Source organism: Pipistrellus kuhlii, unplaced genomic scaffold (assembly GCF_014108245.1).
Source record: "Pipistrellus kuhlii isolate mPipKuh1 unplaced genomic scaffold, mPipKuh1.p scaffold_m20_p_2, whole genome shotgun sequence".
Taxonomy (NCBI): domain Eukaryota; kingdom Metazoa; phylum Chordata; class Mammalia; order Chiroptera; family Vespertilionidae; genus Pipistrellus; species Pipistrellus kuhlii.
This window is the reverse complement of record NW_023425515.1, coordinates 136607528-136751706: the sequence shown is the minus strand read 5'-3', so window position 1 is coordinate 136751706 and position 144179 is coordinate 136607528. Positions and strand designations below refer to the sequence as shown.

The window sequence follows — 144179 nt, the reverse complement described above, 5'->3', positions numbered from 1 at the left end:
CTTAACTCTTATTCCTAAGACTCTTTGCAGCCTTTTAACAGAAGAAAATCCATTTGAACTTTAATGGCACATTTTATTAAAGCTACTTATCATCATGATTTTTGTCCCTATGTGGGTAATAAACTCCTTGCAAGAGGTAGTAGGTGCTTACCAAATATTTGCTGAATGAATAAATAAAATGAATGTAGCCACTGGAGGACTCCATTGTTTTCCAAAGCTTGGCAGGATGAACAGAGATCATTTATCTCTTAACCCTGCATAAATTAAATAATTCATTCTCTAGTTATGTGGGTGAAGTTGTAATTTTTATTTAGATGCCTGGAATCTCCTACTGCTTGTCAGATCATCAGAACCAGCCAGGATTAATCCCCAATGGGGCTTGCCAATCTGTGTGACAAGGCACCTCATTTCATGGTCCTTTCTTGAAATGGCCTTTGGTAATAGTACATTAGTCGACATAAAATGAAATCTGCCTCTAACCTGATCCTGGACGTTGTAGAGAATACTCCCAGTTAAATACTTAAAGGGCTGCTAGGAGACTGGCCTCTGAAAATTATCAAGCTAAGCATGCCAGCCTTGGGCACCCATGAGCCAGTCACAATGGCCTTCCTACACTTGATATAACTCTGACAATAAAATCGTAATATGCATGTGGGCCCTCGACAGAGTGAGATGCAGACCTGATCTACTTTGCCATCTGGGGCAAATTATAAAGGCCAAGGAGAGGAAGTTCCAATGCAAGAAGAGAATTCCAAATGCTCTACATTGAATGGAAGACTAGAATTCCAGTAGAACTTTCAGGCAGAAGGGCCATGAGCTAAAATTCAGAGGGTGGAGTCTGGGAGATTCTGAGGGACACGCTGGCTTCTGAGAAGAAGGAAGATCGATCAACTGTGCGAATAGTAATGAGTGACTGACAGAGAGTGCTGACTATGTGTTTTCATGTCAGTGATGTCAGGAACCACTGAGATAACTAGTTGGAATAAAAGTCAGGTTGCAATGAGTGAAGAAAATGCTTTTGAAAAGCTCAATTGAGATGGGAAATTAGGTCAGGATGCTAGAAAGGGATGCCATAATGAAGGAAGATGTTATATTTTGTTGATATGTGCTTGATTTTATTTTGAGAACTAGGGGGACTTGGACATATATACTATCTTTAGAAGGAAGAGATTTTAAAACAAAGGGAAGAAAATTATAAAGGATCAAAGATAGAGGTAAGGTGAAGAAATGGGATCATCAACACTAGTCACAGGTAGGATTAGTCAATAACTATTTATTGACCCCTTACTATGTGCTAGGCACTGACCTAAATGCTGGAAATGAACAACACAGACCCAGTTATGGACCTTTCCTAGGATAGTTACAGTCTAGAAGACAGTGTGTTTTCCTTCAGTTCTCTTTAGTTTTAAGTGAGAGAAACCCACCAGCATAAGAGAGAAAGAGTAACTTATGAAAAAAAAATCCTGGTATGGCTGCCTCCAAAGATAACAAAAATGTTGTCAGGGTTCTCTCTCTCTCTCTCTCTCTCTCTCTCGCTCTCTCGCTCTCGCTCTCGCTCTGGCTCTCTCTCTCTCTCTCTCTCTCTCTCTCGCTCTCTCTCTCTCTCTCTCTCTCTCTCTCTCTCTCTCTCTCTCCCTGCTCATGTAGTAGAAAACATGGTGCCCACTATCTTCATCATTATGGGGTCCATAAGGCCTACAGTCTCAGTAAAACAAATAGACTAGCTATATCTCAATCAATGGCTCTACCAAGATTCTCTGGATTGATTCTGATTGTGCAGGTTTCATTATGTGTCCATTCTTATTCATTAACTGTGGCCAGGGAGATAGGTTGTTTTGAACAGCCTCAAACTGGTCACATGTCCACCTCTGGAGCAGGAATTGGGTGGGATCAATATTAACTCATCACGTGGACTAAGAACAGAAGAGGATGGTTTCAAAAAGGCAATTTTGGTTTCTCAGCCAGAAGAAGGGACACTGGGAGTCCACTATAGAGTGGATGCTCATGATAAAGAAATGCCTCTGTTCTCTTCGGACTTGAGTAGAGGAGGGATGGATTGGGCCAAAGTGGACAACTTTGAAGATTCAGGGTGAGAACGGGAAAGTCAATACTTAGAACAGCAGCTTTCCTGAAGATGTGGAAGCCAGTGCGTATACAGAGAAGATGGGGTAGAGATAAATTGGGGAACTTGTGGAAAAGAGTTAAGTTTTGGGGGAAATAGGAAAAGGGGCTGAGCCATGATAAAAGGATCATTAAGGGTTTACTGATTTTGAATGCCATGAATTTGACATGGCCCTAATTTGCACAGTGATACAATTTTCTCCACAGGCTCAGCCCTGAGTAATCATAGCGATGGCCATTTGTATGGATAGGCACAGCATGGACCCCAATCTTCATACCCATTCTGGGACAATTAGGCTATTGGGTAGACATCCAGCAATTGTATTTGTACAAGGGCTTCTACACCTTTTAGGAGACATGGTGCAGAAGCAGAGTGTGAGCCTGTATGACACAACCCTCCCACCTCTCAAGGAGCCACCCACTATGGACAGGACACTCACCAGATGGCTTGAGGATGCTCTGTGCTTGGGCCCCTTTCAGTCTCTGGCTCCTTGGACATGAAGAATGTACAGGTGGCACCTCTGGCTAGTACCTGGCAAACACTTTATGGCCCTCCCTGTCTCAGGTACTTTTCTCTACCTCAAAGCTGTTGAGGAACTAACTGGTTAAGCTCCTCTTGAATACCAGGCACTTTAAGTTGGAGATCTCATTTAGCCCTCTCATCGTATTGATAAGATATAAGATAAACTTGCCTAAAGTGATAGAGCTAAGGAGAGGGTCTGGGTGGGTTAAGGCCTTTGCTTGTCTGTCTCGTGCCCTCCTGGTTCCTATTATTGGGGACCCTGGAACACTGCTCCTTACCCTGGGGTCCAGAGATTCCTGGAGGCCCTCAAATGTCCGCCAGGCCCTTGTGAGATTGTTTCCTCCTTTGAAGGGCCTGTAATTTCCTAGAGTTTCAGGCTTTGACCTGGAGCAGTGTGTTCACTGGTGGGGAGATACCTGTCAGCCCTGAGCAGTTGTGGACAGGAGCTTCAGAAGCAAGTACTGGGCTTGTTGTGGGGGCTGCAAAGGACAGGGCTATGCTGGCTAACCACAGCAGTGCCTTTGCCAGGGATATGTCAGAGAGGGATGGCTGTGGCTTTCAAGAAAGCCAGGAGGAGGCATGCAAGCTGCCAAGTGGGAAATGTCAAGGACAGTAATGATTACAGCCTAAAAAAACTTCATTGGCCTTCCAAGGGCAAGGTCCAGGGGGCTTGACACCCACTTACAACACTCGAGTAGGCCTACCCAAACACCACTGCGTGTGTCAGCTGCTTTCACGCCCTTCCCCAAACCAGGAGGACATGGAAAAGTGAGAGTTTAAAAGTAAGCACTGCACAGAACATTATGTTTAAAAACAAACAAACAAACAAACAAAAAACACTTCTTCTTTACAAAAGAAAGCTTTTAGACCTTCATGGAGGTATTATTAAGCCCATCTTACAGGGGAAAGAGGCAGAGCTCAGAGTGGAAGTTCACCCAGCAAAATAGTAGGCATCTATCCTGGGATCTTCCAGGCCAGGACATTTCCACGGAGCCCACGGGAAGCACCTTTGCCAGCAGGGCTGGAAGAGGTCAGCATGGAGGGGGTGGCCGTCTCCTTGAATTATCTCGTTCATGAACTTTCACATTAATGTGCTATTTTCTCCTCTTGTATATAGTGAGTCAACAGATGTTTTATGAAGGAATATTCTTCAGTGGACAAAGGTCTTTAATGCTTCCCATTCGGTTCATGGGAGGTTTTCTCTGACTCCTCACCAGGAAGGCTCTCCTTTAGCCAAAGCCAAGTATGCCCTTGGGCTTGTTCTGGTGGGGCTGCAAAGGACTGTTGTGTGTGGATTCTGGTAATAAAAGGGAAGCAAATGGGACTTTGGAAAGCACTGCGTGTTAAACAGAGAATGCTCTTCAGATGGCCCTTTCCCCCATACTTTGTTTTCTGGACAACACACCTTACAGCCTCTGTACCCGGCTAAGGCAGAGGCAGCACTAGGCCAGAGCCACCCTCCTGATGGGGTTTGTTTGACTGCCACAGTTTTTGTTGTTGCTGCTGTTTTTTCATAGTCTTTAAAAAAAAATATCTAGTAACCAATATTTAACTTTGGGTGCAACCATTAAACAAACCAGGTTTCTGACCTGACTAAAAAACAAACAATCCCACTTAAAAAATGGGCAAAGGACATGAATAGACATCTCTCTAAAAGAGACATACAAATACAGTAAGCACATGAAAAAATGCACAACATTACTAATCACTAGGGAAATGATCATCAAAACCACGATGAGGTACCACTTTACACCCCTGAGCACAGCAATCATAAAAAAGACAGAAAGAGAGAGAGGCAAATTTTATGTATATTTTACCATCGTAATAAATAATCAGATACCCATTTTTCCTTGGGGGGAAAAAAAATAGACTCAGACAATGCAGACACACTGGGCCCACATTCTCACTCAGCAGGTTCATGGCAATAGAGCAGGCCTCCGAGCAGAGGCTCCTGGGAGCTCACATCCCTGCAGTAGATTCCGATGTCACCCAAGAAGCCCCCAAGCAGTGGAGTCTCAGGCAGATTAAAAAAAAAAAAAAAAAAGTATGCAGTAAAGGGGGGTGCAAATTATAAAGCTTAGGGATCAGATGTCATTTCTGGGGACGGGATTTTCTCTACCAAGGTTCTTAGGCCTGTTGACCGGTCAGTGGACCATCCATTGCCTGGACCACACTGTGTGTCTGTGTGTCTCTGGTGCACATGGATCTCAGCGCAGGCAGGACTCCATCCTATCTTCTGAGCAGGGAACATGTGAGTGTTCTTCCTGGGCCTCACTGGGCAGATGAAAGACCAGACCCAGGTAGCCTGGAGATTCATAAATTCCTCCAGCCAGAGTAAGAAACCCAAGGGACTAATTCTCAGTTTGGAGGGCGGGGTGAAGAAAATAATTTTCCTCCCACCTTTTGCAAGTCCTTCTGGCTGGGTTAATAATCAAACTAGCAGGAAACAGATTAATAGGAGAAAAAAACTCCCAACTTTATTACGACTATATATGAAAATCCAAAAATGATGATGGATATGGTACCATACAATATGGGACCTGAAGATGCACTGGGAAGGTGTGGCTTATACGCCATTTTAGACAAAAAAGATGGAGGCAGGGGTCTGAGGTTCCAAAGAGAAAACAGGCATCTTGCAGGTGGACCAGAAAGAACAAAAGTAATAAACAAATTCTTGCTGGGATGCGGGAAGTAATGGGACACAGAGGGAAATTCACCTGGGCTTTGCTAGAATCCTCTGTCTGCCACGTTTAGTTTATATGATGATGCTATGCTGATGCCCCTTTCCTGTAAGCAGGTTTATCAATATGAATGCACCTCAGTGCCCCAGGGAGGACTCAGCCAGCTCCTGGTGCTGTAAAGATTCTACTTACATACTTATTTATTTGGAGTAGTTTTAAGTTCACAGCAAAATTTAGGTGCAGGCTGGGCTGAGGGACACACCCCCTCCCCCCACCTTGCACCCTTGTGCATAAATTTCATGCACCGGGCCTCTAGAGTAATATAAGTCTTCATATATTCAGCAGTTGAATTTATTAGTGTGGGCTTCCAGAGATGTGGATTAGTTTCCTGTTAGGCAGTTTTTATATACTTTTTGCTTTCCTTAGCCTGTTTGTGTGTAGTTAGCTCATTTGATGTTAGTACAAACAAGTATATTTACAGGCACCAAAGCACAAATTGTTAACTCAGACTAGGAAAGTTTTAATAATTTTCTTTCTTTCTTTGAATATACATTTCATTCAATGGAAAAATAAAAGTTAGAAGTAAAAAGAATTGAGTTAAGATTAGTTGAGAAAAAAAACTCAGTTGGTGTGTTTTAATTAAATTAAATACAATTTCAGTGCTAATGTTTGAAACCCTAAACCAGAATCAGGAGTGCTGTTAAGGCCTATGAGCTATACACAACAAGAAGAATTGTGTCCCAAAAGCTAAATAATGATTTTCTCCAAACTTAGGACTCCCTGTAAATACTGCACTGCCTCATTTGCCTAACTAAAAAATATCAAAGGAAATCATGATGAAACCTATTGTATTTTCCTATTAATGTTGGATGGTTTCTAAATAAATCGACATGCAAAAGTATCATGTATCCCTGAAGGGGAGGAGATGAGTACTGATGGGACAGCTACTATGTGCGGGGGTTTCTACAGGTTCTGAGGGTGCTGGGGTGGAGAGCAGGACTGTGGGGAGGAGCTCAGGCCAGGGAGAAGGGACAATCAGTTCTCTGATGCCTGGCGTTGTCTGGTGCACCTGGATGGCCAAACCCTCCAGACTCATCAACTCACTTCCCTACTTCTCTAGTTTCAATAAGCTCTATGGCTTGGGAAATCACACAAATTGTCACATGGGAGTGTTGCAAATCAACCTGTCATAAACTACCAGGCCTTGTTTTTATTACCTTTGTGACATTTCAAGGTGAAAGCCTGTCTTTTGCTTTATGGGGAAATTCCAGCTGATAAGCTGGGAAGTGTCTCTCGCCCGTCCCTGGGACCAGCATGCTCACACTCTGAGCTGTAGGAAGCCTGAGGTCCAGAGGTCTCTTCTCTAGGACAGTGTGGGGGCACACAAACAAACAAAAAAACCTTCTTCCCCTTTCTAAACTCTTCTAACTGGGCTAACTAATCAAATTAACAAAAGTAGGTTAGGTTAATAAAATCAAAATTTTAATACATGTGCACAGGGACTTCAATGCAAATAAGCATGAAAATCTCAAAGACAGTGAGGCAACATTGGGTATAGGTGATGTTTTGGACACACACACACAAAAAAAGGCAGAGAAACTGGTTATTAGATCTTAGAAGTGAGAATGGGTGACTCACAGATAAGTTGAGGAAGAACGGAACACGTGTGGTAAGCAAATTCTTTCTAGGCAACTCAGAAACGCTGGGACAGCCCTCCTGTTTGCCAGAATTCAATGTAGGTTAAGATGAACATCCTCCAATCTCCTGCCTGAAGCAGGGGTTTCTGTATGAATCTTGTGGAAGGAAAGGAGACAGGGTCAAAGGTTCTTTCTGGGTCTTGTTTTTTGATAAACAGCTTAAAATCAATATCCCGAAAGGCAGTTTCAGGGTGGCAAAACTTTGGTTCCCTTTCACAGAAAGAGGGCCTTCGACTCTCCCCACACCACTGCATATGTGGATTTCTGGCCTTGTCCCTGCTTGATTTATTTGTTGTCTGGAACACCATTGGTTGTAAATCATCACTCCACCTCACCCCAGGCCTGCTGGAGAGTGTCTCTAATTCCATAAAACTCAAGGCAAGTGGCTGTTCAATTAAGGCACAGGGTCTGCAGTCAAAAGGTCTGGATTGGAGACCTGTGTCCCTCACATACTCACCATGTAGCCTTGAGCAATGTTACTTCCACTAACTAAGCCTCTTTCCTTGTGTGTGTAATGGAACAAAGGCGGTACCTATTTCAGTTCCCTCATCTATAAAAAGTAAATAATAACATTACAGGTCTCAAAGATGAAATAAGTGAATGTAAGGTGCAAAGCAGTGTGGTATACAGCAGGCATCCAAAACATGGCAATTACAAGTATGATAGTATGAAATGGCACCAGAAAATTATTTTCAACTAAGGCTGGGACTTAACACCGGCACAGAAGGAAAAGGCTAGACCTGTCCTTCTTCCCCCCACTCTTGTGAACCAATAAATTCTCTTTGGGGCTTGAGATCATTTGAGTTGGGTTTCTGCAACTTGAAACCAGCATGTTCTACATAATAAAACTATTCCATAAGTGTTAAAAAAGAATTACAAACAAACAAATATACTGGCATAGAAAATGATCACTGTAATTATTAAATGAGAAAAGTCAAATTGCAGAATAGTATCGTTGGTAGCATTCTATTTGTGTATATATATATATGTACTGTGTGTGATTTATTTTATTTTTATTTTAGTAAGTGTCTGGAGAATAACTGGAAGAACACTTACCACACTGTTAGTGGGAGATGAGATTGAGAAATTTGTAAAGTTCTGCATTGTTTCCTGATGGTGAGCATGTTATTACTTTCATAATAAAAATACCTAACGTGTAAAAAAAAAAAAAAAAAAAAAAAAAAAAGAAGACGACGAAGAAGAAGAAGAAGAAGGGAAGAAAGTTAGTCACTGAATATACTAAATACCCACCTGCCCCATTTATCTGATTTTTCTGTCAGAGAGAAGAGAGTTAGAGGCACAAAATAGAAGTGGTTCCATTGTTATGCCAACCAACACTATATTGATTGAGATAGTAAGTCAGAGAGAAATAGATAAACCTAGTTACATAAAGCGAAGAGATTTTGCATAGGGAATTAAATGCCCAGAGGCTAACCAGTGGATGGAAATATAAAAAAAGGTGAAAAATGATCATCACTGTTTGTCTCATTGTTTGGGGGGAGGTGGTGGGCAGAGGAAGTAGAATCCTACTGGGTCCTTGTAGAGGTGCCGAATGGAGATTGGGGACGCACTGACTAGAACAGAGGGACCTGTGCAGGCGCTCAAACCCTGAAGTATTTCCACTTGCAGTTACACAGGTGCCGGAGGACCTTGTTAAACAGTCTCTTAAAGAGAAGATGTTAAAGGAGAGAGGGTGGAGAGGAGCCATGTGGAGAAGGAGCTAAGACAGGACAACATGTTACAGCAAGTGAAGAAGGTTCATCCAGAAGTAGACGCACACCCCCTGACCAACTGAGGTGGGGTGAACCTTAAGGGGGTGGCCTTAATGCACTGTGTGACTTTATTCAAAGGATTCAGGGTGAAGGAGGCCCCATGACCTTGTATATCATTAGAGAGGCAACATAAGCAAAGACATATATTTCTTCTGTTTCACATGACACCAAATTCCAGGAATTAATAATAATTTAAAAAGGCTTAAATCTCTCAGCAATAACTTACAACAAATTTCACAAATTTTACAAAGCTGACATATAGCAAAGAAAGAGAAGGGTTGATACATTTAGGACAAATGTAGCGAAAAGAACATGAGATGAAAGGGACCTAGTCAGAGGCAGTATCGGCTTCTATTTTCAGGAAACAGCAGCCTTGGACATAAACCAAAAGGCAGGTGGTGTGCACGCGCTCGCACTGAGACCAAACCCACATCAATCTCTGGTCACAGCTGCATGGAGAGATAGCAAATCGCTATCTCCCTATCTGAGGAGCTACGATAAAGGTTGCATGACAACATAGTCCTGCCCCAAAGAAAATTTGCACTGTGGGCACCCTGCCTCCGGGTTGAGCTCCCTCTGTGATCCCTGTTGATTTTCAGCCTCTAATGCCCAGTTCTTCTCATTCCTAGAAGCCCGTTTGACAGTGATCACCTCTGCACACGCTCAGCAATGGGAACTCCTCTATTTTGGCAGCGAGGCAGAGACAGAACCTAAGTGCAAGTCTTTGCACGGTGACTTCCAATTTGGCCTTTTCTGTCTTACACACCTCGATCTATTTCAACCCAGGTCATCTATCCATCCACAACCATCTAACCAGGAAAGTGTCAGCACTAATGCCAGGCACTGGGGGAGGCAGGGGGGCATCTGGAACCAGATGTGAGTGTGATGCTGCCATTACCCCTATATAATAAAGAGGTAATATGCACATTGACTGTCACACCATCACACAAGATGGCTGGCAGGGAAGGGCAGTTGTAGGCAATCAGGCCAGAAGGAGAGGGCAGTTATGGGTGACCAGGTCTGCAGGAGAGCAGTTAGCCATTGATCAGGCTGGCAGGCAGAAGTGGTTAGGAGCCAGCAGTCCTGGGTTGTGAAAGGGATGTCTGACTGCCAGTTTAGGCTTGATCCTTAACCACAGGGATTGGGCCCATACTGACAGTTGGACATTGTCCGAGGGGTCCTAGATTGGAGAGGATGCAGGCTGGGTTGAGGGACACCCCCTCCAGAGCACAAATTTTGTGTACTGAGCCTCTAGTAATGGTATAAGCATGGGCCTGCTAACTCACTCTCTAAACCTCAGTTTCCTCAACCTTAAAAGGCAGCTGAAGATGGATACCTTTTGGAGTTGTACTTGGAATTAGAACTTTGCATGTAAATTTACTAGGGCTGCTCCATAAGTAACATGTACTACCGTTATTACAGACTATTTGAGGAGGAGACATCTGAGGATGCTGAAGGTTACAATTAGCTTTATGATATAAAAAGCATGAGGTGTTGCTGAAGAGCAGAGGGTAGGCTTCTAAATCAATATTGAAAGTAGGTATAGAAAGAAGTTTTAAGGATGTATTTGGTTAGCTAGAAGAAGGTAGGCAGAGCAATTCTGGGCAGAGAAAGCAGAGTGTACTAAGGCATGGAGGTGTGAAACATGATTATGCATGTTTTGGAAAGGGGTCCATATGATAGAAGTGAAGAAAGGGTTTAGGGGAATAGATGGCTGTGATACAAAAGGGATGCTCAGTGGCCAGTGCTTGATTAGTCTTGCATGCTAATCTAAGAGGCTTAAATATGAGGCTTAATGTTGAGCAGAAATGTGGTCAGATTTGTGGGAAGGGTAAATTAGATAGAAGTCAATCTAGTGGCAAACGCTTAGATGCCACTCAGAGCTCATGAATATCAACTTCAGAACAACTATATCAGAAGAACCTATATTTTAATCCAATGCTTCAGTGTAAATCTTATTTGCAATAAAGTGAAAGAAAATTTGAGCTGAGGCCTAGAGTGATAGATAAGAACATAGGACTGTACTCAAACTGTCTTTGAATCAGGACTCTGCCACTTCCTTGGCAAGATATTTAACCATTGTGGGCCTCAATTTGCCCATCTGTAAAATGGGAATAATAATACCTGCCTCAAATGGTTGCTATGAGGATTGTAAGTGGTTAGAACAGTTCATGGACTGCAATTAGCAATGACCAGTATTTAGAGATAATACTAGGAAGGCTGTTTGGTCTCCAAGCCACTCTCCACAAAACAGCTGCCTTTACTGGCTTCTTGGCTTTGACTCTCTGGATGAGAATCAGCTGCCAATTAAGCCTTAGTAATTCCCAGTTACTGAATTTATGTAAAAATAACATTTGATCAGCCTCATCAATTATAACATCTCAAACAGCTCAGTTAATTATTTAAACACCATAAGGCAGTGATAAACTCTAGTAACTTTTAGGGTTTTTTTCTTCATCTTCTTATTCCTACCTATTTCTTAAAATATGAAACATTTGGTACTTACAAAATAACACATGTTATACATACATATAACAAAGCATAACAGCAAACCCAGTAAAGTCACCATTCTGGAATGTTGCTAATGCCACTACACCTTGCTATGGTCCTAATGTTTGTCCTACCCATCCCACCCCCCTCACCCCACCCCTCTCAAATTTACATGTTGAAATCCTAATTCTAAAGGTGATGCAATTTGAAGGTAAGGCTTTGGGAAGTGATTCAGTCATGAGTGAGATTCGTGCTCTATAGAGAGGTCTGAGAGGGCTCCCTGTCCCTCCCACCACGTGAGGAGATAGCCAAAGGACAGCTAGCTGTCTGTGAACCAGGATGTGTCCTTACCAATCTTGTTTTTCTTTTTTTTCTTTCTTTTTTTTTTGCTGAGAATTCATTGTTATTCCTTTGTCTCACTGTTATTCCTTTATTGATTTGTAATCCATATTTTTCCCTTTGGCTAATTTTAGTAATTTCTCTTTGTCTTTGGTATTCTGAGTTTTCCAATAATGTGCTTAGGGTGTGTGTGTGTGTGTGTGTGTGTGTGTGTGTTGAGTTTTATCTCACTGGGCACCCTTTAGGTTTTAGTATCTGAGGTTACTATCTTTTATCTATTCCAAAAGTGTCTCATTCATTGTCTTTTCAAATATTGCTTTGTCCCTTCCTCTTCTTGAAATTCCGGTTAGAGGCATATTAAAGCTTCGCCCTCTGTCCTCAATAACTCTTAACCTCTCTGCTGTATTTTCCAACGATGATCTCTCTGTGCTGCATTTTGTGTAAGGTCCTCCAATCTATATTCTCCTCTCTTCAATTCTCTCTTCTCTGCTGTTAGAACTTCCACTGGAATTTTAATTTCAATCTTTTCATTTTTCACTTTTAGAAGTTTTATATTGTTATGTTTCAAATATAATGGATATTTTTATAGTCTGTTTCACCTTCCTCACATTTTTCTTTTCTTTATAATTCAACATATTTCAATTTAAATTTGAAAGATTATATATATATACACATATATATATGTGTGTGTATATATATATATATATATACTATATATATATTATCACTCATGTTAACTGCTTCAGAGTAAGAGAAGTCCTCTATATATTTTTACTTAATATTTTTATTATTTCAAATTGCTTATAGCTTAGGATATAAGAATCTTACCACTGGATCCTGCCCATAGATGTCTGGGACCAGCTATCACTAAGGACCCAATTCTCACTTATACAGCATGATTATTGTAAGTAAACCAATGTCACTCTAGGCCTGCTACTTAATGAATATTTCTCCTGTTACTGAGTCTGTCTCCAACTGGCCATATGGCTACTGCAAACTTCATTAATTTAATTCAGGAGCTTATTTTTAACTCTCAGAGACTTGGCCCCTTCTTCTATTACTGAGGAATCCTGTATTCTAATTACGTCTTTTCAATAACTAGGGGTAGTTTCAAAAGACAATTCGATCTGCTATCTACTCATTGATATAAATACTGGCCTATCAACTAGAACAAAATTATCGTGCATTTTCTAAATTATTTATGGCTTGTAATCATATGTCAATCCAATTCTTTCAGTAGGAAACAGGTATCATCTATTTTATAAACTGCCTAGACCAAGCATATCAAACTCAAAAGATAACCTGGGCCAAGTAAACAAGGCATGCGGCCTGAAGGCCACTCACTAGTTTGACATGCCTGGCCTAGACCAAATCACTTCAGCAGAGTTCATTTATTTCATACAACAAAACAGACCCCACCCTGTTAAAGCAAAGATAAGAGTAAAATACCTGGATTTGTTCTCAAGTACATACTTGGACCTTCTTAGATGTAGAAGTGATAGCCAGCATTCCAGGTATGAATCATAGATATGGCAATGTTCACAAGAAATGTTTACTTTACCAATATTTACAGGGTGTTTTTTTGTTTTTTGTTTTTTCATTTAAAGCACATGGATCTGTCCTTGATATCAGCACATAAAATCTGCTTTAGTCCTTTTCAAACTTTTTACTGTCTAAGACATACCAAATCTTGACTGAGAGAACTAACATATATATAAAACATTGTTGAACAAAATGCAGTCTATTACGTTCCTAAGGCTGCCATAATCAAGTACCACAGACTGGGTGCCTTAAAACAACGGAAATGTATTCTCTCACAGTCTGGGGGCCAGATGTCTGAAATTAAAGTGTTGACAGAGCCAAGTCCCCTCTGACCTTGCAGGGGAGGATCTTTCATTAACCCTTCCAGCTTCTTGTAGCCCCAGGTATTCCTTGGCTTGAGACAGCCTAACTCCACTCTTGACCTCTGTCTTGCTTTTGTGTGTCTCTGTGTCTTCACCCAGCACCTTCCTCTTTGTCTCATTCTTCTTACAAGGACATCAATCCATAGGATTAGGGCCGTCCCTCTACTCCATTATGACTTCATTTTGACTAATTACACTGCAATGACTCTATTTCCAAATAAAGTTACATCCTAATGTAGTGTGGATTTGGAATTCAACATGTTTTTGGGGTGGACACAATTCCACCCAATGACACACATTATTCCTTCTAGAGAAGACTGTATCTTCCAAATAGGCTTGAATTATACTCTTTTAGAATCACCGGTATTTGCTTTCTTTGGACTACATCTGGGTGCCAGCTTTTCATCTTTCATTAAGCAATGCTATAAGAAAAAGCATGAGCCCTGGCCAGTCTTCTCAGTGGTTAGAGTGTGGGTCTACAGACTGAAGGGTCACGGTATTGATTCCTGGTCAAGAGCATACACCTTGGTTGCAGGCTCCATCCCCAGCCTCTGTCAGGGTGTGTGGAAGGCAACCAATTAATGTATCTTTCTCATATCCATGTTTCTCTCTTTCTCCCTTCTCTCACTCTTCCCCTTACCCTCTGTATTCCACTCTCTGAAAATGGGGAAAAAATGTTCTCTGGTGAAGATTTAAAAAAAGAATAATTAAGAAAAAGCAAGATGAATGTCACTATTGTATTTACTAATTCATTAAGAACACTGAACCATTTTATTTTATTTTTTTCAGAACTAAGTGTTACAAAAATTCTCCCCCAGAGTAACTTGGATATTTTCCTTTAAAATCAGTGAGAATGATATTTCTATTTATGTGTTATTTTTTACTTTGGTTGCTGGGAAGCTTGAAAATTTTAATAACTATGTAGGATGCTGCAGCTACATGATCTGCATTTTTACTTCTCTCGTGTTGACATTTATTTTAATTTAAATGATAAATAATTTTAAAAGATGCTTCTCATAACAAGTCACTAAAATACTTTGGCAAAAAATGTAGACAGTAAGTAGGAAAAAAGCAACAACAACAACAAAAAAGTCTCTCTCCCTCTCCCCTCCTCTCCTCTTCTCTTTTTTTCCTCCTCTCCCCCTTTCCTCCCCCCATCTCTCTCCCCACTTTCTTCTTTCACAGCACTTTCCCCGGGTCCCAGCTCATCCATCACTGAATGACTGAAGATTATAAGCCATCACCATTCAGTACTCCAGTTTACATTTCAGGTGCATAATCCAAACAGTACACAGATAAACAAGGATGGGAAGGCAAGCCGATCACTCAATTTATCATTGAGTAAATAATCTGACTTCCTTCAAAGACTTAAAAAATAAATAAATAAAATGTGACTCGTGCAACAGTAAAAGTAAAAGAAATCTGGGAAAGCAGAGGTACTAAACAAGGAGAAGAAATTAAATCACTGAAACTCACACTAAAAGCCCCCCCCCCCCCCCCCCAAACACACACACACAAAACAAAACAAAAAAAGTAGAACTTAAACTGAAGAAAATTGGACCTGGAAGTCAAGCTGTAGCAGACAGTCAGAGAAGCATGAGCAGATCAGGAACGATGGGCTGGTAAGGAGGGTCACCAGGGCGGAGAGCCCCAGGTGTCTGACTAACAAAGTGCAAAACTACAAGCCCGTGCATAGCCACTCCTTTAAGCACTAACCCCTGGAAGATGACATCTAGGCTTCCACTGTATTTGAGTTCCAGTCCCAGAGAAGCAGCAAAGTCAGACAAAGTAATGTCATAGCTGACATCAGGACTTGATACATTCACTAATGACCCTCTGGTGCTGACCAATCAGTGGAGACCCTGAGAAGACAAACTAGAAAAGCTAATGAATATTCTATCGAGCTCCTCCCTTGAGATCTCAAATAAAAGCCCTCAGGATGCAGGGCCCAGCAGGTACTCTTTATGGAGCACGCCCAATGGGATTTTCCCCACCCCCTTCTTTCCCCGGGGTCCCGTCCTCTCCTCTCCTCCCCTCCCCTTCCATCCCCTCTCCACCCTTATCCTCTCCCCTCTTCAAAGGCTCGCTTCTTCTACCCCTGTGACTTCCAAATAAACTTTCTCTTATAATTTGAGTCTTGGCTCTGAATTCTTCTCTTTGCCAGAACTCAAGAACTGAGGTTGCTGAACTGAGGCTAGCACCTGGTGCTGTTTTTCCTCTGCTAACAAAGCTGTTGAAAAAGAGATCACATAGGATTTAGTGGAAAATGGCACAGAACAAAGGTGATTAAAGAGTGGATGAAAGATATGGCCAACAGACAATGGAGAAATGACAAACGGCTGACCACTGGACTGACTGCTCTCTTTGAATATGGAAATGAATAGATGGAACTGAAAAAAAATTACATAATAGAAGAATTTTCTAAAATAAAGCAGATCTTAATATTACATTTTGAAAGGGCTCACTATATTCCAAGAAAATTTAATAAAAGCTTTTTTCTTAGAATTTCAAGGATTTGGAAAAAAAATCCTGCAGCCTTCTAGGCAGAGGGGGAAAAGGCCATCTTTGACAACAACAAAAATTGGACATATTCCAAGCAATGTTAGATACTAGAAGAAAATGCAACAGTGGTTAATGAATATTGAAGGGGGAAAATAATTCTATACCTGATCTAATCACCTTTCACATACAATGGGAGAAGGAAAAAAATCTCAAATATGCAAAACTGAAAACACATAACATTTATGCACATCTGAAAATTTGATCAGGAAAAAAAACAAAGACCATAAACAGGTGAATAACAATCCTAACATATAAAAAGCCAGGGGCCACCATGGCTTTTTATATATTAAACAATATATAAAACAACCAGACAAACGACCGAACAGCAGGCTGTATGGGGCTGCAAGGCCATCAGGGAGGTTAGTGAGGGATAACCAAACAACTGAACAGCAGGCTGCATGAAGCAACCAGACTAGCAGGGGAGGGGGGAAGTTGGGGGCAAGCAGACTAGCAGGTGAGGGGGCATTTAAGGGTGATCAGGCCGGCAGGCAGAGGCAGTTAGGGGTGATCAGGCTGGCAGTGGGGGCAGTTAGGGGCAATTAGGCAGGCAGGCAGGTGAGCAGTTAGGAGCCAGCGGTCCCAGACTGTGAGAAGGATGTCTGACTGCTGGTCAGACATCCCCTGAAGGGTCCCAGATTGGAGAGAGTGCAGGCGAGGCTGAGGTAAACCTCCCTCCCTGTGCATGAATTTCGTGCACTGGGCCTCTAGTAATAAATAACTTAATGAAAAAGTCATGAGGTACAAAAGATGTGGCAATGAGCTTTGAGTCTACTAATACCTAAAATTATATTTAAATAGCCAGCATTCTTAGTCATAAAAATTAAACATAATGGTTATAATGCTTTAAAAATTACATAATATAATGAATAATATTTTTGTGACAATACATTAAAACAAGAATCATATTTGCTCTTCAAACTAATAAGAAGAACATAATCTAAGTAGATCTATTTCATTATCTTTCATCATCATTTCATTTCTAAGGTAAATTGAGAAATATAATTGTAAACTTTACATGTCCAAATTGCCCGAGTATAGTAAGTGGCATTTTAAAGTGCCTCCCAGTGGTCTCTACCTCCTGGTATTCATGGCCTTATGTGTTGGTTAAACATAATGACTTGCTTCTCCAAGAAAAGCATGTGGCAGCCCTGGCCAGTGTGGCTCAGTTGGTTGGAGCGTAGAGGGTTTGATTCCCAGTCAGGGAACATACCTAGGTTGCTGTTTTGATTCCTGGTTGGGATTCTTGGAAGGAAACTAATCAGTGTTCCCTCTCCCATCTATGTTTCTTTCTCTCTCTTCCTTTCCCTCCTTCCCTTCTCTCTCCCTCCCTTCCTCCCTTCCCCTCTCTCTGAAATCAATAAGCATATCCTTGAATGAAGATTTTTTTTTTTTTAAAGCATGTGGCAAAATGATGGATTTCACTTCCGAAATTAGGATATGAAAGACTATTACTTCTGTCTTGCTTACATGGTGTCTCTGACATTGCTCACATACTTGCTTTGATAAAGTGGTGAGTTGCCTCGTGGAGGCGCCCAGGTGGCAAGGAACTGAGGCTCTCCTGGGCCCATAGGAACTCAATCCTGCCACAACCACATGAGTGAGCTTGAAAGCAGATCCTCTCCCAAGTGTGGCCTTCAGCTGAACACAGAGCCAGTCCAGTCTTGATTACAGCATGTGAGCTCCTGAAGCAGTGGATTCCACTAAGCCATGCCAGGATTCCTAACCCACAGAAAGTGCTAAATTTTGGGGTGGTTCTTTACACAGAAACAGATAACTAATTCAAAGTGGAAGATAAAAATAAAAAAAAATTTTAAAAAGACCAAAGAAAACAGGTAGTAAAACAAAAGAGAAAACAAAGAAATAATAGGGATTCAAAATTTTAAAAAATATAACAGATAAGATTAAGTTGTGGCTCAGTTGGTTAAAGTGTCCTCCCGTACTCCATAAGGTTGCAGGATCCATTCCTGGTCAGGGAACATACCTGTTTCAGGTTCCATTCCTACTCAGGACACAAGTATGGGAGGCAACCGATCAATGTTTCTCTCTCTCTCTCTCTCTCTCTCTCTCTCTCTCTCTCGCTCTCTTCCTCCCTTCCTCTTTCTCTAAAATAAGAAAAAAAAATTAATGAAAACATATCCTCAGGTGATGATTTTTTAAAATATTAAACATATCTAATTTAATTTCAAGTGGGTAATACACTTTTTAGAAAATGATTAATTGGGACAGAAATAGTCACTTTATAATGGCAAAGAATACAGCTCACAATAAAGTTATTGGTAATATGAATCTTCATGTATCAAATACTATAGCATTAAAATACATAATGAAAAACTTCAAGAAATAAAAGGAAAAAGAAAAGTTAGGAGATCTTATTGAATTCTTAAAAAATTAAGAAGAGGAAAATTATATTATGCACAGTTGCAGAAGATGCAAATAACATGATCAAAAAAGATTGATGGTAATATCTGCTATAAAATAGATGCTGAATAAATACTTATATCAATCTTATAGCCTGTGAAGAAAAAATACTAATAATGTAGGTACTCATGTAACATCTACAAAAAGAAATAATGGTCACAGGAAAAATTTTTAGACAATATATACCAAACACTTCACAGGGATAATTCTCTCACTCCTACTCTCTCCAATCCTGCCACACTGGCAACCTTGGTGGTTTCTTGAAAACTCCAGGAATGGATTTACTGGGAATTCTGTTACTAATTTCTGGTTGTTTTAATTTCTTACCACATAGTTCATTTTTCATGATAGATAAGATTTTTCAATGTCCTTATCTCTTTATAATTTTCCTGAATCAGACCATTGTCTCTCTTTCCTTTCTGACAGGAAATACTGTTTCACTTTCCTTCCAAGAATAAACAGCTCCTAGTTCCATCATCAGTTATCCCCATGCTCTGAATTTTCGTGTTTGTACTGGCTTCCTCATTTCATCTAAACAAAGTTAGTTGTGTCCTATTCCCAGTCCTAGAGCATCCTTTCACACTTAGGGCCTACCTTCCTCCTGACCTTCTTTGTCAAAATTCTGTATTGCATCCTCCATTGCCACAATTCTAAATCCACCTCTTCTAGACATACTTTTTACCAGATCGATATTGTTTATGGGTCTTTGTACTTAGAGCAATTACCAGCTTGCTCCCAAACCCTCAGTTTCTTTAAAGGGGTTAACTCCCTCGAAAAGATCAAGGTCAGAAGTAGGGAAACCATGCACTCTAAACAAGTCAGCTCCTCTCTTGGCAGAAGTCATGAGTGAGCATTGCCCAGAGACTGAGTCCTCCCCTCTCCAGGCCTTCAACATTCCACCAACCTGGATCAAGAATCCATCTGATGATCAGAGCTCTTCACTTCCAACCCAGACACTCATCCGTCCTATCCAGTGAACACTGGTTCAAGCCACTCCTGTTTCTTGCCTGGATTACTGCCCTGGATTACTGCAATAGCCTCTTGCCTACTTGCTTTCTTTTCTTCTTCTTCTTCTTCTTCTTCTTTTTTTTTAAAATATATTTTACAGAGAGGAAGAGAGAGGATAGAGAGTTAGAAACATCGATGAGAGAGAATCATCGATCAGCTGCCTCTTGCACACCCCTCACTGGGGATGTGCCCGCAACCAAGGTACATGCCCTTGACCAGAATCGAACCCGGGACCTTTCAGTCCGCAGGCCGATGCTCTATCCACTGAGCCAAACCGGTTTCATTTTCGACTTACTTTCACTATTGCTCTTTATGATCTATCCTGGATAGAGCAGTCAGAATAATCCTTTAAAAATATGCCTGGTCCTGTTACTTCTCTGCTCAGAACTCTCCAGCTGCTGCCCATTTCATTCAGTGTGAAAGCCAAAGTTCTTGCAGTGCCCTACCAGTCCTACCTCACCTGGCCCAGCCCAGTGGTTACTCTCAGTCCTCTCACTCCCCATGCTCTCCAATCCAGCCACAGTGGCATCCTTGGTGTTTCTTGAAATCTCCAGGCACACATTTACCTTTGAGACCTAGGCCTAACTGTTCTCTCTTTCTGAATATTTTTCTCTTGGAAATCCCTAGGACCATTCTCTTGCCAACTCCAGATCTTTCCTTGCATGTCACCTTCCCAATACAGTTTATCCTGATCATTATATATACCACTAGGAGCCCAGCTCGTGATTCGAAATCGCACAGCACTGTCCAACAAGTCTGGCCCTGCCTCCCTCCCCAGGCCCTGTAGCAGCTGTGGCCACTGTCAGTCCAGCCCTGCCTCCCTCTGCAGCCCCTGAAGCAACCCAGCCACTTCTGATCAGGCCCTCCCCCAGCGCAGGCACACAGAGGCCCCTACCCCCCTGCCCCCAATGCTGCATGTGCAAGCTCCTCCTGCCTGGTCAACACGATATAGTGTCCTTGTTAATTAGCATATTTCTTTCATATATATATATATATGTATCATCCCACATATTTCTTTCATATATATTTATATAATCCCACAATCTCTCCTGCATTCCCAATCTCTTTATCCTATTTTATTTTTTTTATAACAAATCACTTTCTAATGTACCATAGAATGTACTTATTTAGTTTATGTTAATTATGTAATGTCTGCTTCTCCCACACTCACATTAGAATGTAAGCTCCATAAAGGCAATAAATTAGAATAGTGCCTAGCACATAGTTGGCACCCAAAAGCTATTTATTGACTGATTGAATAAGTGGTTCTCAGCCTGGTCAAACCTAATGCCCCTTTTAATAACAAATATTGGGCACATAATGTTTAACAGTGGGAGGGGAAAAATCATAAAGTACCTATACAAGTAATTTTAAAAAATTCAAAGACATGCCTTAACTGTAACATAAAGGATAAAGTAAATGTGTGATTCAATATGGAACTGCTCAGGCATGCCTAAACTAAAAGACACAATGAATTAGATGCTTGCATCCATCTTTAGAATTGCCGTGAAATAGCCACAAAATGGACTGTACTGGTCATTCAAATTCCTAGAATGGCATTGCCATTGGATTTATCACCACATTCCAGGAAAATTTAATATATCTTAAACTGTGTGAAAGATACTTTATGTTTATTTGTGAAAAAGATTCGAGGCTCAGGTAAATATAAACAGGTTTTACATCTACATGAATGAGCAGTGGGAGGGTCGAGTCACACAGGCTGCAGGACAATTCTTTGGTATGCAGGACAGTTCTGGGCATTGCAAGATGTTGAGTATCTTTGGCTGGCCAAGTGCAGTCTAGTAGTTCCCCCTCTGCAATCGCTGGGACAAGCATAATCACTCTGGTAAGTTTCAAAACAACTCCTGGAGGGAGTTCCATCCCAATAGACTCTTGATCTGTTGTCATTGGCTTCCTAAGTATAACATTTGACCTTCTCACCCCATGTCCTCCCCGTCCCCCCACCCCCCAAGCCCATTTCTCCACTTGCACCTTTCCTTTTCCTCCCTCCCCCAATTCCTGCCTATGTCATTGTCTAACTAACTCCTTACCTCCCCATAACTATCCCCCTCGGCTGCCCTTCCTTTTTCCTCGTTATCTGATTTTCAACTGCCTTGTCTAAGTAATTGACACTCAAAGTTCTAGTCTACACATGGCGCCCAAATCTATACTTCCAATCACCACTTTGTCATTCATACACAGAAAGCCTCCAGTTATACATGTCCAACATCAAACTAGTCATTTCCCCAAAAACCTGTAATTCCATCAGTTGTACCTATTTATGTGAATGACTATCCATTTACTCAATCTAGAAATGACAAACATCTTTGATTCCCTAGTCCTCTTTCCCCACATCCAGTTGATTATACTGCTCTGTCCATTTGCCCTCTGAATTATTGTATCTTATAGTTGTTTTCTTCCTTAGAAAATTTTCATAGCCTCATTGGTACTTCTATTCCAATTCATCTTTTGATGCTTCCACCAAAAAAAGTTTCTGCAGATAATAATATATATATAAAATATGTTATATATATTATATATACTTATTTTATATGTTTCATATATATAATATATACTTATTTTATATATATATATATATATATATATATATATATATATATATATATATTTTAGAGGCCTGGTGCATGAAATTCGTCCACTAGTACTGGCCAGAGGCCCTCTCTCCATGTGGCCAGAGTTCAGGTTGCTGGTCTTGTCACCAGGGGTGGCCATGAGCCTAGCATCCCATGCCCTGGTCTCTGGCCAGAGGCCCCTCTCTCTACGCAGCCAAGTGTGGGATGCTGGACTCACATCGCCAGGGGCAACTTCCCCTCCCTCTGCATGGCTGGTCATGGGACACTGGGCTCATGGTCGCCGGGGCGATGCTGCCAGTGTCCCCACCCTTCCCATCCAGCTGCTATGGGCACCACCATATTTTGTCATGCAGTGACCATTAATTTGCATATTACTCTTTTATTAGATAGGGTATATGTTATTTATACTTAGTATACTACCTGGGATATAATCTATAATAATAAAAACATAATATGCTAATTAGACCAGACATCCTTCCAGACCAAGCCAGAGCTGCAAGGGAAGCCCAGGTCCTGGTGCCAGGGAAGCAGGTGATGGCAGCCCAGGGAAGGAAGGCCTACTCTTGCACAAATTTCATATATTGGGCCTCTAGTAAGAGAATAAATATTTATTATACCACACTGATATTAATACTTTTAAATTTTACTTACTTAATAATAAATAATAATAATTACACTATACTAAATTTTTCTATCTCTTTTAATCTGCACAGTCAATCATAAAGTATGAACTATAATATTATTTGAATCTTAAAGATTAGGTTTGGGGAGTGTACATAACTTATCTAAGGTCACAGCACTGGCTCGGAAGTGACAACACCAGGGTTCCAGGTCTATCTTGCTTCTAAAATTTGTTATATATATACTAGTGGCCTGGTGCATGAAATTAGTGCATGGAGGGCGGGGGGGGGGGGGGGGAGTGCTCCTAACTGCTAAACTGCCTGCTGGCCTGCTCACCCCTAACTGCCCCCCCCCCCTCTGCTGCTAGCCTGCTTGCCCCCAACTGCTCCCTTCCCCCGCCTGTCTGATCGCCCCTAACCACCTCTGCTTCTGCCTCACCTCCATAGCTTTGTCAGGAAGGTCTCTTGGTCTAAGTAGCATATTATCCTTTTATTAATATATAGTAGATTACTCTTTTATTAGTATAGAGTCCTTGTGCATGGGTGGGGGCCGGCTGGTCTTCCCTGAAGGGGGTCCTGGATCAGGAAGGGAGGTTCCCTTGGGGGGCGGGGCTGGCCTTGGTGAGGGACCTGGGGCAGTTTGCAGGTCAGCCACGCCCCCATCAGGGTGAGGGTTCCCACTGTGGGCCAGGTGGGCCTAGGCAAGGGGCTGATGGCCTTTTGCAGGTTGGCCACACCCCCATCGGGGTGGGGGTCCCCAATGGGGTGGGCTGGCCAGCCTGGTTGAGGGGCTGAGGGCCATTTGGGGGCAATTTGCAGATGGGCCAAGCCCCTGGCTTTGTCTGGAAGGATTTCCGGAAGGTCTTCTGGTCTAATTAGCATATTACTCTTTTATTAGTATAGATATACAACTTTCCTATGGTTTCTAGCCTAATCACAACCTTCTACTCAGTCTCTATCCCACCTGCCTTTTCCTTCCCACCCTATTCTTCCAATCCATAGGTTCTTCTTTTGGTTTTACTTAGTTTCTTGTTTAGTAAGAACCTACTCATCAGCTCTTTCTTTCTTTCTTTTTTTTTTTAAATATATTTTATTGATTTTTTTTTTTTTCGGGGAGGAAGAGAGAGGGACAGAGAGTCAGAAACATCCATGAGAGAGAGTCATCGATAGCTGCCTCTTGCACATCCCTTACTGGGGATGGGCCCACAACCAAGGTACATGCCCTTGACCAGAATCGAACCCTGGACCTTTCAGTCCACAGGCCGACGCTCTATCCACTGAGCCAAGCCGGTTCGGCACTCATCAGCTATTTCAAGGAAGTCCTTCACAGCAGGCTCCTCTTATTTTACCCACCACATCTGTCTGCAGCCCTGCTTCTCCCCACTCTCTTCCCCCTCCCCCCACCTAGGTGCTATTGGGGAAGGAAATGGAGAGTGAGTGGCTCCAACTGTGGTAGGTGCAAACATACACACAAAAAAATAACCCTGCATCTTGAGTTTCTCTCTTCCTAACTCGGTGTTGCTTTATGATTCCAACATAATGAACCGGTTAAATAAAAAGTTCTTTGTAAAGTGTAGAATGCTTTACAATACTAGTGTAAGGTGCAATTATTCACCCTCCCTTTGCATGTCAGGGCTTCAACTGAGTTATTCTGTGAGCAACAGAATAGGTATTGCAAGCAGGGAATGCCAGGTGTATGTTGGAGGTGAGGGGAGAGGAAGGCCCTAAAGAATATAAACCTGACCCGGAAAACCGCTTTCTCATTCCTGCCAAAACCCTCTAAGTAAAACTTGGTATTCATCTGAAAAGCCTCAATTTTAAAATCTTTCTAGGAGTGCTGCCCTGCCCTTGCTCCCTGAAGGTTTGAAGTTCTTAAAAAATGTCCTCCCTTACATTCACAAATCTCTTTCTCCTGGCCCTTCCCCTCACCTCACTAGCAGGCCTTCTCCCTTCCTGGTGACCCCAGCCAAGGACCCCCGCCCCGCCCCGCCCCGCCGTCCCCCGCGGAGGACTACAAGTCCCGGCATGCCGCGCGCCCCGGCCGGCTGCACTGGGGCTGGGCGCGTGGCGGCACCGAGCTCCGCGCGGGGGAAAGCCTCCCGGCGCCGGCCACGCGGGGAGGTAAGTGATCCGCTCGTGCTGCGAGGGCACTGGGGACGCTCCCGCACTCTCCCCTCTCCAGTATGAAAGGACACGAAGAAAACCACAATAAAAACCCTCCCTGGTCTCTGCTGTGTGTCCGGCCGGTGCCTCTGCAGCGTGTTGCACTCACGAGCGAGGAATCTGTCACCCTGGAGTGCACTTGGGGGCTGCGGGGCAGAGCTCGCGGAGTGGAACCGGGTGGCGGTACCCCCCCCCCCCCCCCACACACACACCCTTTCCAAAGACTGGCAACTGCCCCGGGAGCCCCCAAACTCAAAGTGAACCGTGGCTTCTTAAAAGTGTTGGCCAGAAACTTTCCCCTGTGCCGCCCGTGCCACGAGCTTGTCGTTTGGCTTTCGGTGGCGCCGCTGGTCCCAAAGGCTTCCTGGCGCCCCCTCTCCTGCCCTCGGCCCCGCCCCCCGCGCCGGTCTCCAGGCCGCCCCTCTATTTCCCTGGGGATGCCCTTGGCGTCCGGGGAGCTGTGCCGCGCCCTGGGCGACTTCTCCTATTTCTCCTGCGGCCACAGGGCCCCCCCTCTGCGCTCTGCGGTGCGGGCTGGACACTCCGGGGCTGATTCCCCGATGGGAGGCAGGGGCGGTGGTTGCCCTGGGGAAGCGCTGCTCTCTCTGGGGGTGACTGCTGACCAATAAAACAAGCCTGACCGAGGCACCGGTTTCCATCCCCTCCTGGCCTGTCTCTCCCCCTGTCTGAGCCCATTCCCAAGTGTGCCCCAAGGTTCTGCTCCAGAATCCCAGCATTAACGAAGGTATTTTAGCACATCCCGTAATATCCTGGAACAGAAAGTCTTGTTCGTTTGCATCTATCTCACACCCTACACTTACACACACACACACACACACACCATGGACACTACGCATTCTGTTGATACCACACACTACACACATCACAGACACAGTTCACATAGCACAAATATTACATTCATCACTACATTACAAACATACATTCATTACATTCATCACAAAAGAGTTCATCATTTTGATCAGCTGTAATAAAAGGACCCACCCATTTGACTCACACTCAATAAATGGTGCATTCATCCCTAAATTGTTGTTTGCTCACAGACATTGCTCACACACACATTACACGCACCATTTTTGCTACACACACACGCCATACACACACTACACATCATTGTTATTAGCAGAAAAGAGGATAATGTCAGTTTGTTGAAGGGAATGAGGAGGAAGTGGGTGAGCACTAGTACCTATACTTATACCCACAAATGTCAGTTTATGCCAAAAGTAGAAACTAGCTGGTGTCAGAATTTAGAATGCCTTTGTGGCTCATTTTATATAAAACGGGATTGATTTCCTACACCTTCGTAAACCCTTTCCCTTGTCTAATAAGCAAACTTTTGATCACAGCAGGCAAGAGGTGGGGGGCGGAGCAGGAGGGGTGGAGGAAGTCCTTTTCTGTAAGTAGAAAAATCTTGGAGAATCTTCACAGAACCCTTCTTCCTGAGATTGTGTCGAAGGAAGAGTTGGGTGTAACTTCATTTTCTTTGCCTCTCCTGTAAGGGTAGAGAGCTGAGCCTGATTTTGATCTGAGTAGTGGCAGGATAATACTGTCAGGACACCTTCCTTGCCCCCAGGACTCATCGACCAGCCCTCTTCCATTTGAGTTTGGTGGGAGAACAGTTGAGGAATTTCAATGCCAAAAGCTCTGTAACAACAACAACAACAACAAAAAGTGCTCTTTAACATCTGGTAGTGAACGAGTTGTCTAACTCAGAAGAGTTCATCATTTTGATCAGCTGTAATAAAAGGACCCACCCATTTGACTCACACTCAATAAATGGTGCTCAGAATATATATATACGCTTAGAATTCATCCCTAAATTGTTGTTTGCTTTTTCAAAGGGCAGTGGCAAAAATGGTTTGAGAGACTAGCTTCCTTGGCAATGATTGGTCAAGAAAATTTCTAATATCATTCCTGGAATAAGTAGAAAGAGAAAAATTTCACTTTAAATGTCAGGTTCCAAATGTAGATCATAATTCCCTTAAAATTACTAAGGAAAAGGGTGAGCCACAGATTTCTTCTTAATTCTGCCTGGAATCTATTCACTATTACAGTAGCAGATAACTTCTTGGGAACTTTCATTCTCTGCCCTATCTTGAGTAGTTTTGTTTACATCTTGGCCTAAAAATTTCCAAATATTGTTTATTTCAGTGGCAACTATGTGTTTCATGTCCGGTCCGCAGCATGCTTGTGGAATGGGAATGTTTATCTCTAGGGCGGGTTTCCCAAAGCAAGCAAGAGAACTGGGTAACTTCATCAAAAGGCCATGCCCAGTCACTACCCCACTTCCTAGTTTCCTGATTGGGATTTAGGACGGTAGGAGATACTATGAATTTGGGGGTTGACACAGTATTTTCTCTTTCCTATGTAACTAATAGAGTACCAGGTGCTCATCCTATATAACGAAGATGTAATATGCAAATGGTCGTTACGAGAAGGCTAAAGACTGGATCATGGATCAGCAGGAGGGTGGGGCAGCGAGCTATGAGGGTGGGGGGTTTGGGGGGAGCTACAGGAGGATGGCAGCGAGCTACTGGAACACAAAGTTGTGGGCAGGGCTACTAGTAGATAATAAGAGTTAATTGAATGTATGGAATTACACATTTTGTGCAACTCCGATAAACAGTTCAAATTAAACCTCCCAGGCACTGGCTGATGTGGCTCTGTTGGCTGAAGCATCCTTTATACCAAAAGGTTGCAGGTTATATTCCTGGTCAGGGCACATACCTAGGTTGTGGGTCCCATCCCCAGTTGGGGCGCATATTGGAGGCAAACAATTGATGCTGTTTCTCTCTCATATTGATGTTTCTCTCTCCCCCCCTTCCCCCCCCCCTCTCTTTCCCTCTCTTCCCTTCTCTCTAAAATCAATAAACATATCCTTAGGTGAGGATTTAGGACAAATTAAACCTCCCGGAACGAATTGTTTTGTTGAAGAATAAGGTTTGTTTCATTTGGAGTTTTTGCTGATTTCGTCTGGTAGGAAGAGTACTTCAATGAAAGAATGTGGGCGTTCTCAGGAGGTCTGGTCATCTACTTTGCATCCTCTGATGATACATGTTACTTCCTGCACAATTTTTCACAGGATTTTCTGCTGGGCATTGCTTTCCTTGTCCTCCAAACGATTACTTAAAAGCCAGTCCTGGGGACTTTGTCCACAGTGTCTATTAGGAAGAGAGAGTAACTCAGCGCTTCTGCATGTTCACTGGTTATAGCAGAGCCTAAGCACTCGGTTCTTTCTTTTAATGTCTTTTCTTTTTTTTCTCTCTCTCTCTCTCTCTCTCACGGGGGAAAGAGTTTGAAACATGACATTGATGTTCAGAACAACAGCACACACTTGATCATGCAGCACCAATGCAGGGGAGGAAGGAAAGAAAGCCATTGAGAGGGCTTGGTTTCCACCAGGTGCAGGGCGAGGCTGCGGGGCAGGGAGGCGCGCCCTCCCGGGGGGCGTGGCCGGGCTGGGGGGCGTGGCCGGGCTGGGGGGGCGTGGCGGGGTGGAGCGGGCGGGGACGGGGCAGGTGGGGTGGTTGGGGGGCGGGGCGGGAGCGCGGCCGCGCGGGGAGGGCGCTGTCGCTTTAAAAAGGCCGCCATGAGCCGCGGGCAGTTGGTGCGGCTCGGGTGCGAGTCCCCACGTCACGCTGGCGGCGCGCCAGCCGGTGCTGCTTCGCGGTGTCCAATGGTCCCTCCTTGTTGAATTCCTTTGCCGCCTACTTTGTGAAAGAAAACACTGGGGTTTCTTTGGCCGTTCTTGATAAGCCTATAAAAAAATGACATGTTTTAGTTGCTTCTAGGTAGGTTTTTCTCTTTTACTCTTACACACACACACACACACACACACACACACACACACAAAAGAAAGGAAAATATTGAGACAGCAGTGTAGTGGGTGTTACAGAGTATCACTGTGAGTGTTTTGTTTTTGTTGTGTTTGCTGAGATGCTTAGAAAATGGTGCCTGTGGTCACAGTTTCCAACTGCAGCCTCCGCGGTGCGGGGTCCGAGCTGGTCCTCTGGGCGCGATGCTGGCTTTCCCTGGGAACGGTCAGCGAGGGGAAGTGTGAGTGTGTATGAGTGTGTGAATGTGTATGTGAATGTGAGAGTGTGTGTATGTATGAGTGTGTGTGTATGTGTGTGTGAGTGTGAGAGTTGTGTGTGAGTGTGAGAGTGTGTGAATGTGTGTGTGTGTGAGTGTGTGTGTGAGTATGAGTGTGTGAATGTGTGAGTGTGTGTATATATGATTGTATGTGTGTGTGAGAGTGTGTGTGAGTATGTGTGATTATGAATGCGTGTGTGTATGAGTGTGTGTGAGAGTGAGTGTGTGTGAGTTTGTGTGTATGAGTGTGTGAGTGTGTGTGTATGTGTGAGTGTGTGAGTGTGAGAGTGTGTGTGTGTGTGTGTGTGTGTGTGAGTGTATGAGAGTGTGAGTGTGTGTGTGTGAGAGAGAGAGAGTGTGTGTGTGAGTATTGGTGAAGCATCCACTTCTCTAACTGGGGGCCGCCGTGGATGCACTAAAAGGATGCACTTGCCATGCCAGAGGAGGAGGAGTGCGGGAGTGTAAAGCGATGGGAGAGGAATGTATTTAATTTGTGGCTTCAGCTGTAGGAGAGCAAGCTCGTTTCAGAACTAGTTTGTGTTTGTTTTTAAAACAGTTTTGTTCATAGCGTTTTCATCTTGCTAATTGCATATTAGTTGCGGAAGGTTTTGTGTTGTTGTTTTTTCACAGTCCTTGTCCTGCTAAACAAAAAGACAAAGTGATGGATGCTTTTCTGTCTCCTTGAATGCTTTGGTGATTTTTTAAAAAACATAAATCTGATAAGCTGCCTTCCCTCTCTTACACACAGGCACACACCAGCACCACCTTTCTGTGCTGAAGGCCATCTGACATGTTTGTGAGCTCCCAGCATGGCCATCTCTCAGGGTTTTGAGGCTTTCATTGAGAGTATTGTGAGGTAGGGGGATGCTTGCTGACAAAAGCGTTAAGTGCTCTTTGGCATTGCTATGGGGGGAAAAAATATAGAAAGAGTGGGAGCAAACAAAACAAATACAATAAGAAAAACAAAGTGCAGCCCAGGGTGGGAAGGGGCAGGAAAAGGGGGATTTATTTTTTTTTTCCCCCCGCGACTTGGACTCATTTGTGAGTTGCAATGTTTTAAGTGGGAGCTTGCACCCAGAGGAAGCTGTGCCAGTTCACACAGAACTTGTTTTGAACAAGGATTCAATTTCATTTGCAAATGCTTATTGTCAAGGCAGGGAGTGCCAGCACAGAGGAAAGCACCCCTATCCGCCTCCTCCAGTTCTTTAGGTTTAATCACATCTCTCCAATCGCCGAGGGAACTGGAGATTCAAACAAACATACGTGAACTGGTGTGAAGCTGTAAAGGAAGCACTGTTTCCGGTTCAGAATATATATTCTTCTCTCACTTTCTAAGAATTAAACACAAGCTTTTCTCCCTTATTGATTAGTTGCTGAAGTAAAGGAAACCTGCAGCCTTCCCATGCTCTCTGTTGACATGGAAAACAAGAAAAATGGCTCTGTCGGTGTAAAAAAGTAAGTGAAACTGGCTTGTGAGTTCTGCTTCTGCAAACAGCAGAGGGACTGGTTTCTATTTTTATCCTCTTGCTTATCTATTACAAGACAGGCTGGGGGCTTGTACTTGGTTGGTCCACACTGGCCACCAGCCCCCCTTGTCCCCCTTACAAAACTTGTCTTTTTTCATATTCCATTTCTGAGACAGGTGACCCAGACATCAAACTGTACAGAAAGGGTGAGTGGTTCAGGCTTTGGAACAGCTACGGTTGAGGATTTCAGCCCTGCGTTCTGTGTATGGAAACAAAAACATCGAGCAAGCATGCTCTGCTTTCCAAGTCCATAGGCTACAATGGTGGGGGCAGAAAATGGAATTCAAGTCTTTTAATTTCATTTTTTAACTTATTTCCATGTCTTTTTAAATAAAATTACCTCTCTCCAAACTGAGAAGTATAATGAGGGAAGGACAAAAGCTTCAGCGAGAATACTAAGTTTTAACAACTTTCCTAATTTTATAAACTTTTTCTCTGGATATGAAAGATTTTCAGTGTATACCATAGCATTCTATTTTAAGGTCTGTCCTCACATTTGAAACTTTGATTACATTTTCTGTGAGTTATATGCTTGATTCTATTTTTTTTTTTAAATAGGAAAATTCAGTTGCATTATGTAGCATATGCTGAAACAAAACAAAAGTAAACTCACAAAGATAGCTGTGAGTATATGAAAAAAAATGTATATTCTCACTTAGGAATTATATTAAAGCTATAAACAATTCAATTATAAGGATAAAGTAAGTTCCAGAACAGTGTTATTTGTTTCATTTCTTTCCATGTAATTTAGTTTAAAATTGCCTTCATCTTGAGCTTTGGAGGGAACTAATTAAATGTAGTCCATAGAAGCTGTAATATCTAAATGAGGAAACTCTGTGCTATGTGTGTTTATGAATTAAGTTAAAGTTACTTTAACTTAATAAAAATGCTTCCTAAAATTCTCAGGTAATTCACTTGTCAGTACCCTGCTGCCATGCTTACTCTCATTCTTGAAGTTTGGGGTAGTTAGATGTAGAGTGAATGAAAGGAACAGGTGTTTTTTAATGTATGTGTTAGGTCAGTGCTGTCCAATTCTACTTTGAGCATTGATGGCCAAGTTCTGTTCTGTGAAGTCCATAATGGTAGCCACTAGCCTCCTTTGGCTATTAAAAACTTTAAATGTTACTAGGGTAACTGATGAATGGAACTTTTAATTTTATTTCACCTTAATCAATTAAAAAAGTTAGCTGCTTTATTGAAATGTAATTGACATGCAATACATTATATATCTTTAAAGTATAAAATTTGATAGGTGTTGATATTTGCATATACTCATGAAACATTACAATTAAGATAATGAATGTGCCTATCACCCCCAAAGTTTTCTCATGACCCTTTGTATTCTCTACCCCAAAACCCACCATCCCTTTCTGCTCCGTATCCTCAGGCAAGCACTGATATGATGAGTTTATTTTTTCTATAATTTTGTGCAAATGACATTTTTCAAAATGTACTTTTTTTTTTTTTTTCCAGCAGAGGTGCGGCTCTAGTTTCTTTCACCCAGGATGATTTATTTGCAATTCATTCGTGTTATAGTGTGTAGCAATAGTTCATTACTTTTTATTGTTGGTAATATTTCATTGTATAGATATATAATCATTTGTTCACTGTTTATCCTTCCACCTGTTGGTAGACATTTGGGTTGTTTCTATTTTTTAGATATTACAAATCAAGCTGATCAGATCATTTGTGAACAGGTCTATATGTGGACATATGCTTTTATTTCTCCTGGATAAATATTTAGGAATGGAATGGCTGGGCTGTATGGTAGGTGTATATTTAACATTTTAAGAAACTGCCAAACTTATTTTCCAAACTGGTTGTGCTATTTTATGTCCCCATCAGCAGCATATGAGTATTCCAGTCTATATCCTCACAAACATGATTAGAAAATAGTTTTTTGTATCTGATATTTATTTTCATTCTTTCTTTAGTGTCCTTCAAAGTGCAGAAGATTTTTATTTTGATGAAGTCCAGTTTATCAAGTTTTTATTTTATAGATAGTGTGTTTAGTGTCATATCTAAGAAGTGTTTACCTAACCCAAGGTCAGGAAGATTTTCTGTTATGATTTCTTAGACTGAGGACTATGATTTTTTTTATTGTTAATGTTTGTATATGGTGTGAGATAGGAATAAAAGTAATTCTGTTGATGGTGGTGGTTGATTTTTTGCCTGTGGATATCCCATTGTTCCAGCAATTGTTAAATTGTTTCTGCAATTTTGTTGAAAAATTAATTGATCATATATGTGTGGCTCTTTCTGGACTCTATTTTACAATCTATGATAATTTTGTAGATAATTATGCCAATACAACACCATTTTGATAACTATCCTATATAATAAGAGCCTAATATGCTAAGTGTCCTGTTGTCCAGACATCTGTTCAACCAATGTTAATATGCTAATGATGTGCTAAGGCCGCTCAACCGCTTGCTATGATGTGCACTGACCACCAGGGGGGAGATGCTTTGACCAGTAGGTTAGCTTGCTGCTGGGGTCTGGCCTATGGGAACTGAGCCAGTCAGGCCAGACATGCCCTGGAGCCCTTCCCGTGGTCCCTCCCCAGCTGACCAACCTCCTGCATCCCTCCCCAAACCCAATCATTCACTGTTGGGGTCCCTCGGCTTTCCCTGCACCCTCTCACAATCCAGGACCTCTTGAGGGATGTCAGAGAGCCAGTTTTGGCCCGATCTGAAAGGTTAGGCCAAGGGACCCCACTGGTGCATGAATTCATGACTGGGCCTCTAGAACTTTATAATATGTCTCAAAATCAATTTGTGTTATCTACCCAACTTTATTCTTCTTTTTCAAACTTGTTTTGGCTCCCATAGGTCCTTCACATTTTCATATGAACTTTAGAATCAGGTGGACAATTTCTATTTAAAAAATGCCTCCTGGTGATTTGATTGGCATCACATTGAATTATAGATCAAATGAGGGAGAATTGACATCTTAACAATATTGTGTTTCTCAATCCATTTTTCTCCACTTACTTAGGTCTTCTTTAATTCTCTCAGTTATGTTTTCTTGTTTTCAATGTGCAGGTTTTGCACAACTCTTCTCATATATTTTACTACATATTTCATATTTTTTATTCTATGGTAAATTGTATTGCTTTTTAAATTTAAATTTTATATTATTTACTGCTATCTAGAAATGCAATTGATTCTTTTATATATACCTGTATCCCACAACATTGTTAAACTCACTTATTACTTCTAGTAGATTTTTGGTATCTAACATAGACAATTATGTCTTCTGAGAAAAGACAGTTTTATTGTTTCCTTCCCAATGTGGATGCTTCCCCCCCCCCCATCTTATTGCACTGAATAGGACCTCCAATAAAATGTTGAATGGAAGTAGTGAGATTAGACACCCTACTTTATTCCTGATCTTCAGAGAAAACATTTAATCTTTTTAAAAAATCTTTCTTTTTCTCTATGTATTTTTTTGTCTGCTTTTACTTTTACTCTTTATCACTTATTTTTAAACAATTTGATTAAGAGACTTGGTGTTTCTTGTGCTTAAAAATCTGTTTTTATCTGTAGGCTTAGTTTTTATCAAATTTGGAAAATTTTCAAACATTTTTCAATTTTTATTTTGGTTTCCCCCCCATATCTCCTTTGGGGACTCTAATTATAGGTATATATGATCACTCAATATTGTCCCACAATTCACTAATGTCAATTAAATTTTTTGTCTTTTATCTTTTCGTTTCATTTTCGATAGTTTCTATTGCTTTGCCTTCAAGTTCACTAATACATTTTTTCTGAACTGACTAATCTCTTGTTAATCCCACCTAATATATTTTTCACTTCAGACAATGTGGTTTACAACTCTGGAGTTCAACTTGAATCTTTTTTCATATCTTCCATCTCTCTATCATATTCAGTCTTCACTCTAGCTTCTGAACAAATGAAATGTACTCATAATAAATGTTTCAATCTACCTGTCTACGGATTCTGTCATTTCTCACTCAGTTTCAGTTGATTGCTTTTCTTTCTCTTTATGGATTTTTTTTTCTCTGCTTCTTTGCATGCGTGGTAATTTTTGTTATTAAAACTATACTAAATTATAGTTGCCATCAATAGTGTATTAGTTTCTGCCCAGCTGGTGTGGCTCAGTGGGTAAGCATTGACCTACAAACCAGGAGGTCATGGTTTGATTGATTCTCACATGCTTGGGTTGTAGGCTCCATCCCCAGTGTGGGGCGGGTAGGAGGCAGCCTATCAACAATTCTCTCATCGTTGATGTTTCTGTCTCACTTTCCCTCTCCTTTCTTCTCTGAAACCAATAAAAATATATTTAAAAATAGTGTATTCATTTCAGGTGTACAACATAATGATTCAGCATATGTATATAGCAGGTGTACAGTACAACCACCACACTAAGTCTAGTAACTATCTGTCACCATACTAAATTATTACAATATTATTGACTACACACATTCTTGGCACTTCCTGAACTTGTAAGTCTATTTTTTTCACTAGGTGGGGGAAGTTTTCGGTCATTATTTCTTCAAATAGGTTTTCAGTATCTTGCTCTCTTTTTTCTTCTGACACTCCCATAATTTGGATGTTGTATGCTTGAAGTTGTCCCAGAGGCTCCTTACACTATCTTCATATTTTTGGATTCTTTTTTCTTATGCTTTTTCGGTTGGGTGTTTTTGCTTCTTTGTATTTCATATCTTTGACTTTATTCTTATGATACTCTAGTCTGCTGTTGGATCTCTGTATATTATTTTTATTTCAGTCAGTGTAAGCTTAATTTCTAATTGTTCCTTTTTCATATCCTCAAGGATCTCTCTAAATTTATTGGCCTTTTCTGGAAAATTCTTGAAAAACCTTATAACTGTGGTTTTGAACTCTATATCCAGTTGTTTGCTTTCCTCTGTTTCTTTTATTTGTGACCTGTTTCTTTGTCTCTGCATTTTGGCTGCTTCCCTGAGTTGATAGAGTGGCTTTGTGTGCTGGGTGTCCTATAGGGCCCAGTGGTTCTGCCTCCCTAGTTACCTGAGGTGGACACTCTTGGTGCACTCCTTTGTGGGCTGTGTGCACAATCTTGTTGTACAGTAGTTAAGCCTTGATTGTTGTTGTTATCACTGGGAGGAATTGACCTCCAGGCCAATTGGCTGTGAGAATCAGCTGTGTCTACGAGGGGAGGAATTCTGTGCTGAAGACACCCTTATGAGGTAAGACTTGCTTCAATGGGGCTTTGGTGCTGCCCCCTGAGTGTGTCCTTTATGGATCTGAGGAGTAGTAATCTGGATGGTCCCACTCTGACTCCTGGGTACACTGGCTCTTGGATCTCCAAGGAGGTGCTAATTTAGCCTCTGCCTGAGGCCACCCAGCAGGAGCTATGGAGAGATCTGCAGATTCCTCTTCTTTGTTTGGGTTTTAGAGGTGCCCAGATGAGGCTCAGCTTTGAAGCAATGCAAGCTGCTGTGGGGCTTTGGGCCTTCTTTTGGATGTTTTGGGTCTCTCTGACTCAGCTGCAGTTTGTTAGGTAAGTTTAGATTCCAAAGGACGGAGCCATTCATATGCAAAAGCATCTGCACACAGCTTGGATGGGGTGGAGTTTCAGGGCGGAGCAAACAGCAATGGCTTCCCATCAGCCCTGCCCTAAGAGGCTCCTGAGTTTCAGTGTCCCTTGGAAATCACTGCAAGCACCTCTGAGAGAAAGCTGCCCTCGAGTTCCACCCGAAGCCAGACAGTCCAGTTTCTCCCCATATGAGTCTGGGTCCCCAGAATCTCACCTAGAACTGGAGTTCAGAACAGTTGGGAGCTTGTGTCTCACTGCGATTGAAAAAGCCAGCCGTGTACTCAGTTGCCAACCCTCTCCACGCGCACTCCTCTGTACCTCTGCACTTTACTTCCACAACTCCTCTGAGTCTCAGTGTGCTTTCTCTTTCCTTCTAGTTGTAGAATTTCCACTTAGCCAGCCTTCCTGTGGTTTTGGATGGTGTTCATTTTGTCTTTTAGTTGTAGTTTTGAAGTTGTTGTGCAACGCAGCAGTTCAGATGTTTACCTATGCCACCATCTTGGTTTCTCTCCTATAAGTATTCTTGATCTTTGTCCTGGGATGTGCTTACATTACTTGGCAACAGGTAATTTGATCCTGTTAAGTCTTGCTTTTAAGAGTTTTTTGGACTGTTCTGGCTGGTGTGGGTCCATTAGTTGGAGTGTTGTCCTATATACTGAAGGGTTTGATTCCTGGTCAGGGCACGTACCCAGGTTGCAGGTTCAATCCTAGTCAAGAGGCAACTGATCGCTCTCTCTCTCCCTCCCTCTCTCCTTCCCTCCTTCTTGCCTCTATCTCCTCTCTTTTTCTTCTGTCCTCTTTCCCTCTCTCCTTCTGTCCCTCCCTCCCTTCCTGTCTTTAAAATCAATGGGAAGCATCTCCTTAGGTGAGGATAAAAACAAACAAACAAACAAACAAATAATGGTTTAGGCTAAGGGTATTTTTCGCTTTTATCAAGGTAAGACTCTCCTTTTCACTCCAGCCAATGCTCCTGAATTATGAGGTTTTCTGTCTGGCAGATGAAAACAGACACTATTCCCATCCCTGCATGATCTCCAAGGATTTTTCTACTTTTTTTTGAGTGGTTCTTTCTCTAGCCTCAGTTAGTTTCATTTCTATATAAAAATCATTACTCTGTGTATTTGAGAATTTCAGGTCTCCAGAGTTCTCTCTGTGCAGCTCTTTTTTTTCTAGGACTCTACCCTGTGCACAGCCTAAAATCATTTTCCAGGTAGTAACTGGATAGAGTTTACCTTACCTGTTTCCCATCCCTCAGAGATCATTGTTTTTTATTGCCTATGTCCAATGCCTTGAGTGTCATTCTTTCATATACTTTATGTATTTTTTTAAGTTGTTTTAGGCAGAAGGGTAAATCTGGGCGCTGTTACTCCATTCTAGGCAGAAATGGAAGTTCCAGTTAATTTATAGAGCAACAAGTGGTTAGTGGTTAACCTATTGGACAGAGCAGAGTAAGATTATATCTCAGAATCCCCAAAAGGCTTAAAACATAGAGTCTTTAAAACACACACACACACACACAGTCTTAGGCTTTTTAAAAAAAATATATATTTTATTGATTTTTTACAGAGAGGAAGGGAGAGGGATAGAGAGCTAGAAACATCGATGAGAGAGAAACATCGACCAGCTGCCTCCTGCACACCTCCTACTGGGGATGTGCCCACAACCAAAGTACATGCCCTTGACTGGAATTGAACCTAGGGCCTTTCAGTCCACAGGCCGACGCTCTATCCACTGAGCCAAACCGGTTTCGACTTAAGGCTATTTCTGAGATCTACAAAAATTGGGGCTGACAGTTGCTTCCAATTTTCTTTCTAGGTATGGAAAATACGGTTGCTTACTGGGGGATGTACTGTTGTTACAAAAGGTCTTTTCCAAAGAAGCCTAGGATAATAGACCTTACTCACCGGCCACATGCTCCTGGTCAGAGTTTTATAAGGCTACTATTTATGGAGTCCCTTCTATGTGTCTAGCACTTTGTGTGAGTCTTGTTAATTCTATTTTGAGGTATGTGTTATTATTCCCATTTCATAGCTGAGGAAATCAAAGCTCCAGGAGGTTAAAGGCCTTCTAAGATTTTATAGCCTGTAAGTTAAGTGGTGGGACCGGGTTTCAGATTGAAGGCTTGCTCTGAAGCCCAAGTGCTTTCTTCTGCACTGCAGTGTCTAGATTGCCAGAGGTGTTCTCAGCTACCTTTACTACAAGCATGAGGCTGTAGAAGCCCTTTTTCTGTTTGTTTTCAAGACTTGTAGATGGATATAAACATCTAATAATGTAACCATAATTTAGCAAAGATAGGACTTCCCTTTCCAAAATGGTATATTTCTTAAAAGTGCAGAATATTAGAATATTTTAATGTCTGTGCTAAGTAATCTAGACCAGTTTTTCTCAAACTTTAGTTTGCATCACTTGGAGGAGTATTAAAATACAGATTGCTGGCCACACCTCCAGAGTTTCTAATTCACTACGTCTCTGATGGGTCCCAGGAACTTGCATTTCTTACATGTTCTCTGGTGATGTTGGTGCTGATGTTCTGAGAACCACTGAACCAGGCTAGCTCAAGGTTTTCAACTTACGCCCTATGTTTTGTTGTTGTTGTTAATCCTCACCCAAGGATACTTTTCCATTGGTTTTTAGAGAGAGTGGAAGAAAGGGGGAGACGGAGGAGGGAAACATCGATGTGAGAGAGACACATTGATTTATTGCCTCCCACATGAGCTCTGACCTGGGCCAGGGATTGAGACTGCAGCTGAGATACATGTTCTTGGACCATAATTGAGTCCTGGACCCTTCAGTCTACAGGTCAACATTCTATCCATGAACCAAACTGGCTAGGGCTCAACTAAATGCACTATTGATATTTTGGGCCAAGTCATTCTTTGTTGGAGTTGGGGGTGTACCGTGTGCATTTTGAGATGTTTAGCAGTGTCCTGGTCTCTACCCATTAGGATGCTAGTACTGCACCCTCTCTGATCATGACAGTCAAAAATGTCTCCAGACATTTCCAATTGTCCCCTGGGGACAAAATCAACCCAGTTGAGAACCACTGCTCCAGGCTAAGCTCAGCATGAAGAATGTGTAACAGAGTGGTTTTAGGTATCAAGATTAGTTAATCTATACTACTAGTAAAGGAATATGCAAATTGTCTGGGACAAGTCACAGTAACAGTAATGACCAAACAGCAGGCTGCATGGGGTGACAAGGCTGGCATGGGGGTTAGTGAGGAACGACCAAACGACTGAACAGCAGACTGTGTGGGGCAACCAGGCCAGCAGAGGGGGCATTTGGAGGTGACCAGGCTGGCAGGGGGCATTTGGGAGCAACCATGCCAGTGGGGAGGTAGTTGGGGGTGACAAGACTGGCAGGGGGGCAAAGGCAAGGGGGCAGTTGGAGGAAATCAGCCTGGTAAGGGGAAGCAGTTGGGAATGACCAGGCCAGCGGGGGGGAGGCAATTAGGGGTGAACAGGCTGGCGGGGGGAGGGGCAGTTAGGGATGACCAGGCCAACAGGGGTTGGAGGACAGTTAGGGCCAATCAGGCGAGCAGGCAGAGGTGGTTAGGGTTGATCAGGCTGGCAGAGAGGAAGCAGTTAGGGGTGATCAGACAGGCAGCCAGGAAAGCAGTTAGGAGCCAGCAGTCCCGGATTGGAAAGGGTGGAGGCTGGGCTGAGGGGACACCCCCCTGCACAAGACAGAGTGAAATACTGATGTGGAGAAACATATTGATGGGTTGCCTCCTGCATGCGTCCTGACCAGGGCCCAGGCTAGGGAGGAGCTTGCAACCCAGGTATGTGCCTGGATTCAAATCAAACCTGGGATCCTTTGTTCCGTAGGCTGAGCCAAACTGGCTAGGGCCCCAAAATTACTTTTTTTTTTTTCCTTTCCTTTCAAACAACTTTGTCTTATAACTATCCTCATTCAGTTCATAACTGGATGGAGTCTGGCTTTAGTGTTGGGACAAGTATCTTCTAGTGCCAGACAGACCATGAATTCTTATATCATTGTTGTAAGAAAGATTTTTGGAACCTATGCTTCAGGCTTTCAATTTGGCAAAGTTAACTAAATGACTGTGACAGGATAAATACTACCTTGACACTTAATTTTAGTTCAGGTTCTTAATTAAAAAATAAACAGAAAAATTACATTTAGAAAGTGATAAAACTTCTGTCAAGTGGTAGCATAGGTAAACACAGTACTTGCATCCTTCCACAGCCATATCAAAATTACAACTAAATTACTGAACAGTCAGCACTCAGAACCACCTGAAATCTAGCTGAATAGAAGTCCTACTACTAGAGATTTAAAGAAGAAGCTACAGCCTTAGCCAGTTTGGCTCAGTGAATAGTGTTGGCCTACAGGTTCCCTGGCCCTGGTCAGGTTGCTTGCAGGAGGCAACCAATCAATGTGTCTCTCTCACGTCAATGCTTCTCTCTCTCCCTTCTACTCTCTCTAAAGATAAATGGAAAAATATCCTTGGGTGAGGATTAACAAAATAAAAATAATGAAAATGAAGAAGCCACATTGAGACTGGTATGAGGGGCAGAGACACAGAATTGGCTGGTCCCACATCCACATGTGTTGGATAAAAATCAGGAGGGATATCTCAGCTACAGAGGAGCATACCAGACCCCAAAGCCCAGGATTACAGTGTAGGGAAGAGAAGTCCCCATAACTTCTGACTGTAAAAACCATTGGGAATTGGAGCTTAGATGGAAGGCTACTGGAGTCCCAGGTAGTTCTTCTTAAAAGGCCTTCACATGGACTTTGAGTTACTCTAGATTTGTAAGCTTTACTCCTCTGCACAGATGCCATGTTTTTCCCTCATAAATCACCTCATAGTTTAAAAATGCAATAATAATAAAACATTTGCAGTCAGCAGAACACAAAGATCAGAATTTTTTGAACAGCAACCCTGAATCATATTCAGTATCATAATCAGTTATTTTTAATTAACTTTTTTGATATCTACAATTTACCTAGCACTGTGCAATGTGCTTTGCATATATTCAGTGAATATTTACAATAACCCATGAGGTTCTCATTATCCTATTAAGCCAGCTTACAGGTGATAAAATTGAGGCTTAGAGGGGTTGGATGAGCTGCCCAAAAAGCTAATAACTTGTTAGACATAGGATTCAGATAAAAGCAATCTAATTTCAAGATTCAGCTCTCCAACCACACCCTACATACAGGGCAGACTGTGAAATTAACCCCATTGACACATAGGAAGACTAAAGCAGGCAAAAATGAAAATGTCTCTTAATAGTTTACATTTTTTTCTTTACCACTTTTTAACAACAAAAGCTTTTGTCCTTTTGTTCTGCTCCAATAAACTGCAGTTGCTATTCATCATGAAATTTTCAATATGCTTTCACTTACTCTTCTCTCTTTATAGTTAGGCTAATTTCTACTGCATCTCCTTTTGATTCTGCATCAGGAGTATACCTCTTTTTGAAAACCTTAAAATTAATTTAAATTTATTTTAACTGAAAAAACATTTTATTATATTTAAAACAGGAAGAATGTCAACTTAATTTCTAATTACAACATACAGAGATTCTTATAACTGTGCTGTTTGCATCAAACACATTATAACATTGCATGAGTACATAGGAAAAATCATTTAAAATGAATCAATCTGTTGACATCAACTAGTTGGCCATGTATATATGTGTATATATGTGTATATGTCCTAGAGAGGACACAGGCATCTAATAAGAGAACTTCAATTTAACAATAGTATTGTAAGTGATGAAACATTTAAAGTGAAATGTCACACCAAAACAATGAAGTTGTTTTTAACAGAAACATATTTTATACCAGTTCAATTTCTTAAATTGAAACTAATTCAAATTAAATAAAATTAAAAATTCAGTTCCTCAGTCAAATTTTGAATGTTTAATAGCCACATGTGATTAGTTGCTACCACATTGCACAGGTATATAGCCAAGAGAACCTTGCACACGTACATCAAGAGGAGGGTTAAATGAGTATAAGATTGAGGATGAGGATGATTTTGGGTCAGAGGAGTGGGGTTCGGTTAGTTATTGTCAAGATTCTAGCTTTCATTTTGCCTGGTGGGTTCATGAGTGCTTATTAAATTTAAAAATAAATGACTAAGAGGGAGTCATCTTAATAGTTAGGAATATATTCTTCTACAGTTTCTGTACAAATACTCTTGTATCTATCTATCTATCTATCTATCTATCTATCTATCTATCTATCTATCATACTAGAGACCTGGTACATGAATTTGTGCATGGGTAGGGTCCCTTAGCTGGCTGGCGATCAAGACCTATCAGGAGGCTGGCCGGGTGGAGGGGCCACGGGAGGTTGGGGGGAGGGGCTGTGGAAGGTTGGCTGTGGGAGCGCACTGACCACCAGGGAACAGCTCCTGCATTGAGAGTCTGCCCCCTGGGTCAGTGTGTCATAGCGATTGATCAACCATTCTGGTTGTTCTGGTCGTTCAGTCATATGGTCGCTTAGACTTTTATATATATACTAGAGGCCTGGTGCATGAAATTTGTGCACAGGGCGGGGTTGTCCCTCAGCCCTGCCTGCACCCTTTTCAATCTGGGACCCTTGGGGAATGTCTGACTACTGGCAGTCAGACATCCCTCTCATAATTTGGGACTGCTGGCTCCTAACTGCTCACCTGCCTGCCTGCCTCATCTCCCCCTAACCAATCCTCTGCCAGCCTGATCATCCCCTAACTGATCCCCTGCCAGCCTGGTTGCCCCCAACTACCCTCCTTTGCCGGCCTGATGGCCCACAACTGCCCTCCCCTGCTGGCCTGGTTGCCCCCAACTGTCCTCCTGTGCATGGCCTGTCACCCTCAACTGCCCTCCCCTGTCAGCCCAGTCACCCCGAATTGCCCTCCCCTGCCTGCCAAATTGCCCCCAACTGCCTTGCCTCGCAGGCCTGGTCACCCTCAACTGCCCTCCCTTGCTGGCCTAGTCACCCCCAACTGCCCTTCCCTGCTGGCCTGGTTGTCCCTAACTGCCTTCTCCTGCAGGCCTGGTCCCCACAACTGCCCTCCCTTGCTGGCCTTGTCACCCCCAACTTCCCTTTCTTGCTGGCCTGGTTGCCCCTAACTGCCCTCCCCTGCCTGCACTCAGGACCTGAGCTTCCCTCTGGCACCCAGGACCCAAACTGCTTCCCTCTGGCTGCCACCACCACCCACCAGACCCGGTCGTTTGGTTGTTTTGTTCATGACGCCTCTTGGCCTTTTATTATTATGCTAGATAGTCACACAACAATGTACACATATATTCACATGTATTCAAGAATATACACATATATGTGGTACATTGAAAAACACACATATGTTCAAAGGGCACATAAATAAGCTTTTATTGAACAAATGGAATTATAGTGTTTTTTGGTGGATTTCAGATAAACAGATTTTGAATTAATCGTAAACATTGGTACTTGACACTCTTATTGATCTATGTTTGGCCATGCTTAGATCCTTGTTAGAATTTCTACTAAATTTTTAAAACAATTCTAGATATTTTACATGTATATTTATATCTGTATAAATCACAAGTACTCAGTATCAGTTTTTTACATTCACTTAATTTTACTCTCTTTTTCATCAGTTGGTCTTTTTTTCCCTTCTTCCCTTTTTAATAGGAAGCGGTTTATCTCCCCACTATCAAGCCCCTTACCCCTCATTGGAGAAGCTCTACCGCAATAGAAAGTTCACAGAAACAATTTAGCAAGGACTTTCAAAGGAATCTATTTTTTTAAACTATTTTTTTTAAAAAAACATTTTATTGATTTTTTTACAGAGAGAGGGACAGAGAGTTAGAATCATCAATTAGCTGCCTCTTGAACACCCCCTACTGGGGATGTGCCCGCAACCAAGGTACATGCCCTTGACCAGAATCGAACCTGGGACCTTTCAGTCTGCAGGCTGACACTCTATCCACTGAGCCAAATCGGTTTTGGCAAAGGAATCTGTTTTTTATTAATGTCATACCTTTTGTTACGTGTGTATCCCACTATCTTTTTCTGTCTTTGTGCTCAGCATGTTGTTTCATTATGAAATATATATATATTTTAATTTTAGAACTAACTTTTCTTTTATAATTACTAGTAAAGTGATAACTTGTCTTAGTAATGAATGTTTTAATGTTTTAAACTTGCTTTAATATTACACTATTAGTTTTTTTTAATTGAGATATAATTGGCATATAACATTACTTGTTTCAGATGTACAATATAATGATTCATTATTTGTATATTGTGAAATGTTTACCATGAACTGTTACCATACATAGTTACAATTTTTTTTTTCCTCAGCCACTTTCAAATATATAATATAGTATTATAGTCAAACCTCAGTTCTTAAATGTCTCCCACCTCAAACAATTCGGTTCTTGATGGAAAAATGTCTCAGTTGTCTAGCAAAACTTCTGTTCTCGACCTGACAATCCTTTCATGCTGACAACCTGTATGATCAGTCACGCATCTCTCTGATGACAAAGGAGAGAATGCGTGAGTATAAGTCAGTTTACTGCTAAACCTCATGTTGCTAACAGCTCAGGAAATTGTGCTGTGAACATTTTCATGTTTGTTTGTTTTTTTGTTTGTTTGTTTGTTTTTGCTTTTGTTGCTGCTTATTATTAAATACTAGAGGCCTGGTGCACGAATGAATTCATGCACCAGTAGGGTTTCTCAGCCTGCCTGTGGGATCAGGCTGAAACCAGCTCTCCAACATCCCTGAGGGGTCCCGGATTGCAAGAGGGCACAGGCCAGGCCAAGGGACCCCACTGGTGCACGATTGGGGCCAGGGAGGGATGCAGGAGGTTGGCCAGCTGGGAAGGGACCATGGGAGGGCTCCAGGTCATGTCCAGCTGGTCTCACTCAGTCCCCATCAGCTGGATCCCAACAGTAAGGACCCTAGCAGTAAGCTAAGCTATTTGTCAGAGTGTCTGCCCCCTGGTGGTCAGTGTATATTATAGCTACTGGTCAACTGTATGGCCCACTTGTGGTCACTGCACATCATAGCAAGCGGATGAGCAGTCTTAGCATATCATTAGCATATTACACTTTGGTTGAATGGACAACTGGACACTTAGCATATTAGGCTTTATTATATAGGATGTACAGTAAGTCACCATTGGTCCTAAGAAGGTTAGTGATAGCAGCAAAATGAAAAGGAAAGTTGTGAGAATAATGATAGAGCTTAGACATGTACTGTATATAAAAAGGTTAAAACAGGGAATCATTTGGAGGTCTGGAATGGATTAATTCAATTTACATGATTTCTAATGGGGGGAAAAAAAGATTTTTTTTTTTTTTTTTTTTTAACAAATCCCTTCTGGAACAGCCTTCCAGAACGAATTAAGTTCAAGAACTCAGGCCTCACTATGCTAGTTATATCATCATCATTATATTATATATGCTGTACATTATACTAGCTGTATCATCATGCTGTACATTACATTCCCATGACATTTATTTTATAATGAAGTTTGTACCTTTTGGTCACCTTCACCCATTTCTCTCACCCTCTTCCTTCCACCTCTGCCAACCACTAATCTGTTCTCTATATCTATGAGTTGGGATTTTTCAATTTTCTTGAAATATTTAACTTTTATATTTCACATATAAGTGAGATCATACTGGCTTTGTCTTTCCCTGTCTGACTTATTTGACTTAGCACAATACTCTCAAAGCATTGTTGTAGCAAATGGCAAAATTTCCTTTTTTATGGCTAATAACATTTCATTGTGTATATACCATGTTTTCTTTATCAATTTACCATTAGTGACTTTGATCATGTTTTAAATTACTTCCATGTCTTGGCTATTGTAAATAATGCTGCATTGAACATTGTCATACATATATCTTTTTTTCCCATCAATTATATTGTACAATTTATTTATTTCAACAACCATACAAGATAAGTATTATTAATCCCATATTATCTATGAGAAAACTGACAGGTACTTTATTATTTTTTTTTGCATTTTAATTTCTTTATCGATTAAGGTATTACTTATTTGTCCTCATACCCCCATTAGCTTCCCCAACCACCCCCCCCCCTTCATTCCCCAGTACCCTCAGTATTTTGTGTCCACTGGTTAGGCTTATATGCATGCATACACGTCCTTTGGTTGATCTCTCCTCTTTACCCCCACCCTTCACTACCTTCCCTTAGTCTGATTGATGCTTCTCAGTCTCTGGATCTGTTTCTGTTAATCAGTTTATGTTGTTCATTATTTCCCATAAATGAGTGAGATTATGTCAACTGTCTGGCCCCCTTGTGGTGGCTTATTTCACTTAGCATAATACCCTCCAGTTCCATTCATGTGTTGCAAATGGTAGGAATTCTTTCTTTTTTTAGCACAGCATAGTATTCCATTGTGTAGATGTACTACAGTTTTTTAATCCACTCATCTGCTGATGGGCGCTTAGGCTGTTTCCAAATCTTAACTATGGAAAATTGTGCTGCTATGAACATAGGGGTACATATAGTCTTTCTGATTGATGTTTCTAGCTTCTTGGGACATAATCCTAGACGTGAGATCACTGGGTCAAATGGGAGTTCCATTTTTAGTTTTTTGAGGAAACTCCATACTGTCCTCCACAGTGGTTGCACCAGTCTGCATTCCCACCAGCAGTGCATGAGGGTTCCTTTTTCTCCACTTCCTCACCAACACTTGTCGTTTGTTTATTTGTTGATGTTGGCTCTTCTGACAGGTGTGAGAGGGTACCTCATTGTCATTTTGATTTACATCTCTATAATAATTAGTGACTTTGAGCATGTTTTCAGTTGTCTCTTGGCCTTCCTCTGTCTTCTTTTGAAAAGTTTCTGTTTAGGTTTGTTGCCCATTTTTTGATTGGGTTCTTTATCTTCCTTTTGTTAAGTTGTATGAGCTCCCTATAAACGTTGGAGATTAAACCCTTATCAGTGATAACATTGGCAAATATGTTCTCCCATGTAGTGGGCTTTCTTGTCATACATATATATCTTATCAAGTGCTTTTGTTCCCTTCAGATAAATAAATACCCAGAGAAGAATTGCTGGATCACATGGTAGTTCTTAATTTTTTAGAAACCTCCCTTCTGTTTTTCATAGTGGCTGCACTAATGTTCATTCCTACCAACAGTGCTCTTTTCTTCACATCCCCACCACCAGCACTTGTTATTTCTCTTTATGATAGACATTTTAGTAGGTGTGAGATGCTATCTTTTTGCAGTTTAGTTTTGCATTTTCCTAATGATTTGTGATGTTGAGCACTTTTTCATACACATGTTGGCCATCTGTGTGTCTTAGGAAAGTGCCTGTTCACATCCTTTGCCCATTTTTAAACTGGATTGTTTGATTGGATTTTTTTTTATTTGCCAATGAGTTTATGAGTTCTTTATATAGTTTGGATATTAACCCCTTATCAGATGTATGGTTTGCAAATTTTCTTTTCCTGTGGTAGGTTGACTTTTCATTTTGTTGATGGTTTCCTTTGCTTTGCCGAAGCTTTTTGGTTTGATATAGGATATAGTCCTACTTGTTTATTTTTGTTTTTGTTGCCTTTGCTTTTGGAGTCAGGTCCAAAATATCACCAAGGTCAAAGTCAAGGAGCTTATTGCTTATGTTTTCTTCAAGGAGTTTTATAGTTTCAGGTCTTATGTTCAAACTTTTTTTTAATCAATTTTGAGTTAATTTTTATGAATGGCATAAGGTAATGGTCCAGTTTTATTGTTTTTCATGTGGTTTTCTAACACCATTTATTAAGCTAAATATTAAGTTAAATAATCATTTTTGTGTGAATTTAGAGGATTAGGAGAAGATAATAGGAGTAAAATATTAGGGTTAAGTTAGAATTTATTATTGGTATGCTAAAATTCCAAAACTCTGATTTCAATGTAGAATTATCACCAAGAGATTTTTCATATAACAATAACAATAGTTACTATTATTTACTTCATTATAATTTAATTGTGTTCACATGTACAGAAATCTACACATCAGTCAGCTCTCCGTTTGTGTGGCAAGCAATTGCTCTAGGATTGAATAAATAACCTCACGGGATATTTGGTAATTTGCCTGGAAGCCTTGCCTGGCTCCTTAAGGAAAGAGGAAAAGGAAATTGATAGAAGTATTTGTGTGTCTGATTACTGGCTTTAGCTTTCATTCATTTACTCTTAATCCTGCCCTTTTGTATCACATACATAATCAGCAGTCCTTCAATGTAGTATGTTCTTTGAAAGCAATGAGGCATTGTACTTAGTTTGCTAGGTAGTTCTGGAATACAATCTCCCAATCCTACCCCTCTTATCTGTTCTGTCTACCTTTCTCAGACCTCACAACGACACTGCCTGCCTGGCTATACCTGAATGCAGTGAGTGATGGTTCCTGGGATGCTGTCCTTTCCAGAGAAAAATAAAATAAAACTCCTAAGACATTTTAAGTGGCTAAATATCAAATATTTCTTAACAGATGGAAGGAAGGAAGGAGAGAAAGAAAGGGAGGGAAGGAGGGAGAAGGAGAGGAAGGAAAGAAGAGAGGGGGAAGGAGGGAGGGGGGAAGGAGGGAGAGAGGGAGGGAGAGGGAGGGAGAAAGAAAAGAGAGAAAGGGAGGGGAGGGAAGATGAACTACTGATTTAAACCTGAAAAATGACCTTTCCAATGAGGATCTGATGTAACTTTTCTGCAGATACGTTTGGTGGGACAAGTTAGAGTGCTATATTTCTTGAATACAGATATATATGGAGTTAGCAGTGATACTTGTAACTGGTACAGTTTTATTTTTCTTAGTGAAGTTAACATTTATTTCTTAATATTTTGTGGCTGGCTGTTCATTCGGATATATGGTATATTAGTCAGCTTGGTCTGTCAAAATACCATAGAATGGGTGGCCTAAACAACAGAAATTTATTTCTCAGAGTTCTGGAGGCTGGCAAGGTTCGGATCTGGATACTGGCTGATTCAGCTCCTGGAGTGAGTGTTCCTCCTGGCTTGCAGATGGCCACCTTCTCACTGTGACCTCACAGACTTTCCTCAGTGCATGCACGTGGCTCTTACATGACCACCAACCTACTGAATTAGAACCCCACCCTTGTGTCCTCAATTAACCTTAATTGTCCCATCTCCTAACAGCTCTGTCTCCAAATAGAATCACATTGATGGTTAGGGCTTCAACAGAGGGATTGGAGCCGAAACCGGTTTGGCTCAGTGGATAGAGCGTCGGCCTGCGGACTCAAGGGTCCGGGATTCGATTCTGCTCGAGGGCATGTACCTTGGTTGTGGGCACATCCCCGGTAGAGGGTGTGCAAGAGGTGGCTGAGCGATGTTTCTCTCTCATCGATGTTTCTGACTTTCTATCCCTCTCCCTTCCTCTCTGTGAAAAATCAATAAAATATATTAAAAAAAACAAAACAAAAAACAAAAACATAGGGATTGAAGAAGCGAGTGCACATTCAGTCTTATCATATTTCTTATGATAAATATTTGATTATTCCCTAAATCAAATTATAACTTGGGTTAAGAATTGTGTTTACTGTTTTGATTTGTACCAGTATGTCCATTGCAAATAATTGCCTTAAAGAAGTATACATTTCAAAAGTGTAAAATGCATAAAACTACAGTGAGCTAAACATAATGTCATATTTTAAGTATGAAAATAACAGGAGCTTCTATCAAAGCCAGCAGAATTCACAAACCTGCATCATTTATCTTTAATACAATAGTAACCTTGAAGGGTTGCTGTTTTCTACATAATTTCTGATGTGCTATTGCTATCTTTACAGAAAGAAAACTGAGTTTGTCTAAGCAATGAAGCCACACCTAAGTCCTCTGGGATGATGTCACTGCGCTGTGTCTCAGAGCAGGGAGGGGAAGTTCTTCAGGCAATCCTATATAATAAAAGCCTAAAATGCAAATAGACTGACCAGCAGAACAATCAGTCGCTATGATGCATACTGACCGTCAGGGGTTAGATGCTCAATGCAGGAGCTGCCCCCAGTCCTCAGGCCCCAGGCCAGCCAAGGTGGGTGCCAGCAGGCAAGGACCCCCCTGATCGCCCTGCTGGTCGCCCCACAGATTGTCTCTGATTTCCAGCCAGGCCTAGGTCTCCTAACCGTGCACGAATTTCATGCACTGAGCCTCTAGTCTTTATATAATTGTGTTTAGTATTAATGCTTGGGATATGAAACGTCCATATGTTTGCATTTAGCAAGAATCTTGGCATAAATTGTATCTGATAGTGAATAAAAACCGGAAGTTCATTGAGTCCTCTTGAGAGGAGTGTCCTTATTTACATAAGTTCAGAGTTCTTCATTTCTTCATTTGCACTAGAAAGTTAAGAACAGATGGGGAAAAGAGGCATTTGTAGGATCCTTTCTTTTTAGAAAGATGGGGTGGAGTGTTGGGGAAAAATTACCAGCAGACATATCCAAGGACAGTGTATTATGCCACTTCAGAGGAAAGCCATCAGCCTGAGGGAAGAGACCTATTTAGTGGAAAGAAATGATGTAGGGCTCTAACCAGTTTGGCTAAGTGGATAGAGCTTTGGCTTGCGGACTAAAGGGTCCCAGGTTCGGTTCCAGTCAGGGGCATGTACCTTGGTTGCGAGCACATACCCAGAAGGGAGTGTGCAGGAGACAGCTGATCGATGTCTCTCTCTCATCGATATTTCTAACTTTCTATCCCTCTCCCTTCCTCTCTGTAAAATAAATAAATAAATAAATAAATAAATAAATAAATAAATAAATAAATAAATAAATAAAATAAAATATATATTTTTTAAAAAAGAAAAAAAGAAAAAAAGAAATGATGCAGGAAGTCGCCCCCTGTCCTTGGAACCTGCTCCTGGTGTTGCTGCGGATCCAGACCTCTAAAACCTCTCATCCCCACACAGAACACGGCCTGACTCACATTGCCATGATGACTACTACTTCTGTGACCTCCTTCCTGCACCTTCCCCTTAAGCACTTTTTGGAATAAGGCAGGGAATACACATAATCCTCTTTATCATGCAGCTAATTTGAGACTCCTCTTTGCTGGAATGTTTCTGAGACTTATTGTGACTGGCTCATAATAGGCAGTTTAAAAGTAATGAGTAATTGGAATATAAGATTAACTGGGGATATTCCTATGGGAACACTGAACCAGTACCTTTTAAAATATATATATGTTTTTATTGATTTCAAAGAGAAAGAGAGAAATAAAAATATCGATGATGAGAGAGAATCATTGATTGGCTGCCTCCTGCATGCACCCTCCTGGGGACCAAGCCCACAACCAAAGTATGTGCCATGACTGGTTCAGAGTTCTACACTCAGCCACTGAGCCACTCAGGCTGGGCAAACCAGTACCTTCTAAAAACAAGTAAGGTGCTAGTCCCTGGAAGTTGAACGAACAGAGCTTTGAGTGGCATGACCAAAGCGGTGGCCATGGCGAAGTCCAGGATTTTGCTCAGTTGGATTTTGGTACATACTTGGGATGGGAAATAAGCCTGGAAAATTATGTCTGAATCAAATCCCTGAATATCAAGCTAAGGAATTTGAAATATACAGAAGCCTTGAAGAATTGCTTTTTCAATGTTTTCACTGCTTGGGTATGCTGCAGCTAAATGCAGTCAATGTTTATTTATCTGAATATTTAAAAATTAAAAGATGGTCTGTCAAGAACCTTTGAATCATTCTCTTTTGGGGCCTACCTGCCTTGTGGCCATAGCCAGATCCCTGCTTGTTAGGATGGAGGGAGAGGGAGAAAGGAAAGGAGATAAAGCTAAAGCACATTTAGTTGCTGTGTTTTGAGATGTGTCATAGGCAAAGAGGTCAATATTAATTTATTACAATCAGAATTATATTGCTTTTAGCCAAATGTTGTTTTAAGACAGGCAAAGAATATGCTAATTTAATTTTGAAAGTAAGTTATAAAGGTCGAGGCAGTACAAAATGAGAGTGCATTTCTGAGTGAAAATTCAAGTAACATTGAAAATTAGCTTTATGAGAAGAGTAATGTGATAAATGTATCACCATAATATATTAACCAATCTCTAAAGTAATTTTTGCTCTGAATTTTAAAGCGCAAATGCAATTACTGAGTATAATGGGGATTTTGAAACACATATGGATTGTATTTATCAAGTTTTCTCTTGGTCTGAGCAACCCTCAAACTCTATAATACTGTTAACTACAGTAAAATATACACATACTAGATTCAGAGAAAGAGTTTCAACTATTTTCCACATGCCTTCACTAATAAATAAAGAGGAAATGGAGACTATTGCTACCAGCACTTAAAATTATAATATGCGAACATGGAAACGCTCGTTATAAGGTCCCAAACTGCATATATCTGTCAAATTTGTTATTTATTGTATTTCTGTTCCCATGATGTCTCTCTAGCTCTCTTTAAATGTGAGATGATTGTTTAATTAAGGGATAATAATTTCCCAGTGTGACTTATTCACACATGATATAATTTTTATCAATCTATGATGTACCTACCATATCCTTGGAGACCAAAAGGTGATTGGGCTAAATGGATACATTGATCTGATTAAGTGATAGAACTGTAGACAAATTTTGCCCACAATTTTTGCAATTTGTTTATAACAAGGTAAAATGCCTGAAAAAGTGTTCATGAATTGATCACCTTAGTACATTGTATTCTAAGAAACATTTTGCTATGACGCTAGTGAATAATAAATATTAAATGATAATAGTACTTTATATCTGCCATCTCATTTCATCAGTGCAAAATTAGCAGCCACAGTGGGAACCACCATTTGGGAGGTGTTTTAAACAGCACCATTAAATTCCTTCTGGAATTTGGTATGCACAAGTTATAAGAAAAGATTTGGAGAGAATGGCTCATTTAAAAGGAAACAAAGTGTCCCAGTTTGGCCACAAACAGCAGTCCTTGAGAAGTGCGGCTTTCCCAGTGGGGAAAAGTGATACTTAAATCTGTTCTCTGCAGTGTTCTCATTATTTTACCCAGACCAGGCACTCTGGTCTCACCAAGCCCAGCCATCATGTTGACTTGAATCATCTCCAGTTTTCTCCTTAAAACTGTTGCTGAAACCACAGGAAGGGCCCAGTGAAATAATTCAGCATGCTCACAAGCATGTCAAACTTGCTGCCAGTGGGCCACATGCCTCATTTAAATAAACGCAGCATGCAGCCCACTGGCCAGAGTTTGACATGCTTGCGAAGTGACCGTGTGTGCCTGCATGTATCTGCCTGTGCAAGCCTCCCTGCTCAGAGCCTAATTTAGAATGTGTTTGGAGCAATAGATACTTTTCAAAATAGCCTTTGAAAATCTTCAAGTGTCTTGGTTGGAAAAAACTATATGGGCCCTCCTGTGCATGCATCCTCAATAGCACCTGCTCACCTCAGTGCTAGAATGACTTAGAGTTCACTGTTCACATGCCTGCTTCCTCTCCCCACATTGCCAACTTCTGGAGAGGGCCTGCCTATGCATTCCTGTCTCTGTAGCCCTGCATCCAGCACAGTACTGAGAAGGCTTTTAGTAAATATTTGTTGTTTCAGTGAGTAAGAAGAGTAGAAAAGCATAGATTTGGAGGCAAGCATATATGGAATCCAATCTTGGCTCTGTCTACTCTGTGATTTGGGGTGAGTGTCTTAACCTTTCTGAGCCTTAAGTTTCCTAAAAACAGGATACAGTGGCCAGTTTATCAGTAGCTGGCACACTAATAATAAGTAAAAGCATATTTTAGATTCTTAAGTGCTCTTTGGTTGGTAGTCTATTAGCGTAACAGATCTATGCTGTGTATTGATTATGCACCATCAGACCTGTGCTAGGTGCTGAGAGCTACAGAGATGAAGATAGACAGGCTTCTCCCTTCAGGATGTGAATAGTCCAACATGGTGCTTTCTCTTCTAAGTTATTTTTTAGGGGGTGGGGAGCAGGGAGCTATCAGGCTTAAATTTAGGTGGATTACTTATTAAAAGCATTGATTGGTTTCTAACTCCTTCATTCTTCTGCATGGAACCCTCCACCCTAAGAATGAGAGAGCGCCCAGTTCCCACCGCTCGTGTTCTTCATGGTATACTGCCAACAGTTTTGCCAAGTTCTTATTCTCTGCTGCATTGCTAGTACTCAAGAATATTTCAGAATTATGGATGAGATGATGTCATATCCCAGCAGAATAAGAATCAGGAAAACCTCTCACCCTAAAATTAGAATGTAGCAGACTTTGTTATTGTAATTAGAAACTATTCTTTATAGTTAATTGAAACCATCCACAGAGAGAGTGAATTCAGATGTTTTCTGGGGCTCTTAAAAGTGTATCCTATGGGACTCGGTGCTCACTGCTAGAAGTGAGATGATTAGAAGACTTATAGGGTTAGTTAGAACAATGAACTCCTTTCCAAACATTCTTCAAGCCTGCCTTAAGCAAGAGAAGGAAAATGGTTCCTCAAAGAGAGTCCCCAGTGTTGCTCATGTTTCTATGTTAATGGTAGAAAATCCCAGCACATGTGAATGTCTTTAAAACCTATGCATCTTTGATATTAAAATAATTAATGTTTGACAATGTTATGGTGTAAAGCAGGTTTCCCCCTATGTAGATTGCCTCTTCAATGGTAGAAAAGATGTGTGTGTGTGTGTGTGTGTGTGTGTGTACATGTGTGAATATGCATATCCACAAGTGTGTGTGTGTGTGTGTGTGTGTGTGTGTGTGTGTGTGTGTGCATGGGCATGGATTGTTTATGGATTCACAGTCCCTAAGCCCCAAATGGAAAATATTTCTAACTAGTAAGCATTCACTCTAAATGGTTTAAAATTAAGTGCTGTGGTGATAAATCATTGATCACAAGTGCCATTATTAGTGACCTCCTTTTCTTTAGCTAAGACAGAAGTTTCTTTCATCAAATATTTTAAGTTTTTACCATGAAGAAAACATTGTGCTTGGAGAGAAGCAGAAGTACAGCTAGACTCTGGACTTTTGGAAGTTTGGATGTTTGATTTCCATTAAAAGTAACACGAATCTTTTAAGATTCACATTTTGAAGAGCATTGGAGAGGAGCCAGAAGGAAAGTAGGGATGTCAGTGACATGAATCCAGGTTTAGTTCCAGGTCCCATTTTCTTATCCTCTACAAGGTTTTAATTACCATCTAAAATATGGGTCACTGCTTATACAGTGCTTCTCAACTATTCTAATGCCTCGACCCTTTAATACAGTTCCTCATGTTGTGGTGACCCCCAACCATAAAATTATTTTTGTTGCTACTTCATAACTGTAGTTTTGCTACTGTTATGAATCATAATGTAAATATCTGTGCTTACGGATGGTCTTAGGTGACCCTGCTAGTGGTTCTCAACCTGTGGGTTGCACCTCCCTCTCCCTCTAATATATATATTAGAAATGGTCTAGGTTCAAATGTGTATCTCTAGCTCTGGTGGAAGACTGTTGGATAAGCAGAGTAGACTTCAGCATGGCAAGTGATACCAAGGGAGTTTGAACAGAGCTCTTGAATGCAGAGGAGGTCATAGCTAAACAATCCCCAGCAGAATAAGAAAAGGCCTCACAGAGGAGGAGGCATTTGAAGTGGGATGAACTAGGAAAGAATGGTGGGTTTTGCCAGGTAGAAACAAATGGGGAGGGGCATTTAAGTGGCTGGAACATCATGTGTGAAGTCCAAGAGCTGTAAAAGGGCATGGCAGACTGGTGAATGACATTAGCCCTGCAGTTTCAGAGTGGCAAAGAGGATGCCTGGGAAGGGGGATGAAGGAGGTGATAGGAGATGGGAAAAGACAAGTACGTTAGTGCTATTTTTTAAAGGGTCTGGTGTACTTGACTCAGGCTGGGGGCTGCCAGAATCACTGGAGCACTCTTAATAGCTCTGGATTGAAAAACAGTATATGAGGAAATGCTTTATATTGAAAATCTAATGGTGTATTAGGAAAGCAGTGACCGAGCCAGTGAGAGGAATGATCTGAACCCAAGAAACACAAGCATGGCTGTGGTCCTGAGGGAGGTGAATTGGGATCTAGGCCTCCAGGGAAGAGCTGGCCGGGCGTGCCATTGGGAGACTGAGTCCTGAGCCTGGCTCCACGCTGGCGTGTTCTGCCCTGACAGCAGTCTGGATTTGTGTTTTGCAGTTCCCTGGAGAACGGGAGACCACCCGATCCTGCAGACTGGGCCGTGATGGATGTCGTCAATTACTTCCGGACAGCGGGGTTTGAGGAGCAAGCTAATGCTTTTCAAGAACAGGTAACTGTCTAGAGAAACACATGATGAACACAATCACCTCCCTCCCCACAGAAGCAGAAGGAAGTGAGGAGGAAGAGGACCAGAGGGATATCCGTGAGGCTCTCTCCGTGTCCTCCATACCAAGACCTAATCTTATCAGGTCTTAACACTCCCAGGAGTGTGGGAAAGGGAAGAAAAAGGTGACAAGCTAAAAGTACAAGAGGAATACCCAGGCCCGGAGACTGTCACAGCTGCAGAGAGGAGGGCTAAAGCTCATTTACATCTGTATATTCTGAAAGATGCAACAGCCCTACTTCCAACACAAACACACTAGAAAGCAGAAAACAGAAAAGAATGAAAAGGGAGAGACAAATCTGACAAAGAGGCATGCAGCCCCGTCTACTGCTGGCCTTCGCACCAACTGATTTTAAGAACCCCCTCCAATTTGCTTTCCAGTGCTTAGCAAAGTAGAGTGGAAAGAGCACATGATTTAGTTAAATCCTGGTTCTTCTCACACTGTGTAACCCGGGCAGGTTACTGCATCTCTGAGTCTTGGCTTCACATTTACAACATGAAGCTATCAATGCCTCACTTGATGGATGGTGTGTGTGTGTGTGTGTGTTTGTGTGTGTGTATTTAAAGACAATGTATGCACAGTGCCTAGGAGAGACCCTAATAGTGCCGATGCCCACAAATGTTAATTCCCTTCCCTTAGGTCCAGGGTTGGTATTGGGAAGAGAGAGAGAAGCAGAGGTCCCTCCTGATGGTCTTGGTGATCACTGGTCCTATTTTTCAGATCTATAGGAATAGTGCTCGAGGGGCTTTGCTAAGAGGAAGCAAATTGGGGAAGCAGGTGGGGTCCATACCAGGCCAGATATCTCCCTATCAATAAAGGCTGCCATTTTCCCAGCATTAAATCTTATATCCTATCTAATAAAGAGGGAATATGCAAATTGACCATCACACCCTCACAAGATGACAACACCCACAGCCAATAAAGAAGGAATATGCTAATTAACTGTCATGCCTTCACAAGATGGCAGTACCCACAGCCAAAAAATGGCAGTGCCCAGTCTCCTCATCCCTGCCTCATCCAGCTAGAGTCCCCAGTCCCCTCAGTCCCACCTCATTCAGCCTTAGTCCCCCAGGCCCCTCAGCCCCACCTCATCCAGCCAGAGTCCCCCAATCCCCTCAGCCATCTCACCCAGTCCCCTGTACAGCATCCAGCCACAAGATGACAGTGCCCAGTCTCCTCAGCCCTGCATCATCCAGCCCAGGTACCCCAGTCCCCTCAGTTGGGGGCTATTGGGCTGGCAGGGAAGGACAGTTAAGGATGACCATGCCGTCAGGGGAGCAGTTAGGCATCAATCAGGCTGGCAGGGGAGTGGTTAGGAGGTGATCAGGCTGACAGGCAGAAGAAGTTAGGGGCAATCAGGCAGGCATGCAGGCAGGTGAGCAGTTAGGAGCCAGCAGTCCTGGATTGTGAGAGGGATGTCTAACTGCTGATCCCTATGGGATCGGGCCTAAACCAGCAGCTGGACATCCCACAAGGGGTCCCAGATTGGAGAGGGTGCAGGCTGGGCTGAGAAATACCTCCTTCTGTGCATGAATTTTGTGCAATGGACCTCTAATTATAATACAATCGAGAATATTATGAACTGAAGAATGTATCTGGCTGCTTCTTCCATATCCTTTTAGCCCTTTCTTATTCTCTCAAGTTGGGTTTGGATAGCTGAACTCTTTATTTTTTATTTTTTTTATTTATTTTTTTTAATCAATCTTTATTGTTCATATTGTTACAAAGGTTCCTCATTTCTTCCCCCCTCCACCAGGTTCCCACCCTACCCTCCGCCCCCTCCCCATCCCCCATTGTCCTCATCCATAGGTGCAGTTTATGTTCAGTCTCTTCCTCCCTCCCTTTCCCCGATAGTAAATCCCTTTTCAGATAGTAAATCAGTTACTTAGCATTTTCTCATATCAATAATACCACCACATGCCCAATGATACATTTCACACAAAAGACATTTCCAAATAGGTCAATCAGCCTCATCCAGGCCCCACCCAAGGCACTCACAGATCAACACCCCAGCCCTATACTAACTCAACACATCCAGATCTAAGCCTTCATCACTTGATTCAGCAGACCCTCAAGTTCCCGCAAAAGTTTCCAGCCATGTCTGAGAGGCAGCCGTGGGGCAGGGGCAGGCGAAGAGCGAGCTGTTCCGGGCCTGGCTGCTCAGGGCCTGGCCTCTGTTGCTCTGGTTCGTTCCACAACCAGCTGCTCCGGGTCTGGTCACCGCCGCTCCCGACCTAGTTGCTCTGGACCTGGCTGCTGCTGCTCCAGGCCTGGCCGCACCAGACCCGGCTGCTCCAGGCCTGGCCACTCCCAGCCTGGCAGCCGCTGCTCCGGGCCTGGCCGCACCAGACCCGGCTGCTCTGGGCCCAGCTGCCCCGGGCCCGGCCGCTCCGAGTCTGGCCGCTCCCAGCCTGGATGCTTCGGGCTTGGCTACTGCTGTTCTGGACCTGGCTGCTCCCAACCCGGCTGCTCTGGGCCCGGCTTCTTCGGGCCCGGCCACTCCGGGTCTGGGTGTTCCTGGACTGGCCTCCCTGGGCTTGGCTGCCTCCGCCCCAGGCCTGGCTGCCACTGCCCTAGGTCTGGCTGCTCCAGTGCTGGCTGTTGTTGCTCTGGTTCTGGCTGCTGCTGCTCTGGGGCCTGGCCGTTGCTGCTCCGGGCTTGGTTGCCATTGCTTTGTGCCTGGGCACTCTAGGCCTGGCCGCCGCTGTTCCAACATTCTGTCCTTTTTTTTTTTTTTTTTTTTTTTTAAACGCATTTATGTTGCAATGTTAGCTGGTGAGTTGAGTTCTGACTTAGTCTTTGAATTTTCAAGATCTTCTTTGTATTCTTTCTTAAGTAATTTTACTATCTTTTGCTCTCACTTGATGTCTTCACATTGAGAGCTTTGGTTTCTTCCTCCTGTCCTGGGAGCTCAGCAGGTTGGCCTGTGGCACCCCTTTGTTCTTTGCGGGCTCCTGCGCTGCTCCAGCCTGTTGCCGGGGTCGGCGCCACCCAGGAAGCAGCCCCCGTCCTTGGCTCCGTTGCCCGTGCTCAGAGGTCGATGGCTCAGGGGCACCCCCACCCCTTGGGGGCCCCGGCGCCCGGCTGGCTGGTGTCCAGCAGGGGCTCCTGCTCCCTGTCGCATTCCTCCAGTCTGGAGCTTTTTTTTTTTTCTCCTTCCCGCTAGGGGAGTCCAGGATCAGAGTCAACAGACTGTCCTCTGCGCGCGACTCTGGGGCTCCGCTTTTTGCCACTCCCCTGGGATTCCGCCTCACAGCCCCGTCTCCCCCCGCCGGAGCCTGGGTCCCCAGGGTCTGGCTCATAACTGGGGGTCAGCGCTGCCGGTTCGGGGGTTTAGCCCAGGCTGGGGGTTTTATTTCCTTCCTGCTAGGGAATGCCAGGCAGCACCCAGCCCTCTCCTCTCTGGCTGCGACCTCTCTGTGCGCGTGTGCGTGCGAGTGTGCAGCATGTCTCCGTACCTTAGGCTTTTTTTCAGCTCCTCTGATTTTCCTTTTGGTTTTCTCTTTCCTTCTTGTTGTAGAATTTTCAGTCAGTCGACTACCTGTAGCTCTGGGCGATGTCCACTCTACATTTTAGTTGTATTCCATTGAAATTGTTGTGTGCTGCTGCGGTTAGGTGTCTACCTGAGCAACCATCTTGGATCCCCCCTGAACTCTTTAAATATCATATATGCCAACCTCTAGATTTTCTTCAACCAGTATTTCTTTTAACATAATCCTTTTTTTTTTTTTTAATTCAGGACATTTGCCAAAATAGCAGATTGAGTCACTTCACACCCACCAGAATAACTAAAATTAAAAAGATTGATAAACCCAAATGTTGATAAGGATTTGGAGCAACCACACTCTGTTACACTGTTGATGGGAGTGTAACATAAACACTCATACATCTATGCCATGACCCAGCAGTTTCATTCCTATTTACCAGAAAGAAATGAAAACATATGTCCACAAAAGATTTGTATAAAATTGTTCTTAGTAGATTTATTTATAATAGTCTAAAACTGGAAACTGAAGTGCCATTAGTAAGATAATGCATATACAAACTCTATAGTCATACAATGGTGTACAATGGCATATTACTCAGTAATCAAAGAAATGAACTACTGATGAATATAAATTTGGGTGAGTCTCAAAAGATTATGCTGAAAGAAGCTTTACACAAAAGAGTTCATACTGAATGGTTCCTATCTCAGTCTGTCTGTGCTGCTATAACAAAAATACAATAAATGGGGTGGCTTATAAACAACAAAAATTTATTTCTCTCAGTTCTGGAGGCTGGGAAGTCCAAGGTTAAGGTGACTGCAGATTTTGTGTCTGGTGAATGCTCACTTTCTGACAGTGAGCATTGCTATGTTTTCACAGGGAGGACAGAGTGAGAGCTCTCTGGGACCTTCTTTATAAGAACAGAAATCCCATTCATGAGGACTCTGCCCTCATGACCTGTCATCTCTTAAAGGCCCTACCTATTGATATCATTACTAATACCCTATTACCCCATGGGATTATGTTTTAACATATGAATTGGAGGGGAGGGGACAAATATTCAGGCCATAGCAGTTCCATTTAGATAAAGGTTGAAACTGGGAAAATGGGTCAGTGGTAGAAAAAAATCAGAACTGTGGTTGCCTCTGGATAGGTGGGAGTGGATGGAGGATGGAGCATGAGGGAACTTTCTGGTCATCATAGTTTCTATGTATTGAAAAGAGTTTAGGTTATAGGTGTATGCATTGTCACTGCATATGCACAAGTATATACAAATGATTCATATTTTTGCATTATATAACCCTTAAATTTTACCTCAAAAGGAAAAGAATTACTTGAAAAATTCAACAATTAATGGCATAGAAACGGAAGTATTTAGTTTACAATTTATTGATGTATATAACTTACTTTGAAATGTGTCAAAATATGGATTGACAGTTGGATAGAGGGATGAGTAGATGGGTAATAAGTAGAGAAAATGTTAATTATAAATCTAGGTGGTGAGAATATGGATGTTCATTATAATATACATGCAATTTTTCTTTATCTTTGAAGTTTTTTGCCATAAAATTGTGGGGAAAATAGCTCAGGTTGGAAAGCGGAAGACTGATCAACTGGAACATAAATTATTTTGGTTTGAATGGTAGAAAGTCCACTTGTATCATTGCAGTTGAGTAAATTTGAACAATATTGCGAAAGGTTAACAAAACAAGCAAACAAAAAAAGGACATAGCTAAAAAAGGTCCCTTGGCCAGATTCCCTGCTGCTCAAAAGCATTTTTCAGAATAAGCTTCTACTCAGACTTTCTTAGCAGCATATGTCCCAGATTGAAATGGGGGTATTCTTTGGGCCTCCTGGATTCTGTACAAGACCTCAGAAATGCAGCTGGCCGGCTTTGAGGTTGGTTCAGGAACAGTCCGTCTCTCTCAGGGATGACATCACTCTGGCCCTAGAGACACTTAGAGGCAAAAGGAATAGACTAAAGAATTTCATTCAGAAGTCCTTCAAGTGGGGGGAAGGAGCTTCATCTTGCTACTGTGTTGAGCCCGCCAATTCAGGAGCCTATGAAAAGAATTCCCAGGGGACTGGAGTTTTGCAATCATGGTACAGAAGCTGGAGTTCCTTCATTCTTATGGAAGGGTGGTTGGGTAGGAGAGAGTCTATTTTGAATTATTCTCCAAAAGTGATCCAAATCTTCCTCCTGCTGTGAAATTCTCATTGCCTTTCCTCTGTTTATTGAAAGAGGGTGAAAATGGAGTTACTGAGCAGGCTTGGACTGATAAGACAAGTTGCTGCTGTGATTTTCATGAGAACTGAGGGTTAGGATCCTCCACCACATTAACCTCCCTCTCCCATCTTCATGCTTCAGAGGCCTTCAGTGCTTCACCTCCAGGGACCTTCCTGGCAATGAACCTCAAGCAGTCAGCAGTGACTCACCAGGTTCCTTCTGGATGGGAAAACTGCAGGCCACCCCCAGCCCAAACACTTGACCTTCCCAGGCACATCTTCTAGGTCACAGCAGGCAGATCCTTAAATATCCTCAGGGAAGGCTTTGCCCTTTCTTAAATGTAAGCAGGAACACATGGAGAGCATTCCCTAAACCACCTCAGAAAAGGCTAAGTCCAGAAAGGGTAGCACAGTTGCCAATGATGTGATGATGTGGGAGCTTAGTTTCATGGCTATGTCTTATGGGATGAATGTTTGTGACACCCCCACCCCCCAACCCCCCGCAAGATGTGTGTGTTGAAACCTTAATTCCAATGTTATGGCATTAGGGGCTTTGGGGAGATAATTAGATTTAGATGGGGTCATGAAGATGTAACCCTTATAATGGAATTAGTGCCCTCAGAAGAAGGGAACAGAAAGCTTGCTCCTTCTCTCTGCCATGTGAGGCCACAGCAAGATGGTAGCTATCTGCAAGCTAGGAAAAGGGTCCTCCACAAGGACATAACCATGTTGCCACTGTGATCTTGAACTTCTAGCCTCCAGAACTATAAAAAATAAGTTCCTATTGTTTAAGCTACCCAGTTTGTGGTGTTTTGTTATAGCAGTCTGCACTGACACTGATACCAGACATGTCTCCACTCAGATGGGCTGACTTTAAGGAGAGTGTCTGTCTTCATGGTGTGGTCTCACAGTATATAACTAGATGCTGGGTTGCCTTAGCAACTAGATTTGATGTGGTTTTCTAGCAGCATGCTCCAGTGGAAGATGTCAGTCTGTTGAATGACATTCGTCCAAAAGACAGGTATCCTATGTTCCTGTGGTATGGAGAGGCAGCTGGAATAAGCTGGTGATCTTTGTGTAAACTCCTTTTCTCTGTGCTTCACCTCCAGTTATCTCCATTGTTTCCCTCTGGTACAGTTATCTTCATGATATTTTCTTCTGAGAACTATGTTCCTGTGGTATGGAGAGGCAGCTGGAATAAGCTGGTGATCTTTGTGTAAACTCCTTTTCTCTGTGCTTCACCTCCAGTTATCTCCATTGTTTCCCTCTGGTACAGTTATCTTCATGATATTTTCTTCTGAGAAGCCTCTTCTGAGTCTTTTGTGCGAGCAACAGCTATAGGCCAAAAGAACTGCCAAAGGGGAGGCCTAGACCTCTGCACAACCCTCTGTCTACACCTATAGCAATGACCTAGTGTCCATAGTGTGTGTGTGTGTTGGGTTGTGTTACTATTCTGGCCAGTCTACTTTTATGGTCAGTTATGTCATTCTTTCTCAGGTTGGCATGCTGTTTGTGTCATCAAGGGTGTTGGGTCCACTGGCTGCGTTAACATTGTGCTCAAAGGGTTCACTGGCTCATCAGAGCAGGAGGCAATGGGAGTCCCAACTAAAGTTTCCAGCACTGTCACTCCTGTCTCTCTTTCCCACAGACATGGTGGTGTGGAGACCGTTTTCCCACATGTCTTCTAACAGACAGACCTCTTAGGCCGTGGTGAGGGGCATGCATGAGAGTCTTGACTCCTGGTTTCTTTTCTCCTGATTGACTCACTTACTGGGTGATCCTGGAGGGTTTGCCTTTCTAGGACTCAGATTTCTATAGTGTCTATGGAGTTAACCAAGCAGAATATGCTCCAAGCTCTTGCTTTAATAGTCGTTTGTTATCTTAGATCTTGCCCTCATGAAGTATACTTTAGGCACAGCATAGGACACAGAACCATTTCAGCTGTTGTATACACAGCTGGATTTTCATGACTAGATGATAAGAAATTGGCATTTGTCCCTAGATAGAGGTCACTGGTTTTTAAGAGTCAAAAAACCTTTAGAATTTTACTTTTCTAAGAACTTTAGTTTTTAAGAAAAAACTGATGCGGCGGGGGCCAGACATGGAAAGAGAGATGAACGAACCGGTTCTAAGTGGAGGCGGCCAGGAATTAAGAAATATTAGAAATAAAGAGAGAAGACACAGAGATAGATTTTAAATTGGGAGCTGGTGGGCCGCCATACTACTGTCTGCTGGAGAGGCAGTAAGAAGACCGTGGCGGCCCCTCCCAGTGCATTTATTTTATATCCCCAATACCAGGAAGTAACACCAACTTATTTGCATTCTTAACTAGGCCCTAGCATGCCTGGATTTACATATTGAGTCCCGCCCCTGCCAACACCTTGGCTGATATGAAGGCCAAGCTGACAATATGTCCGCCATCTTGAGGAAACATGTTTCCAAGGCGTGGCTCTGCCTACACCTTGAGTCCAGCTGACAATAATTTAGGAAAATTGCCCATGTGCCTTCCCAAGTGGGCCTCTACAGAAAACCTTTTAACTAAGCTAATTCAGAACATTGCCACCTTCCTGACACAGGACCATGAGGATCAGATTCATTTTTGTAAAACTCTGAAGGCTAAATGAGCACAGTTCTTTGGTGTAAAGCCACCTCTGTTGACAATACTTGCAGGGGCCAGTGGCGGCATTCTAGCAATACAGTTCAACAACTTTACCACTTAAACTGGATGCCAACTGCAAACCACAAAGATAGTTCTGCCCTTTCGTAGTGTAGTCACTTCATTTCTATCTTTTTCTGACTCACATACTTATATATACTGAATACTTACTCTGCAGAAGATCTGCCATTCAATCAATGTCATATAATTCACATTGTTCAGATTCCTCAAACTTATAAGTGACAATAGTGATTCTGTTTTAAGAACAGTATGTATCACTGAGATAATTTTTTTCTCAGGGCATCATGACAAAATAATATGCAACTCAAGGTGACAAATTAATTTTACTCGCTGTTATCTCCTCTCTTTCCCCAAACCAAATATTGATAAGAATAGTATTTCACTCTGAAATGCCCAACTGATTGTTTAAGCCATTCATTTAAAATGCAGAGATTGGCATTTCTTTTCAAATGACTTTTGGTTAAATTTTGATATGTTTCTGAGGCCACTGACGTAATAAATAAAAGTAAAAATGTTTACTGCTACAAAGTGCCAAGTAGCACTAACCACATCAGATGGAATAGTCAAGTGGAGAAGCCTGTCAGAGCAACCCCGAGAATGTGTTCTAAGTCATAGCCAGATGGATTTCAATGGTGGTGATGTCAGATGGATAATCTATCTATACATATATATAGTGTATATATATGCCTAAGTGACCAAACGACCGAACGACTGAATGACCGGTCGACTGGTTGCCATGATGCGCACTGATGACCGGGGGCAGATGCCCAATGCAGGAGGAGTCCCCTGGTGGTCATTGCATTCCCACAGCCAACCTCCCATGGCTGGCCAACCTCCTACAGTCCCTCCCCCTGGCTGGCCAACCTCCCATGGTCCATCATCCCGGCCATTCATTCCCCTTTCACCCCCAACCCCTCTATTGACCCTGATCACCAGCCAGGCCAAGGGATCCCACCTGTGCATGAATTTGTGCACAGGCCTCTAATTTCTAATAAGACCCAGGACAAAGCCAGGCTTTGCGGGGAGGGGTGTCTAAGCTTACACAATTCTAGCAGATTACCCTGGAAGGGGGGAGGTGGCGGGGGGGTACAAAATTATGAACACACAAATGTTGAGAAAATTTAAGCTTCATCAGCTTCATGGTAAATCTAGCTCTGAATCAGACCAGCTGAAACCCCACAAATTGGAAATAACTGTTATTACTTTATTAGCATACTATTACTAAGTACTGAAAATAGTCAAGGTATTCTGCTACCTGATATTTCTTCACAATCAAAGGCTTCTGAAATGCTTAAAATGTTTTGTAACATAATGAACACAGGAAGTGTCAACACAAATTCTGCCATTATGTCCTTTCAGCCTGCAAAAACTTAGAAAAGACTTAAAAAGCAAATAAGAAATTGGCCAAGATAATTGAAAGTGAAACTGTTAAGGAAAGGATCTTTTGAATTCTTGATTGAAATAGATTTTCATAAACCAAAAATCCCAAAAGGTTGTTTAAGTCATTCACTTGAAATGAGAACAGCTGTAAGACATTATGATATAGAAAGATGTCTGGTGCTTCTTTGGCTTATTTACATTGTTTCCATGGTTGCTACAGCTTTTTCTAACATTAACTGAAATAAATATAAGATAGTTACAGTACAATAATTATTGTAAGTATTCTTTTTAGTTTAATAAAAAGCCACCTGAAACCATTATAGGTATGAGAACCATTTGAAGGAAGCACAGAGGATTTTGGGCAGGGGAAGGATCAAATACCAAAGCATGGGAACATGAGATAACATAGTTTATCTTGAGAACTCCAAATACCCTGGAATAAGAGGAGTGGTCCAGGGCATGCCAAGGGATTGGACTGAAAGGTAATTAGGGGTCCAGCTAACAGACAGTCTGGTTTGCCTGCAAGAAGAGGACTTTGCCTGTCAGGCACTAAGAAAGGAGAGTAAGTGGAGAGTGCCATGATGAACTTTGTGTTTTTGAAAGATCAGTCTAGTGGTAGTGTGGAGAGGCTTTGAGGACATGGAGAACAAAGGCGAAAAAGATGCTATAACAGTTCCATTGGGGATGGAAAGTAAGAGGTAGATTGGAGTCTAAGAAGGCAGTCAGAATAATTTAGTGGATCATTAACAGTGAAGATGGAAGATTTGTCCCATCCTGGTTCCCTGCAATAGTTCCAGGATTGAGCTCAGTGCTCACAGTGGGGAGGCCGTGGAGACTTGGGTGACTGCCAGATTTCCAGTTTGGTGGTTATAAAGCACTGCCATTAACCAGGATGCTTGTGAGGAAATCTTATAAGGCTGTAATGACCACAGTTTGGGGTGCATCAAATGTGAGGGCCTGTAAGTGGATATATCTAGTATACAGCTCAGGGGACAAGTAAGGTCTAGAAACAGAAATGTGAGAGTCATCAGCATTCATAGGAGAGAGTAAGAATGAGAGAGGCATTTGTAAGGGGATCTTAGAAAAAGGCCAAGGAGAACACCACGGTTTTGATAGGAGAAGAAAAGCAACTAGAAAAAGCAACTGAGAAAGAATACTCAGAGAAGTGGGCAGAGAACCAGAAATGAGAGGTTGTGTAGGAACTCATAAAGGGAAAAGTTTCAGGGAAAATGCAATGATTAACAAGGCCAAATACCTCAAAAAGGTAGAGCCCAATGGAGCTTGTGCATAACAGTGGGGTTGGGGGGAGGAATATGAACTATGCTGAGTGAATGAGTGAGACAGTGAGACATGAGACGTGGGACGTAGACAGTGGAGGAAGAACCAGTAGCTGGAGGGTCCTTTCCTCAGGAGAGAGGAGACAATCTGATTTACATGCAGGAAAGTAACCAAAAGAATTGGACAGGTTAAAACCGAATGAAATTGAGGACAGTTAAATGAAGCAAAACTCCCCAAGGATAAGGAAAGGGATGAGATCAAAAGAATATGGAGGGGTAAGGATGTGGAGAAATTGAAGCCCTCATGCATTGCTGATTAGAATACAAAATGGTGTCACTGCCGTGGAAAACAGTTTGGCAGTTCTTCAAAAAGTTAAGTGTAGAATTACTGCATGACCCAGAAATTCCACACAAAAGAATTGAAATACTTGTACACAGTCTTCACTGCAGCATTATTAGCAATCACCAAAAGGTGGAAACGACCCAAGTGTCCATGAAATGACCCAAATGTGGTATATACAGACAATGGAATATTATTTAGTCATAAAAAGGGAAGAACTTCTGATACATGCTGCAACATGGATGAACCTTAGAAGCATGCTAAGTAAAATAAACCAAGTAGTGTCTGGATTCCATTTACTAGTATATGAATACCTAAAATAGGCAAATTTATACAGACACAAAATACATTAGAGGTTATCAAGGGCTGAGAAGGAGGAGGCAGTTATTACTTAATGGATTTTCTGTTTAACGTGATAAAATATAACATTGAAATGTAATAGAGTTTGAAAAATAGTGGTGATAATTATACAACATTGAAAAATGTAATTCATGCTGAATTACACATGTAAAAATAGTTAAACTGGCATATTTCATGTTATATATATATTTTACCACAATACAGTGTAATGTCAGCAATAACATACATGATGGTTCAAATAAGTTCAATTATTTTATTTTATTTTTTAAAATATATTTTATTAATTTTTTACAGAGAGGAGGAGAGAGGGATAGAGAGCTAGAAACGTCGATGAGAAAGAAACATCAACCAGCTGCCTCTTGCACACCCCCTACCGGGGATGTGCCAACAACCAATGTACATGCCCCTGACCGGAATCGAACCTGGGACCTTTCAGTCCTCAGACCGACACTCTACCACTGAGCCAAATTGGTTTTGGCAATTATTTTAGTTTTTTTAACAAAAAGAATATGAAGGGATTAATTCTGAGCAAGACAAGGATATCTTCCTGTATCCTTCCTAACCTTCCAATGCTCTGGGGCATAGGTGAAGATGTAAGTAGATACAACTATAATTGCCCGCCTCCTCAGAGACATTAAGGTAGTTCCTAACAATCTCTGTTTCCCTTGTTAAACAAGAGCTAAGTTCCTCTGCTTAGAGTGGACAGGATGGGTAGAATTTTAATGAGGAACTAGAGGAGAGCAAATGAAAGTTAAGAATGACCACCAAGGGAAATGGAAGAGGGAGCTGGCCAAGGGTAAATAAGAGAACTGTTAAGGTATTCTACACCCGATGATACTGGTACACTGCACAAGTATAATGTTTCATCTTCATGGTTGCTTGATTTCCCCCCTCAGCTGCACCATGTATAGAAGTCAGAAAAGCTACATTGCTCCTACTGTAGATGGGGTGTTTGTGGCTTGAACACAATAGAGGGCTAAGAGCTTAAGAGGGCCAACCAGAGTGTGCAGACTTAGTAGGAAAGAGGATCCTAAGGGGACTCTTGACCCTAGAGAAAGTGGAGATGTAGAGGTAGGACTCTTCTGGTTGATGACAGTATACGGGTAGGCTCTAAGAGTGAAGATGAAGTTGTAGAAATGATTGGTGTATTAGAGTAGACTAACTGATGGCACAAGTAGATGAAAACATGTATAATGACTTAATTAAAGTAGAAGTTTATTTCTTGATCATATAGATAGTCCATAGTAGGGGTGTCTGATTCACAGTAATTCAAGGATCCAGGATGGAGGCTCTCTCATCTTCAACCAGAAATTTTCAAGATTATCTGGGCATGGATACCTAGTTGTTAAAAGGATAGAGAGCAAGGAGGAGTTCACGTAGGTGGTTTCATTGGCCAGACCTGAAAGAGGTGCACATCAATCCTTTCATTGGCCAGAATGTGGTCATATGACTACACCAAATTGCAAGGAAGTCTGGGAAATGAGCAGTTGTGTGTCCTAGGAAAAAAGCAACCAGCAGCCCTAGCTACACTTGAACTTTAAAGCCATTTTTAAAGCATTTCTTGTCGTGCTATTGTTACTTAGTTAAATAGAGAGAGAAATTTCAAAAAGGCTAACTTAAAAAAAAAAAAAAAAGCAACTGAAGTGAAGAAGCATTATCTGATCGTGCATGGGCATCATTCATTTCTAATTCTGTTCCTTAAATCTACTCTTTTTTTAAAATCTAGGCAGACTTCTCTATAACCCAGTTACCTCATTTGATGAACTGAATTTCATACTTTTTTCTTCATCAAAAATGTGTACAAGATTTTTTGTGAGATAGAACCCCATTATCACTCACTTTGTGCCAACAGCAAATATTAAATAATACAGAAAAATACCCATTAAGTCACTGAAGGCATCAGCTCAAATGATCCAAAATAAATGTTGTGCCTAATTTAAGTGCAAGACCCATTTTGCTTCAGACTGTTACAATGAGGTAAGACTTATTTTTAGAGCCACACAAATGTTCTTTCCCTGTTAACAAGCTTCTCAGTGTTGGATTTTTAAATTAGGTGAAATCTGCCCTAGCTGGTTTGGATAGAGTGTCAGCCTGGGGACTGAAGGGTTCAATTCCGGTCAAGGGCACATTCCTCAAGTTGCAGGCTCAATTGCTCTACCTCACTATTTTTCCACCTTTCTTATGATCACTCTAATTCTCTTTCTAGCCTTTCTCTTAGCTTCTCTTCCCAGTGGGGGCATGCAGGAGGCAGCCAATCAATGATTCTCATCATTGATGTTTTTATCTCTCCCTTCCTCTCTGAAATTAATAAAAAAAATATATGTTTTTTAAAATTAGGTGAAATCTCCCTAGCAGGTATATTATCCACCCCAAATTTTCCACCAATAGGAATACAAGGTAAGCACAGCATCAGCCAAGAGTCATTGGCTAAAAATGTTCCATCACAATTACTCCACCCACAATGAGCTGCAGAGGGCAGGGAGGGGAGGAGGCACTGCAAAGGACACCTACAGCAAAGAGGAATTCCTCCCAAAAGAGACTTTGTTCCAGGAACCCTGTGATAAGATTCAAAAGTTCTTGGTATAGACTTGAGTAGTTCACCATCTTCCTTTTCAAAATCATATGGAAGCTCTTCAGAAAATAAACTCTATCTTGGTGAGGAAAGATCCTTTAAAGAAACATGGTGAATTATTACCAAGTACTAGGGGTGCCTCAAAATGCTTCCTCCTCTGATATTAAGAAGGCTTATCACCAGTTAGCTCTTCAGGTACACCCAGACAAGAACCCAGAAAACAAAAAAGCAGCTGAGGAGGAATTCAAACAAGTATCTGAGGCCTATGAAGTTTTGTCTGATGCCGAGAAACGCAACAACTATGACAAGTCCAGAAGGAACCACATCAGAAGGGAAAATAGAGGAGACTGCAGAGACAAAAATGATTCGAAGGAGGAACTGGGGTTTGAGAGGCCACGTGGTGGCTTTCACAATGTCTTTGAAGGTGAAGACCTCTTTTCGGGAGATAGTTTCCGCACTGGCCATGTGGGTAGAGCCAGGAGATTCCACTCTTCGTTTTTTGATGTGACCCCCATTTTGGACACAGGATTTTCCACTTTTGTATCCTTGGGCTCCAGACCAGGTTCCCCGTCCTCTGAGAAATTTGTCCCCTTTGTAAGCAGTGGAATGGGAAACTTTAGACTGGTCACCACTTGTAGCCAGATAGTGAATGGCAAGAGAGTTGTTACAAAGAAAGTTCGAGAAAATGTGAGAGAGAAGTTTGAAGGGAAAGAAGAAAGTCCCTTTCATCAGCTTCCTCTGCGCCATCGGTAAGGAGTTGCTGCATTATTTTTTACAGGTGGTCTTTCCTGTGATGCTGGTGAGTCTGATACTTACCAGAGACCAGAGTTGGAATCTGAGAGTGTGTTGAACTGGAATGGGCAGAGGTCAGCTTAGTCCCAACATCTCATTTTACAGAGGAGGACAATAATGGGCCATATGTTACATAAAGAACTATGAAGCAGCAGGGTTTGACCTTTAGTTTAGGACCAAGTCTCTTGATTCTAAGTTGACTCTTCTTTCCCCTGCACTGTATTTGGGACAGTAGAGACCACCACCATGAATATGACCTTCTGAGTCAGGGTCCCACTGTCATAAACCCCATTGACTTGTCTTCAAATCTTTTCCTGCTCAAGGTGTTGGTGGTATTAGTGGTGAGCATAGCTGCCTTCCAAATCTTTTCCTGCTCTACCTCGCTATTGTGCCACTTTCTTGATGATCCCTCTTTTTCTCTTTCTAGCCTTTCTCTTAGCTTCTTCTCTTCCCACCTCATCTTCTTTCTTAGCATACATTTCCAATGCACCATATCAAAATTAGACTCATTTGAAAGAGTTACTTAGGTTGGATTGCTTGCAGAGAGAAAGAGTAAAAAGTAAATGGGTAAAGATTTTTCACACACTTTTTTAGTAGTTAGCATTTATTGAGTGCTCAGCAGATGTCATGAATTCTACTTCACATGTGTTACCTCAATAATACTTCAATAGTGGAATACAGTAGCTACTTTCCTCCCATGATATAGATAAGTGAGGTTTTGAGAAATTAAGTAATTGTCCTTGGCCCAACCTAGTATGCAATAAAATAGTGTCTTGCTCTAAAACATGCTTGTCTACTGAGTTATAACATCTGTGGATTCTACTCATTTATTTTTAGATCTAGGATCTTGCACTCATTGGAAATTTATGCCTGTCATCTCTGAGCTTTACTTCCATGCATGAGTACCTGCTGGAACTTATTAAGTCTGCAAACATTTTTAATATTATTGTCCAATAGGCACTTGGTTATTCTTCCCTGAGGACAGAAGACAGAAGTAATGTTAAAAGTTTCACTGAAACTAGCAAAATGATTATCCCTTTAACACAGATATATGAACAGGATCCCAAGATGTGATTACCTTTTTATTTGGGCTTTAATCATGATATACCTGCAATCATGGTATTTGGTCACACTTCAGTCTCTTCATTTATACTAAATAAATGGGGTTCAGGGGACTGGTTCCTTGTGGAGAGTTACTGCTGGAGTCTGCATTGCAATTCCCATATTCCAGTCTCCACTCTCAGGCTCATTCTAGTGCAGACCGGCAAACTTTTATACATTACATAACAAATGAGTGCCTTTCTTAATTCAAGGAGTATTCCTGTGTTTGCTATTTTTATGAGACAAATGTTTCATGAGTCTTTGAATTTTTTAAATTTTAATAATTTTTTAAAAACTTGAAAAAGGGCAGCATTCAGGTGGAGAGCACTCTTCCAGAAAGGAAGCAGGAGATGGATTTGGAATAGAAATATATCTCGTTTCTTTCAAAGCCCGCACATTCCCACTTAGTAGGCATTGAGAGTCGCCTATAAGTCTGGCACTGTGCTGGTTGCCTTACATCAATGCATCACTTTTTATCTCCAAAATCCTTCAGGGGTTTACTTCCATTTCACAACTGAGGAAACGGGCTTAGGAAAGTTCGGTCCCTTACCCAGGTTCACACGGTAAGTTGTGGAGACAAGGTTCATACTGTGGTGTGATCTAGAGCTCACATTTCTGTTAGGCTGTATTCTACTCCCATTCATCTGAGCTGTTATAGTTTGATTTAATAGGAAAGGTTTGTTGTTAAACTCTCTTCATTTCAAAAGTTTTAAAATGAGGATTTCCAAGTAGAGCTTTCTTTGAACCTTAGTCCGAGGCGAATTGCAGTGTGGCTACTGAACAAAGGTAAAATCAAATTGGAGTGTGGAATATGATTTTCCATTTTGTCTCAAATAAAATCCCAATTTCAGCATTTTTTCACAGACATACTTGGCTTTTGACAGAAATGCTGAGTTGTAGGACTTTTTGCCAGCAAAGATTTTTAAAAATTCACTTTCAGTTAATCAAGGAAGTGTTCTTGTTGTATAGCAATGAAAGCAGTGTCATCTCTTCCTGGTGCCTGTTTGAAATACGTAATAAGTGAAGTAGGAGCAGACACCAGCAAAGAAAAGATGGAGAGCAGGAAGGGCTTGGCAGCTTTCTAAAGCATTCCAAGTAGGACTGTGTCATCTCAGTGCGTAAGCGAGAGCATGAGCTTTGAAGTGACCTGTGACTCAGATTCCTGTGACCTCACAGTGCCTTCAGAACAGCCACCATGACTTCCAGGTGTCGGAAGCTCCTCGGCCAACTCTCATACATGCAGATTTGACTGATGGGCCATCTTTGGGATTACTAGCTGCTGAAAAAGAAGTAAAGTACTTTAGAATTGGAAATTTCCTCCTCATGTCCTTAATTTTCCAATTGCCCTGTCAACAAATTGTTACGTGCTATGATTTTGAATAGTTATCTCCTACATATTAGTGGGGGACATTTTGTTTTCTAGTAAATGACAAAATAATGGTTTCCAACACTCATGAACACTCATGAACCTTTGGCTGTGGTTCATGTTAGGTATTTGGAATGAGGAACATAGTTCTGTGAAAGAATAATGATAAGTAATTGTATACTTATAGCTCAGGGAGCATTTGCAAAGGTGATATCCCATGGAATCCTGTCTAAATCCCACACCTCCTATTACCTACCGAGGAGAGAGGTCGCAGAGTAGTTGATTCTCCAGCCCCCTAGCCCAGTGTTACTTCTCCCATATACAGTCATTCAAAGCAAATTTTCTTCCCAGTATAGCAAAGTACATGACAGAGTTTGAAGGAATGGTCCCCTTGGTCATGATGTAGGAGGGGGTCACAGGTATAATAATGAAACAGTGTCATCTCTTCCTGGTGCACGTTGTGTCCCCTTGTCTGTCCATCACCTGGGGGGGGGGGGGGAGTACAGATGTACGTGGGTAGAACGATGAAACAGATGTGTTGAGGCTTACCAAGCATGCCCAGCTGCTTCATCTCTTTCAGGTTCCCTAAAAGCTAGTTCAGCTTCTTCCCACAATGAAGTGATAACAAAAATAAGGTGCAGTCAGCATTCTCAGTGTTTCCTTTCCAAAAATTTCACACCACTTTCAACATTCTGTGTCCTCATATCTTGCATGAGAAGCCCGTTTTTATTTACTCCAAAGCTCTGTAGTCTCCAGGGGAGCTGGGGTGCAGGATACCTTGTTGTGTATCTGAAGGGTATGGGGAATGAACTGTGAAAACGGAGGAGAGAATTTGCGATGGGCGGAGCTCTGCCCCTCACTACCTTATTTGGAATCTCAGGGATCCATTAAGAGGAAGTATGGTGGGGCCCTCAGCATGAGAGCTTGATTTTTAGGTTGAGACAGGATGGTTCTCCTTTTAAAGGACAGGAAAGAAGTTCAGAGTGAGTGAGTCATTTTTCCAACATCCACTATTGTGATTGACAAGATTCTAGAAAACCTAGGTCCCTAGTGGTCCATCTAAACAACACATATTTACTTCTAAGTGTCAAGAGAAACAGGTAGAGTTATGAAAAGAACAAAGGCTTAGGACAGATGAGAGTTCAATTCCTATGCCATCCTTTCCTAACTTCTTAATCTTGATTCTTGGTTTGCCTGTAAAGTCAAGATGATAACTCCTGCTTGTCCTAATTTATAGAGTTATTTTAGGAACCAAGTACACAAAATTCTGCATAAACTATAACCTATATATAGAAAAGCCTAAGCGGCCCTAACCGGTTTGGCTCAGTGGATAGAGCATCGGCTTGCGGACTGAAGGGTCCCGGGTTCGATTCCGGTCAAGGGCATGTACCTTGGTTGCAGGCACATCCCCAGTGCATGAGGCAGCTGATTGATATTACTCTTTCATTGATGTTTCTAACTCTCTATCTCTCTCCATTCCTCTCTGTAAAAAAAAAAAAAAAAAAAAGTCAATAAAATATATATTCAAAAAAAGAAAAAAAGAAAAGAAAAGCCTAAGCCAGCGTTTTTCAACCGCTGTTCCGTGGCACTCTAGTGTGCAGCGAGATGTTGCCCGGTGTGCCGTAGGTGCAGACAAGACAAGAATTTTATAATTTTTCACTATTTTGTTTACTTAATATTTCATAATAAAGTAATTATAAAATACTTTCTTTGTGTTTATTTGATTCCTATTCAAGAGAATTACTTTATATATAGTCAATATAGGCACAGAGTTAAATTTTTTAACATTTTCTAATGGTGGTGTGCCTCGTGATTTTTTTCATGAAACAAGTGTGCCTTTGCCCAAAAAAGGTTGAAAAACACTGGCCTAAGCAACCATTATGGCAGAATGACGAGAACAACTGGTCACTATCATGCACACTGAGCAGGCAGGCAGGTGAGAGGTTAGAGGTAAGCAGGCAGGCAGACAGGCTGAGCAGTTAGGGGTGAGCAGACAGGCAAGCAGGCAAGCAGTTAGGGGCAGGCAGGCAGGAAGGTGAGTGGTTAGGGGCAAATGGTCCTGGATTACGAGAGGATATCCGACTGCCAGTTTGGGCCCAATCCCTGCTGGCCTAAACCAGCAGCATTCAGACATCCCCCGAGGGGTCCCAGATTGCAAGAGAGCACAGGCCAACCTGAGGGACCCCACCTTCCCCCCATTCACAAATTTCATGCACTGGGCCTCTAGTATATTTTATAATTGGAAAGTGTCATTATTCCTTTTTTGATCCTTAAGTGTATGTACACCAAGCTTACTGTCAGTTTTTAAAGGTGTTTGTGATGTGATCTTGAAAACAAGAACAGTTACCAATTGTATTTAATCCAAAAATAGAAGATGAAAGATAAAAATAGAAAATTCAATTTCCCCTATTTTGGCATATGGCATAAAACAAGTAATGATTTTATCTTGAAAACAATCAATATGATTTTTTCCTTTGAACTTCCTTTTGGTTTCATTATTCTTGAGCTTTTGGACTTACATGTTGGTTTTCCCCTCTGCTTCCATTATAGGAAATTGATGGAAAATCCCTGCTATTGATGACAAGAAATGATGTGCTGACAGGACTTCAGTTAAAGTTGGGGCCTGCTCTGAAAATCTATGAGTATCATGTAAAACCTCTTCAGTCAAAGCATTTAAAGAACAACTCTTCATAGTACAAATTGGGGTCTCAGACCTCAAAAATACATAATGACATAATTTAGTTTCATGTGATGAAACTTTGTAAACAAATACATACATGTGTATATGTAAAGAATTTCAACCAAATGAAACGTTATCCTATTGGATAGACTAGGCAATCCATCAGCTGACATGAATTCAGCTAGGAGGAGCAAGAAGAACAGGTGGATGGGATGGTTTTCTTTGTGGATTTTGTCAAGAGAGTACAAAGAAATCAATGTTTGACATGAGTAGATACCCTTCCCCAGAAAAGCTTTGAGGTCATAAGGACATTCTTCGTTTCTTCATAGATGGCTTTTCAAAATTCTTTAAAAAATTTAATGGGATGAGCATATTTTGGCTACAGACTTGGGGACGGGGAGAAAGAGAAAGGGATCGCTGTCATCCTTGAGTTCCTCTGCTCCTTAGAGCTTGTGTTGCTGGGATGGAATTGCTGACACCCTTTTTTACAGAGGGTCCGCCACTTGACCTTATTAAGGTTTCACTGGGATATGCTGCGATTTTTGAAATGAACATGCATCTTGGCCCCTTTAGAAGCAAAATCATACCTTTGAAAAGAAAAACTTTGTTTATTGAGGATATCCATCCATATTCAGCTGGCTTTCACAGGAGGTAATGGTATTTTCTGCATAGAATTGCTTTAAAATTGGTTGTTTCTAAAGAAAGCATTATTTCACTTTATGGTTGTATTTACAATAATTTGTTTCTGAAGAAATTTGCCAAGAGTTACAGATCAAAAAGCCTGTTACTAGTACAGAATATTTTTATATACATTCCTTCATTATGGTGTAATATTTTTTAAATTGTTCTAATGCTTTGTTTGATTCCTGGTTTGAGTACTTGTTTTTAAGAACTTGAAAAGGTGGGGTTGCTACATCTCTGTTCAAAGAGACATTTGTTCAATCTTTGTGTGTTGATGACATGTTGATATTTGTGTTTTGTGGTTTCAATAAAGCATTGCTTCAATTTATTCCTGGTATATATTTTATCTTTTCTGTTGGTTGCTTTGCAATGGGGATTAAGGATTAAGGTTACTTCTTAAAATCATGGAAAGTTAAACCTTAAAAAAAATACACTTCAGACATTAGAAACATGAGGTTCATATGTGGATTTATCTTCTTTGCAAATGGAATTGTCCAACTATGTCTTGTTCCTTCTCTTATCCCACCCAACAACATATTTTAGGTGTTCTTTTAGCCAAATATTTTATTTATTTTTTGCTGTAGGTCAGTGGTGCAAAAGGAGGTGGGGAGGTCATGATTGGGGGAAATTATGATGTAAACTATGAAACTTTTTACAGACAAAATCTCATATTCCCTTATACAAAACTTTGAAGAGTGAATGGACTCCCTGAAGTTCCCTATTCCTTCTTCTCAAGTTAAGAATCACTGTTTTACTGAGTGTTATAATTCAGTCCCTCATGGAGGTCATTTCTCTAAAGAATACAAAGTCTGAAAAACACAGGAAACAGTACAGTGAGTGGGGTCCAAAGATACATTCCGAATTAACTGGAAAATGTAATTTATGAAGTATCTGAAATTTAAATAGTGCTTTGTTTTGCGCTGTCAGTAAGAGAGGGGGTCGCAAACGAGACATTTTATATCCCCAACTTCTCACAGTTTACCTGAGACAGCAAACAGAAGCATGAACGTAAAAGGCAGAATACAGTTAAGGACTATGAGGAGAGAGACTGATCAAAGGGGAGCACTGCACCTGCTGGAGACCTAGGTGGAAAAGAAGGGTCGGGAGCTCGTGTAGGAGGGCGCTGGAATGAAGAACTTGACTAACCTTTCTGAAGGAGTTCCCACAAGCGAAATGGTGATGACAATTGAACCCTCTACTTCAGAGGGATAGTTTGAGGAATGTCCAGGCCCTGCTCCTGTGCATCCACCTGATATCTCCTGTATTAGCTTGGAATAGTGTTCGCCTGTGAGTGATCAAAATCAACCCCCAAGCCCAGCTCATGTGGCTCAGGAGTTGAATGTCGACCTATGAACCAGGAGGTCTTGGTTTCATTCCTGGTCAGTCCACATGCCTGGGTTATGTGCTCAATCCCCAGTGGGGGTGCCTGCAGGAGGCAGCAGATCAACGATTCTCTCTGGTCACTGATGTTTCTATCTCCCTCTCCCTCTCTCTTCCTCTCTGAAATCAACACACACAAAAAATATTTTTTTTAAAAACCTGCCTCTCTTGCTCTTAACCCACCTCCCCAGGTAATGTAAGCAGGACAGAAGCTTATAAATGTCCAGAATCGGGCATTCCCTGGTATAGTTCCCCATAATATTAGGGGCACAGATTCCTCCTTTCTTTTTGCCCTATTATGCATGATACTCATTCCTAGAATTTTACAGCCCAAGATGGTTGTTTTGGCTCTGGCCATCACCACTTGAATTTCAACCAGTGGGAAGATGAAAAAGGGAAAAGATACATCCTTTAAGGACATTTCCAAGAAATTATTCATAATACTTCCTCTTATATATTGCTGTCCGGAATTCAGTCACATCGCCATAACTAAGCCACAAAAGAGGTGGAAATATTTTTTTTCCTTAGAGACCCTAGGCCCAATTAAAATTCAAAAGTCCCATTATCTATCTAATAATAGGATAATATGCAAATTGGTTGGGATGCCATCATATAACGACTGATCAGCAGGCTGCATTCTCGCCCCCTGCGCTGGCCTGGAGACATGAGGCTCACGTCTCTACCCCATGCGCCATTCCAAGGACTTGAGGCTCACATCCCTGCCCCCTTACACCAGCCCGGGGGTCCACAGGCACGTGGAGGTCCGCAGCCTCTGCCACAGCCAGGCCTGGGGTTCGCAGGCCTCCCCTGGCTCCAGCCTACCTCTTTGGGACAATCCATTGAGGAGCCCCGGATGAGTGGGCAGGGCCTCCCTCTTTTGGGTGATGGATTGTCGGGCTCCCACACTGTAACAGGTCACAGGCCAAGCTGGGGGACTCCTCCCCTCCTACCACCACCATCTCCTCCCCACCCCCACACACACACCCAACCGAGTGCATGAATTTTGTGCCCCAGCAACTAGTTCTATAGATAAAAGAGAATGAATATTGAGAGATGACTTACTGTCACCAGTCAGCTAGCCATTGGGGCATATGCCTTAGTTGTGTTTTTCTCTAGATTTGAACTTGGGCTCACATTCCTTTTAGTCTGTTTTTATAGCAGTCACCTTTCACCACTACTGAAAGCTTTGTTCACTAGTCCCAACCTAATTCAACTAAGCTTTGCACCTGACTGCTTTATAAATGCTTGTCAGAAGAAAAAACAAACAAACAAACAAATAAACAAAAAACGGGGGGAGGGTAGTTATCTTGACTGAAAATCAAACTATTGTCCATCTTCCTCTCCAGACACCCAGACCCTAGCTTTAGCCTTAAAATCCTGTATCTGGGGGTGGATGCAGAGACCCCAGTGTCCTTCTGTCCAGGACTGCATTTCTGCACTAAGTTTTCTTTCAAACTCATTAACCAACCAAGACTGTCTGCCTCATCTTTGATCTCTCTGCTCCTTTGGCATTTGAGGGCCACTTGACATTCATAGCCCTCTCTCGAAGCAAGAGTATTTTCACCATCAATGTTGAAGACAGCTTGATAAAGTGCATATTTTTAGAAATAAAATGATAGAGAAAATTGTGAACCTTGATGTCAGCTAGGAAATAAGGGATTCTGAGGTCAGGAGAGTGGGGTATGCAGAGAAATGCTGATGTAGAAGGATTGTCCATGTGCGATTGCATGAAAAATGACTCCCAGTAGGGCCTCAAAAGGTACCTTACATTCTGCCTGGGAAATGGTAGGGTGCAGGCTTCTCATTCCCTAACACCAATAAATTGTGGAGAGCAGTGGAGTCAGAATGCAGGCCTCAGAACAAGCTGAAAGGGATGTAGGGTTTGGTCGTGGCCTCGCTATTTACTTGTCACCTGAAACAGGCCATAGGAGTTCATTTGTCTCCACACAAATGAACTAATAGTTTTGTATTTGCTCCTTGGTTCTCTGGTTTTCCCTTATCACCTCCACAGCATTCACCATATCTACAATAAATTAGCATTTAACCAATACATTAAAAAAAGAAGAAGAAGAAAATCAAACCAAAAATAAGTCATTCCTCTCAGCCTCTATTGACAGCTTTCAAGCAATTTTGGCAAATTAAAGACAGACTGCTTTTCTGATGCCCAGAAGGAAGGCCTTGACAGGCAAGCCTGAGCGCCTTGCCTTGGCTGTCAGTGACTGGAGCTGCTTCCCTTCCTTTCCCCGCCCACCCCCAGTCCAGGGGGAAGTCAGTGTGATCAAAATAGGCCCTGGAGTGTGGCTGGAAGTCCTTGAAATTCAGCAGGTAGGCAGCCTTTGTCTCCAGACAGCAGTGAAACCATAGGCATCTAATTCAGCTTTATTTTATTTTTTCCAGCACAAAACTGAAAGTCCATTCTTTATTTCAGTATAAAGAAAGCTCTTATGTGTTGAAAGATATTGTAAATTACACAGCAAAATCCTAGTACTAGGTGGAATTGTAGAAATGTTCTTTCTTTGTTTTTTTCTTTATTGATTAAGATATTACATATGTGTCCTTATCCCCCCTTTGCCCCCCCACTACCCTCCTCCAACTAATGCCCTCACCCCACTGTTGTCTGTGTTCATTGGTTATGCTTATATGCATGCATACAAGTCCTTTGGTTGATCTCTCCCCCTTACCCCCACCCTCCCCTGCCTTCCCTTGAGGTTTGACAGTCTGATCGACGCTTCTCTGTCTCTGGATCTGTTTTTGTTCATCAGTATACGTTGTTCACTATATTTCACAAATGAGTGAGATCATGTGATATCTATCTTTCTCTGACTGGCTTATTTCACTTGGCATAATGCTCTACAGTTGCAAATGGTAAGAATTCCTTTTTCATAGCAGCGTAGTATTCCATTGTGTAACTGTACCACAGTTTTTAATTCACTCATCTGCTGATGGGTACTTAGTCTGTTTCCATATCTTAGCTATGGTGAATAGTGCTGCTGTGAACATAGAAGTGCATAAACCCTTTCTGATTGGTGTTTCTAGCTCCTTGGGATATATTCCCAGAAGTGGGATCACTTCTAGATCGCACTGGATTTTTATTAATGTGACCTGGGTCTGTGACTAGCACAGCAAATACACATGCCATGTGGGGAAGCACTTCAGGAGTGAGCATGCCTCAATGCCAGGGGCTTTTATGTTCTCACAAAATCTAATGTTGGAATTAGATTATTTTCAACCAAAGGGCCCCGCAGGGTATCAGAACCACATGGGATTTTTAAAAAAGTACTTGCCACCCCACCTCTTCTCCCCACCCCACATTTGAATCTCTATGATTCAGACTCTAAAAAGAACATTTAATGAATTGAATTAAAGGCAAGGTCACAAACGGGTCGCTTTTCAGTGGAATCTAAGCTGACATGTTTTGCTTTGGCCAGGGAAGAATGTGTATGTTTTTACAACTACATTTGCATTCTTCCAGGCGAGGTCGGAAGCTCCCATTTATTACAATATTTTTAATAATATATTTTTTATTTATTTCAGAGAGGAAGGGAGAGGGAGAGAGATAGAGACATCAATGATGAGAGCGAATCAATGATCATCTGCCTCCTGTACACCCCACACTGGGAATTGAACCTGCAACCCGGCATGTGCCCTGACCATAGGCTGACAATCACTGAGCCACGCCAGTTGGACTATTACAGTCTTTTCATTCCTAATATTTTGTAGCCAGCAGGTGCACAGTTTTACAGTAACTGTCTGGACTCCTGAAGGTCTGATGAAATTTAGACCCCTGATCTAAAAATAAAGCAAAGAACACACAAAGAGCCTCCTTAGAGTGAATTAATTCAGGAACTGGAGATTGCAAGTAGATTTCATTGAAAACAAGCTGGCATATTGCATTGGAATATGCAGGAGATATGAGCATCATTTTTGATGCTTAATGGACATGATGAATATGATGAAAAAGAGACCCATTGCTGACAGTGTCCTCATTCTGTCCTCAACAAATATCCCAGGTGAGCATGGATGGTGTCCCTCTGAGCTCAGTGTACCCTGTCAGGGGCACACACCGTCCTTCCATTGCACTAGTGGAGGAAATTAATTTGGAGAAATCTAATGACCCACAGTTGCCCAGCCACTGCCATATTTGGAAGCCAAATGCAGAAAGTACTTACTGGTGATCCATCTGCCTGTGACGGTCATTGCAAATGGGATCTGCAGGGGTCAGGTCTGGGCGCAGAGCCATTAACTGTTTTCTGTAATGATTCGGAGGAGGAAGTTAAACGTTCAAAGGGCTGACTGCTGTAGGACAGAGATGCTTCTTAGGAGAAAACTTGTTAATTCTATTTCTAAGAGAAGCCACAGGACGAAGGGAGAGAGCCACGGTTGCATTAATGAGCAGCTCGTTAGCTTCATGCTGCACTCCACAGGCTATTAAATAACTCGGGCACCATTTCTGGCCAGCAGTGGCAGTTCCACAGAGAGAAAAAGAGATTAAAATGATCACATCCAAGTTCACTTGGTGACTGTGACTGTCTTAAATCTTTGTGAACCTCAAGAAAAGAGTTGTGTCCAGCTTGCATTGGGACAGATTAATGGAGGAGCATGTGGGTAAAGCAAGGAGGCAGCTATATTAATCAATGCCTATTTACCTCAGCTAGGCAGGGTGTTCCTGTCTACAATTGTCTTTAAGGAGAAATCAGGAAAGCTGGGGATGTTAGGCAATCTCCAAATAGAAAACGTGCCCCTCCTCTGTATAGTAAGTACCTGGGCAGACCTGTCACCTTTCTCATAGCACAGGTAGGGGATAGGTCAGTGGGTGAAAGTGTAAATAATACTACACATGTGTATTACCTGTGGAGCAGGCTATGGCCTAGGCAGCCAGATCTGTAGACAACAAGATAAGGGAACATGCACCACAAGATAGTACATACTGTCACCCAGGCCACCTACAGGGCATTTTAGGTCACAGAGTTTAGACGCCTTAAGCTTCCAGAAAAGTCAGGTAATGCAGCCAGGGAAGGAGCCTCCACAAGGGCCTTCAGCTCTGTCCCTGTGGGCCGTATTTATGCAAACGTTTCAAGTTAAACATCTTTCTGAATTAAAAGTGGCAGAATCATCCCATTAACTGTGTTTCCTTCCCTTTTTTCAGAGGACTACACTTTATTTTTATACGCTGGGAAATGCACAATTTGAAAATAAGACCCATCTGATAGCCCTCCAGGCCTAAGGACCCTACCTGGGCGCTCATTTTGTGCACCGGGCCTCTAGTAGTATTATATGAAAAATGAATTAAAGTATGATTTTATTAGTATGACCTCACTCCATTTCAAACGCAGCCAAATCACAGGATTAACAAATATGCTGAACCCAAATACTGCTCAATTGATGCATCCTAATATTACTAAAAGGTAAAACAATTAATTTCTTAGGTTCTTGGATTTGGGGTAGTTGTAGAGTTTTATCTTCATAAGGGCACATAAAAACAACAACATTGCATTATTTAAGTTCCATAAAAATTGTTATGCTGAGTTAAGGGAAATGTGCTAAGCAAAATGCATGTTCTTATTGGTCTCCAAAGACCTAGAAATGTTAGTTTGAGGCATTGGTGAGTTCTAAATACATCCTGTCCCTAATTAAAGATGAACACTCAATGGCATTCAAAATAGTTTTGTGAGCCTAATAAAAGGGAAACTTTTTGGTAAATAGCAAACTGGGGGGAAAATTTTTAAATAATAAAGTTTTAAAATCTGAGTAGATCTCCATTCATTTATTTGAGCCAATTATTCTGTTTAATTGTCTGTTTGTGCAGATTTTGTAATGAATTTTTAATGCTAAGGTGACTTCTCCCAACCACCAGAATGTAGGTTATTCATCAGTCTTCTGTATGGTATGCATACAGAATGCAGAGTCAGTTAATTTTGCCTAATAGACATGTAGTTCAAAAGGAAACCTTTGGAGCTGTGAATCCACAGTTGAGGAACAAGGAAACACTGGCTGAGGGGTCAAGAGACTGGGGTTCTGGTCCCAGGTCTGCTATTGACATCTGTAAGACCTTATACAAGTCTCTTAACCTCTGTTGGTTCAATTGCCTCCCATATGAAATAGTCCAACTAGAAGTTTATTTTAGCAGTTAATTTTTGTGATGTTCTGAGGATGCAATTATTTGAGTTATATGTGCCCCTGTTCTCCTTTACCATTCAATAAAAACCCACAGCATCTTCATCTTCTACAATGTCATTTCCCTTTCATAAATGTTCTAAGATTTTAGTTTGATCGTTGCTCTCTTGGCTGCGCAGTGGGTTGGGAACAGCCGGCTTGAGAGCTGTTGAGTTGGCTGATTGTATAAGCCTATAGGTGAGAATTTAAATCACTGTCACTGGATCCCTGGTGGAAGTACCTCCCTTTTAGGAACAGGACTTCTCCACAATCAGAGCCTAGAGTTTAGGGGATATAAAAGCAAAAGTTTTCAGTGGATCCATTCCCATTTCTACCCTTTGGTTACCAGACCCATGTGTTCTACTGTCTGAAGACATAACACTGTACAAGTATTTGGGGACTATATTGTATCCTGGAGGATGGTACTCCATCATCATATGGTATCATCTCCAAGCTGGCAAACCCTAAAAGACCTTCCATTCCATCACTCTGTCAGGCCAGCAGCGTCTGCATGGAGCAGTCTGTGATAGAACCAGAAGATCATGTGATCATATACAAACTGTCATTTTATTTTAAAGTAGGTCCCTTGGTCTGAGCAATGTTGTGCAAGATTGTGTAAACCCGTGGGTGGTGCTGCCAGCTGAGTCCCTGTAGGCAGGAAAGGCTAACCCATATTCAAAGTATGTTCCCATTCTGTTCGAGTCACTGCCCCTTTCAGAGTAAAAGGGGTACAATGCATTCAACTTGCTGCCAAGTAGCTGGTTAGTGTTCTCAAGGATTGGTGAAGGCATATCAGGTCTCACTTGATATTGGTCTCTAAAGTTGGATATTTGTTAGCGACAGTTGTGATAGGTATGGAAAGTGGAATCCCATGCTTTTTGGCCCATGTATGGCCTCCATCTCTGCTACTATGACTGCTACATTCATGAGCTCATTGTGTCAGCATTGGGATCACCAGTGACAAAGGATGACTGACATCAACAGGCCGAGTCATTCGGTTCACTTGATTGGACAGTGCCTCTTCCATGTTTGATGCTCTTTGATAGAAGTTATGAAATACAAAGATTTTCACATTTAATGCCCACTCCCACTGTGACTTGTGACATCTTCATTTATAAAGATGACTGAGCAAAAACATGATGAAGTCAATGCCAACATAGCAACAACATGGATTATTCAATGCCATTTTAAAAAAATTATGTTTCCTGGGGGGAAAAAAGAGGACATGCCACACCATGTAGGGCCACAGGGAAAGCATTATGTTTGGGTCAGGAGAAAGAATCAAGAGCAAGGGTAAAGCCTGGGTCAGAGCCTTAACTAGAGTAAGGGAAAGGCAAACTAGGCAAAGTAAACAGTTTAGGATTGGTTGTTTGGAATAATTGCCACAGGCTTTTTGGGGCATAGAGGCTGTCTCTAGCTGCCTGTTTCTTGGCCCTGGGTTGACTTAGGACAGCGGAAATGCTGGTGTGCTATATAAGTTAGATAAAGGAAGTGGTTAGATTGTATATAAGAGGCATGTACCCAAATAAGTTTTTTTTTAAATATATTTTATTGATTTTTTTTTTTTTTTAACAGAGAGGAAGGGAGAGGGACAGAGAGCCAGAAACATTAATGAGAGAGAAATATCGATTCAGCTGCCTCCTGCACACTCCCCACTGGAAATGTGTCCACAACCAAGGTACATGCCCTTGACCAGAATCGAACCTGGGACCCCTGAGTCCGCAGTCCAATGCTCTATGCACTGAGCCAAACCGGTCAGGGCCCAAATAAGTTTTAATATTTAGGAATCAGCTATCCTGGGAAGGGCACTCTCTCCCTGGGTTTTTAAGTCCTCCCAACATCTCAAAACATCACCAGCTACAGAGAATAAAAAACATGATCAATGCATACAGGTCCATTCACAAGCATCTTTCTTCACCCCAATCTGTCATTCTTTCTCTTTCCAGGAGCCTGACCAACCAACTGAGCTATTTGCCCATGAGTTTTTATATAGTCTTATTTTTCTTTCTATACAAAGTAAATGACCTTTGGTGTATTTCCTAAATATTTATTCATTAGGAGGATTCCCTTTGCCACTGTCATAAAAGCTTTCCTTCTCTACGGCCACTATCGGTCGACATGGAGGATGAAGATACCTTTCTTGTATCCTCTATCCCTACTTGTGCCTGATCCCAGATGTATCATTTCCGTATTACAATGGACCCCTGTTGGGCTCACCAGACCCTAATGCATGATGGGTTTGACAACACCTGTAATGATAAGCAGATCTGGCCACAAACTCCCTTGATATCCCATAGACATATATTTGTCTTTCCTAGGACCCAGTAACACACCAGGAGCTATTTTTCTGCTTCAGAGAGCATGTGCCAAACCCTAGGAATCTGTGTTGTAATTTTCCTATTGGGACTTGCTGTAAGCCCCACACAGCATATTTCCCAATGAGAGACACTTCTAATAGAATAGGGTCTGCTAATTCATATGGCCCAATGAGTAGGAATGTTTGTACCGAGCCCGAACCTGCTGCACAGCCTTTTACTGCTCTGGGCCTCACACAAAACCAGAAACCTTCCTTTTCACCAAGAAAAATGGGTTGGTCCAGTATTTCTACTGGATATGCCATTGGAATATGATGCCTCCAAAATCTGAAGTCTTCCAGTCCTTGTGCTTTCTTCTTAGAGGTGGAAAATTTGAGATGCAATGATGTGTTCTTTATTTTGAAAAGAAATGTCCTGGAATGCCCTAGAGGAAGGATATCAAACTTTTTCTATTTAGGACTAGAGAGTAAATATTTTAGGCTTTATGGGCCAATAGACTGTTATAACTACTCAGCTCTGCCTGATTCTTGGCCTTGGCAAACAGACCTGACTGTGTTTTAATGAAATTTTATTTGCAAAATGCATGTGATGGGACAGATTTTTCCAACTCCTACCCTAAACCATTCCTAAAAATGTCACTAGGAAGGTGGGCTTCTGAGAGGTTTCCCCACCATTCTCTGATGCACAGCATCACTTCTTGTTCCTCCAGTCCAATTGACATGATGATATATGGATACAATGGACCAATGTGATGCTCTGTGGAATATCTAGATGGTCAATATCCCACATACCAACAGCAGGAGACTTAATGTAGTCTTGAGAGACAGGTCGTGAATAAATACAATGATCTATTCCATGTGAATGGAAACTGCTTCCATTCCTCCTTGATTTGAAAGTCTGATGGGTTTCATCCAGTATCCTCAGGATTCAGTCTCATGTATAGTCCTCCAGCCCCTGTATTACTGACTCTTTGCCATTCATTTGAGCTGTAGTTCCTTTCATCCCTGAGTGGGCCCAGCATATCTTTGTCTGGTTTATGATGTTACTTGACCCTAATTATAGGTCTGATAGTCAAGAGGGGAGGTGGGGATAAATGCCAGGGGGCACTGTTTCCTTGCTAGGCAAAAGTCTCTGTTTTATCTTCAAGCAAAGTGAAGCAGTGCTAGCTTTTCACAGGGAGGAAAGGCCAGAGAATTCAAGAAAATCTGAGGATCCAGTGAACCAGGTCCATCAACCAGGTCCCTGGTCTTGTTGGAGAAACCCTAGAGTTGAGAATGCAATCTTTCTTGGAACTCTGCTCTTCTTATAATCAAGTCCTATGTTTAATCCTAATATTTTTCTGACATCTGGCCATAAAATCTTATTTATACATGATATGGTAAAAGTAGGTTTACAGTAATGGGTACCTAAAACAGTTTATTTTTGTATTATTATTTATTATTGTATTATTTCCCATATCAAAAATTGTAAATCTACTTTTGTCCCACCCTGTATACTACCAAAGAAGCCCTCTTGCATTCATGCTTTGCCTTCTATTGGTATTAATTATCTTCAGCTTTTAATTCTTTCTAAATGTTTTAATGATTCCCAGCACATCCATCCAAATTCCATAGTCCTTGCGATAATTATTCCTCCCAAACCTCTCAAGCACCTAAGATATTGCCTCTGCCAGTGTATTCCCTTTCTCCATTATCCTCTCCCAATTCTCTTCTGGTGAAAGTTTTAACAATTGCATGACTATAGTATTTCATGGGCTTATTGCCATCTGGCCAGTGTGTGGTCCAGCTCCAAAAAAAAAAAAAAAAACCATCCCTAAACTGCTCCTGGCATCCCAGGTTGGCTTGCCTGTGAAGCTCACAGTGAGACCCGGAGATTTCCATGCAGGAGGTTGATTGAGAAGTGCTCTCTGGAACAATGCCTGTGAGCAGTGAGGGAAGCAGGATCGGACAGGGGGAGAATCTAAACAGTGATGCAGTTGCAACAGAAGCCTCAGCCAATCAGGAGCTCTGGAGCTGGAATGTCCCTGCAGGGTTGTCCCAGTTGAAGCAAGGGGGTCAGGATTTTGTTTCTCCCACATTGACTAGCAGGGGAGTGGGTGTGAACTTGGGTGAGACAGCTTCCTTTAGCCACGGGCAATTCTTGTGCAGGGATCTAAGTATAAGCCATCAGAGGGAAATTCTCCGGCATCTGAGTGCTTTGGTCCCAAGGGAGATCTGGGTGATGCACCAAAACAGCTTTAGCAGGAGCTTTACCGCCCACTTCTTGGGGAAGCAGAGCAAGGGGCGGAATGAGCCTGAGTATTTGTGCCATCACCAAATGGACAAACCATTCTTGGGTTAATCTATTTCAACTTCCCAAGTAAATAAGATGTCCTTTCAGTTTAAGACACCCTTAGCTATTCAGTTATTTGAAACCAACAGCATTCTAACTAACGTGCATTATCCCAGTTACTCCTCTGTTACTCTAAGTAGTATTATTTTTCCCATTTCAAACTTTAGAGCACTAAAGTTTAGGGTAAGTTGTCTAAGGTCACCCAGCTAGAGATTGGTGGAACCCAATCTAAAACTTAGCCCTGTCTACATCCAAAGTTCTGCACTTCAACCTTTGATAAACATCTGTGTGACAGCTGGTCAAACTGGAAGGGGAATGTCACCACCCCAGATATGAACAGGAGAGTAGCCTGTTTGTAGCTGGAGTTCTTAATAGGTCTACCTTCAAGAACCTCACTGTCCCCTGGCTTGTTTTAGTCATTTGAGCAGTGGCCCCAAAGTCCTATGTCCGCATCCTAATTGCCAGACCTGTAAATGTGGAACAGAGGAACTTTTTATTATTTTTTTTTTAATTTTATTTTATTGATTTTGTACAGAGAGGAAGGGAGAGAGACAGAGAGTTAGAAACATCGATGAGAGAGAGTCATCGATCAGCTGCCTCTTGCACACCCCCTACTGGGGATATGCCCACAACCAAGGTACATGCCCCTGACCGGAATCGAACCCGGGACCTTTCAGTCCCCAAGCCGACGCTCTATCCATTGAGCCAAACCAGTCTCGGCCACAGAGGAACTTTTTAGATGTCAGTAAATTAAGGATCCTGATATGGAGAAGTCACCATAAGTTATCTGGGTGGGCCCCAAATCCAATGACAAGTGTCCTTACAAGAGTTACACACGGGAGACAGACAGACAGAAGAGAAAGAGGCAGTGTGAACATGGAGGTAGAGGTTGGGGTGGTGGAGCCACAAGCCCAGGAGCCCCTGAAGGTACCAGAAGCTGAAGAGGAAAGATCAAGGAGGGAATCTTCTCCACAGATCTTAAAGAGGACACAATCCTGCTAACACCTTGATTTGGGACTTCCGGCCTCCCGAGAATGAGGGAATACATTTCTGTTGTTATACACCACCAGGTTTGTGTTAATGTGTTACAGCAGCCTCAAGATGCCAATGTACCTGGGTTCTCCCCTTTTATTCTAACTAGTCTTATTTTCCTTTCAAATATAACGGTAATCAGTGTGCCCTTGTTCTAAGCTTGGTTGACTATATTCCTTATGTGGTAAATTTCTATTGGGATCCTTTATCCCTTAAAGATGGAATGGCTTCTGCTTCCTCAGCAGATGCCATGGCACCTCTGGGGATGTGAATGAGCATTCTGAGAAGTAGGTCTATCGCCATTATATTCTCAAAAGGGCCTCAGTAAGAGCCAAAAAAAGTCTTGAAGAATGTCTGGGAAAGAGTCTGGGCGAATGGAAGAATGAGAGGCAGCTGTGTTCTTTAGGAAATGAGAACAAAGGATATGAAAACACAAAGAGATTAAGTTTTCATTATTTGGAAGCAGGAAGGACCCAGCGTGTCTGGTTAGAAGGCTTGAAATCCGTGTCTTTAGAAAGAAGCTTTGGTTTCCTCACAAATGCAGGTGAGGAAGCAGAAATGGCAAAGGTTTTTTACAAAGAAGACAACAAAAGGCACACCCCATTTAGCCCAGAGTCTGAAGGAAAAGAAATATTCTTTCTGGACAGAGGGTTGGGAGGTTTAGAGGGAAGTTAAGGTTTCTGTAAACCTTGCAGGTGATTTAAGAAGATAAATTCTCTTCCAATGACAAATGAGTAAAATGCTGTCTCAAAAGAGTTACTTCTACTGGGGAATAAAAAGAGAGAAAAAGCAGGTTAGTAAAAGTAAAGAATGGTATAGCCTTCTTTTTAAGGAACAGGAACAGGACATATTTTCTGAGCCCATCTCAGTGAAAAGTCATGAGATGGAATTTAGAAGATATCAAACTAATCTTAGCCAGACGCTTGGCTGCCAAGATCACAAGCCCCAAACAATGGCTACTCCTTTGTGTGCTATGCAGACTGCTTCCCAGGTGGTAAATGCACCTGCTTTATTCCCCTTGAAAGTACTGGAGATGGGGGTTGGGGGAGGGAAGGAGTAAGATGAGTAGAGAAGCTGGGAGAGTGGGTGAGAGCAGCTGTTTCCCAGAATATTGGAACACAGCCCCTGTCGCCTTCCATAGCAAAATTGCAAAGCATTTGATTCCCAATAACAGAGGTGTTTACCGTTCAGGGGCCTGCTCCGTCTGCCAGCCGTGAACACAGCAAGAGAAACCCAAAGCCTGTTAGCAGCACATAGATTGCAATCCTAACCACAAGACAACATCCTTCACAAAACAGGAACCTGATTGAAATTCACAGACCACAGGCTTTCCTGCCACGCACCTGTGATATAGCATCTGGGATACAATAGCGCATCTGCAACCCATCACAATAAATGTTTTAAGAGCTCAAGGAAAGCAAATGCAGCCATGTATACAGTGGGCCAGCATTTCTGAGGCTGATGCCCCAGCTTGGATTTCTCCTCCAAAGCCACCCATGTTTCTATAACTTACATGACCAAGAGAATATCAAGGGGAAAGAGTTTTGCTCTTGTTTGCTTGTTTAGGAAAAATCATGTTAGACTCTAAATTTCTCCTTGAACAGAATTATACAATCAGTAGAAGGATAAATGTGCTAGCCATTGGACCATGCAGAGGTCTGTGATATGAAAGCACATTTTGTAACCTGAATAGTTGACACAGTGCAAAGCTTTCCTTATAGAATGATTTCATCCTTCTTATCGTCTATGCTTTCAGGCTGCAGCAGGTGAATGAACTCCAGCACCTTCTAGGATTTGCTGCTCTCAGACCTCCCATCTCTCCCCCTACCCACAAATCCAACCATGACTTTCTCCTTGGGTCAATAACAAAGAAAAAGAAGTTAGGATATTTTTTTTTCAAACATATACAGAAATCTCTGTGTGTCAGGCATAAATACTATCAAAGCACTTTACAATTGTTTAACCCAGTTTTAGTTCTCAAAAACCTCTGAGGTAGGTTTTATTTTCATCTCCATTTATACATGAGGAAACTTGTCATATAGCTATGAAGAGGTGGAACCAGGATTTAAATGAGCCTGTGAAATTAAACACTATCATGCATCTTTAACTGGTAATATTATAAAGGTTAAAGAAGCAAAATTATCAAATTATACCAAGTGCTCATATGCAGGCATATATTAAAATGAAGATTTTTTTAAATTAATAAATTGAGTTTTTTAAATGAAGGAAGGTTATCTATGATAGATCCTCCCTTAACTCCAGTTGATGGACAGACGTAACCCCCACCTGCGGCCAAACATTCCTGAGCTCTGAACCATCAATCAGCACCTGCCAAATACCCTAAGCCCCCATTCCTAAATCCCTAGGTCCCTAATCACCAATCAGCATGTGCTGAGTGCCCTAAGCCCCGCCCCCTATCCTTAAAGGTGCTTGTACCCCAGTGCTCGCTCTCTTCCGCCCCTCTCTCTGGAAGCAGCCGGCAGGGGTACCCTTCCCTCCAATAAAGCCTGTGTCCTGCCATCCCGATCTCTGGCCCCTCTCTATTTAATCTATCAATCTAGAATGTTCAAGTGGACAGGTTTTCATAATGGTTTTCTAAAATTAAAGTTTATGAAGCTTTCTGATATATACAAGAGTAGAGTTAGTCAGTTGATATAATCACCACTCCAATTTATATGCATCTTGAAATCATCAATTATATTTATTTCTCTGATTACATAGGTAGTAAATGTTCATATTTAAAAGATTCAGAAAAGCACATGGCCAAAAATAATAATCCCTCATAATCCCACCATCCAAAAATCATCCATGATATTTCCATCTATAGAGTCTCTGGTCTTCTTTCTACATGTATTCATCAGTGTATTGACTTAGCTTTTATTAAATGTGTTCTTTGTGACAAAATGATTCATTATTCAAAGAAAGCAATTTATCCATTTTTTTTTTTCACAGCCCCAATGTGTATTCAATATTCTCTAAGGCTTGTAAAATACATAAAACCAGTACATTACGATTACAAAAGTACCTTTAGAGTAGGAATAAACTAGAACATTCTTAAAAAATTCAAATATTCAATCTAATTGAAGTCAGAGTGGAGATATATTTCAAAATGCAATTTTGTCCTTACATTTTCTGCAGTTCCCAGAAGCAAAGTTTTAGCCTCAGTAGAATGAAAACAATGCTTGCTTCTTAAACTTGTGCACAGATTAATTGATATGACACTTCCATTAATTGGTGATTCTTAGTGAATTGATTCCCAAGCTTCTCTAAGATAGGAAGACACAAGACAGCTAAAAAGAAATATTAATTTATGATTGTTCTAATACTGCTCAGCGTTTGTGAAATAGACTGTATCCACAAAGCATGTCACAGCTACTAATCATAAAACACCTTGCTGAGGTAGGTGTAGAAGTATTTGTTCATACAAGAGGAAAATGCGCACTATAAATCAACATACTAGGTTAAAAATGTTATGATTTTTAGCACCACAGGTGGCCTAAGGAAGTCTTCAGCTGAGAGTGGAGTCCAGCTGGTGGCTGCCACATCACAGCCTTGAAGCTAGCTTCCTCTTCACTGTCCCAGTAATCCTGCCATACGGATTGTCTGATGGCAGCAAGACCTGCAGAAAAAAAAACACACTGGAACCTCAGAGACATTAAAATGGACCTCTCCTGGAGTCTACGAATCAATATTAAATCAATGGCAAAAGCAACAACTTGCTAAGCAGGAAAATGTATGTGCCTTACAATCCACAGTTTTTAATTCACTCATCTGCTGATGTAGGGGTGTTGAACTCAATCAGAGAAGGGGCCAAAGTCTAAAATCCAGCCTAAATTGCGGGCCGAATGGTTTACTGAACAGTCATAAACTGTCATGTGATGGAAACGCAGCGGAGTGCAGTGATGACAGTGCGGTGCGGGCCACATTGCAAGGCCTGGTGGGACGGATTTGGCCCGCGGGCCTTGTGTTTGACACATGTGTATGGGTACTTAGTCTGTTTCCATATCTTAGCTATGGTGAATAGTGCTGCTATGAACATAGAAGTGCATAAACCCTTTCTGATTGGTGTTTCTAGCTGCATGAGATATATTCCCAGAAGTGGGATCACTTCTAGATCGCACTGGATTTTTACAATCCAGTGTCTTCAAGCATGGCCACCCCTTATTTTTCTGGCAACAGTTGAGAGATGAGCCAATTCTCCAGAAGATTAAAGAGTTTTAGAAAAATTTTAATCATTGATAATCAATCATTGGTTTCTCAAATGCATCACATATTTAAACCAATTTAATCACTGGCTTCTCAAATGCATCACATATCCCTGCCTTTCAAATGGAGTAGAGTGAACAAAATTCGGCTTTGGCTTGATGACTCTCGCTGAGCATCAGTCACTGGGCAGCGCTATCAGCCGCCATGCCCTCAGGAGCACTGGAGGCCCACAGGGCTGCTATCCCAGTGACAGCTGCCTATTGGAGTTCTTCTTCCCTCCCTGTCATTTGTCACTCCCTGCTGTTGTCAGCGTCCTGACTCCCTGCTTCTCATGTGTTGCCTTCACTTTGCACACACCTGCTGGGTGAGGGCCTGAGAGTGCAGCCACAGACACGGGGACAGCTTGTGCAGTCACTCGGGTGCCTTCATGCAGAGCCCAGATCCATAGGAACACAGGGCTTTTTGCTGTCAGGTCCCCTGCTGGACTCCAGGAGGGAGCTCCTGGGCTGACTTCTTAGAGCAAGGACACGGTGGCCTCAGCCCTTGGGCAAGGCTCTGAGCTGGGCTCAGTGCTGGCCTGAAGGTCAGAGGAGCCGCACCTCTCTCTGCGGGTGGGGGTGAAGGGATTGGAAGGGGAGGGAGCTCTGAACTAAGCCTAGCTCTCCTCACAAAGCCGAGGCCTTTTCTGTTTCACCGTTGGTGGACATGGTCAGGATTACACTTAGGCCCCTCTCCTTTAAAAGGTAATCATTTAAAAAGTCTTCCCGTCCTCATTAACGACGTCCTGATCATCAACATCCTTTCCTTTCCGGAATGAACAGGGCTGCTCCTCTGCAGCTCAGGGCTCCTTGTCAGCGCCGGCAGGCACCTGAGCTGACCTTGGCTTCCGGTGCTGAGCCTCCACCCCCCTCACAGCTGGGGCGGCGCACAGCCTGCTGGAGCCAGCCGCAGAGAAACAAGGTGCCTGGCCAGAAGGGCTGCAGCTAATAAGGCTCCTGGGTCCGGGCGCCGGAGGAAGAATGTAGGCCCTCAGGACACCCCTTCCTGGGACTTTGCTCACCAGAGAATATGCGTCTATGGCAGCAGAGCCACGTTAATAGACGGCCCTTCCCTATCTTCCTCCCTCCACACACTATAAAAAGCTACCCAGGCGAAACCGGTTTGGCTCAGTGGATAGAGCATCGGCCTGCGGACTGAAGGGTCCCGGGTTCGATTCCGGTCAAGGGCATGTACTGTGGTTGCAGGCACATCCCCAGTTGGGGGTGTGCAGGAGGCAGCTGATGGATGATTCTCTCTCATCGATGTTTCTAATTCTCTATCCCTCTATCTTCCTCTCTGTAAAAAAAATCAATAAAATATATTTTAAAAAAAGAAAAAAAAAAGCTACCCAAGTGGGTATTCTTCATATCATTAAAGTCTGTGGAAAGATGGATCAAATAAAGAAATTTTGCCATTCTGAAAGTGGTCCCAGGGTGTGTGTGTGCGTGTGTGTGTATGTGTGAGGGTAGGGGTGGGGAGGGAGGTCAGGGGAGGGTCCTGACCTCCCAGGACGGGCTGCCACAAGCTGCCTGTCAGGGCTTCAGGTTGTCTAGTCAGACGCACTGACTTGGTTAACCGTCTGCCATGGCTAAAAATAAGGGTAAGCGCTTTTTTCCAAGACAAGCTTTCCTTTCAAAACCTGAATTTTCCCATCTTGCCTTCTGTGATCACAAGTAGAAACACAAACACGCTTTCTTCTGTTTTTGCTTATATTGTATGCTACTGAATTGACTACTTAATCAAACATTAGAGATGATGGATGAAATGAAAAGGGAACCTTTTATTTCTCCTTATCGCCTCGTGATGGGAAAATAATGAAGCGGTGACCTTGTGTGGCACTTTCCAGAGAAGGAGATCTCAGAGCTGTTTCCCTGAGCACACTCTGTTCTCTCCTTGTCTCTCGGCCTCTGCGACTGCCAACCCTCCTCTGTAATCGCTCACCCACTTCCAGGTGCCCCAGCCTCAGATAGTGAGAGGCCCAGAGTCTGAGGGCTCTCGTCAGTGGCAACTATAAATACTCCAAAGGCAATGGCTCTCAGGGGTTTTGGTCGGTGACAGTATCAACCCAAGTTTATAAGGAGGTGGCAGGAGGGTAGATGTGCTTTAAATATTTTCGAAGTTCTTACCTCGTCCTTGTTGACCAGTCCCATTTTGGACATGTCTATGTTGAAGTAGTGGATGTTTGGCAGGCTGATTTCCATGTCTTCTATCTGGAATCCACCATAGTATACGTCACCTTGGGCAACTGTGGATCTATCTATCTACCCACCACTCGTCCCCTTCCCCCATCTACCCACTAGTCAGTTACTCAGGTTCCACATCTGTCTCTGAAACAACCTCTGATGTTCCTCTACTGCCCAACACCGCTCTCTCCTCCTGGTCCTATTATTAGACGGTGGGCCCACTCCTCTCCTCTCCACATACAAAACCTGCTTCAGAAAAGCAAGAGCTTCTTGGATCAGAAGCCTGGGAGACTGCCTGGCCGGTGTGGCTCAGGGGTTGAGCGTCAACCTATAACCTCAATTCCCAGTCAGGGTGCATGCTCGGGTTGTGCCTCGATCCCCAGTAGGGGACACGCAGAAGGCAGCCGATTAATGATTCTCTGTCTTTATTGATGTTTCTATCTCTCTGTCCTTCTCCCTTCCCCCCTGAAATCACTAATATATATATATATATATATATATATATATATATATATATATATATGTAATTTTTTTTAAAAGAAAGAAAATATGTTCTATCCTTCTAATTTGGCAAATATACCTTCATCGCAACCTGGAAGGCCAGGATGGGATTTAAAGTTCTCCTCCCAGTGTCATGCAGGGACATAGTAGCATGTGAAGAATCAGTCCCCAGCCCTGACCCATCCCACCTTCTTTCTCATAGTTAGGTGGGTGGACATCCCAACTTGCATATCAAGTTCCATTCATACCTCCTACAAACATCTGATTTTTGCCCACTCTCAGGCCTAAGGGTACACACTCTGATAGCATGATCTGCCCTCCAGAGGATGGATCTCGTGAAGAGACTGCTCTGGTTCTGGAATTAGTCTCAGGGTTATGTGGGCAGGAAATTCTGGGCTACAGTTATCCAGAGAATGGTTTAGGGGGTGGGAAGTGCATGGGCTCCTGCCTTGGTCTCACTGACTTTTCATCCAGCGGAGAGAAGCTCAGCCAGAGGAAGGCCGAAAGCGAGCCTCAGAGTGCTGGGCCATGGCAGGCGTCCCTCTCGCCCAGGTCCAAGGGCAGTATTCTTCCTGTCTAGCCCCGCATGGCCACAGTTCAAGCCCATTTTTCAGATTTCTGCCACAGCCTCTCAACAGTTCTTGTCTGAAGTCCGTCATCCTTTTAATTTAGTATACTTCTTTCAGAGTGGTCTTTCTCAAGTGCAAATATGGTGGCACCAGACCCTGCTTAAGCCCCTGGGTGACTCCTGAGAGCTTTCAGGATACAGTACAGACTGTCCCTGAGCCCACAGAGGTCCTCCTGATCTAGCTCCTGCCTCGCCTCTGGGCACATGGAAGGACTTTCACTCAAACGGAGCTTCACATACAGCAGACCCTCGGCAGTAAATGACTGCTCCATCTGCCTCCTGTCTCCACACTACTCTGCTCCCTCACATCCAGATAACCCCCTCTTGCTCCTGAAAATGCAACTCAAACACCTCTCCCTCCAGAAAGCCTGGATGGTCCTATCCCCTCTACCTGAGTTATGTGCTTTCCTCTGTATTTCACTAATAATTTATTCTTTATTGCATATCATTTACTGACTTAATTCTTTCACTGAATGATGTTATCTTTGAGGGTAGGGACCATGTCTAACGTATCTTTGTATTCCTCCTGCTTTGTCAGAGGCATAATAATCATTCAATAATATCAAATAGATGGCTGGATGGGTAGATAAAATCACTCCGCATCTATCCTTCATTTTCTGGATCTCCTGAAATCTAAATGTGGCAAGATGAAAAGACGCAAAGAATTTTCAGCAAAACCAAAGAACTATAGCACTGGCCTGTGTTTTCAGGTTGGACAGATTTTTCCCCGTTTTTTACTCTCTCCTCACTTGCTATAACAAGCTTTTGAACAACAACAGATGTCATTTTTCATGTGTCTCCCACTTTCTTATTTTAACTTTCAACTCTTTCTCAGAGTTGACAGGAGACACAACAAGTTCTCTCAGTCCTCAGAACGGCAAGTGATAAAACATACCTCAGGAACCCGGCTCAGGGAGAGCACCTGGATGTCATAGAGGGTCTTCTGGACAGAGGGCGAGTACTCGCCTTTGTCATGGGGTCCAGCAAATTTCTCCAGGACAATGTCCCGGACGGTGTCCCTAGAACACAGAAAAGAGAACTGAAGACTCACAGGGTGCTCTTTAGAAATGCATTACAAAGCTAAGAAGCAGTGACCTTCCTGTCCCTCAGAAAGCAATTTATTATTGATTTTAGAAAAGATTAATATCTTGTAATATTAAAAAAAAATCTCAGTTCCTATTTTCTTAACAAACACACACACACACACACAAACACAAACACCACTCAACAAACATATTGGATGCCACTGGGCTGTTTTCCTAACCTGGCACCAGGGCCCAGTGGGAATTTCAGGATAAATCTTCTGTGTTTGAAGAACCCATGAAGAGGACTCCCAAGCACTCCAGCACTCCTACTGCTCAGCAGGGCTGATTTTTTGAATTGTTGTTTTAGGGTGTGTTTTTTTCTCTGCATTAAATATTTTATTTGATTATTTTATTGAATTCTCTTAATATACCTGAGGATATTATCCCTAATTTATAGGTGAGGAATCTGAGTTTAAAAACTAAATGATCCGCTTGAAGTTCTTCTCTTTAGTGGGAGGCCCAACTAGCACCCTAACTCTGGCATGCTCCATTTTGTACTCTTTTCAACAAAAATACATCGATCGGGCTGCTGCCCGTGGGAAATGCTTGAAATAAAAAAGGAAAAACAGATTGAGGTGAGCTTCTCTTTAAGCATTTCCCAGCCTATCACATAATCAAAGGAGCAGAACTAAGTGTTACCAGTGGGAGCAAGCTACCGGGGGCAGATTCCAGCTCATCATAGCTTAGAAGTTTTGAACAATTAGAGCTTCAGCAAAGAAATGAGACTCCTGGTCAAAAAGTAAAGTCTGGGGTTTCAGAGGCCTAATTACAGCTTGTAAAGATATTATCATTTAATCATACCTTTATATTGTTAAGGCATTTATCATTTATAAAGTGCTTCAGTGAATGTTATCTCATTTTGAGTGTAGCCTAGAGTGATCAAGAGATTTCCTGGGACATGAGACTTTTAGTTTGAAAATCAGGAAAATCCTTGATGCAGAAAGTTTAGCCCCTTCTGCATCTATCATATGATGAAGCCAAATATCATTATCCTCATTTGATACAGAGGTTCTGAACATGGAGCCCTGGCCCAGCAGTATCAGCATCACCTGGGAGTTTGTTAGAAATGCAAGTTACCAGGCCTCACCTCAGACCTACAGTCAGAACCTTTGGGGGGTGAGCTCAGTGACAAACATTCTAACAAGCCTCCCATGTGATTCTGTGAACACAATAATGTTTAAGAACTACTGACTTCGTCAATGAAAAGCAGAGGGTCATGGAAATTAGGTGGTCCATTCAAGGTCATTGTTGCTAATAGAATCTGAGATTCAAGGGCAGATTTACTAACTCAAAATAAAACCATTGGCTTTCTGCTGTCCAACAGAAAGGATTTTGAACAGTGGGGAAGTTGAATTGAGTGGCCTCCAAGGTTCCCTTTAAATTGAAGACTTCATGAACTCCAGGCCCAAGGACAAGGGCAGACACTACCTGTGCCAGCGCTAGGCCCTAGCACAAGCTCATACCAGGTAGCCTCAAAGTCCACGTCTCTGTTCCGGTAGCGCCACTTGCAGTACACTTGGGTGGCAAAGCACCGGTCCTTCACCTCAGGGAGGGTAGTGAACTGGTCCTTGATAAATCCTTCAAATCCAGACTGGGTCGTTTTCAAGACCTTGAGATCTTTGATTCCAGAATGAATGACTGGAGGTCCTGCTTTAAGTAAAAAGGTAATAGGGAATGGGGTCATAAAACAGTGCTGGAGCCCTGAGGATTCTGGCCATTAAAACATGGCACACTATGCTTATACAGAGAACTACATCACTACCCATGATTTCTGTCTCCTTGACTCATCTGAAGTCCAAATGATGAGGATGGTATGTCTTTCCCTCCATCTGGAGTCCACGACTCACTGGCCTCTCCTGCCCTTGGAGAACTGAAGGTCAGAGACTAAACCTCCATGTTGTGTTCAAGCCCACAAAACTGAATACCTTCCTCTCAGCTACATGTAAGGTTGTCTTCTAGGCCAAATACCTTCTACTTTTTGAGCTGCATCTCTTTCCACAGAAAAACATGCTGAAATGACTTAATAAGCTCCTACAGAGCAGTCCTGTCTGCTGCTAGGACTACCTGTAAGGGGGTAGTCCTCATGTGGATTGTCTATACTGACTTATGGCACCAGTCACCACCAGATCCTCAGTTCCCTTGCGGTTATGAACTCAGCAAAGCCAGACAACTTCATGAATGGACAACAGTGTAAGCCTGACTGAGTCTAAATAGAGACTGGGAAGATGAGGCTGATAACATTCAAGGCATAGGTCTGCCTAAGTTTTTTGACTGAAGGAGAAAGGACAAAGTCGGTTCCTGAGGACCTGGGGGAGAGAGTGCAGAGCTGAAAACAGTGGAGGGGATGATGTGGCTTTCCCCACAGCCCCTGATGTCACCTAGTGAGGTGAATGGGGGGAGGAGGTGTGGAGAAGTGAGAGGCATAATCTGAATAAGCTGTTTACTTGTGTGCCAGGCAGTTTTAGCTCCGGATCCAGTTGGCAGGTGGAGCACAGAATTAATGAGGGCACAATTATCTTTTTCTTTTTCTATATGAACACACTGTAGCTCTAACAGTTTGGTGAAGCTTAAACAGACCAGGGCTCCAGGTGACTCACTGAGAAGCCCCAAGGCACAACGCTCTGTGGAGAACATCACTCTTCCCAAGGAGCAGTGATAACTGGCACAGCAAATGCTGAGCAGAGCTAGTGAGGCACAAGCTGTACTCAATGGTGCCAACTTCTCCCTGAGCACATGAGACACACCCTCAGGCTGCCAGAAGGTGGGAGAGTTTGGCTGGAGAGGCCCAGAAGTTTTGTAAGAAGAGACCTACAAAGCCAGAAAAATTCAGGAATTAACATCACCAAAGTCTGATTTGTATGTGCAGTCTGGTGAGGCTGGACATTCAGGGGACATTTGGGTACACACCCCCGCTAGCCTAGCACAGTGCCATGGCAGGATGACAAAGGTCACCTCCATTCGGTCTTTAAAAAAAAAAAAAATCTTATTGATTTTTTTTTTACAGAAAGGAAGGGAGAGGAATAGAGTTAGAAACATTGATGAGAGAGAAACATCAATCAGCTGTCTCTTGCACAACTTCTACTGGGGATGTGCCCACAACCAAGGTACATGCCCTTGACCGGGATAGAACTTGGGACCTTTCAGTCCTCAGGCCAATGCTTTATCCACTGAGCCAAACCAGTTAGGGCTCCATTCAGTCTTAAAGTTATTCCTGATTAATAGCTAACCTTCCTGGTCTGCTTAGTAAATAAACCAGGGGCTGGAGGTGTCAGGAATTGCTATGTTCTACATGGTCTTAGGTGAACAATAAGAATGTAACTCATGTTCCTCAATTATGATCCAGGGCAGCTTTTAGTAATCCAATGGTTTACATCACCTGTGTGGTGTCAAACCTTATTTAAATCAGGAGCTGTGGAGTTTCAGAAGTAAATGAGTAATGACTGTATTTTGATATTTTCCTGGCCACATGTGTGCATCTAGTAGACAGAGCAATGGCCAGGGGTTAGTAATAGATCTGCTGGTGAAACATATACTGATTAAATAAGGTGTTTTGACCAGAGTGTTCCAAGATAATATGGTAAAACTGAAAAATATATTTATTTAACACTAGTGCCCCAGTGCACAGATTTGTGCACATTGAAAGGAAATTAATTAGAAGGTGGCCAACAGAGTGGGACTGGATCGAGTGGTACTTGACCTCCCACAATCCCTCCTCAGCTGTCCGCATTTATGGTGGCAGCTCAAAGGGTGTCTGTGGAGTGAGCAGGGTCCCTCCAGCAGGTGAGGTCGCTCAGCCTGCCCTGCAGGGATTGAGCTGAAACTGGCTCTTCAACATCCCCTTAGGGGTCCAAAATTGTGAGAAGGCTCCCTCTTCTCTGGTTCTAGGGTGTGTCACCAGAGAACCACTGCTACCAAGTCACTACAGCACAGCAGCTCCTTCATTGAGCATCTCCCCTCTGGTGGTCAGTACACATCATAGCTACCTGTTGGAGCGTCTGTCCACTGGTGGTCATTGCATGTCATAGCTACTGGTTGGACAGTCACTTAGCCATAGATAGATTGATAGATAGATAGATAGATAGATAGATAGATAGATAGATAGATTCTGAAGTTCTCATTGGAAGTTATATCTGCAGTAGAATCAAGAGAAGGATACCAGCGATGCCTTAATGCTTTTAAGTTGGCTGGGTTTATCAGATTGTAGATGAAGACATGGTTCTGAAAAATCAGCATTTCTAAATGCAATATGGAGCTGATCCTAAGTGAGTCTAAGTCCCAAATCTGAGAGAAGTATAGAAGTAATAATAAGCATCTGTTGAATGAATGAATACATAAATGCAACATGTCTGATTCACATCAAAAAATGAGTGTCTCGCCGAAACCGGTTTGGCCCAATGAATAGAGCGTCGGCCTGCAGACTGAAAGGTCCCGGGTTCAATTCGGGTCAAGGGCATGTACCTTGGTTGCGGGCACATCCCCAGTAGGGGGTGTGCAAGAGGCAGCTGATCGATGACTCTCTCTCATCAATGTTTCTAACTCTCTATCTCTTTCCCTTCCTCTCTGTACAAAATCAATAAAATATATTAAAAAAAAAAAAAAGAAAAGAAATGAGTGTCTTATAACTTATTCTCTTTTCCTCTAGACTAGGGGTGTCGAACTCAATCAGAGAAGGGGCCAAAATCTAAAATCCAGCCTAAATCATGGGCCGAATGGTTTACTGAACAGTCATAAACTGTCATTGTGATGGAAACGCAGCGGAGTGCAGTGATGACAGCGTGGTGCGGGCCACATTGCAAGGCCTGGCGGGACGGATTTGGCCCGCGGGCCTTGTGTTTGACACATGTGCTCTAGACCATTCTCTTTCATTGGTCTTTACCATTTCCCTTCCTGATCATCCCATCCACAACTCTAATACAGAGTGAGGCAAGGAGGGGGGAGAGGGCATCAATATACTCTAAGAAAGTTTTGACTATTAGCATGAGCTTTGTTGTTATCTTTTTCAGTCATTACCTTACTGAATTCTCAAAACTCTATTACATAAGTAATTTTACCCATGGGGACTTCTAATCATTTGCCTATAGTGAGCTGGCTAGGAACTGGCAAAAGTGGAGTTTGAAATCAATACCCTATTTTGAGATTCCATACATCTCTTCCTCCTTTTTGGATTATTCTCATCTACACAAAGTTTTCTCCTGCCTTTAACTCCCCCCATTTATTTACAATAAGAGGTCTTTCCAGAAGATAAAGAGGTTGCCACTTCCCATTTCATAGTATACCTTGGGGACCTCTAATACAGCTCCAGACTGAAAAAAGATACCACCTTCATTGTTCTGAAATGGAATGTGAAGCATCACTTTTAGAGTGGCTCCTCTATGTCTTGAAAACTTGTTATTCTTATTGAAATACAAAGACCCCTTAAGGGACTCTTCAAACCTTTATAATTTGTGCACCAGTGGGGTCTCTTGGCCTGTTCCTGCAGGATCGAGGCTCTCCAACATCTCTTGAGGGGAACTGGATTGCGAGAGGTCACAGGCCAGACCGAGGGGCCGCACCGGTGCATGAACAGGGCCAGGGATGGACCATGGGAGGGCCCTAGAGCATGTCCAGCCCATCTCACTCAGTCCCAATTGGCCAGACCCCAGAAGCAAGCTAACCTACCAGTTGGAGCATCTGCCCCCTGGTTGTCAATGCATATAACATATAACAAGCAGTTGAGCAACCTTAGTTCAACATCATTAGCATATTGTGCTTTGATTAGTTGAATGGACGACTGGACAACAAGACACTTAGCATATTATGCTTTTATTATATAGGATATTATAATCTATTTCCAATAGTAATTCCCTTCTAAAAAAATCTTATAAAAATAAAAATGGTTTTGCAATCAGAAGTAGTGTTAATAAAAAGTAATGGGAACTCTTGAAGGGAGATAAAAGAAGGTGAAGGAGAACCAAAGGCAAACTTTATCTATTTTATCTTTTCCTAAACAACTGGCCATGATTGCCAGAATCCATGTAAATAAAAAATAAAATAAATAAAAAATAAAAACTTTGACTTCTCCAATAGTCTTAATCATAAGAGGATTCTGGATACTATTGCATAATAGTTGAGCCCACAGTCTCGGGCCTCAGAATCTCTAAATTCAAATCTAAGTGCTCTCTGTGCCTCTCCTTCCCAATTTATGAGCACCATTCCCCTAAGAAAGTTACTTAAATTCTCTCTACCTTGATGTTCTCTTCTGTCAAATGGAGATGGTAACCATACTTATTTTCTAGTTGGTAGATGATAATACTTGTAAAATGACTGCCCCATAAAAATGCTCCATAAAAGATCCTATGATGATTTTGCCATAACTGACTTCTTAAAACTTCAACCACCTGTAAATATTTCCCAGGTTTCACAAAGGTTCATTGGGTTCTGAAAACTATTTCTGATGTGCCATCACTATCCACCTCTGGCCAGGGACGAGATTTATTCATCTTCCAGGAGTGTCACTCCTGCTAGGAAACTTTGAAATCATCTTCTTTCTTGCTAGAATAAGAAAATGGAGAAAGCAGTTGCATTTTCTAATTTGTTTTTGCCTTGGTTTCACACAGAATAAAATGTCTCATGTTCCCAAGGACAGTTAACTATTTGCTACAGTTCTGGCAGAACACAAACCATCTACTCCGGTGCACTCATCATCCTATGAACAAAAACAGGAACAGAAAACCTATACTCTTTGAATGTGAATTTTTTTCTACTTGGCAGACGTTAAACTCTGGATGAAATCAGAGAGCTTATTTCATCTCCTCTATTGGCGGTGCCCCAGCTTCCTAAACACTGGTAAGAACCCGAGCCTTTCAAATCCATAGACCCATCAACTAAAAATATGATGCTTCACACAATCTAAAAAAGATTCCAATTTACACTAACAAGAAGTAATTCAACCCCAAAGACTGTCCTTTTCTAGGTTACTTCCCATTAAACCACTTAATCAGCTTTTTTTTTTTTTTTTTTTTGTCTGTCTGCCATGGTTATGGTTATGGAGTAATGCACAAGGAAGATTTTCACATTTCAGTTTGCTAGAATATAATCTTCTCCAGCTTTTAGTGTCCTCCTACACACTTAGCAGATTGTGGTGTATCTCTAGAGAAGCATACATCCTCCCCTTTAGTTCTCTAAGGGAAAGACACTCACCGGGAATTAACAGAAAAGTCCAATTCCTTACCTACGCATCAGGTGTCACAAAGCACAAAGCTTTACTGAGCCAAGAAAAAAATCTGTCATGAAGAGGATAATTGCTTCCACATTTAGCACCTCCAACAAGAACACAAATAGCTAAAGGCAGAAAATTTAAGACTATATTAAATCATTCTAGTAGAAAACCTCAAACTTATAAAGTGCTGGAAAAAGTGAAGATCAATTAAATGGCATTTGCTTTGAGAGTCCATTTAGTGTATGCAGGGAGAGCGAAAGCTCCCTCTGTGCACTTCTGGGTGTGGAGAGATGACATTGCCCAGAGGAAGGAAGTTAACTGGGCTTTTGTACCACTAGGTGTTAATCAAGATGATTTTAAAAGACCTTGGATTTGCCAAGAACTCTTCTTTTGGATGAACTGGAGGGCACTTTAGTCTGGATACCTAAAGGACATACACAGCCTTCTTGTCACTGGCCGTCTCTGGCCTTAAGTCTCCCACTTGTCCCATCTCACTTCTACGGTCTGCTCAGCTTGACATCTCTTAAATCTATTCTCCTCCAGGACTTCCATGTCATCATCCCTTCCTTAAATCCATCTTCCTACTACCACTTGTTTCCATGTTAATAGATTATTTTTCACAACCAGTTGAAATCTCATCTGCATTTTCCATTCCTCTGTTTAGCCATGAATTTTTATAATTAGTGTCAAGATTGGAAGAGATTTGATGAGTTATAATTCAAATAGAGCAGAGGTGTGAGGCCCAATAGAGTTTAAATTAGTAACTCAACCATTCCAGTGACTTTAAGGCATGGCTAAGTTTGGAGCTCACAGAGACACATGAAAGAAAGAGTTCGGAAAACCCAGGTTCCATATAACACCTACACCAACAGCCTGCACCCCACATGCAGGGCCCAGCCCTCCTCTCAGAGCTGGGGAAGTCACAAACATAACACTCTTTATTCCTTTGCCTGAACAAATTTCTTTTGCTCTTCCAGATTCTCCCATGGAGCTAGCAGACTTTGAGACAGCCTAAAGTACACTAAATGATGCAATGGGAGTTTTACAGCAATTCTCAGGGACTAAAACAGTACTTGAGATTCAGTAAGCTTCCTATAAATGTTTGCTCAATTGATAAGAATAAATTCAGTCCATTAAGAGAAACCCAGTTATATATTCTGCTGGGAAAAGTCCCTTTTGGGAGTTGCATGGCTGAATGTGTGATTAAGTGCATGTGTTTGAGGGGGCAGAATTCTCACCAACCTAGCCAGCTCCCACCCCCCACCTCCTACCCCCCAAAAAAAAAAAGCCTACTTATGGGTTTATAACAACAGCCTTCACTTTTGATTGAGGTGTGTGTGTGTGTGTGTGTGTGTGTGTGTGTGTGTGTGTGTGTGTAAAATGATTATTTCCTTCAGTTAAGCCTACACAAGCATTTATTCTGACAATAATTATATATTGGGTTCAACTCACATTTTCAACTCTTAGATAATAAACAAATGAAGAATTAAAATTTGCTGCCCAAAGAGCACTAGATCCTTGCTCTCTGAAGAGGTACAAAGTACAAATGTCATCTTCATACACACAACGCTGGAAGATATGTGTGTGCACTCACATATGTGTGCACATACATACTGCCTACTCTTGAGGCAACTGAGCTTCTTGCCCTCCCCTGATCCCTCCAGCCCCAGGGGATATTGGAGGGGCACTAGATTCCAGATGAGTCAAGCTGAGCTTCTGGGAACACTGCCACAGTGATCGTAATGCCCTGAAGCTCTGTAGCTTTCTGCAGAAAGAGAAAGCTTTGGCCCAATTATGATGACTAGTTTTTCCACCCTACAGCAGCCAGGTGACTACAATTCAGGCTGATGATAACTTCTGGAAATTCCTGGAAAGAACAAGAATGTGAAGAGCAGCCTGTTTCTTATTGTGATCAGAAGAACCCTATGCTTGGCCACCCCACTTCCATCTCCAGGGCTCTGCTCAAATATTCCTTATAGAAGTCACCAAAATTCTATTTGCCAAACTGCACAGTTCCTCTCCAGTCTTCTTTTCACCTCCCAGTGTCAGAGACTGCTAGCTGTTCACTAAATCTATTTCCTCTTCCTCCTGGGTACCTGGCTAGACTATATTTCCCAGCCTCCCTTGCAGTTAGGTGAGGCTGTGTGATTGGCTGCTCTCAAGTAGAGGTGCTATGTGCTACTTTCAGGCCTGGGGTTATTGTAATTATGTTCCACCATTAATTTTAAAATTTCTTAATAATTATATAATAGTTACTGCTATTTTAAGTGAGGTTCATTTTTATAGTAATAGTATGCAAATAAAATGTCAGGGAAACTTGATTGTTATTTACTAGTTCTGTCCTATAACACTTATTATAATTAAAGCACAGTATGATATTAAAAGTACTGGTCAGAAAGATCAGAAATTTGGGGGTTTGTCAGTGTGGGCCTTTTTTCCTTACCTTAAAACCTGGTAATAAAAACAATCCATTCCATTTAACTTCCAGATTTGGTACAAAAGCTATTATTCCATTTTTTTTTATTTTAAAGATAAAAAGTAGATTGTTTTAAAATATAATTTAAAGTCACAATGCTCATCCCTATGTCAGATTAAAACGCCTTCAAAATTTTCTACAGTTTCCTATTAAACACAGTAACTTTGAAGAAAAAAAACCCCTGAAATTGCTATAGCAGAATCAAAACATGAAAAATATTTTCTCACCACTCCTCATCTGTTCAACCTCACAGAAGTGTGTTCCAGTGGGAGTATGAATAAATGCGTGGACATGCTTAGCTCCATTCTGAAAATTAGAAACCAACATTGTTTCCAGTAAAATTTCAGCATGTCATAAAGCCAGTTTCTTTAATTAAACTGAGAGTACAAATAAGTAAAGTAACCTTTTCAAAACGCTTCCAAGGGACTTCTTCCACATAGACTTGAGCTCTGATGACATGGTTAAAAGAAGTAAGGAAATGTTCACAGATATTCATAGCAAATGTTTCTATGCTTTTGATCTGTAAAAAGAAACAAAATGGAGGTGAGACCAAGATGGTGGCATAGGCCTCCCATAACCACATCAAAATTACAACTAAAATACAAAACAAACATCACCTAGAACTGTCAGAAAGCTGGCTGAATGGAACTCCTACTCCTAAAGAAGTAAAGAAGAAAGAACACAGAGACTGGTAGAAGGTACAGAGGCACAGAGCGGGCTGATCCAGCACCTATGTGTGCCACTTTTTTAATTGGGAGGGAGGTTGTCTCTGCAGAGGCTGCCCGAAGGAGCAAGGGGTCCCAGCCCCACACCAGATGCCCAGCCCAGGGTCCCAGAGCTGGGAAAAGAAGTCCCCATAACTACTGGCTATAAAAACCAGTGCAGATTGGGACTCACTGACACAGAGGCTACTGGAGACCCAGTTGTTCCACCTACAAGGTTGGCAAACAAACTGAACTTACAAGGTCCCACTTCCTCTGAGCTCCAGTGCGAGGGCAAGGCTCTCAGGATACAGACACATATGAGGAGGAACTGGATTGTCTGGCATTAGGGAAGGAACTTCGGGGTGGCATTCTCCCAGACAAGGTACTTGCAGGTATCATTGTTCCTATGCTGTGATGTCCCCAGTCACATGGTTGACTGGCAGTTTTACTCCACCCTGGTGATTCCCTGAGATCCAGTCTCATCCAATTTCCAGCCCCACCCAACCTGTATAGAGCAGATTTTGCATATGTATAGCCTGTCCTTGCTCAAGCTAAAATCTGTCAAACAAACTGCAGCTAGGTCAGGGAGCCCCAAACCTATCAATAAAATGCCCAAGACATAGCACCAGCACCAGTCTGCCTTGCTTCACAGCTGGGCCTCATCTGGGCACTTCCAAACCTGATACAAAGAGCAGGAATCTTCACATCTCTCTGTAGCTCCTGCTGGGTGGCCCCAGGCAGGGGCTGTCTTTGCACCTCCCTGGAGACTCAAGAGCCAGTGTACCCAGTGGTCAGTGTGAGACCATACCAAATTATAACTCTTCAGATACATAAGCAACACATTCAAGGGGCAGACTCAGTGAGCACCAAGCCACAATGAAGCAAGTCCTGCTCCATAGGGTGTCTTCTGCACAGCAGCTCTCCCACTGTAGCCACAGCTGGTCCTTGCAGCCTGGAAGTCAATTCCTCCCAGTGACACTAACAGCAATCAAAGCTCAACTACAACAAAACTGTGCACACAGCCCACTAAGGGGTGCACCTAGAGTGTCTATCTCATGTTATTGGGAAGGCTGAGCCACTGGACCCTATAGGACACCTACTACACAAGGCCACTCTTTCAACTCAAGGAGACATAGCAGCCCTACCCAGTACATAGAAACAAAAACAGGAAAGCAGCAAAAATGCAGAGATAAAGAAACATGTCACAAATGAAAGAAATTGAGGAAAGCAAACTACTGGATATAGAGTTCAAAATCACAGTTATAAGGTTACTCAAGAACCTTGTAGAAACCTCCAAGGAACTTAGTGAGACTTTTAAGGGTCTTAGTGAGAATGAAAAAAAAAAAAAAAAAAAAAAAAAAAAAAAAAAAAAAAAAAAGGGAAAAGAAAAGAACAAGTCAGAAATTAAACATACACTAACTGAAATAAAGAATACTATGCAATGATTCAACAGTAGACTAGAGAATCCCAAGAATCAAATCAATTATTTGAAATATGAGGAAGCAAAAAAGACCCAACCAGAAAAGCAAAAAGAAAAAAGAATCCAAAACTATGAAGATAGTGTAAGAATCCTCTGGGACAACTTTAAGCATACCAACATCCACATTATGGAGGTGCCAGGAGAAGAGAGAGAGCAAGATATTGAAAACCCATTTGAAGAAATAATGACAGAAAACTTCCCCTACCTGGTGAAAGAAATGGACTTACAAGTCCAAAAAAACACAGAGAGTCCCAAACAAAAGGAACCCAAAGAGGACAACACCAAGACACATCATAATTAAAATGCCAGACTAAAGACAAAGAGAAAATCCTAAAAGCAGCAAGAGAAAAGCAGTTAGTTACCTACAAGGGGTGATCATATGACTATCAGCTGATTTATCAAAAGAAACTATGCAGGCCAGAAGGAAGTGGTAAAAAATAGTCAAAGTGATGAATATCAATGACCTACAACCAAGATTACTCTACCCAGCAAAGCTGTCATTTAGAATTGAAGGTCAGATAAAGAGCTTCACAGATTTAAAAAAAAAAAAAAAAAAAAAGCTAAAGGACTTCATTACCACCAAACCAGTATTATGGAAATGCTGAAGGGTATTCTTTAAGAAGAGGAAGAAGAAGAAGAAGAAGAAAAAGATAAAGATAAAAAATGTGATCAACAAATACATATCTATCAACAATTGAATCTATAAATCAGAATGAACAAATCTAATGAACAGAATAAACTGGTGAATAAAATAGAATCAGAAGCATAGAAATGAAACAGACTGATTATTCTCAGAAGGAAGGGAGGATGGTGAGCAGGAAGAAATTAAACAAAGATCGTATGTCTATACTAGTGGCCCAGTGCATGAATTCATGCACATTGAAAGGAAATTAATTAGAAGGTGGCAGGTGAGGTAGGACTGGGCAAGATGGGCCAGACACACCCTGGAGCCAACCTACCGCAGTCCCTCCCAGACTGACCACTCCTGCTTGGTGCCACAGCTCGAAGGGCATCTGAGTCTCTGCAGCTCTGCAGTAAACTAGATTCAGGGCCAACAGTGCCCCAGCAACAACATAACCCACGGCTGAAGGTGGAATTGCACAGCCCTGTGAGGAATTGGGCTCCCTCCTCTTTGGTTCTGGGGTGCATCACCCAAGGAATGCCACTGCCAAGCCACTACAGTTTAGCAGCTCCTGCATTGAGCATCTGCCCCCCATAGATGTGTAATACCTAATGGCTGGTCAGATAGTCAGACAGTTGACTATCTGTCTGACAGATAGTCAGACAGTCACGTAGTCTTTTATATAGATAGATTAGATATAGATATACTGTAGATATAGATACAGATACAGATACAGATACAGATACAGATACAGATACAGATACAGATACAGATACAGATATAGATATAGATATAGATATAGATATAGATAGATATGCATTACTTATAAACACAGACAATAGGGTGGCGAAGGCCTGGGGTGGGACCCAAGTAGAGTGGAGCAATAGGAGGAAAAAGAAAGGTAAGTGTAATAATCTCAACAATAAAGATTTTTAAAAATTTTTAAAAGAAACAAAATGCTAGTGATAAGAAATACTTGTCCCACTTAAAAATAATTTTTAATATCCATGGATCTCCCTTTCGAATCAAGTGCTATCTAGAAACAGAGAAATGTTGAATTAGAATCTTGAGAGCTGACTTGGTTGTTATTCCAATTTTTCACAAGGGATCCTAAGTGTAATTAATAAATCACCATCACCAAGTGAGACTATCATTTTTTTTTAAAGAAACCTGCTTTGTAGGACATGTGTCAATCAGTAGATGTACAAAAGTAACTTACTCAGATGCTTCTCACAGTGAGCTTGCCATCACCTACACCAGGTACAGTACTACTGGTGCATTATACTCCAAAACACTCTGGTCTCTTTATGAGGCTGGCAAATAGGCCTCCTAGTTTTTGGAGGAAAAATGTTAATGAAGGGTCTCCAGCTTTCCTTGCCTTGCACACAGGCTTTCTATTAACCATCCTCAGCTCTTCACCCCCATAAAGCAGCTCTCCACTTCCACACAAATTCTCCATATTAATCTCCAGGCAATGTTTGATGGTGTTATCATAATCTACAGATTACTTAGGGCCTTTCTATAATTAAGGTGGACAATTTATACAGGTTTCTCCAATATAATTCTGACATTTTCAAGACATTTTCTGTTTTCCTCGAATGATTATGAATAGCATCTCATTCCACTCTCAAAAGTGTCCTGGTTTGGAAAATGAAAGGACTAAATGAAAGGAGACACTTAAATGAAAAGGTATATACACCCCCATGTTAATCGCAGCATTATTACAGTAGCCAAAATATGGAACTAACCTGAATGTCCATCAATGGATAAATGGATAAAGAAAATGTGAGATATATCTATATATCTATCCATTATATATATATATATATATATATATATATATATATATATACATAATGGATTATTATTCAGCCATTAAAAGAATGAAATTTTGCCATTTGCAAAAACATGGATGGAACTTGAGGACATAATGCTAAGTGACATAGGTCAAACAGAGAAAGAAAAATGCTGTATGTAGAATCTAAAACAAACACAAAACAAACTAATAAAACAAGCCCACAGTAACAGAGAACAGATTAGAGGTTGCCAGAGGTGAGGGGCCAGAGGTGAGGAGTCAAATAAATAAAAGGAGTCAAAAGGTACAAACTTCCAGTTGTAAAATAAATAAATTCCTGGGAATGTAATGTGCAGCATGAAGGCTACAGTTAATAAGACTATACTGCATATTTGAAAGTGGCTAAGAGAGGAAATCTTAAGAGTTATCACAAGAAAAAAATTCTGTATTTATGCATGGTGATGGATATTAACTAGACTTATTGTGGTGAACATTTTGCAATAAATACAAATATCAAATCATTTTGGTGTAGACCTAAAACTAAGGCAATGCCATATGTCCATTGTACCTTAATTTAAAAAATAGGAAAAAATGTGTTCTGGTTTGGATAAAAAATTATACGATCATTTTATCGAACATGAATTAATTTAGTGTTTAAACATCCAGATTCATTCCTTCACTTCCCTTGGCCTCTCACAGTACAGAAAATGTAAGAATCTGTGCTACCCAGCTTTTTTTTTTTTTTTTTGGTGCGGTACAAAAACCTGTTTTCAATTTATGTTTTTAAGAGAGCAATGCCTTTGTCCATAGCCATGTCTGTGCTGGCTGGGCCATTCTGATTAGCAAGAGAAAGGCTGAGTAGAGCTATGCCTTGCAGAATTTGTATTTCAGTTAAATTTGTTCATTTCATGGATGTGGATTTCATGCAAAAAAGCATGAGAAAAGAAGCCTTCCTTTCTATATTTCTTGTCTTTTTAGGCTTCTTAGCAAATAATTTTTCCCCCCTTGAATTGCTTAGAAATCTGCTGGTGGGCCAGCACAGCTTCACTCACACTTAAAGAAACTTGAGGTGAAAGTGCTAGAAATGCCCTTTGGAAGAGTATAATTGCCACCATACATAGCTACTAAACGGTCATGGAGTTAGAAAGACTAGGAAAGCATTAAAAGTTGGACAAATATACTTCAAATTGTATCTTGTACTTAAGATTTTCTCCTATAGCAACACCAAGAAGAGAAATGTTATTTTCTTCTATAAATTTTGAGAGGAAACAATAAATAATTAGACTCAAAGAAATGCATGACAAAAATGTGTAAATTTATCATCTGAAACACTCCCAGGACCTTGATTTGTCATGGTCCTAATCAAGAGATAACTGTAAAATTCTTTAATAGGATTCTCTATCTAAAAGGCATTATAGAGTGTTGAGATCCAAGAAAAGAGGACAAAGAACTTAAAACAAACAAACAAACAAAAGACAACCAAACTTTTCTGTAAGACTGGGAACTTTAGATTGGAAAAGAAAACTTTTTTTAATGGCTTAAAAGTAAAAATAAGGTTTAAAAGCAAAGGGAACTTGAAATAGCAAGCAATATCATTATGTTATAGAATAGTGAATCCTGCATCACGATTGGCAGCATTTAAGAACAATAACACATACTCCTTTGAACTTTGCCAGGACGTGAACTGTGTTCTTGATGGTGTCTGTAGGGATGATATCTGAATTATCTCCATGTAGATAATCTTTTTTGGAGCTCAGAGTAAGTTGCACCGAAGTTGCCACTTCTTTAATGGTGTGAAATTTTCCATCTCGCTGAATACGGAGAACTTTTACCATATCCTTTCCATAGCCAGTTCGGACAAACTCCACCTCATCATTCTGCAATGAAAACATAGTCGTTGATAAAGACTAAGGGAAAGCAAAAGGTCAATTGGAACCTCTTTAAGCCTTAATTGTATCATATACAGCAGGTCCACGTCTGTTATAATTGATCAGATGCCATACTAACTTAACTCTTATTTATATCAATTAACCTATGCTAAAACTGGTTACATAATAATGTTATTTCACTGTAGTTCCAAGACCTCGTCAATGTTAAGTGAGGAATTACTATCATTGTCAACGGCGAGAATCAGAGTATTCTTGAAAGCAAGGTCATGTCTTACTTTTGAAAAAGAATGAGAACTTGTATGGAGAAAGGAGAATCACAAGTAACCAATGAAAACAGCAGATTGACTGCACACAGGTAGATGGCTGTCTTGATAACAATAAGTAATAATAGTAATAACTGTACTTCATGGGCTAAACTACTCTGTTTTATTTAATCCCTGCTGAGGTAATCTTTATAACAGCTCTGAGAACTAATATTATTCCCATTTTACAGAGGGAGAAACTGAGGTTCAAAAAGTTGAAGCAACTTGCCCTACTACACAGAGCTAGTAAAGGAGAGAGCCAAGCACCCACAGTCAGGTCTGTTGACTTTACATTGTGTACTCCTAACCACTACACAAACAGCCTTTCTTGTATAAAATGCTTTGACTATGTTAACTGGAAATAATTGCGTTCCCTTTTTTACAGAGAGTGATATTCTGGAGAAAACGTCCTGTGATCAAGAAAAACAATTTGAAAATTGATTCTTCTACCTGCTGCCAGGAAGCGGGGTAATTAGTGACAGGGTCCAGATTACCTCAGGAGGGCAGCGCCAGGGCCATCTGACACAGGGAAAACTCTGCTTCAGCAAAGAGACACTTAATAAGAGCTTCGTGATTGAGTCATTAGTGCTCTTGTCTGAAGCTGGAGCCCCTGCTTGCTAATTCGTCCGTCTCCGCTGCTGGGCCCCACAGGCCTTGTCCCTGGGCTTTGTTGGTGTTTGAGAGGAGAGGCAGTGGGGAGCAGAGGAACAGGAAAAAAACTTTTTTTTTTTTTCAGCATTGAAATGGAACATTAAAATTGTAATGAAAGAAGGGGACAAAAGTAAATCAAAAACAACATTCAGTGAGAATGTGGGGAAGGGCACAAGGAAGGATACTGGCCTGCTCATCGCACATAGGTGATATGCTAAGATACCCCCAGGGCTGCCTACAAATGTTTGGGGGGGGGGGGGGAACCACCCGACACCCTGGGATTAAAATTCTAGCCAACATCAGAAATTATTGAATTGTTCTGAATCACAATGAGATGAGAGGCTGTCTTAAATCTTGCAGATAAACCTTAAAAATGCACGGTATCTGAATTCAGTCTTTTCTCTTTGGGAAGGACACATTGAAGGGACAACTCTTGGAGACACCCCTCAAAAGCCTCTGACCCAATCGTTGGGAGACTTATCCTTCAAAAAAAGGATCAATAAGGAAATAGAAGGAGCAGACTTAAGGGATCCTAATAAGAATTATAATAGTGGCAGGGAAAGGGGCATGTTGTATGGTTACAATGGTTTTGGAATCAGAGCAGGCCCAAATGCTGCCTTCCTACTTCTAGCTTTGTAGCTAGTGACAAATAATTTGATGTCTCTGACCTCAGCTTTCCCATTTGTACCAATGTAGATAGACACTCCTTCTTGTAGGGTGGTTGGTGAATGTGACAGACCTGGTTCAGTTCGTAGTACCTAGCGATGCAGAGATCAACCCTAATAATAGTGGTCACATCGGACCTGGGTGTGGGCACAGCAGCAGCAGAGAGCCAAGGAGACCTTGAGAAGGTCCAGTTTTTGGAGTGGAGAGCGCTACTGGTAGCAGCCGGGAAAGACTCTGATGTGCCTGGAGCAACAAGAGGTTCTACCTGGGGGAGGGAGGCACTTGGCTGGCTTGGGGCCCTTGGATGATATGGGCTGGGATCCAGAACCAAAACCTCTGAAATGATCCATTGTCCCCGGTGCACAGTAAGACTCAACAAATGTTATTCCTCAGTTCCATCCTCTGCCACAAAATACTCAAGGCACAATAGGTTAGCCTGTGAAAGCAAGTGGTCCCTAGGTGGTATATATCAGATTAAATGACAGGCACTCTTCCTAGCCCCAGCCTGCTCATCTCTCCAGCTTCCTATCTTGCCACACTATTTTGAACTGCTTCGCTGTCCTGAGCTGACTGTGGTTGCCTAGCTCCGCGTGCTTTTCTGCCTGTAGACCTTTGAATTTGCTATTCTTTCTTTCTGGAGCACTCTTTCTCTTCCTCACTACCCGACTACCAGCCTCTTCACCTGCCTAACTTCTTCTAGGCGTCGTCAATCTCAGATGTCACTTCTCCTGGAATGTGCCCCAGCCCCTCAGGTCTGGAGTAGGTGCCCTTCTGTGCGCTCTCAAGATAGTTATTTCCTACCGGAGCCTGTGTCAAACTGTATTGCAATTGCCTCATGTTGTGTCTATTTTCTTCAGGAATGGTAAATTACGGAAGCGGGAACAATTTTTATCTTAGTTGTTATGGTAACCCCAGGGCTCCGCACAGTGCCTGGAACAGGAAGAGGTACTTAATGAAGTGCTTAATAAATGTGTCTTGAATGAATGAATGATGCACCACCACCTCCACCCCTGTGTGACACAGAATAGTTCGTGAAAATGCCCCCAAAGATTCCAATCAGCTGTTTCAGCTCCATCAGGAAGTTCCTCTTCCTGGGAAGGTGTGGAAAGCCCCTTCTTTCCTCTGGAGATCACAGGCACAGCTGGCCAGAGAACAAAGGCCCTGGAAGGGCAGAGCTGAGTGTAGGCAGAGTCAGCGATGCAGCACAAAGTGTTCACATGGCTTACTTGTTATCACATCTCAACGCTCCAGCTCAGCGCAGCCATCCCGGAGTCCATGCATGTCACACACAAGAGAGCTCGGCGCTCCTTAGGGAGCCCCTGACTAGGCCTCGACACCAAAGCAAGGCTTGAGTAATCAAGCTTGCTGAGCAATGAGTCCAAATCAAAAGGACACAACCCTCTGAGGCTGGAACGGAATGGAACAGGAATGATGTGGAACACCCAAGGGTCTCTCAGCAGGACCTGACAACACAGGTAACAGCCTGGACCACAGCTGACCTTGTTCCTTTCAATAAGACTTCTCCACTTCCACAGTCAGAGAAATCAGAAGTAAGTGCCAGAACCTACTGTGCATGATGCCCACTATGATGCAGAGATCCACACCGAGACCGCTGCACAGTAAAATGCAAAGGTCGCTCTCATCTGGCGCATGGGTAGGGGCTGTGAACATGGGCTCTGAGCTCTGGAGTCAGGCAGGCCGAGTGTGGATCTTTGTCCTGTTACCTAGTAGTTCTGTGAATGGAGGCACATTTCTCCATCTATAAGATGGGAATAATCATAGTGCATATTTCTTACAATTACTGTGAGGAGTGCATAAGGAAAAACATCAAGTACTTAAGAAAAGTGTCTGGCAAATAGTAAGTGTTCAATAAATGTTAGCTATAGTTATAATTGATAAATAATAATTCTATTTCAAATTTTGCATCAAAGGATCCCATGGTTACTGTTCACAATAAATACCCAGACTGTACACCAACTTCTGCTAGGACCTCCTGCCCCAGGCTGTGTGACTTGGGAACTTGGTTACAAAAGGACTCAATTTCCTAAAGAAACACTCTGGACAAACTATCACCAGGAGTCAATCTTTTCCTGGCTCTACCTGAGAAAATTCCCCTTTCCTTAGACATCTTTGAAATACAAAAGGATGGAGACTCATTATTTGCCTGCAAGTAGTGTTGGAGGAAACTCTCAGAGATTTTAAGTAAATTGTATGAGGTTTTGCTTCCGTAATGAGATAGTGAGTGTTCTCTCACTCCCAGGTCATATTGAAAGTGATGGAGACTGTCACTACAGATCTCGGGGGTCTTAGCCTGGAGTCTGTTAACTTCTACAGGGCCCCCTGGATGGATTTGAAGCAGAAAAATATTAGGAAAGATAAGGTAAAACTTTTACAAATTTAAATTTTAAAATAACTGGAGTTTTCTTTCAAAAGCAGTATCTCCACCCTCCACTACAGAGAGGAATACGGAAGGGCTGCTATTTAGGACCCATCACCCAAGTATATATGAATATCGATTCAACTGTAGCTGTGCTGTGGTAACTGGAAGAACCATGCATGGAGACAGCCTCTGGAAGGTGATGAAATTCTCCCAATTCTTTGTCCAGGTTTGCCCCCTTGCCTGGCTATTTTCTTGCTCGTTTGTGAACAAAAGGACTTCAGAAGAAAATCCTGAACTGTCATAAGAGAAAGGAGCATTCCAACGAACAATATTAATATCACTTAGGTGAACTGAACAATATGGATTAAGAAGAACAATAATGGTGAATATAACAACCCCAGAGGCAGCTGGTATTTTTTTAGTTGCCTAGGATCTACTAAATGTCATATGGGAAAATATTGATACCTAGTGAAAAATGTCAGAGGGCTTTAGGCTGTAGAGTAGTTTATTTGTTTTATTTTTAAAAATATATATTTTATTGATTTTTTACAGAGAGGAAGAGAGAGGGGCAGAGAGTCAGAAATATCAATGAGAGAGAGTCATCAATCAGCTGCCTCTTGCACACCCCCTACTGGGGATATGCCCACAACCAAGGTACATGCCCTTGACCGGAGTCGAACCCAGGACCTTTCCGTCCGCAGGCTGACGCTCTAGCCACTGAGCAAAACCGGTTTCAACGAGTAGTTTATTTTTGCCATCAGTGGGGGACATTCCCTGAGTTACGTTCAAAGGGTGACCCTAGAGGAATTCATCAAGCAGATGTTTCCAAGAACAGTACAATTTATACACTTAATATGGTAGAGAGTAAGGGTGACCTGCTATTAATGAAGACTCCATTTACAGGGCTCCATTATTTCCATACTTCTGCCTGCTTCAAAAGAAGAGAGAGTCATCACTCAGTGCCAAGGGAAATGCTCATTTTTTTGCCAGCCTCTACAGGGCTCCAGCAGCCTTAGGGGAGGGAACTGGAACAGAGCTCTGATGTATCTGTAGACTGGGGTCAGGACACCCCACAATCAAAGAATTGATGAAGACCTCCGAAAAGGCAGTTAAGAAAATTTTACTGCCAAAACCGGTTTGGCTCATCAGCCTGCGGACCGAAGGGTCCAGGGTTACCAATTCCAGTCGAGGGCATGTACCTTGGTTGTGAGCACATTCCCAGTGGGGGATGTGCAAGAGGCAGCTGGTCTATGTTTCTCTTTCATCGACGTTTCTGACTCTCTGTCCCTCTCAATTCCTTTCTGTGTAAAATCAATAAAATATATTTAAAAATTTTTTTTACTGAAATGCATACACTAAATGCATATTTCACCCTAGCTGGTTTGGCTCAGTGGATAGAGAGTTGGCCTGCAGTCTGAAGGGTTGTGGGTTCAATTCGTACCTTGGTTGTAGGCTTGAACCCCAGGCCTGCCTCCTGCAGGAGGCAACCAATTGACGTGTCTTTCTCACAGCGATGCTTCTCTCTTTCTGTCTTTCCCCTGCCTTTCCACTCTCTCTAAAAATCAATGGGAAAATCTATATTTTTAACAATAACAAAAAATGTATTTCTTTCTTAATGTATAAATCTTGAAAACAAAAATAATACTAGCAACTATTTAGTGAGGGTTTAATATGCATCAGGAACTTTGCATATATTTCTTCCTTTAATTCTAAAACACAAACAAACTAACAAAAAACAAAACAAAACAAAAAAACACTTGTAAAGTAGTTATATTATCCAAGTTTGACAAAGGAAGACACTAGGGTCAGATAATCTGCCAAGGTCAGACAGTTACTAGGTGACAGAACAAAAGGAGAACCCAGCCCATTTAGCTCCAGATGACATGCCCCTACCCACTACCTCAGAGTCCCTACATTCCTTGCTGGCAAGCCCCTCCACTCATTAGGAACAGGGGGAAAAATAAAGAAAAAAGAAAAAAAGGGGGGGAAAAAAAAGTATTCTGATCCCAACAGGAAAGGGGATTGCCATCCTATTGCAGAAACCTATCTTTCTGCATCATTTTTAAATTTTCCACCCAATGAGACCTATGGTATCTTATCTATTCCTCACAAAAACCTTGCAATTTGGTGGACAGACTCCCTATCCTATATAATATGCTAAGTGAGCTATCATCTGGTGGTCCATTCAACCAATCAAAGTTCAATACTATCTAATAAAAGAGTAATATGCAAATTGACCATCACTCTAACACACAAAAGGGCTGCCCCCATGTGGTCAAACATGACTGCCCTTATGTGGGCACAAGATGGCCACCACAAGATGGCCTACAGGGGAGAGCAGTTTTGGGTGATCAGGCCAGCAGAGGAGGGCAGTTGAAGGTGACCAAGCCAGCAGGGGAGGGAAGTTAGGGGTGATCATGCCTGCAGGGAAGGATAGTTGAGGGTGGCCAGGCCTGCAGGGCAGGACAGTTGGGGGAGGGGGGGAAGGGTTCCAGGCCTGTAGGAGAGGGCAGTTGGAGGCAACCAGGTGGGATAAGTCCTAAACAAGCTGTTGGACATCTCTCAAAGGGTCCCAGATTGGAGAAGGTGCAGACTGGCCTGAGAGACACCCTCCCCCCCATGCATGAATTTTGTGGACTGGGCCTCTAGTATGCTAATGATATACTAAGGCCACTCAACTGCTTGCTATGATGTGCACTAACCACGAGGGGGCAGATGCTCCAACCAATAGGTTGGCTTGCTGCCAGGGTCCAGCCAATAGGGACTAAGCAAGATGGGCCAGACACACCTTGGAGCCCTCCCATGGTCCTTTCCCAGCTGGCCAACCTCCCACACCTCTCCCTGTCCCTGATCATGAACCGGTGCGGTCCCTAAGCCTGGCCTGCACCCTCTCAAAATCTGGGACCCCTCAGGGGATGTCGGAGAGCCAGTTTTGGCCCAATCCCACAGGCCAGGCTGAGGCACCCCACTGGTGCACAAATTCATGCACTGGGCCTCTAGTTTTAAAAATAAACTAATTCACCCTAGCTGATTGGCTCATTGGATAGAGCATCAGCCTGCAGACTGAAGGGGTCCAGGTTTGATTTTGGCCAAAGGCATATGCCTGGGTTGTAGGCTTGATCCCTAATTGGAGCCATGCAGGAGGCAACTGATCAATGAGTCTCTGTCATCATTGATGTTTCTATCTCTCCCTCTCCCTGCCTCTCTGAAATCAATAAAAATATTTTTAAAATAAATAAATAAAAATAAACTAGCTCAGAGATGTTAAGTGAGCTGCCCAAAGTCACACAGCTGATAGGCAGACAGGTATAGTAGAAAAAGCTTGCTGAGACTGTCAAGTTTTATTTTACTTACACTATGCTAGGCAGAACTTACCCAATACTGAGAGATGTCCCCTCCACCAAAACATCACTTTTTCTAGCAGTTTAGTCTTTTTTTTTTTTTTTTTTTTAATTATAGGGAAAGTATAAGCTCAGATGGATTCTGTGTTTATTGCAAGAACATTTAGGCTGTGAAGTAAGGAGGGAATCGAAGGGTGATTGCCCTTTGGGTCAGGATGAAAACTCAGCGTCCTGCCTTTCACCACAGGGCACTATGTTTGAATTAAACATTGACTTTTATCTGGCTGATGTAGACTTACGTGTGGTCATTAGAACCATGTTGCCAATGGGCTGGTTTTAGTCCATCTTTAAGGACAAAGAAGCAGATGCATTTGGAAAAAAAGGAAACAAGGTGGGAAGGAGCCAGCATTGAATGAGCTCCCGTTTGTGTGTCAGAGGCTGTGCACACAGCATCTCACCAGATCCTGATAGCGCTCTGTGAACATGCAGATGAATCCCACCTTTACGAAACGAAGCTGATGTTTATCATTTTCATTTGGTCAAAACCACTTGGCTAATGAGCACCGGGGGCAGGCATGGGACCCAGTTCTGCCTGATTATTTGCACTCTATCCCCACTGCCTTCCTGACACATTACAAGGAAGTTCTTTAAAATGGGACTTTACCTACATAACCACTTTTATTTATTTCTCTGGTTAGTTTTAACTCATTCTAAACTCACACAACCCCAAACCCTTTTCCATTCAATTCCTACGTTCACCTATATTTACTTAGCTTCTTCTATGTGACAAGACCACAGTAATCTCTCTAGAAACAACAGTAAACAAGACAGACACTGTTCTACTCTGATAGATAGTATACACTAGAACAAACTTCTTTGGTAAAGAATCAGAAAGCTAGTATTTTAGATTTTGCAAGCTGTTATGATCTCTGGTGCAACTGCTTAGTTCTGCCATAGTAGCATAAAGTAGCTACATAATACATGCATGGATGAGTATGACTCTGTTTCAATAAAGTTTTTTTTTTTTTTAATAGAAACAGACAGTGAGCCAGATTTGGCTCACAGGGGTTTGCTGACATCTACTCGAGGAGTCTAAAGTAACCCAGAAAAGTCATCAAGTAATTAGAACACGTTCTTGTAATTACTCTAATTGAATAAATATGGTGAGCTCTAGGTCTATATTGCAGGGACACCTAAGCCAGATGGAGAGAGATTCAGGATGGCTTCCAGTAGGAATTGGCATTCACGAAACCACCTGAACAATGAGTAGGAATTAACCAAATAAAAATTTTCTGGCTCTCTTCCACCTATGTTCTCCTTCAACCACATTTCTAAGAAACAACTCTTTATAAATATCTGAGTCTTTTTGCTTGTCTCATCCCTTCTTATCAAAATAATTCAAGTCCCCTGCCCTTTCTCCCTCAACAAGCGCATCAACTTTCCCCCTCAGTCTGTCAGATTCTAGATTTTACTCCATACATCAGAAGTCTTTTAAAATTTGAACAAAAATAAAAGTTGAACTTAGGTAAACTTTATGATATGTAAATCAGACCTAAAAAGCCTATTGAAAATAAATAAAGTCAGGAATCCTTACAGGATGACTAAACCTTTTTAAAATATATATTTTTATCGATTTCAGAGAGGAAGGGAGAGAATCATCAGTGATGAGAGAGAATCAGTGATTGGCTGCCTCCTGCACACCCCCTACTGGGAACCGTGCCTCCTGCATGTCCAGGAATTGAACCATGACCTCCTGGTTCATAGGTGGACATTCAACCACTGACCACAGCAGCCAGGCAGGATGACTAAACTTTGATGAAGCCAGCACAGACCAGGGTCCAGAAAAACTTAACTTTATCTCAGTCTCAAAAAATTCTGACAGATTAAGCTTTTATTTTCTAAGTTAAAATAAAAGCTATTTCATTTTAACTTAGAAAAGTAAACTTCAGACTATGAAAATTCTTAAAAATTGAAAAAATTGGAATTGCTGAGATGCCTTTTTTTCTAAAGAGCATGAATTCATAGTCCAAAATCAAAAGTACACAATGAGTTGTAGAAACAACAGACAGCAAAGTGTGACTTGCAAAGTCTTCAGATATTAAAATTATCAGACATAAAGTACAAAAAAGTATACTTAATATTTTTATAGGCATAAGAGAGAAGAATTAATTTATCTTCTTCTTGAGATAAGAGTGTAGCTTCTCTTGAACAAGAAGCAAGGGGCCATGAAAAAGACCAAGCAAATTTGAAAAAGAACCCAGTAAACCTTCTAGAAATGCATTGATAAGTGGATTAGTTATTGGAAGGAACAGATTAAGTAATAGATTAATGGCACCAAAGAGAGAATGAAAGAACTGTAAGATAAATCCAAATAAAGAAGCAAGGATTGATGCAGATACACAGGAGACAGAATACATGAAAGAGATGTAAAATTTACTAGAAATATATAAGAAAGCAAATGTGGAAGAGGCAGAATTCCAAGAGATCAAGACTGAGATTTTCTAGAATTACCGGGCCAATAAATGTAAACTTTTAACCATAAAATAAGAAGCCCATCAAGTGAAGAACTCTTTCTTGTTCAATACACTTGGCCAAGTTACAACGAAGGGATTTTCAACTATTTTTTAGATGTAATTATGCTGTGAGGCAAAGAGAGTATATTTATAATATTGTATTGTTTGGGCTTAAAAGGTAGGAAATATCATGAAAAACATTCTGCCTAGTTTACATTTTCTCTGTATACCAAATTCACTGTGTTTCTGTCTACAACATTATTTTGCTATTTTTAGTAAAAGCTGGGACACGTTGGAATCTAGGCTTTAGGGTGATGTTGAAATCCCTGGAGCCCCACAGCATCCAACACAGTGTTCAACCTCTAGTGATTGCATAAGGAAGGTTGTTGACTGAAATCGGCTTGATCTCATCAGCAACAATAGGAGATAAGAAAGCTTACTGAAAGCAACGTTTGAAAGTAAGTAGCCCACCAGCATTTTCCTAGCCCTTGAAATAAAATTAGATTTAGCAAAAAAAAATCTTAATTCAGATTGCCCCAGCTCAATTACAGAAAGGCTCAGGTTGTAATAAAAACCATCTTAGCTAATATTTGTGGATCATTTTCTATTTGCCAGGCAATGGGCTAAGCATGTAATGAGAAAGCAGAAATTAGTTTCTATCTTATTCCACAAATGTTTAGCCTACATAACTGAAAACAAGATGCTTATATTCTCTTTATTCTCTAAATGCATCACTGAATCGTAAGCCTGGCAATACTCAGCTATTACCATTGCAATGCCAAAAGGTTTTGCAAGAGAAATAAAATTAATTTTATTTCATTGTAACTTAGAAAAGTAAACTTCAGGCTATGAAAAATTTTAAAAATTGATGAAAAGGTTGGAGTTGCTGAGATGCCTTTTTTTTCTTTTCTTTTTCTGAATGAGTAAAAACATACATAAAACAAAATAGTGCCTATGGAGAAATAGTCAGAAAAATGTTCCTTGGTTTATCAATTTGGTGGGTTGTGCCTCTACCAGACACAGCATAGCCTTGGCCTCAGGGCAGCGAGTCTTGGAGTGAAGGTACTCAACATTACCAAAAACCACATGAAAAAGGTAGAATTCTGGGCCTAACTGGAAGGATTCTGACTTAGCAGGTTTGAGTTGAAGCCCAGGATTTTGCCTTTTTCACAGGCACCATGGGAAAACGTGAGTGGGTGGTCTGAACATCCCTCACAAAATTCTTTTTTAGGAGAAATAGAACCCCAAGCCCTTCCTTCCCTATAAACCCTGAGAATCCTGAACAACTCCCATTTAACACAGAACTCATCTGATTCACAAAGGTCCATTTGGTCTGAATCCTGAAGTGGCTTTTATCTGGATCAATGTGTATAAGAATGATAAGAGCCATAATGATTTCCAGGCATGAGGTTAACTGCTATTTATTATAACAGCATCTTTAATAACTAATTCAGAAGCATCAAAGAGGAATTCTTTTCATATGCCCCTCCTCTAAAAAAGAGAATGGTCTCACCTTATAGTCGTTATGGTAATGCGCCATTTTCTCTTGGCCTTCTACTTCAGATTCAGTCTCAAAAATGAGAAAGACTAGTTTGGGCAAAACAGATATTTCTAACATTTTTTATTTGGCCTGAAGAGTAAGAGGTCGATATGTTTACCTGATTGCATTACAGCCAATTGGACACCAAGGCCTCATTAAAGTACCATGTTGAGTGGCTAAAACCAGGAGGTGGAGAGCATATGTAAACATCTTTGGTAAAATGCAACTGAGTTTGCTCTTACTTTGAAACAACCCTTTGAAATACCCTTCAGGAACTGTTTCCTCAAGATAGAGAATATTACAAATGATAGATCTTAGTTATTACTAAGGTGTTGCCATTTCTATTTAATGAGTAAGCCACAAGATTAGCTCTCATTCATAGAGAGACAATCATTGGGGGGAAAGGGGGAGAGAGAAAATGAAATATATTTAATTCAACATCTATTTATCAACATGGAATTCCCTTGTCTACTGAACTTAACATTACACAATGTTCACTCCAAAGGGTTAAGTTATGTCCCTTTTTTTCTCTCTAGAACTTTTTGATGACTTCGCAAACCAGTCAACAATTCAGCACAAAAGCATCCGGAGTCAAGCTAGCTTGTTGTGACAGAATCACAGGACTATGTGAGACTCGTCCCATTCTGAAAATGCCAGAACCACAAACAGCAGAGGTAGATGAAAGCAAATGTCAGCGCCAGCACAGCCTGAGAGAGACCTGAAACACAGACTCCACAACCTAGAGGGGAAGTTTCTGCTGTGGCACTGAACAGAGGTGGTGGATGGAAAATGACAGCAAGTCTTCTAAGAAGAGCCCTGGCTTTGCTCTTCCTTGGCCTCTTCGGGGTCCTGGAGGCGGCAATATCATGCAGAAATGAAGACGGTGACGCTGTGGATTGGTAGGTAAAAGAAATGTAAGGTTTTGTGTAAATGCAAATAGCCAGAGTGTAGAGGCAAACTGGTTCACTGTGAAGTTCCCAAGGGAGACTTCCACCCTCCGCTCCCTTGAAAAGAGAGGAAATGAAAGTGTGTGAATGGGCCTAATATCCAGATAGGCTTCTCAGTGAGGGAGCTTCCCCTGAGAAAGAGCTGAGCAGCCCTGTGGGCCTGACTCACTGCTCTCAGTGGCAAGACTGGTGGACACAGGTGTGGGTAGAGCTGACAGTTTCTCTCAGTTGGCAATTTTCTTGCATTGTGACTTTGCTAACAGAACCTGCCCAGGATCCCTTTAAAGACTGACAGAGGAGAGAAGTCAGATTACTTTCTAACACTGGAGCTTACGTTGTTTTTCATTATGACAATGAGGAAGAGGACAGGATGGTACACAGTCCTGTTTGGTTCACCTCATTTGTTAGGCAGCACAAGCAGCTATTGGAGTTGGGGGTAGGTCAGTGGCCTCTTGAGCAATATCAAAGCGACTAAACACAGCTTTGCATCATGGCCGAGGATTCCCCTAAAGCTTTGATCACTTTTTCACTCTTTAATTAGGGTATTTTGCTTTGCCATTGTAGTTGGCGTCAAGCATTGTGTAAACTTCAGGCTGGAGAACTCAGGCACGTTCACTCAGCCTCTCAGCAAACAGTTACTCAGCTCGTAGCAGGCCCTGTGCTGAGCTTTGAATACAGAAATATCAACAAAACATATTTGCCCTAATGAGCTCATAGCTATGTGGGAAGGGCATACATGGTGCATTGGGGAGCGTAGAGCCTCAGGTTTCTCTGAGTAAGTAGTTTTGAACTAAGTAGTTAAAAACAAATATAAGTTAGGAAAACAAGGGAGATACAAGGGCTTCTCAGGCCAATGAAGAAGCAAGGAGAAGGTCCAGAGGCAAAAAACAAGGGGGAAAGTTTGAAAGCAGTTCAATACTGCTGACGCCTAAGGAGACGGTGAGATGGTAGGAGGTGAGTTTAGGGAGATAGGTGAAGAGCTTCATGTGCTGAACCCCAGAGTCTGAACTTGACTTTGAAAGGGCTACTGAAGGACTTCAGGCAGAGATGTGGCCTACTCTCATTTTAGAAAGCCCGCTAGCAGTACTGTGACAGCTGGGCAGCTGGGGATCAGTCTAGACTCATGAGGGCCCACAGGACCTTTCCAGTATTACACGTGAGAAGAGGTGTAGACCCAACTTAGAGAAATGGTCATGGAAACAGAAAGGGGGGAACACTCTAAGAAGACTTAGAAATGGATGGCTGAAGGTCGTAGGAGAAAGGGAGAAGTTAAGAAAGACTTTCAGGTTGCTGGCTTCTGTGACTGCGGGCATGTGTTCCCTAATGGCAGGGGATGAGGAGACTTGGAGCAAAATATCATAAACATGGTTTCAAAAATATAAAGATTATCCTCTCTGGAACATTCTTGCATTTAGATTTATCTGACCTCGGCATAGAGATCTGGGCTAGAAATTGATTTAGGGAATCATCAACATATAATTGGAGATGCCCATCCAGGAAAAATACTTAAAAGCACTTGTTCTCAACTGCTGTGCCATGGCAAATGGTATAGTTTACACACCCTTTACTGGAGGGAACCAGGGGGGAGAGGCATCAAATTGTTATAAATATTTACATTTTTTTCTTGCTCTAACTAAATGGACATATTACTTAGCAATGTCAGTCAGAGGGAATGCTGAGCTGAGCAGACAGTGAGACAGTCTAAAGCTGCTACGACTTACTGTGAGAGTTAAAGGTGGAGTAATACTAAGTCAGCACCAAAGAATAATTTTCTTGCTTCCTGCCACATGTGAGGAGCTTGCCCTGAAAGTAAGAAAGCATGGTCAGGGCAAGAACAAATTTACTTAGAAGCCTAAGATTGAAGAAAACCAAGTAAGTAGTGAGAAGCTTTTATGGGCAGTTGAAACACTGCTGGGGGTAATAGTAAATTCATTACAACGTTTGCTTTAAGGTGAGTGTTGAGGATTAGATGTGGAGTTGGTACCATTAGGGAATATTTGGCTGGACCGGGATGATTTTGCCCTCGGGAGACTTTCAACAATGTCTGCAGACAGATTTATTGCCACAGCTGGGGAGTGCTATTGGCATCAAATTGGTGGAAACCGGGGATGCTACCATGCACTGGACAGTCCCCCACCACAAAGAATGATCTGGCTCAAAATGTGAATAGAGCACATTGAGAAACCCTGAGCTGGATGATCCAAACATGCCCACATGCTATATTGGCCCAACCATCTCTCCTCCCCAAAAGAGATATGCAAACAGGAGACAGCAGTGATAGAAAGCACGGAGCCTACTTAATTAACCGGCCTTGGCCCTGAACTCTCAATGCAGAGCATTCTTAGAACCTAAACTGAACAATGTGGCTTAGGCCAGAGGCTCAGGGAGCCTCCACCTACCTGAAAGCCCAAACCCAAATCTCAGACCAGACAGCCAGTCACAAAGGTGAACTTAGGGCGGAAGAGAAAAAACACACCAAAGACCTCTCCAGTCCAGGCCTGGGCCTTGGCCTTCTCCTCAGTGTAGCAAACTGGACTGTGGAAATGACAGAGAGAGACACTCTCAGTATTCCTGCGCTATCACTATAGGAATCCCACCACCAGGCCGGCTAACGTCTTAGAATATGTCCAGTCAGGTTCACATTTCCTTCTCTGGGAACAAACAGAATAAGGATGGGAGCCCATAAAACATCAGCCTACAGACTGAAGGGTCCCGGGTTTGATTCCGGTCAGAGACACATGCCCTGGTTTTGGGTTCAATCCTTAGCAGGGGGCATGCAGGAAGCTGTTGATCAATGATTATTTCTCATCGTTGATGTTTCTCTCTCTCTCTCTCTCTCTCTCTCTCTCTCTCTCTCTCTCTCTCTCTCTCTCCATTCATCTCTGAATGCAATAAAACTATATTTTAAAAAAAAGAAAAGAATAAAGGTGGGGGAAAACAGATGAGGGCTTGAGCACATTCCTTTCCTTAGACTTAGAGGCCTTGGTGAAATGTAAGTGAAATGATATATTTAAGTGCTTATATTTAAGTGGCTGCCTTCAGGGAAGCAGTCAATATATGTCAGCCATTCATAATTATTGCCTTTGCTAGGTTTGCCTTTTATAAATTACCTAAAAGGCAAGACGAGGAAAGTAGGAAGACTGGGTTAGAATACCTGTACTTGGACTCTACAACCAGAAGCTGGAGGAAGAGCAAGCAGCTGATGAACAGCTCCAGGAGTGTTTTGGGAAGGACATTAGACCAGCTGTATGACGCCTATGCCTCCAAGGTATGTGACAGCTAATTATTCTTTTAAATCATATACAAATGCCTAAAACAGAATCCAAAACTTCCAAAAGATTTTAACTGCTCAGCTACCCAACCCCCAACCCTTGCACCTTGATTCACAATCTGAATCAATCTGAGCAAGACTTCAGGGAATATGGCATTGGACTCCACAGCAGCGATTTTCAACCAGTGGGCCATGTCAGGCGCACTGGGGTGCCGCAAGAATTTTTAAAACATGCAATACCTGACTAGTTAGTCAGGGGCACTGACGTCTTTTTCCTTAGATTGTCAAATCAAAAAATGACAACTGCTAAGACAATAGCCATCTTGTGTGAATGAGTCAAAATTATACCTATTTTTTTTTTTTTTTTGTCAGATTGGCAAAACATGTATTTTTTGGTGTGCCGCAAAATTTTGGTGATTAGTTTATATGTGCCATGAGATGAAAAAGATTGAAAATTGCTGCTCTGCAGTAATGCCAAATCGTTGATACATTCAGCACCGTGTCCAGCGGTATCACTGGGCAAGGTGTGACCTAATTAAATAGTAAAGTCTTCTGGCTGCCAAATTCATTGCTGGCTATCTCATCCCTCTAATGGAACTATGGAGAAGTACCTGTTCCTGGCAAAATGCAATGCAGATCTTTGATCAATGTGGCATTAGTTACGGAGTTATTTAAGCCATAAATGGGGGTGACCTATACAAGGGGTCGCCCAGTCTTCCTTTTCATTAATCTTTTCCAAAATGGTAGGTTGAGGCCTAAACTCTTGTTCAAGACCCTAGATCTCATTTGCCTGAATGGAGATTAAACCTGCTATCTGGCCTTCGTCAGGCGATGAGCTAACCAGCAAAAGAGACATAGGTAAGTGGGCTTGATGGCTCAACGTGGGCAGTTTCCTGGCATCCCTGGCACCATCTGCGGTTCAGTGACGAGATACCGCTTTCAATCAGGGGTGACAAGTAAAATCAAACAATAATCATGTCCAAGTACACTCAGGTATGCATTTGCTAACAAACAACTTACATAAATACATAAAATGACTCGGCTCTTACAATGTTCTGGGCTTTTACATACGTTAACTAATTAATCCCCCAGCAGTACTATGAGACTCTGACACTGCTGTGCATGTGAATCTGAGTATTTATTCAAATGTGCAGAGAGCTGTCACTGTGTTTGCTAATGTTCACAGCCTTCAGAGCCAAGTTTCAAAGTCAAAACTTATTTGTAAGCTGTTTGACTACCTGTGAGGTGCCAGGCACTGCTCTGGGAGCTTTAAAAAGAATATTTTATCTCAGCAGCAACTCCGTTTTGAATAGATTATTATGTAAAATCGAAATCGCCTGTGGCTGCCTCTGCTTTCCAAGGCTGCGGCTGAAGGCCGGAATACAACTCAGCAGTGATAAAATACACACATTGTTCCCTTCCAGTCTCAGGGACTGAATGGGGCGGGGGGAGGGGGTTGAGAGAGTGGAGAGGAGCAGCCATGAGCCTCTGTCAGCAACCTTAGTTGGGGCAGAGAGCTCATAGTTTGGCCGAATATAATAATATTTGGAGGCTCCAAATCAGAGCCTAGGAGGGCAAGAGAGCTAAACTGCTCTGCAATATAAAAAAGGGGATAGATGGGAGCTAGGAATTGAAAAGTAAAAGAAACGTGGAGGGAAATTGGGGGAAGGTCAGCGTGATCATGTACAATTATTCAATGTTCATACTTCATGAAAACCTGCTCATACACAATGCCTTGAGTGATGGTTCTAGGGAAGAAATTACAGTCAAGGGGCTGACTTCCAGGTCTGATTGGCATGGAACCAGAAGAAGAAGGACAATAGTGGGTGATATCCAGGTGAGATTGGGTGCTTTTTGGAAACTGGAACTATGTGACCACGAGAACATAATTCCCCACCTCTTGACCTGGAGTTGAACTTCTGAGAGTAGAATGCAAGGTCAGACCAACTGGTTTTAAGTCTCACATGTCAAGGTGACCTAAACCAATATCTGGATGACATTTAAAATTGTTTCTCTTCTTTTGCCTTTGTAAACAAGAATCTTTCATACACCTTCCTAACAACACCAAACAATGTTTCTGTTGTCTGACCTGCCTGTCTATATTCACCCAGCTAGACTGGAGGCAGAGACCATACCCTTCTTGTTCACTAGTCAAAATAATACTCATATATGTGTTAAAGGAATAAAGCTGTCCAAAGGCACATGCTTACATATGCTTATTTTTAAGTCCATGATCTTTCCCCTATGTCAGAAAGCTGTTATTCCAACTACGGCTACAACCCCTATAACCGTAGCTAGTTGTTAAAACCTGGTTAGAATAACTCATGTCATCATAATATAAGAATAAATTTCCTCATTGAATCTTTCCAGAGCCCCTCCACATTGCACCCCAAAGGCACACACTGCCCTCAATACCACATTTGCTGCCCGCTTAACAAATAACTGTCAGAGGTCTCCAGAGAAGGATGCAAACACCAACGGTAGCTATGGTCAATTGTGGAAAACGAGGGTGAGATACAGCTTACTGCCTTGATGTTTCTAAATACAGTAACCATGAATGCTACACAGATTATGCTGCACATTTTTTTTAACAAATGTTTTTAGATTACATCAAATAATTAAGCAGCTATAAGAGATTCAGTGATTGATTATTTTTTTTTTTTTTTAGAGGGAAAAGCAAAGGCCTTTCTTAAGGAAACAGATTGTCATTTTCTGCTTTTAATTGTCACTGAGATTTTTAAAAATATCGACATTATTGGATTCAATAAAGATCACTGCTTCATGACACAAAGGAAATGAAACCACACAGAGCAAACACAAGTAAGTTTCTAAACATGACACTGAGATACTCTCAAAGTAGTAGCTTTATTTTGGAGAATTTATTAGTATTTTGGGTTACCAGAGGAAACCCAATACCACACCTGCAGTTTCACCACTTTTTCTAAGCAGGAAAATACCAATTCAGGAAGGTGAAGTGATAGAGAAAGGGACAGAAGGAAAATCCTCTCCAGTCAGTGAGGTAGGGGAACCAAGAATGAGAAATCCTCATTCCACACAGTGCCACGCCCAAGCAGCAGAGCACAAAGTAGGCAGAAGAAATCAGATCCTGACAACCTGTTCTGCATTGTGCCTATACTATCAACAGGAAAATCCCCTGTGTAATTCTTGGCTGGTTGTTCCGTTGTTCCTACTTCATTTCCTGAACAAATACTTAACTACTTTTTTATTACACACCGGTGATTAATCAGAAGCATGGGTCCAAAACAACCAAGAGATATAGAAATGTCATCCTCACACACATCACAATGCATAAGGCTCCTGCCATGCAAGACAAAGCCATGCCTGGGTGTGAATGGGTTTTCTGGCCCTGGTCTTGTGGATCCCAGAATTCAGATTGATGGGGAAGCTGCCCATTAAGGGAATGGATGACTTCTCATGCATATTAATGAAAGCTCTGCATTGCAGGCTAGGTAGCTGGTAGAAATGTTGTGAGCATTTGTAAGTGGAAGATTTGCACCACTTTAACCCTAATATGTTCCTGCAGAATAATAACACCGCCTATCTAGTGTACAATGACGCAGTCCCTAAATCTGTGAATTACAGCAGAAAATACGGACATTCCAAAGGTATGACAAAGGCTCTTAGTTTCTCTTTCTTACTGAAAGTCAACACTTTCTTAAATATTTTGTCTTCAATATTCTTATATTCCACACTAAAAAGAGAGCTTTTCATTTTTAATGCTTTATTTTGAGTTATCAAAACATTTGATTTCTCTATCACAAGTTATAATTACATAATTTCCTTTTCACAAATGCCTTTTTGTTAACATATTTTTAGATATATGCTTTAAAACAGAAATTTATGTACTGACTACGGGGAAAAGTAGCCAGTATATACATATACATATATATTTATATATGTATGTGTGTCTCAGTGTGTATACCCGCACATTTTAGTCAGGTTTATTTAGTTATAATTTACATAGAGTAAAACTTACTCTTCTTAGTGTTTAGTTCCCTTTTATTTACTTTTAAATGTTTATTTATAAATATAAAATTTTATTTTTAGTTTTTACATTATAGTAATTTTGTTATATATTAATACATATTATAGTAACTTTTAGTATTTTCTATTTATAAGATATGCATCTACACATGTACATGCATTTTAGAAAAGTTCAAAATGCCAGTAAACAGAAAGAAATCTATCATCTTAATACACATTAGATAATCACATTTAATGCTTTCTAAATTTTTCTATCAAGCATATTTTTTTAAATATGTTTTTATTGTTGACAGTATTAGAGAAATCTCCCATGTTCTCCTCCTTTCCCCCCTTCTCCCAGCCCCTACCCACCCCTCACAGGTCCTCACCACTCTATTTATCAAACATATTTTAAAACATTTTTATAAAACTATCATTATGACTAGTTTTTAATCTTTATTCAACCTAACATATTATGAATAACTTTTCATGGCAGTAAGTATTCAAAAGGTTTCAAACCCAAATGTTTTCAGGAACAGGCAAGAAATGTCAGCAAGTTAAGTGGGCAGAACGAGCAAGGTACCTGGGAAGGTGGAGAGTACATACTTGGTCTAAAGGGGCGGTTACTATTCAATACTTAGAATGTCTTATTGGAATGCAATTTTTCAGAGGACGTTGAAAATTAGTATTTGTGGGAAATCTCTTCAGTGTTTAAATGTTGGCAATTAATTAAAAGTTTTAAAAATACTCTGTAAGCATAATGATATGGATCTGCCAGTTTGCAACCTCTGATTAGAATATAATTTGTAATGGCTGTCAAATGTCATGAGCATTGAATGCTTTTGATTTAGCCCAAGTTGCCCTCCTATTTGCATGGAACCCAACAATTTTTTATAATATTCCACATTCTCTCACTTCTCAACCAACTATCTCCCACCACCACTCTCTTCACTCTGTTGGTTGCTACAGGGATTTGGGGAAGGGAGGAGGAGAGGGACTGGAAAAGGACTGGGACTTAATGTCAAATGGAAAAGTTCTCTTTGCCAACAGGTGAGAGAACATCCTGTGACATTCTGTGGCATCCATACCAGGAGGTTAAGATTTCAGCCAAATAGCACACTCATCTGAGCAGAGATAGCCCCTGAAAGTTATCCAGCTCAGATAAGCAACAGAATTTTGAACATTTTCTATTCATACACAGGTATTGACTCTATATGCATTGAGAGAGCAATAGTGTGCTTTCTTAAGTGTGTTTTTGAGAAAGAATTGGCAGGCATTTGGTTTCCACTTAACAATAAGGCAAACGTGAATGAGTTTTATGTTTGCATGGTCATATACAAACTAGAAAGTTTTGTTAGCATACAAAAACTACCAAAACTACCCTAATCTATGTATCTATGTATCTATGTATCTATGTATCTATGTATCTATGTATCTATGTATCTATGTATCTATGTATCTATGTAACTATGTATCTAAGTATCTATGTATCTATATATCTATATATCTATGTATCTACATATATATCTATATATCTGTATTTATATCTTTATATCTCTATATCTCTATATCTATATATCTATATATCTATATATCTATGCAATCTAGATATATAGATATATAAACTCAGGGACCATTACAGCGGAATGACCAAGACAAGCAGAATGACCTGTGGCTATGATACACACTGCGGCAGCCAACCAGCCTGATCCGGGCTGGATCACCCCCCAACACCCCAATCAGGGTGGGGCTTGCCAGCCAGCTACCTTGGCTGGCAGAAATTTGGGATCCAGGGACCTTGGAGGTGCTCTGTCTCAGACAGCTGCAAAGGGAAAGCTCTTTTGTGGCAGAAGTGGACTCAGAATCAGGAAGCCAGAGTCGGGGATGGGATGGGTAGCTTTCCTGGTGGCCACAGCAGTCCCTGCAGGCCATGCACAGCACTCGGGCATCTGGCCCTAGGTGGAGCTGTGGCAGGAATAGGGCGCACAGGAGCCAGGGGGCACGAGGCCTGACCTGGGCTCTTACCCTAACCTCTGGGCCCAGCAGCACTAGCAGGTGGGCCATGGTGTGCAGTGAGGCACTGGGCTGCCCACCGGAGGGGAAGCAAGCTAGGAGGGCAAGGCCCTGGGCCAGCCAGAGCCCTGAGCACTGGGGTGGGGGGGGAGGGCTGGAGCTGGAAACCCTGGAGGACTGGGTGGGGCTGCAGCCCTGGGCCTTTTAGGCTTTGGCCTTGGAATTCTGTGGGCAAACAGTGTGCTGGCTACCAGTGCATCAGAGGTCAGCCCACTTCAAGAGAGAGGACGTGGTAGAAAGTGGCAAGGCCACAGAGAAATGTTGTGGCCATCTTCAGGAAACACAGCTGCCACGGTCTTTAGTAACTATGAACAGATAACCTTTGGTCTCGGTTCTACAGAAGAGGAAGCTGAGCCTCAAAGAAGGGAGCCTTCCGCAACACCTCACCCACTTCTCAGACCCGACCCTGTGCAGCATTGTTTTTGTTGAAAGTAGAGGATCCAAAATGTTTTTAGATCTTTGCTATATTAGGCAGGAAAGAATTTAGCACAGGGAATTAGTGCTTGGGAAATCATTGGAAAGCTGGAGGAGTGGGTATTAGGCTGGGCCCCAAGGAAAGACTCCCTGCCCAGTGGGAGGAAATGGTCCCTCAGCCACAATGAATTCTAAGGACACTGTGGCACAGCTGTGACCCGGGATCAGGAAACTGCTGCCCAGCAAGTGCCCTCCAGTCACTAAGCACTGCCTCTGCCACAACTGCCTGTGCACAGCCTGGATTCCGCTGCAGAAACCTCCACATCTCTGCAACCATGGTCACCAGCAGCAAACAGCCCAAACTGCAAGAAGATGCCTCTACCCCACTTCTGCCTTCAAAATATTGTGCAAGCACATCTAATCAGCAGAAATGAATTCATATCCAGAAACCTAGTGCAAAGGAGTTTGGGCAATTTCAGCTTTTATCTAGATCTTGCCAATGTACATTGGTAAAAATGGGGCCCGGATGGTGGGTCTCAGTGATTGAGCATTGATCTATGAACCAGGAGGTCATGATATGATTCCCAGTCAGGTTTCAGGCTTGATCCTCAGTAGGGGCATGCAGGAGGCAGCTGATCAATGATTCTCATCATTGATGTTTCTATCTCTTCCTCTCCCTTCTCTGAAATCAATAATTTTTTTTTTTTTTTTTAAATAGGGTCATGCCCTAACCAGTTTGGGTCAGTGGGTAGAAACATGGGAGAGAATCACTTATCAGCTGCCTCCTGCACACCTCCTACTGGGGATGTGCCTGTAACCAAGGTACATGCCCTTGATTGGAATCGAACCTGGAACCTTACAGTCTGCAGGCTGATGAAAATCTCTAGAGCCAAATAACATGGAAGTCAGCAAAGAAGAAATTTTCATCATCTTGTGATATGGCAAAAAGGGCCTGGCCCAACAGGGATCTATGACTATTTCTGTTTATAAATATGCTAGAGGCCCGGTGCATGAATTTATGCACTGGTGGGATCCAGTCAGCCTGTCCTGATGGGGGCTGATTGGTGGTGGGGCTGGCCACAGTTGTTCAAGTCGTTCTGCCATTCAGTCACTGGATATATGTATCATTATATAGGATAGCTGTTGGACCAGGTTCTTTTTGCCATATCACAAGATGATGAAATTTTTTTTAATATATTTTATTGATTTTTTACAGAGAGGAAGGGAGAGAGATAGAGAGCTAGAAACGTCGATGAGAGAGAAACATCGACCAGCTGCCTCTTGCACACCCCCTACTGGGGATGTGCCTGCAACCAATGTACATGCCCTTGACCGGAATCGAACCTGGGACCTTTCAGTCCGCAGACCGATGCTCTACCACTGACCCAAACCGGTTTCAGCTGAAAATTTCTTCTTTGCTGGCTTCCAAGTTATTTGGCTCTAGAAATTTTTACTAAATGCAATTAACTGAAATGCTTCAGCATGGTTTTCCTTTTTTTCTTTTTTATTCTTTTTTTTTTTCTTCTGGTTTGTGGAATTATGTGATTCTTTTGCAAATGCATGAGCACCAGTTCCTTACAACAAATAATTAGTGCAAGTACATTTCTTCATTTGATATTTTCTCTTTCAACTCTGCTTTTTAGCCAGCTTTTGAAAATAACTTAGCTGCTTAGCAGTGAAGACATATCTAAAGCTTGCCAGGTAACTATATAGTTTAACAAGGTCAAATTCCAATTTAGTAAATTTGAATTATGTCAAAACAAATTTTCTCTGTTATTTCAACAAGAAATTTCTCCTAACTCTTCACAGGATGGCCCCCCTCGGTCCGCTTTTGTAGAGGCTTATTATCAGAAATGGGGCAATTGTGCCTGAATTGGTTTTGAAATCTGAAAAAATTAGCTTGTGATTATCAGCCTAATAAAATATTAGCCTGAAGTATAAATGGGCTTAAATGTTGTAACTTTGAACTCTATTTGAAAAAGGAGATTTGCTTTTCTAATGTGTCTGTATTTACTGTATCTTTGGTAGGTTTGCTGCTGTGGAACAGAGTCCAAGGGTTCTGGCTGATTCATTCTATTCCCCAGTTTCCTCCAATCCCTGAAGAAGGCTATGATTATCCACCCACAGGGAGACGAAATGGACAAACTGGCATCTGTGTAACTTTCAAGTATAACCAGTATGAAGCCATAGGTAACATTAGTGTGTGCAAAAAATATAGCAATGTTGAAGAAGGGGCAATATTAATATACTAGAGGCCCACTGCGTGAAATTCGTGCATGGGTAGGGTCCCTAGGCCTAGCCAGTGATCAGGGCCAATCATGGCCTTCCAGATGCCAGCAGGACCTCTCTTCATTCCATGTCACCCCCTGGTGCTCAGCGCATGTCATAGTGATTGAACTCCTGGTCTCCAGTCGAACTCTTGAGGGGACACTTTGCCTATTAGCCATATGTGTGTGTGTGTGTGTGTGTGTGTGTGTGTGTGTGTGTGTGTGTGTGTGTGTTTCGGCTATATGAATAAATTGGTCACTTCATTTGTTTCTCTATTTATAGACCTTCTGATCCCTACATTCTAATACTGGCTTTGCCATGGTGAGACCTAGGGCAGGCTCACATACTGGAGCTTGGTTTCCTGGGTCTTTCCATAAAATCTATGAACTTGGTCAGGGGTAGTAGTTGCAAATGTCTACAGAGGCCCAACAGGTAACAGAAATGGGTGAAACAGGTGAATGTTGCATGGGCAGTAGATATGTGACAAACTGGAGTATTGACCCTCGCCAGCATCTCTCAAAGAAGAGAGGGAGATCCTGCTTTTTAAATATGATCTAAATAAAAAATAAATAAATAAAATAAATTTTTTTTTTTTTAAAAGTACAGATCTCATGTTGCCTGTAGCCTGCCAATCTGACCCATCTGAGTCCCCAGATGATCTAAAATTTAAGGCCTCAAGCTCAAATGATCTAATAAGTTGGCTTTGGAAAACTATGATAGAGAAAGAATAAAAGAAGGAACACCATTTTACCAATCACTCTTTACTTAGATGGCTGCTAAATAGCTGCAAAAAGTGACTTGCCTCTAGAAAAAAGGTTTTAAAATATTTTTTATCCAGTTTTCATCTTATGACAAGGCATTCTGAGCTAAATCAAACCCCAGTCTAAGTAGCGGGGTTCATGTAATGATTAGACAGCCATACAACAAAGAGCTTAGGTGTGCACATCACGAATTGATCATTCCTGAAGCTGGAGATTGGTACATGAGAGCTCTCCACTCTCATATATATATACATGTACATGTAGAAGAAAAGACATATGGCCTCTGATGCCAGTCTGCCTGGGTTTGCATAGCAACTCCATCAGTTACAAGCTTTATAACTATGGGCATGTGACATGAATTAACCATAAATTCATCTATAAAATGAGAATAATGATAAATGAACTTACCTAATAAAAAGATTGCTATGAGGACTAATTAGTAAATCCACTTAAAATTCATAAAACAATGCCTGCAAAGTAGGAAATGCTCACTAGGTGTCAATTATCTTAACTCAAAAGTTATTTGAAAGCTATTGGCTTAAAGAAGGGAATACTTTTGTTCTGTGTTTAATTCACAAAATATCTGGAATTTTAAAAAAAACAAAAACACGTCCATTTGTATCTTAATTCTCAGATTTTCTTGATTGTTTCTTTTTCAGACTCTCAGCTCTTGATCTGCAACCCAAACATCTATAGCTGTTCCATACCGGCTATGTTTCAGCAGGAGCTCATTCACATGCCCCAGCTGTGTGCCAAATCCAGCTCATCAGAGACCCCTGCCCGGCACCTGGCCACACTTCAGTCAGCTCAGGGGCAAAACTTCCTCCATTTTGCAAAGTCTGATTCTTTTATTGATGGTATGAAAGACCATCATCAAATAATATGCTATATAACTCTGCTGCTGAGCTCATTTGGTGTTGTGTAAAGGAAATATTCTGATTATTCAGGGGGAAAGTACAAAAGAGGGACAAAGAACATTTTAAGACACTAGTATCAGCTTAGTAATAATGATAACTTTTATTTGCATATTATTTTATCATTTACAAAATATTCTTCCATCTACTATCTCAGTTATGTTGTTATTATTGTATCTGTGACATCCACGTATCAGAGACGAATGATGATTTTCATTCCTGAGAATATTTTCAGATACTTATCCTATATAATAAAGAGGCAATATGCAAATTGACATCACTCCAACACACAAGATGGCCGCCCCATGTGGTCAAATATGGCGGCCCCAATATGGACAAAAGATGGCCAGTAGAAGAGGGCAGTTGGGGGTGATCAGGCCTGCAGAGGAGGGTGGTTGGGGGGAGGGAGGGAGAGGAGGACCCAGGCCTGAAAGGGAGGGCAATTGGGGGCAACCAGGCCTGCAGGGGAGGGCAGTTGTGGGGAGCCCAGGCATGCAAGGGAGGGCAGTTAGGGGCAATTGGGCTGGCAGGGGAGCAGTTAAGTGTCGATAGGCTGGTAGGGGAGTGGTTAGGGTGTGATCAGGCTGGCAGGCAGAAATAATTAAGGGCAATCAGGCAGGCAGGAAGATGAACAATTGGGAGCTAGCAGTCCTGGATTGTGAGAGGGATGTCCAACTTCCCTCAAGGGGTTCCATATTGGAGAGGGTGCAGGCTGGGCTGAGGTACATTACTCCCCACCCCCATGCACAAATTTCATGCACCAGGCCTCTAGTCCTATATAACAAAAGGGTAATATGCAATTTGACTGAATGGTGGGACATCCGGTCTCATGACGCACACTAACCACCAGGGGGCAGACAACGCAGGAGCTGCCTCCTGGTGGTTAGTGCTCTCCCACAAGGGGAGCACTGCTCAGCCAGAAGCTAGGCTCACGACTGGCGAGCACAGTAGTGGTGGTGGGAGCCTCTCCCACCTCTGCCGCAGCACTAAGGATGTTCAACTGCTGGCTTAGGCCCACTCCCCCCGGAAAGCAGGCGTAAGCCATCTGTTGGACATCCCCCCAGGGGTCCTGGACTGAGAGAGGGTACAGGCCAGACTGAGTGATGCCCCTCCTTGAGTGCATGAATTTCGTGCATCAGGCCTCTAGTCTAAGTATAAATACTAACCTCACTATTTTTATCCTTATAAACTCTAGACATTTTTGCAGCCTGGATGGCTCAACAGTTGAAGGTACACTTGCTTACTGAAACCTGGCAGCGAAAGAGACAAGAGCTTTCTTCAAACTGTTCCCTTCCTTACCATGTCTACAATGTCAAAGCAATTAAGATATCTGGACAATCTCATTTCAGTTCTTATCAGGATCATGCCAAATGGTGTATTTCCCAAAAGGGCACCAAAAATCGCTGGACATGTATTGGAGACCTAAATCGGAGCCCATATCAAGCCTTCAGAAGTGGAGGATTCCTTTGTACCCAGCATCGGCATATTTACCAAGCATTTCGAGGATTAATTTTGTATTATGAGAACTGTAACTAAACTTGATAAATGGACATATGCACTATTAATTTCAACATTGACAATGGATCTTCTCCCATTAGATTCATTCTGTATATATTAAAGCCTGTGAATGTACTTAAAATTCACATATTGTCGAGCAAAACACATATTGTCAAGCAAAACACTTTATATTCCAACTAGAGGCCCAGTGCATGAAATTCTTGCACTGGGTTTGGGGGTCCCCTCAGCCCAGTCTGTGCCTTCTCACAATCCAGGACATCCCTCTCGCAGCCTGGGATCCCTCGTTCCTTACTGCCCATCTGCTTGCTTCTTCTTACTGCTTGGCTCACTGCTCCTTAGCGCTGCCACAGAGGTGGGAGAGGCTCCTGCCACCACTGCTGCACTCGCCAGCTGTGAGCTGGGCTTCTGGCTGAGTGGCACTCCCCCTATGGGAGAGCACTGACCACCAGGGGCAGCTCCTGTGTTGGGTGTCTGCTCCCTGATGGTTAGTGTGCATCATAGCCACAGATGGTTCTGGCTGTTCCACCATAATAGTTGCTTAGGCTAGTGGCTATTTATCTACTTTTCATTTATATTCTCTGAACATAAACTATCATATCTAACTAAAATGAGAACAAAAGAAAAAAAATATTTGCTCCAGATTAGTCAACACTCTCAATTGTTTGTGGAGTGATAGGCAATCTTGCAGATTAGATTTCATCTCCTTCACAGAGACTTCCCTGACTCTCCTACCCACCTTTTTTTCTGAAGGGGGGAGGAGGGAAACCTTTCTCTGTGTACTTCATACTCTTTACTCCTATTCCTCTTAAGTTTCTTTCTCACTGGTTAACTATATCATTTTTGCAGCTGCTACTTACTAACTGTATGATCTTGGATTATACACTTGAACTCTCTGAGCCTTGGTTTCATTATCTATGAAACAGATGTAAGAAAACACAGAGTTGACAATATGGTGAATTTGAATCTGAATTGCCACACCCAGCAAGAAAAGACAACAGAAAGTTTAGAATGAGTAGTATGTTTCAAAATTTTTAAAAATCAGATTAGGAGAAAGAAATGAAACAGCACCTATGTCTAGCCCATCAATTTAGGGGAAAAGAAGTGTAACAGAGAAACCAAACAAAATCTAATACTTTTAGTTCCAGAATACTTCATTTTATGTAATGCTTATTGATAAACATAGCTATTAGTAAATCAATAATAATTGATTTGTCCTGAGGCAAAACCAAGCCTCGGATGGCCATTGTGGGTTGTTGATGTGAGATATGGTGTCCTGGCAGAAGATTGTAACAAGTGAAACATGTAAAGGTAAATGTGAGAGAGAAATGTTTTTTAAAAGCTGTGAAGATGTTATGCCTAAATTAAT

The 144179-nt window shown here is 41.9% G+C and overlaps 4 protein-coding genes across 7 annotated transcripts; 3 read left to right on the top strand and 1 right to left on the bottom strand.

The window, feature by feature from the left end:
- Positions 1 to 24762: 24762 nt before the first annotated feature.
- SAMD13 (sterile alpha motif domain containing 13) lies at positions 24763 to 77581 on the top strand. 2 transcript variants are annotated; one of them, XM_036443738.2, is made up of 4 exons: positions 24763 to 24850; positions 30373 to 30457; positions 56150 to 56261; positions 76443 to 77581. In XM_036443738.2, the coding sequence occupies exons 2-4, from the start codon at positions 30405 to 30407 to the stop codon at positions 76584 to 76586; spliced, it is 309 nt and encodes a 102-aa protein (XP_036299631.1). In that variant the 5' UTR covers positions 24763 to 24850; positions 30373 to 30404; the 3' UTR covers positions 76587 to 77581. The 2 variants fall into 2 exon arrangements, with proteins under 2 accessions (XP_036299631.1, XP_036299630.1); XM_036443737.2 differs by lacking the exon at positions 24763 to 24850 and adding an exon at positions 28504 to 28701.
- On the top strand, positions 70742 to 71391 carry LOC118722347 (dnaJ homolog subfamily B member 6-like). The gene has a single exon (XM_036443736.2). It carries the CDS (start codon positions 70742 to 70744, stop codon positions 71384 to 71386), a length of 645 nt encoding a protein of 214 aa, XP_036299629.1. The 3' UTR covers positions 71387 to 71391.
- Positions 77582 to 93140: 15559 nt separating the features above from the next.
- Positions 93141 to 126777, bottom strand: LOC118722346 (uricase). Of its 2 annotated transcripts, none has more exons than XM_045584401.1 (9): positions 126637 to 126777; positions 124877 to 124879; positions 115040 to 115258; positions 109184 to 109300; positions 109008 to 109086; positions 100570 to 100756; positions 98917 to 99040; positions 96836 to 96919; positions 93141 to 94083 (listed from the first exon to the last, which is right to left on the bottom strand). In XM_045584401.1, the coding sequence occupies exons 1-9, from the start codon at positions 126739 to 126741 to the stop codon at positions 94009 to 94011; spliced, it is 993 nt and encodes a 330-aa protein (XP_045440357.1). In that variant the 5' UTR covers positions 126742 to 126777; the 3' UTR covers positions 93141 to 94008. The 2 variants fall into 2 exon arrangements, with proteins under 2 accessions (XP_045440357.1, XP_036299628.1); XM_036443735.2 differs by having other exon boundaries at positions 100570 to 100753.
- Positions 126778 to 127259: 482 nt separating this feature from the next.
- On the top strand, positions 127260 to 142937 carry DNASE2B (deoxyribonuclease 2 beta). 2 transcript variants are annotated; one of them, XM_036443731.2, is made up of 6 exons: positions 127262 to 127562; positions 130701 to 130878; positions 134426 to 134507; positions 139381 to 139542; positions 141041 to 141238; positions 142491 to 142937. In XM_036443731.2, exons 1-6 carry the CDS (start codon positions 127453 to 127455, stop codon positions 142829 to 142831), a joined length of 1071 nt encoding a protein of 356 aa, XP_036299624.1. In that variant the 5' UTR covers positions 127262 to 127452; the 3' UTR covers positions 142832 to 142937. The 2 variants fall into 2 exon arrangements, with proteins under 2 accessions (XP_045440356.1, XP_036299624.1); XM_045584400.1 differs by lacking the exon at positions 139381 to 139542 and having other exon boundaries at positions 127260 to 127562.
- The last annotated feature ends 1242 nt before the right edge of the window (positions 142938 to 144179 follow it).

Coding starts and splice junctions, on each gene's coding strand:
- SAMD13 (XM_036443738.2), top strand. CDS start 30,405: ATGCTCTCTGTTGACATGGAAAACAAGAAAAATGGCTCTGTCGGTGTA. Junction 30,458..56,149: donor GGCTCTGTCGGTGTAAAAAA/GTAAGTGAAACT, acceptor TGTGTTTTGCAG/TTCCCTGGAGAACGGGAGAC. Junction 56,262..76,442: donor CTAATGCTTTTCAAGAACAG/GTAACTGTCTAG, acceptor CTTCCATTATAG/GAAATTGATGGAAAATCCCT.
- LOC118722346 (XM_045584401.1), bottom strand. CDS start 126,741: ATGTTAGAAATATCTGTTTTGCCCAAACTAGTCTTTCTCATTTTTGAG. Junction 99,041..100,569: donor GTGGACTTTGAGGCTACCTG/GTATGAGCTTGT, acceptor TCTGTGTTCTAG/GGACACCGTCCGGGACATTG. Junction 94,084..96,835: donor GACTGGTCAACAAGGACGAG/GTAAGAACTTCG, acceptor TTTTTTCTGCAG/GTCTTGCTGCCATCAGACAA.
- LOC118722347 (XM_036443736.2), top strand. CDS start 70,742: ATGGTGAATTATTACCAAGTACTAGGGGTGCCTCAAAATGCTTCCTCC.
- DNASE2B (XM_036443731.2), top strand. CDS start 127,453: ATGACAGCAAGTCTTCTAAGAAGAGCCCTGGCTTTGCTCTTCCTTGGC. Junction 130,879..134,425: donor ATGACGCCTATGCCTCCAAG/GTATGTGACAGC, acceptor ATGTTCCTGCAG/AATAATAACACCGCCTATCT. Junction 134,508..139,380: donor AAAATACGGACATTCCAAAG/GTATGACAAAGG, acceptor TATCTTTGGTAG/GTTTGCTGCTGTGGAACAGA.